This window comes from Anomaloglossus baeobatrachus, chromosome 4 (assembly GCF_048569485.1).
Source record: "Anomaloglossus baeobatrachus isolate aAnoBae1 chromosome 4, aAnoBae1.hap1, whole genome shotgun sequence".
Taxonomy (NCBI): domain Eukaryota; kingdom Metazoa; phylum Chordata; class Amphibia; order Anura; family Aromobatidae; genus Anomaloglossus; species Anomaloglossus baeobatrachus.
The window spans coordinates 480264015-480408193 of record NC_134356.1 but is presented as its reverse complement, the minus strand read 5'-3'; positions in this window follow the sequence as shown (position 1 = coordinate 480408193).

The following is a 144179-nucleotide window of genomic DNA, read 5'->3' as shown; positions in this document are numbered from 1 at the left end:
TCATTAATGTGTTCAGTGTTTTTGGCAGAAAACATTATAAAACATGGGAAAAAGTTCTACTAGGTGTAGGCGAGTAAGGGGCAACCAACAGAATCAACAGTCATGACATGCACGCTGCAAATTGGGTGTAATTGACTCATTTAATGGAAGGGGGATGTTCTAATTATTAGCAGTGCGGAGTTCAATTAGTCAGGCCATAAATTCTGTGAAGAAAGAGGTGTCAACTATGGCCCTTATTTAATGATAGAGGGCAACAAATGTGCTGATTTTAGCCCTTGCTCAGTGAGTAAAATGGGTCGTTCTAGAGGAGGAAGAACCTCGATCAAGAAGTTGATTGGGAAAACATATAAAGAAATGCAGAAAATAATTGGCTGCACAGTAAAAAAAATATCCAATACTTTAAAATAGTAAACAAAATCCAAAATACATGGTAGAAAAATAAATACTACCATCTGCATTGATCAAAAAATAACAAGAATGGCAAAGAAGCATCCAATCATCAGCTTCAGGGTGATCAAGAAAAACTGTCAGTTACTAGTGATGAGCGAGTACTAAAAAGCTCGGGTGCTCGAAGCTCGGGCCGAGCCTCCCAAGATACTCGTGTACTCGGCCCGAGCAACGAGCCCAATGTTATCCTATGGGAGACCCGAGTATTTTTGTGAAATGACCACCGGCAGCATGTAGAAACCCTAAAAATGGCACAAAAGTCTCCGAAGAGTGCTCAAATGACATGGCAACAGCATGGGGAAGACCCCTTGAAGCATTTATCACTCAAAAGTCACAGCTGTGAACAATTTTGTCCGCGTTTTACGCCATTTTTACGGACTCACCAGAAAACCTTCCAAAATGACACCAAAATGAATTTTCATGGCGGAAATGTTAAGGGCACATACCCAATAGTGAGATAGAGCTAATGTATGTTACTTTTTGAGATCAATACATGAAAGATTTTACGTAAAACATTGTGTGGCACTCCGATGTCCCTGAGAAGAGACGTACATAAAGGCCTCTGAGTCTAATGTGCCCATTTTGAGGAACTGAGTCTTTGTAGTATTTTCCTTTGCCAGGGCAGTCCAAAATTTTGAGGTTCACCAATGACCCTGCATACAGACATGCATGAGGGCCTGTAAACCTGAAGTGCCCATTGGAAGGAAGTGGGTCTTTTGTAGTATAGCCCTTAGGCAGGGCAGCCAAAAATTGGGAGGCTCCACGTTGTCCCTGGATAGAGACGTGCATGAGGGCCTGTAAACCTGAAGTGCCCATTGGAAGGAAGTGGGTCTTTTGTAGTATAGCCCTTAGGCAGGGCAGCCAAAAATTGGGAGGCTCCACGTTGTCCCTGGATAGAGACGTGCATGAGGGCCTGTAAACCTGAAGTGCCCATTGGAAGGAAGTGGGTCTTTTGTAGTATAGCCCTTAGGCAGGGCAGCCAAAAATTGGGAGGCTCCACGTTGTCCCTGGATAGAGACGTGCATGAGGGCCTGTAAACCTGAAGTGCCCATTGGAAGGAAGTGGGTCTTTTGTAGTATAGCCCTTAGGCAGGGCAGCCAAAAATTGGGAGGCTCCACGTTGTCCCTGGGTAGAGACGTGCATGAGGGCCTGTAAACCTGAAGTGCCCATTGGAAGGAAGTGGGTCTTTTGTAGTATAGCCCTTAGGCAGGGCAGCCAAAAATTGGGAGGCTCCACGTTGTCCCTGGATAGAGACGTGCATGAGGGCCTGTAAACCTGAAGTGCCCATTGGAAGGAAGTGGGTCTTTTGTAGTATAGCCCTTAGGCAGGGCAGCCAAAAATTGGGAGGCTCCACGTTGTCCCTGGATAGAGACGTGCATGAGGGCCTGTAAACCTGAAGTGCCCATTGGAAGGAAGTGGGTCTTTTGTAGTATAGCCCTTAGGCAGGGCAGCCAAAAATTGGGAGGCTCCACGTTGTCCCTGGATAGAGACGTGCATGAGGGCCTGTAAACCTGAAGTGCCCATTGGAAGGAAGTGGGTCTTTTGTAGTATAGCCCTTAGGCAGGGCAGCCAAAAATTGGGAGGCTCCACGTTGTCCCTGGATAGAGATGTGCATGAGGGCCTGTAAACCTGAAGTGCCCATTGGAAGGAAGTGGGTCTTTTGTAGTATAGCCCTTAGGCAGGGCAGCCAAAAATTGGGAGGCTCCACGTTGTCCCTGGATAGAGACGTGCATGAGGGCCTGTAAACCTGAAGTGCCCATTGGAAGGAAGTGGGTCTTTTGTAGTATAGCCCTTAGGCAGGGCAGCCAAAAATTGGGAGGCTCCACGTTGTCCCTGCATAGAGACGTGCATGAGGGCCTGTAAACCTGAAGTGCCCATTGGAAGGAAGTGGGTCTTTTGTAGTATAGCCCTTAGGCAGGGCAGCCAAAAATTGGGAGGCTCCACGTTGTCCCTGCATAGAGACGTGCATGAGGGCCTCAAAACATTGTTCCCATTGCAAAGGAGCGGGTCTCCTGTCGTTGTAATGTCCATTCTGCAAAGAATGGGCGAAAAAATTTACCACTGGGGGTATACCTGAAACAAAGGCCTAACTCTTGTAACGGTCATCATGGTGGCGCATGAGGAGAAGGAGGAGCAGTCCAGCGATTATCCAAAGTCCAGAAGTGTGTACCCATGGGTGACTGGAGGTACATGGCAAATTCCCGTTACAAACTTTAAATTCCGCTCTCATTTGCTGGTGGTGTGGTGAAGTCTGGCCCAATCCAACCCTTGTTCATCTTGATCAGAGTCAGCCTGTCAGCATTTACAGTTGACAGGCAGGTGCGTGTATTTGTAATGATTCCACCTGCGGCATAAAAACACGCTCTGACAAAACGCTAGCGGCAGGGCAGGCCAGGACTTCCAAGGCGTAGAGAGCCAATTCATGCCACGTGTCCACCTTGGATACCCAATAATTGTAAGGCACAGAGGAATGTCGGAGTACAGTTGTTCGATCTGCAAGGTACTCCTTGAGCATCTGGGCAAACTTAGGATTTCTTGTGGCACTACCCCGCACCTAAGGGGCTGTGGTACGTGAGGGGCTGAGAAAACTGTCCCACATCTTAAAGACTGTTCCCCTACCTCTGGCGGATTGGACTTGTGCCTCTCTCGGCTGTACGCCTTGGTTGTCCACTGATTCCTGACCTATGCCGCTAGCGTTTTGTGAGGGGAATGCTTTGCCTACTTCCGTGACTATGGCCTTCCGGAACTGCTGCATTTTGGTTGACCTCTCCGCCTCGGGAATAAGAGACATAAAGTTCTCCTTGTAGCGTGGGTCTAACAGTGTTACCAACCAGTAATGATTGTCGGCCAAGATGTTCTTAACGCGAGGGTCACGAGACAGGCAGCTTACCATAAAGTCAGCCATGTGCGCCAGACTCTTAACAGCCAGGACTTCAGTAGCCTGACCAACACGTTGACTGAACATGCTGTCCTCCTCCTCCTCCTCCTCCTCCTCATCTACCCTGTCCTCTGGCCAGCCACGCTGAACCGAGGATATGACTGGTGTGCATGTCATATCCTCAATTTGGCCGGAGATTTGCTCCATGTCTTCATCCTCCTCCTCGTCATAGTCCTCCACTGCACGTTGTGATGAGACGAGGCTGGGCTGTGTGTTATCACCCACACCCACTACTGTTTCTTGCTGCAACTCATCGCGCTCCGCCTGCAATGCATCATGTTTGGTTTTGAGCAGAGACCGTTTTAGAAGGCAGAGTAGCGGTATGGTGACGCTAATAATGGCGTCATCACCACTCACCATCTTGGTGGAGTCCTCAAAGTTTTGGAGGATGGTACATAGGTCGGACATCCATCTCCACTCCTCAGGTGTTATGTGTGGAATTTGACCCATTTCCCGACGGCTTAGGTGATGCAGGTACTCAACAACTGCCCTCTTCTGCTCACATATCCTGACCAACATGTGCAGAGTTGAATTCCAACGCGTGGGGACATCACACACCAGTCTGTGAGCCGGAAGATGCAAACTGCGCTGAAAGCCGGCAAGGCCGGCTGAAGCAGTAGGTGACTTTCTAAAATGTGCAGACAGGCGGCGAACTTTTACCAGCAGATCAGACAGCTCTGGGTATGACTTTAGAAACCGCTGAACCACGAGGTTGAGCACATGGGCCACGCATGGAACATGTGTCAGCTGGCCTCGCCTCAAAGCCGCCACCAGGTTCCGGCCATTGTCACACACGACCTTTCCTGGCTTTAGGTTCAGAGGTGTGAGCCAGTGATCTGCCTGCTGTTTCAGAGCTGTCCACAGCTCTTCTGCATTGTGGGGTTTGTCACCTATGCAGATTAGCTTCAGCACAGCCTGTTGCCGCTTCGCCGAGGCAGTGCTGCAGTGCTTCCAGCTTGGGACTGGTGTGGAGGGTACAGTGGATGAGGATGCGCAGGAGGAGGAGGAGGCTGAAGAGCATGACATTCCGGAGCTGTAGAGTGTGGGTGAAACACTGACTGAGGTAGGGCCTGCAAACCTTGGTGTGGGAAGGAGGTGTTCCGTCCCTCGCTCAGACTGGGTCCCAGCTTCCACAATATTAACCCAGTGTGCCGTCAACGAGATGTAGCGGCCTTGCCCACAAGCACTTGTCCACGTGTCTGTGGTTAGGTGGACTTTGGGTGAAACAGCATTGTTCAGGGCACGTGTGATGTTTTGTGACACGTGGTTATGCAACGCGGGGACGGCACACCGGGAGAAATAGTGGCGGCTGGGGACCGAGTAACGTGGGACAGCTGCCGCCATCAGGTCGCGGAATGCTTCTGTCTCCACCAGCCTAAAAGGCAACATTTCCAGCGCAAGCAGTCGCGAAATGTTAGCATTTAGAACTGTGGCATGTGGGGTGTTGGCAGTGTATTTGCGCCTGCGTTCAAAGGTTTGCTGAATGGATAACTGAACGCTGCGCTGGGACAAGGACGTGCTTGATGATGGTGTTCTTTCTGCGTAGGCAACTGCAGGTGCAGGACCGGAGGAGGCTTGTTCGCAGGCAGCATGGACAGGGGATTGGCTCGCATGCACAACCAGCGAAGACGTAGCAGTGACATTAGCAAGCACTGCTCCTCGACTCTGTTGTACTTCCCACAAAGTCGGGTGCTTGGCTGACATGTGCCTGATCATGCTGGTGGTGGTCAGGCTGCTAGTTTTGGTACCCCTGCTGATGCTGGCACGGCAGGTGTTGTAAATGGCCTTTTTAAAATCATCTGGATCCAACTTAAAAAACTGCCAGACTCGGGAAGACATAACATTTGTACAGGCACCTTGTGTCGTGTTGTTGTTCCGGGGAACGGTTGCCTGACTTCTGCCTGGAGCCACCACCCTGCTTCTTACTGCCTGTTGGGATGCTACGCCTCCCTCCCCCTGTGCACTGCTGTCCTCGCTCTGCATATCCTCCTGCCAGGTTGGGTCAGTTACTGGATCATCCACCACGTCGTCTTCCTCTTCCGCACCCTGCTCCTCCTCCTGACTTCCTGACAATTGTGTCTCATCATCGTCCACCCCTTGTTGAGACACGTTGCCAACTTCGTGAGAACGTGGCTGCTCAAATATTTGGCCATCTGTACATACGATCTCCTCATGACCCACTTCAACATGAGCTGGCGAGAGGCCAGAATGTGCGAATGGAAACGTGAACAGCTCTTCCGATTGTCCAAGTGTGGGATCATTAATGTCCGAGGACGTGTACTCAGCCTTGTGGTAGGAAGGAGGATCAGGTTCTGAAATGTGCGGTGCAGTATCACGGCTACTGACACTTGACCGTGTGGAAGACAGAGTGTTTGTGGTGGTGCCAATCTGACTGGAAGCATTATCCGCTATCCAACTAACAACCTGTTGACACTGGTCTTGGTTCAAGAGCGGTGTACTGCTGCGGTCCCCAAGAATTTGAGACAGGACGTGCGAGCGACTAGATGTGGCCCTTTGTTGTGGCAAAATTAGACCTTGCCCACGACCTCGGCCTCTGCCTGCACCACCATCACGTCCACTTCCTTGTTCCTTGCCAACGCCCTTGCGCATTTTGCAATGCTGTGCTGACGTGTATTCACTAGACTTGGGCGTTATATCAAAGTTTGTGCAAATCGTGCACCTGTACGCTGCCACCGACAGGCACACACGTGCGGTTTTTAAATGCAAGCACGGACGCTCTAAGAACCTAACACAGGTTTTAGGAGCAAAAATTAAGAACTCTGACACTATCAGCCACTGCTGACTGACGTGTATTATACACTACACTTGTGCGTTATATAATATTTTTGTAAAAACGCACACAAGTGCACCTGTACGCTGCCACCGACAGGCACACACTTGCGGTTTTTAAATGCAAGCACGGACGCACTAAGAACCTAACACAGGTTTTAGGAGCAAAAATTAAGAACTCTGACATTATCAGCCACTGCTGACTGACGTGTATTATACACTACACTTGTGCGTTATATAATATTTTTGTAAAAACGAACACAAGTGCACCTGTACGCTGCCACCGACAGGCACACACGTGCGGTTTTTAAATGCAAGCACGGACGCACTAAGAACCTAACACAGGTTTTAGGAGCAAAAATTAAGAACTCTGACACTATCAGCCACTGCTGACTGACGTGTATTATACACTACACTTGTGCATTATATAATAGTTTGGTAAAAACGCACACAAGTGCACCTGTACGCTGCCACCGACAGGCACACACGTACGTTTTTTAAATGCAAGCACGGACGCACTAAGAACCTAACACAGGTTTTAGGAGCAAAAATTAAGAACTCTGACACTATCAGCCACTGCTGACTGACGTGTATTATACACTACACTTGTGCGTTATATAATAGTTTGGTAAAAACGCACACAAGTGCACCTGTACGCTGCCACCGACAGGCACACACGTGCGTTTTTTAAATGCAAGCACGGACGCACTAAGAACCTAACACAGGTTTTAGGAGCGACAATTGCTGAGAAGTCTGACACTATCAGGACTGTTTTACACTGTGTACACCAGCCCCAGATATGATGAAGGCTGGTATACGGTCACCACTAGGAATGGCTATATACCCTGCCTGCCTGCCTGCCTGTATACTGCTACAATAGTCCTGACAAGGACTCTTTTGGTCACTAGCCTGTATTCCAACCTGGCTATACCCTGCCTGTATACAGCAACAATAGTCCTGAGAAGGACTCTGCTACTGTACTCCGACCTGGCTATACCCTGCCTGCCTGTATACAACTAGAATAGTCCTGAGAAGGACTTTTGGTCACACTGTTTGCAGCCCTGCTACGGAAATAGCTATAAAGGGCCGCAAACCTTTCCCTGAAGCAGCGACACTCTCCCTGCACTGACTGTCTGGATAGCTGTGAGCAGAGCACAGCGCGCCCGCCGGTATAAAGGCTTGGTCACGCTGTCCAGGCCGGCCAATCACTGCAATTCCACAACTAACAGGGCTGTGGCATTGCAGTGGTCTGCCAGCCAATCCCTGCATGAGGGCTGGCTCTCAAAAGAGCGCCAACATACAGGGATGAAGACCACGAGTACAGCACGAGTATCGCGAGATTACTCGGTCCCCGCCGAGTAGACCGAGTACAGTGATACTCGTGCGAGTACCGAGTAGTAACAAGCATGCTCGCTCATCACTATCAGTTACCTGTGAGTAGAGATGAGCGAACTGCCCGAGGTTCACTTTGGTTTGTATTTGCCAACTTCACCTGTGTTCATCTAATGGTTTGACAAACATACCCAGACCCATTGACTTCAATGGGAGGCAAGAACAAAGCTATAGACAACACCTTTATGGGGGCCCAAAAGCTACCAAAACAGCTCAAACCATTTTACAGGATGGGGACATATATAACAGAATGTACCCAGGAAGGGAACAGAAACCAGGATCGGGACATGCTGTATACAGTATATTAGACTGTTACCAGGAGGAGGACATATATACTAGGATGGGGAGAAGTAAACCATGATGGGGACATATATACCAGGAGTGGCCAAGGAAGGGGTCATATAAACCAGGAGGACATGTATATCAGGAAATGGTCAAATAAACAAGAATGGGGACATATATACCAGGAGAGGGACATACATACCAGGAAAGCCCCAGGATGGGGACATGTATACTAGGAAGGAGACATATATACCAGGATGGGGACATATATACCAGAAATGGACATATATACCAGTACGAGTACATATATACCAGGAGGAGGACATATATACCAGGAGGAGGATATACATACCAGAAAGGATCCAGGATGGGGACATATATACCAGGAAGGGGACATATATACCAGGATGAGGACATATATACCAGGAGGGGCTCAGGTATACATGTATATAGGTATAATCTAAGGTTACCGGAGCTCACAGTCACCTTATCTCACGGCAGCTGTGAGGCCCGGAAATCTTAAAGGAGTCTTTAAGAGAGCCTTTAATGTTGCTTGATTTCCCAGCTGCTGGGGCATCTGGAGGGAGATATTTCTGCAGCAAATCTGCATCTCTTGGCAGAAAATCGCACAAAAACTGAGATTTTTTGCCAGGAGATGCATCTGCTTGTTGGTGACATTTATACTGCAAATTCCTGCACCAAATCTGCATCTTCTGGCAAACAGAATGCGGTAGTGATGCATTTTTTTTATCATAAGATGCAGATTTGGTGTAGGAATTAAGGGCCCGTTACACGCATCGACACATCTAACGATCTATTGCCGGGGTCACGGATTCCGTGGCGCACATCCGGCATCGTTAGCGACATTGTTGCATGTGACACCAATGAACGGCCGTTATCGATCAAAAATACTCACCTTATCGTTGATCGTTGACACGTCGTTCATTTTCAAAAAATCGTTGATTTTTGCAGGACGGAGGTTGTTCGTCGTTCCCGATGCAGCACACATTGCTACGTGTGACACCTCGAGAACTACGAACTACAGCTTACCTGCGGCCGCAGGCAATGAGGAAGGAAGGACGTGGGCGGGATGTTACGGCCGCTCATCTCCGCCCCTCTGCTTCTATTGGGCGGCCGCTTAGTGACACTTCTGTGACGCCGCACAAACTGCCCCCTTAGAAAGGAGGCGGTTCGCCGGCTACAGCGACATCGCTAGGCAGGTAAGTCCGTGTGATGGCTCCTAACGATTTTCTGCGCCACGGGCAGCGATTTGCCCGTGACGCACAAACGACGAGGGCTGGTGCTTTCACTAGCAATATTGCTGCGTGTAAAGCCACCTTTAGGTATGTAAATTTCAGCACCAAATCTATATCTCTTGGGCAAAAGAACGTGTTTTTCTGCCAGGAGATGACCCTCATTCTGAGAGTCTGGCAGCACACATTCAGGACATGCTGCATTCTGGATGCATCATGTCCTTTCCTGCAGGGCCGCGAGTGTCCTTTGTAGGAGACAGCAGCTGCTTGTGCCCATAGTCAGGGTTTGGGGACTCTGCGGTCTTTCAATCTATTCTCCCTGCGGAAAGCACTCACGTCATGACATGCTGTTGATCTGAGAGCCGCACCGCATGTTAGTTTACGCTGCGGCAAAAAAAAGCAAAGTCTGCATGCGATTTCTATAAATCACATCCACTGTGCTTCTCCTGTACAGCACAGCATTTTGGATGCAGAGGAAACACGCTGCATCCAAAACACTGCTATTAATGTTTGTGGGCACATACCTTCAAAGTATGGTTCGAGTGCGGGGCGCGACCGTGCCCTGCACTGCAGTAGTCACCTTCAAAATGTGGGAGGAGTGTGGGCCATGGCCATGCCATGCATTCCACCTGCACTTTGAAAGTGACAGTGACTGTCAGGATGTAACGTAGTCAGGGCCGTTATACATGGATGAGGGATGCAGTCCTACGCTAGCCCCAGCACGCTACAGCCAGGTGGGAAAGAGCATATATTGGAGTGGGTGTGGAGGTGTTACCTTGTTGCAGTGGGACATTCTGGCCGTTAGCCAGCCGTTCTGGATCTTGTTCACACCATGCGATGTTATATTCACTGTTACTTCAGATGAGTTCACAATGGTTGCAAACTTTAAATGCTTTATTGAACACATTTTAAACATTGTTATATTTTGCTGATAGCAAACCTTGTCATTACTGCACATAAAAAATATACAGTATGTACTTAATACAAACACTCTTCAGGGGATTGCAGGTCACAGTTCGTCCCCTCTTTAACCATGATCTGCAATACAATAAAATCAGGCAATAAAGCTGACATAAAATCTCTATCAACTCTTTTCTTCTCTGGTCTCAACGTTTTCTTTCTTCAGGCCGGACCAGCCTAAATCTCTGGAACAAACAAAGTCTGTGTTTTAAAAAAAACAGGCCCCTGGGCCAACAGTTACCTTTCCAGTCTGAGGCCACAGTCCTTCGTAACGAAGTGCACCATGTGGTTTTGTCTATTGCTCCCACCTGCTGAAATGGTGGTGGTACAGTCCTTAAAACTATTCATCCATAAAGAATAAAACACGTCCTGAGAGCTGCAAGCACAGTTCCTAAGAGCTGCAAGGGTCAAGTCCTTGTGTGTGGGGGAATTCTCCTAAAACTCCGAGGGCTCAAAGTCCTCCAAATTCAGCAGAGGAGGGTGCAACAAGCACAAAACTTAGAGGAGGGGGGAACAGCACACCTCAAAAAACAAAACAGGCCTATTCGACAACAAGGGCATTATCTAATGCCCTTTAAAATATTCACCTCAGCGTCTCTTCCGATCAATGTGGCATCCTGCCCAAACAAGGGTCCTGATGGCAGCCCGACTGGCCCCGGTTCCTTTCTTTACAAAAGGGCTCTGGAACTAGCTTCTTTTTCAACTTGGCCATCACAGCCATGGTAATACTTGACATGGCCGTGATGGGCCAGGAGTGTAGGGTTTCTGTAAACTGAACAGTTAGCGAACAATATCGAACATTGCCAACTTTTGACAGAAGTGTTCGAAAATCCAAGTCGATTGAGCTGGCCAAGATGTGCACTGAGTTTGAAATTAAGAACCTTTTCCAAACAAGTTCGCTCATTTCTACCTGTGAGTACTGCAACCAAGTGAAGATTGATTATACGGTCGTCTGAATACACCCTCAGGCAGCGGGTAACACCATCTGCGCATGTTACCCATCCATCATCTCATCTCTCACTGTCTGTGGCATCCCTGAAGTCACACTGTGCAGTCCGAATTCAAGCTGACATCACAGACAGCGAGGGAGTACACTGTATAATTATTAAAAAGTGAGCAATTATTGTTGATTAAATTACAAATATTGACAGCTGATAACAAGACAAAAACAAAGTAGTTTCTTTATCTGAATATAATAAATTTACTTGCTGTTGAATTAATAAGATCAAGAAGCAAACTAAATTACAGGGTATATATAAAGTGAAGAAAATGAAAAAAAAAATGAAAAAAAAAAATATATATATATATATATATATATGTATACGTTTTATTAAATATTTATGAAGTCTACAGACAGTGTGAACAATTCATTCCATCCATGTAAACGAGTAATAAATGCAATCCAACAGCTAAAAATAATCACTGATGCAATATCCATGTGGCTTTTTATTTGGCCTTGATGCTCCAAACTGAATCTAAAACAGAAGCTCAAACAAACAGGGCAAAATGTTAATGAAGCGGGGAGCCCTAGCTCGGGGAGGGTCACTCACTCTCCTGCTTCATTCAATATGTCCATTTGTGTAGTGCTCCTGTTGGGGCGTGCGGCACTTACAGCAATGTCTGGTGCTAGCTCTATCTTCACTTCATCCTTGTAGTAGACAGGGAGGGTGACATAAAGCACACACATTTCTCTTGTAAAAGAATCAGGAACAAATTTATTGGGGGTCACCACTTCTTCCTTGCTTCAGACTCACAGTGCTGCTCGAGTTGTGCTACTCTTCCAGTAGGGAGTTTCTGCCTTGCTGGCGCTCACCCTGGCAACTATCCTCCAGCAGCTGAGTCCAGTATGTGTTTCCTCCCCCTGTAACCTTTCCTTACAGATGACATGTCTCACATGGGCTCTCAGATGACTTAGCAGCTCCTGACCAGTTCAGGGTCTTGACGCATGGGAGGATTCCTCCTGTCACGGACAGGCCCTAGCTGTTGGTCCTGTCCGCTCAGTTGAAACTCTGCCGCTTAACTAACTCTCTTTTCCTGCATCTTCTCTACTCACTGCTCCCTCCTAGTCTTTATCTTCTTGGTAACCACCTAGCTGTTAGCATCAGTCCCTGCTCTATACTACCAAACTCACTACCTGCTACTGACACCCCACTCCTGCACATTTGGTCCCTAGTTAAGGCCGCTTTACACGGTGCGATATCGGTACCGATATCGCTAGCGTGGGTACCCGCCCCCATCTGTTGTGCGACACGGGCAAATTGCTGCCCGTGCCGCACAACATCGCCCAGACATGTCACACATACTTACCTGCCCAGCGACGTCGCTGTGACCGGCGAACCGCCTCCTTTCTAAGGGGGTGGTTCGTTCAGCGTCACAGCGAGGTCACAGCTGCGTCACTGAACCGCCGCCCAATAGAAGCGAAGGGGCGGAGATGAGCGGGATGAACATCCCGCCCACCTCCTTCCTTCCGCATAGCGGCCGGGAGGCAGGTAAGGAGAGGTTCCTCGTTCCTGCGGTGTCACACGGAGCGATGTGTGCTGCCACAGGAACGAGGAACAACTTCGTTACTGCTGCAGTAACGATTTTTGAGAATGGACCCCCATGTCACCGATGAGCGATTTTGCACGTTTTTGCAATGATGCAAAATCGCTCATAGGTGTCACACGCAACGGCATCGCTAATGCGGCCGGATGTGCGTCACCAATTCCGTGACCCCAAAGAGTTCGCATTAGCAATGTCGTAGCGTGTAAAGCCCCCTTTACACTACAATAACTAATCCTGTCTTATTAATAATACTATATCTGTCTTATCCTTAACCCTGCTCCTGACTCTCACTATGCCTCTCTCCTGACATAGCACAAGGGGCCAACATCTTACATTACACATTATTTACAGTATTCTAAAACATACATATCATCAAATACATTACTTGCTATAAAACATACACTCCCTGACAGAAGTTCTGTCACTTATCTATGTTATGTAAATAAAAGCTTATAACCTGACTTTAAATTTATCCATTGGTTTTATAAATTACTCTTTTGAAATCTGAAACCTTCCTAAATTTGGTTTAGATTATGAAAATAAAATTGCTGAAATATTGATCATTTAATGAACAGAGAAAGGTCAGATTTTGCCAAGGCAAAAGTTTTGTCGCCCACAGAAAGTAAAGTGAAATTCAAACAAATAATTAACTTCTAATACAAAGATATGTTGCATAATATTGGTGAATGAAGTTGTGGTGCTATTAGAGCCATACAGTGCCTACAAGTAGTATTCAACCCCCTGCAGATTTAGCAGGTTTACACATTCGGAATTAACTTGGCATTGTGACATTTGGACTGTAGATCAGCCTGGAAGTGTGAAATGCACTGCAGCAAAAAAGAATGTTATTTCTTTTTTTTTTTTTTTTAAATTGTGAAAAGTTTATTCAGAGGGTCATTTATTATTCAACCCCTCAAACCACCAGAATTCTGTTTGGTTCCCCTAAAGTATTATGAAGTATTTCAGGCACAAAGAACAATGAGCTTCACATGTTTGGATTAATTATCTCTTTTTCCAGCCTTTTCTGACTAATTAAGACCCTCCCCAAACTTGTGAACAGCACTCATACTTGGTTAACATGGGAAAGACAAAGGAGCATTCCAAGGCCATCAGAGACAAGATCGTGGAGGGTCACAAGCCTGGCAAGGGGTACAAAACCCTTTCCAAGGAGTTGGGCCTACCTGTCTCCACTGTTGGGAGCATCATCCGGAAGTGGAAGGCTTATGGAACTACTGTTAGCCTTCCACGGCCTGGACAGCCTTTGAAAGTTTCCACCCGTGCCGAGGCCAGGCTTGTCCGAAGAGTCAAGGCTAACCCAAGGACAACAAGGAAGGAGCTCCGGGAAGATCTCATGGCAGTGGGGACATTGGTTTCAGTCAATACCATAAGTAACGTACTCCACCGCAATGGTCTCCGTTCCAGACGAGCCCGTAAGGTACCTTTACTTTCAAAGCGTCATGTCAAGGCTCGTCTACAGTTTGCTCATGATCACTTGGAGGACTCTGAGACAGACTGGTTCAAGGTTCTCTGGTCTGATGAGACCAAGATCGAGATCTTTGGTGCCAACCACACACGTGACGTTTGGAGACTGGATGGCACTGCATATGACCCCAAGAATACTATCCCTACAGTCAAGCATGGTGGTGACAGCATCATGCTGTGGGGCTGTTTCTCAGCCAAGGGGCCTGGCCATCTGGTCCGCATCCATGGGAAGATGGATAGCACGGCCTACCTGGAGATTTTGGCCAAGAACCTCCGCTCCTCCATCAAGGTTCTTAAGATGGGTCGTCATTTCATCTTCCAACAAGACAACGACCCAAAGCACACAGCCAAGAAAACTAAGGCCTGGTTCAAGAGGGAAAAAAATCAAGGTGTTGCAGTGGCTTAGTCAGTCTCCTGACCTTAACCCAATTGAAAACTTGTGGAAGGAGCTCAAGATTAATGTCCACATGAGACACCCAAAGAACCTAGCTAACTTGGAGAAGATCTGCATGTAGGAGTGGGCCAAGATAACTCCAGAGACCTGTGCCGGCCTAATCAGGTCTTATAAAAGACGATTATTAGCTGTAATTGCAAACCAGGGTTATTCCACAAAATATTAAACCTAGGGGTTGAATAATAATTGACCCACACTTTTATGTTGAAAATTTATTAAAATTTAACTGAGCAACATAACTTGTTGGTTTGTAAGATTTATGCCTCTGTTAATAAATCCTGCTCTTGTTTGAAGTTTGCAGGCTTTAACTTATTTGCATCTTATCAAACCTGCTAAATCTGCAGGGGGTTGAATACTACTTGTAGGCACTGTATTTAATATTTTGTGTGACTTCCAAGAGCTTTGAAGGACTGCTTCCATGCGGTTCAACAATGATTCATACAATTTATTGATGAAGTCATCAAGAATAGCAAAGAATGCATTCTTACATGCCTCCCAGAGTTCATCTAGATTCTTTGGTTTTGTATTCCAAGCTTCCTCTTTCATCCTACCCCAAACATGCTCAATGATGTTCATGTCTGGTGACTGGGCTGCCAGTCCTTGAGCACCTTGATCTTCTTTGCCAGGAGGAACTTTGTTGTAGAGATGGATGGATGAGATGGAGCACCATCCTGCTGCAGAATTTGACCCCTTTTATGATTGGGAATGTAAGAGGTAGCTAATACTTCTTGATATTTTAGGCTATTGATATTGCCTTCCACCTTGCAAATGTTTTGCACACCCCCATACTGAATGTAACCCCTGACCATGATCTTTCCACCTCCAAACGTAACTGTTTTTTGGGTGTATTTTGGATCCATACGGGCTCCAGTAGGTCTCCTGCAGTATTTGCAGTGGCTGTGGTGTAATTCAACTGAAGATTAATCAGAGAAATCCACCTTCTGCCACTTTTCCAGCGTCCATCTGTTTAGCAGGCTGTGGGACTTGGCAAATGCCACATGGTTTTATAATTGCCTTTTGTTTAGTGCTGGCTTTTGGGCACTGATTCGACCATTGCAGGCCATTTTGAGACAGAATCCTACAAACTGTTCTAGTTGACACAGGGGCTTGAGGTGACCAGGCCTTTTAGAGCTCTGCTGCAGTGGAAGAGGGTCTGGCTTTGGATTTTCTAACCAACAACCGTTCCTCCTGAGCAGTTGTCTTGCGGGGTCTGCCGGACCTGGGCTTGTCAAAAACATCTCCAGTCTCTTCAAATCTTTTTTTAATTTTTTGTACTTGATGCTGAGACACATTAAAGGTGCCAGCCACCTCTGCAGTGGATCTGGTCTTCAGCCTCTTGATAATCAACACTTTGGTCGCATTTGGTCGCAAATATTTTTGGTATGTTGTCAGAGGTCAAGTTGCAGTTCAAGTGAAGGTCTGGAGTGCCGGGTTTCCTTATTTACACACCCACTAATTAACCGATCATATAGTGAGCACAGGTGAGGATGTAAACTAGGATTGGGTGCATTATATGACAAGGCGACAAAACTTTTGTCTTGCCAAAATCTGACCTTTCTCTGTTCATTAAATGATCAATATTTCAGCTTTGCAGCAACTTTATTTTCATAATCTAAACTAAATTTGGGAGGGTTTCAGCTTTCAAAAGAGTAATTTATAAAACCAATGGATGAATTTAAAGTCAGGTTATAAGTTTTTATTTACATAACATGGATAAGCGACAGAACTTGTCAGGGAGTGTATGATATCTGTGATTGCTAGGGAGTACCGAATGCCGCACCCATCCAGCTCTGCTACATCCTACATTATATATACAATACACTCCTATATACATTACATTTATAATACACTAGAACTTTTGCGTAGGAGTGGACTTAGTTCGCCCACCTCCTACATTAGTGCCGAGGGAAACATAACACAAAAGAAAAGATTTCAAGAAAGCTTTCTCTTGTTCCTAAAATGTTTTATCAATCACTCTACAATCTAAGAGGTGCCAAGATGTCTCCTAAAATGTTGTGGAATTAGTTTTCATTTCACTAGCTTATCCGCATCCTGGATATTCACAGCATTTTTGAAGTTTGGTATCTATAAAAATTCTAACACAAAATCCATGTAATGTTAGACCTACATAGATACATTTACAAGGATAGATTTCTCAATAAATCCTCTGATCCCAGTGGAGAGACAGTTGATATTATGCACTATTTTGACATTTCTAGAGCCCTAAGAATCAAAAAGGCCTGTCGACATAAGAAAAGGCACCACAGGACCCAATAGTATCATCTTTGTAAAGGCAAAATTTAAACTGTCTTCTTAGTTCCTGCGATTGGCACCCAAATAAGTATTCAGTGGAACAAATCCAGCATGCATATAAGAATTGTCCTGTGGGTATATCTTTCAACACCTGTGGAGAATGAGATGACCAAAAATTTAGGAGCGCAATCAAAGTTTTTTTATCGCTATATAGCCATATCAAAGGACCCCTCATCCCACCAATGTATTTTTAAATCCAGGAATCTAATATCATCATATTTGTAAGTATAGATAGGATCAATGTTCTGTGTATTACCATTCAAATAATTAAGAAAAATCTTCAACAGTTTAAGAGTAGAGTTGAGCGCGGTTCGCGGTTCTCCAGTTCGCGGCTCGAGTGATTTTGGGGGCTGTTCTAGATCGAACTAGAACTCGAGCTTTTTGCTAAAGCTCGATAGTTCTAGATAAGTTCGAGAACGGTTCTAGCAGCAAAAAGCAGGGCTTTTTACAGCTACAGTGTGCAGGAGCCATCGCTGGCTGCCAGCCAGAAGCTGGTAACCAAGATAAAGATCGGGTATCCAAGCAAAGCGCTTTGGTTAGTAACCCGATGTTTATCCTAGTTACGTGCAGGAAGCTCACACTTCCCCGCTCAGCTCACTCCGCCCCCTCCTGCACCCGGCATGTACACACACACACACACACACTCACACTCACACTCACCTGTCCCCAGCCAAGCAGTCCACGACACTGACGTCCTCAGCGCCACCCACTTCGCACTCCGCCGCCAGCACACATGGCTCCGCCCACCTGCACTCTGCACACATGGTCCCGCTCGGCTTACCTGCAGTGATGAAGTCCCGACCTCACCGCTGTCACTGTCCTCCATGGCCGCCGCTTGTCACATCACCTTCTCTCGCTTCCGACCCGAGACTGACTAGCGGTGACGTCACGGGCCGCTCGCGATACTTGGCTGTGAAGGCGGCGGTCATTGAACTCAGTGAAAGGTGCTGTCAGCAGTGCAGGAGATCAGCGCAGGTAATGTACCTCGCTGACAGCAGCACTTGTCATCCCCTGCAGTGACCTGGGCTGACCCATTGATGTTAGCTCAGGTCACTGCACTGCTTTCCCAGCCAATGGGGAACATCCTGCTCTTCATTGACTGGGACAGTGTGGATCGTCATGGCAACCCCTTGGATTACACCAGACCTGGATTTGTTTTTCTTTCTAATAAATTGGTTAAAGAGGGAATGTATTGGGGAGTGTTTTTTCAAATAAAAATGTGTTTGTCGTCTATTTTTTTTTATTACTGACTGGGTTGGTGATGTCGGGTATCTGATAGACGCCTGACCTCACCAACCCCAGGGCTTGATGCCAGGTGACATTACACATCTGGTATTAACCCCATATATTACCCCGTTTGCCACTGCACCAGGGCACGGGATGAGCTGGGGCGAAGCACCAGGATTGGCACATCTAATTGATGCGCCACTTCTGGGGCGGCTGCGGCCTGCTATTTTTAGGCTGGGGAGAGTCCAATAACCATGGACCTCCCTAGTCTGAGAATATCAAACCCCAGCTGTCTGCTTTACCTTGGCTGGTGATCCAATTTTGGAGGGACCCCTATGTGTTTGTTTTTTTTAATTATTTATTTAATTTAAAATAACAGCGTGGGGTGCCCTCAGTTTTGGATTACCAACCAAGGTGAAGCTGCCAGCTGTGGTCTGCAGGCTGCAGCCGTCTGCTTTGCCCTAGCTGGCTACAAAAATAGAGGGAACCCTATGTCATTTTTTTTTTTCATTTTTTTGGCTAAATACAAAGCTAAGCACCTCTTAGTGCCACATGAAAGGCACCAAAGGGTGCAAAATTACAAAATGCAGGAGAGTGGGACATTATGTGTCTTTCTGCCATTATAATGACAGAAAAGACTGATATGAAGTGCACAAGCACAAGAAAATCACCAGAGCGCTCTACGCTGTGAAAAGCAGTAGAAAATGGCACTGGAGTGAACATGTGACCGCCTCATGTAGGATGAAGCTATGGATCCTGGGTAAATTTATGTATTTTGCCTCCTTCAGTTTTTTTGCAGTACACAAAAAAAACGGAAGGCACACGGATGACAAACAGATGACATACGGACCGTCTACGGAACGGAAACGGATGCCACAAGGAAGCACCCGTGAAAAAAAACGGACTGTTTTTTGCAGACCGCAAAAATGGATCGGTCGTGTTAATGTAGCCTTATTCTGATCTGCCATTTATAAACAGCAGGCAGAAATAAGTGAATAACGCCCCCCAGCATCAGAAAATCTCCGGGGTTTCAGGGCTAGCTGAGACCCCGGAGATCATGATTCAGGACGTTTTTTCCGGTCCCTGCTCACGTGATCACAGGTATACACCGTACACCGATGATCACGTTACAGTAAATGACAGCGCCGGTAAAAAATTATTTATCTCCCATCTGGCATGAACAAACATGATAAATCTCCTCCCCGGTCCCCTCCGGTCCCCCGGTGTCGCCAAAGTGCCCCCCTGATGCCCTCCCAGAAATCCAAGATGGCCGCGCGCACAGCAGCGCGCCGGCCGCATTCACCCTACTCCTCTGATTTCTGTCGCATGTGCCATGACACATGCGACAGAAAACTCCTCCCCAGGCCCTGCCAGGTCACCCCCTATAACACCACCGGTGTTCCCCGGTGTCCCACGGTACCTGTGCAGCGTTGATCCCCCCACAGCCCTCTCTTTCACAATAGACGCTTCCGCATGCACAGAGCGGCTGTCAGCTCAGCTTCCTGTGTTCAGACACAGTGAGTGGTGGTTATGCATCCGTAAGCTAAATGGGCGGCACGGTGGCTCAGTGGTTAGCACTGCAGTCTTGCAGCGCTGAGGTCCTGGGTTCAATTCTCACCAAGAGCACCATCTGCAAGGAGTTTGTATGTTCTCCCCGTGTTTGCGTGGGTTTCCTCCGGGTACTCCGGTTTCCTCCAACACTCCAAAGACATACAGCGCTATGGAATTAATAACGCTATATAAATGAATAAATTATTATTATTACTGAAATGCCCTGCTCATGAGGTAAGGAACATAATTGATCAGGAGAGCTATATACTACATTTCCAATTGGAGGGATTTGCTTTTATAGTTTCCCTGCTGAACGACTACCAAACATGAGAGTCCGTTATACGCCACAAGAAAACACATCTAAATAGCGAGCTCTGTTGTTAAGTATTCATTCAGCTGGATAACTGGACTTAAAGGGGTATTCCCTCTCCAAGATCCTATCCCTAATATATAGTAGGTGGAATAGCAATAATATCAGCAAATACCAATATTTGGAAATGTAGAATAGTTCTCCTGATTAGGCATGCCCTTACCTCATGAGCAGGGCATTGCAGCTTTGGTAGCAACCATTACGACATGGACTCTGCTGCTGTGGACCCGGGGAGAGTGAGTGCAGATTCATTGCACCCACACTCCTCACATGAAGGGTCTGCACTCCTACAAAATGGGGGATACATTCCCTGAGTGTCTCCCCCCCATATTATAGACGGTCCAGAGTCATCGTGGGACCCCTTGTTTTTTTTTCTTACAATAAATTGGTGAAAGAGGAAATGTTTTGGGGACTGTTTTTTCAAATAAATTTCTTTTGTCGATTTTTTTTTTGTTAGTACTGACAGTTTATGATGTTGGGTATCTAATAGACGCCATGACATCACAAACTGCTGGGCTTGATCTCAGGTGAGTTTACAGCTAGTATCAACCCGATTTATTACCACATTTGCCACTGCACCAGGGCACGGGATGAGCTGGGGTGAAGCGCCAGGATTGGCGCATCTAGTGGATGCGCCACGTCTGGGGTGCCTGCGGCCTGCTATTTTTAGGCTGTGAAGGCCCAATAACTATGGACCTTCCCACCCTGAGAATACCAGACCACAGCTGTCCGCTTTACCTTGGCTGGTGATCCAATTTGGGGGGGACCCTACTTTTTTGTGTAATTATTATTATTTATAAAATAATTATAAAAAAAGAGCCTGGGAGGACCTCCACATTGGATCCCCAACCACGGTAAAGCTGCCAGCTGTGGTTTTCAGGCTACAGCCGTCTGCTTTACCCTAGCTGGCTATCAAAAATGGGGGGACCCAACGTCATTTTTTTTTTAACTATTTTTTAAATAGAAAAAATTAATGGGCTTCCCTGTATTCCCTGTATCCCTGTAGCGGAGCGCTACGTCATTTTTTTTAAAGATTTATTTTTACAGCACTGTGATGTCCAGCAATCAAAATACAGGGAAGCCCATTTTGTTTTTAGTTATTTAAATAAATAATTAAAAAAAATATATATGGGCTCCTGCTGCATTTTTTGTATTGCTAGCTAATGGTAATCCAAGCAGCTACTGGCTGCTAACCCCCACTGCTTGGTGTTACCTTCACTGGCAATGGAAAATCCAGGGAAGCATTTTTTATTTTTTTTGCCAAAAAACTACAAAAAAAGGACGTGAGCTTCGCCATATTTTTGTATGTTAGCCAGGTATAGCAGGCAGGTGCTGGAACAGTTGGATACAGCGCCAGAAGATGGCGCTTCTATCAAAAGTGCCATTTTCTGAGGCGGCAGCAGTGGGGCCCAGAAAGCTCAGGCCAACCTGTGCTGCGGATTCCAATCCCCAGCTGCCTAGTTGTACCTGGCTGGACACAAAAATGGGGCGAAGCCTACGTCATTTGTTTTCTAATTATTCCATGAAATTCATGAAATAATAAAAAAAGGGCTTCCCTTTATTTTTGGTTCCCAGCCGGGTACAAATAGGCAACTGGGGGTTGGGGGCAGCCGTACCTGCCTGCTGTACCTGGCTAGCATACAAAAATATGGCGAAGCCCACATAATTTTTTCAGGAGGCAAAAAACATCTGCATACAGTCCTGGATGGAGTATGCTGAGCCTTGTAGTTCTGCAGCTGCTGTCTGTCTGTATGGAGAAGAGCAGACAGCAGCTGCAGAACTACAAGGCTCAGAATACTCCATCCAGGACTGTATGCAGAAGTTTTTTGCCCACCAAAAAAATGACGTGGGCTTCGCCATATTTTTGTATGCTAGCCAGGTACAGCAGGCAGCCACGGGCTGCCTCCAACCCCCAGTTGCCTATTTGTACCCGGCTGGGAACCAAAAATATAGGGAAGCCCGTTTTTTTTAATTATTTCACTTATTTCATGAAATAATTAAAAAACAAATGACGTGGGCTTCGCCCCATTTTTGTGTCCAGCCAGGTACAACTAGGCAGCTGGGGATTGGAATCCGCAGCACAGGTTAGCCCGAGGTTTCTGGGCGCCTCTGCTGCGAATTGCAGTCCGCAGCCGCCCCAGAAAATGGCGCTTTCATAGAAGCGCCATCATTTGGCGCTGTATCCAACTCTTTCAACAGCCCTGAAGCCGGGTGGCTTGTTGGGTAATAATGAGTTAATACTAGCTTTGTTTTACTAGCTAGTATTAAGCCAGAAATTCTTAATGTCAGGCACGTTTGACCCGGCCATTAAGAATCTCCAATAAAGGGTTAAAAAAAGACACCACACAGAGAAAAAATACTTTAATAGAAATAAATATACAGACACATTAGAGACTCCATCTTTATTACCCCCTGTCAGCCCTCCACGATCCATGGTCTTCTGTCTTTCTCGTTCAACAAATGCAGCTCTGCTCCATCACTGCTGCATGGGGGAAGACGCTGCTTCCCATGCAGCCTTCACTCCGTGAAGGCTGCACGGGAAGCAGCGTGCAGCCTTCACTCCGTGAGTGATCAGTGCTGCTGGCTGTTAGCGTTAACAGCGGTAACGCTGACAGACGCGTTACCATAGCAACGGTGCTCCGATCATGTAATTCCCGGAGCCGCGGTTAGCGTGACGTCACCGCTAACTGCGTTGCTATGGCAACGGTGATCTCCGTTAATGACCGGCTGTGTCAGCCTGTCCCTAACGGAACGGGGAGTAAACCGTGTGCTAGAGCATGTCGCCGGTACACGGCGATACACAAATGTGCACCGTGTACCGGAGAGTGCAATGACAGGACCTAGGACAGGACATGACGTCAAAGCCATGTGACCAGTCTGTAGCCAATGAGATAATAGTCACGTGACTGGTCACATGGCTATTTTGACGTCACGATAGGTCCTGCATCACTGCTGGCAGTGCTGGTCACCGGGAGGATTCAGCGATCATCGGATGGAATAGCGGCAGGAGACAGAGTGCAGGAGGGATCGCGGGGACCGGTAAGTGTTATGGCAATGTTTATTAACTGTATGTGTACATTTATAATGCGTTTTTATGTGTTTGTGATTGCCTCCCATTATTTCCTATTGGTTCGAGTTCGGTTCGTCGAACGTTCGCCGAACTGAACTCGAACGAGACCTCCGTTCGACGAACCGAACTCGAGCCGAACCACGGCCGGTTCGCTCATCTCTATTTAAGAGATCTACCTGCCACAGCAAAAATAGATTGTCGATAAAATGAACATGTGGTGTCCTGGACAAGCCAGGGGCCACAGGTAACTACACCAACACACCCCACACTCCCGGTCAGGCACACCTAAGTCAGACAAAAACCCTTGTTGCCTTCCCCCAGGGGCTGATGTCCACACCAGTGGGTGGGCCGGGCGGTTGGTCCCGCCCACCGAGGAGTTCACAGTCCTGGAGGCGGGAAAAGCAGGTGGATCAGTTTTGAGTGGAAGGTGGAAGGAAGGAAAGTGGTAAAGGAGCAGCCTGAAGTTGGTCCGGGTGTGTGACCCGGACGGATCAGCAAGGTTGGCAGACGGTGGTGACCATCTGCAGGAGTGGCCTATTGGAGCTAACCGTAAGGACCGTGGACGGGCGGTGGCCCGGCGGTACCGGACCGGTACGCAAAGAGAAGCCAGCACCATCCGGCAGGGGCTTACGGACCCCGGCAAGGCTAGGAGTCGCCGTGAATTTGCCAAATCCGTTAGCGAAGGGAACCTCCTGGGTTTCCCAGCAGCCAAGTCCTGACAGAAGGCAACCATCCAACCGTTAGAGGGAAACACAGTCACCGCCAAGGCTAAAGTTCCCAGGGCCAGAGCCTGCGGGCAAAAGGGGCTCCTTCAGCCCATATCCAAGCTGGGGGAGCGGGTTACCAGTGGGAACCCATTGGAACCATACACACTTTACACAGGTGCAGGGAAAGGCAGTCACCATCAACCTGCCGGGAGAAGAAACACTGCAGCCATCTGTGGGACCCGTCCATCCAGCCGTGTGTTTTACCGAGAACTGTGTTTTCATCATTGGCTGAGTGAGTACCACTGTGCCGTGCGGCACAGCGCTGCCCCCGCGACCCTGCACCTCACCAGGCCCCGTGGCCCGCCTGCCATCCATCCATACCCCTCACCGGGCCCTGGGACAACCAACCCCCCTACCCACGGAGGGGAGAACCAACATCCAAGTTGCTCCCTGTCATCGCTCCCAGGATCCCCGTCCAGAGCAGCGGTGGTGTCACAACCTCACCACAACCGTGGGTGGCGTCACGGACAATATCCCTAAACCAAACCACCCCCTTTCACTCATGGGCGAGGAACGCCGCTCGAGTCCCCGGGATCCGGCCCACCGCTCGAGCCACTGAGCAGCAGCAGCAGCAGCAGCCGGACCCGAGCAGTGGGTGAGCGCAGCGTCCCCTCCTCCGCCCGCGACAACTTGGCGTCACGAACAGGATCTTACCGCTCTGCCATCTGGTAGAGGTGCGCCTTGTTACCGCCGGAGGTGTCTGGCCGAAAATTTGCAGAAGCCGCCATTTTGGGCGCGAAAAGTTCCCGCTCGAGCGTCTCCTCGAGCAGTGGAGGCGCGAAGGCCCAAACCCCGCCCCTGTAGAGGAAGAGCCGGAAGGACACTAAGGGGGACTGATGGTGTCTGGCCGCATGTAGCGCGCGGCTATAAAAGCAGGGACGCCAGGACCCTGCGGCCATCTTGTTGCTGGTTCCTGGAAGAGGCCACCAGAGCCATGTTCATGCCGTCCCGCAGCACCGTAGCCCCCGCGCCTGGAACCGCGGCGTGGGTGGAGTTCCGGACCGCGCAGCTCCAACAACGGCTGGAGGTCAAGATGCAGCTCCTCTTGGAAGAGTGGGAGGCCGACATGGCGGAGGTTGTGGCGACCATGCGGAGACGCGAAGAAGAGGGAGCTTCGGAAGGGAGGGTGAGTGACCCACGCCCATGTGCCCCAAGTGGGTTGGTCATCGCGGCCGAGGGACCCGGTCCACACCCGCTTGCCCAGCTACCTCCCCCGCTACCTGTATTGGCCGCTGCGCCCCCGCCACTAGGCCCGCTACCCCCACAACCGGTAGCGGTACCCCGCATGTCCGCCCAGGCGGATCGGCCTGTAGCCGGAGCCCGTGACCGACCAGAATTGCTACCCTGGAAGGTGCCGAAGCCCGAACCTGAGGCATCTGTGGAGACTTTCCCCGAGCCGGAGCTGACTGCCCGCTCCGTGCAGGAGGCCCGGCGGAAGAGGACCCCTGTACCCGTCCCCCACACCTCGGCTGAGGTTGCGCCGGGTTGCCGCTGCAAGGCAGCACCCCAGGCCAAGTCACCGCGAGACCTTCCACCCAGATCGCCAGTGGTGGGCAGTGTCCGGAAGGTTTCGCGGGGCCCGACCCGTGCGCCGGAGCTCGCAGCAGCCCCGTATTGGGACAGGGAGCCGACACCGCTGGGCCCGGAGATCGCGGAAAGAGATAGGAAGAAGGCAGAGTTTGTGACCCGCATGATCCGGGAAAAAGAAAGCCTCCGGCAGGCGACCTTCCGTGTCCGGGGCCCCCTGTATGAAGGGCAGGTGAGGCGATTTGATCACCGCCGGGGCTATGGTTTCATCTACGAGCCGGGCCTGGAGGCTGAAGTCTTTGTAGCCCGGCGGGATGTCAACACCCACCTGCCGGAGGAGCACCCTGGCCGTAACTTGATGCCAGGAGACCTAGTTCAGTATACCCGGCACTGCGGGGAGAGGGGGTGGTTCGCGTTGGACGCAAAGCTGAGGGGCAGCCAAGAGGCCCAAATGTCCACCGCGCCCCCTCCCCCAACCGACACTGAAGAGTCGGAGTAAGGGCAGCGGTCTCCCGTTGCAAGTTGTCCCCGTTGGGACCACCACCAAAGTACCGTGTTTGAAAGTTTTCTAGCAAATGATAAGGATGATTACCGAAGTTCACCTGATTGAGCCATTGATTTGAACCGGTCGTTGCCGGCAACTGGTCCCCGTTGGGACCCCTTACAAACAACTGCGTAGGAACTACTACGGACAAGCCCGAGAACTATGGGGAGATAAGGTATGCACACCAGTGACTATGTAAGGGGAATACATGAAATAGCAGAAACTGCTGTGTGAATACTGACTTGAAAAATCCAATAGCTATATGTAAGAGTGAAAATGTGAAAAATGGAATCTGCATTACTGCCATGAACATATGAATCAAGACAAATTTAGCTACTGAATTGATCAATGCAATAGAGCCCCAACACTACGCCAAAGTATTTCTCTACGTTGGGGTCCTTAGCTTGTGTGTGTCCTCTCATGCAGTTAAAAAACTTACCGTGTATGGGAAGCTGAGACCCAGGCTATTTATGCGTATGATATGGATTGGCAATAGGTATGGTTGGGGAGGGTTCACAAACGAAAAACTACTAACAAATAAGGAATAACGTTTGGAACACCATTCTAAGTCTGAACTGGGTGCAAAAACCTAAAAAAACATCACTATGGGGAGATAAGGTATGCACACCAGTGACTATGTAAGGGGAATACATGAAATAGCAGAAACTGCTGTGTGAATACTGACTTGAAAAATCCAATAGCTATATGTAAGAGTGAAAATGTGAAAAATGGAATCTGCATTACTGCCATGAACATATGAATCAAGAGAAATTTAGCTACTGAATTGAGTTTTTGCACCCAGTTCAGACTTAGAATGGTGTTCCAAACGTTATTCCTTATTTGTTAGTAGTTTTTCGTTTGTGAACCCTCCCCAACCACACCTATTGCCAATCCATATCATACGCATAAATAGCCTGGGTCTCAGCTTCCCATACACGGTAAGTTTTTTAACTGCATGAGAGGACACACACAAGCTAGGGACCCCAACGTAGAGAAATACTTTGGCGTAGTGTTGGGGCTCTATTGCATTGATCAATTCAGTAGCTAAATTTCTTTTGATTCTTATGTTCATGGCAGTAATGCAGATTCCATTTTTCCATTTTCACTCTTTCATATAGCTATTGGATTTTTCAAGTCAGTATTCACACAGCAGTTTCTGCTATTTCATGTATTCCCCTTACATAGTCACTGGTGTGCATACCTTATCTCCCCAAAGCCCGAGAACTGGCAGGGCAACCACAAACTTAGTGGCTTGTAAATAAAAATGTGTTTTGTTGGGTAACCGTTACCGCCTCCGGAGAGGCTGATTTGGAGGATGGGCCTGGAGGAAAGAGATGGCCCAGGCCCGCCACCACCACAACCGGTGGCGATCCTCCGGGGGTTTCAGGGGTTCCCCATGGACATGGGTCCCCTGAAAAGGACAGAACCCGCTCGGGCAACTTGTGCTGGACTGGGGTCAAGGGGTGCTGCCCATTTGCTTAGGGGCAGCATCAGGGCTAGGTTGTTTGGGTGGGAGAAGAGCGGAAGCCGTAACCGTTTAGTAACGTTCAAGTAAGAGTACCTCTTGATGTGGGAAGATGTTATTATAATTGTAACCTGTTTTACCGTTTATCTTTTCCAGTTGTGAAAATAAAACCGGTGATGGACGGGCAGCCCGCGGACGGTCTGCATTTTACTAAGGGGGAATGTGGTGCCCTGGACAAGCCAGGGGCCAAAGGTAACTACACTAACACACCCCACACTCCTGTTCAGGCACACCTAAGTAAGACAAAAACCCTTGTTGTCTTCCTTCAGGGGCTGATGTCCACACCAGGGGGTGGGCCGGGCGGTTGGTCCCGCCCACCGAGGAGTTCACAGTCCTGGAGGCGGGAAAAGCAGGCAGATCAGTTTTGAGTGGAAAGTGGAAGGAAGGAAAGTGGTAAAGGAGCAGCCTGAAGTTGGTCCGGGTGTGTGGCCCGGACGGATCAGCAAGGTTGGCAGACGGTCGTGACCGTCTGCAGGAGTGGCCTATTGGAGCTAACCGTAAGGACCGTGGACGGGCGGTGGCCCGGCGGTACCGGACCGGTACGCAAAGAGAAGCCAGCACCATCCGGCAGGGGCTTACGGACCCCGGCAAGGCTAGGAGTCGCCGTGAATTTGCCAAATCCGTTAGCGAAGGGAACCTCCTGGGTTTCCCAGCAGCCAAGTCCCGACAGAAGGCAACCATCCAACCGTTAGAGGGAAACACAGTCACCGCCAAGGCTAAAGTTCCCAGGGCCAGAGCCTGCCGGCAAAAGGGGCTCCTTCAGCCCATATCCAAGCTGGGGGAGCGAGTTACCGGTGGGAACCCATTGGAACCGTACACACTTTACACAGGTGCAGGGAAAGGTAGTCACCATCAACCTGCCGGGAGGAGAAACACTGCAGCCGTCTGTGGGACCCGTCCATCCAGCCGTGTGTTTTACCGAGAACTGTGTCTTCATCATTGGCTGAGTGAGTACCACCGTGCCGTGCGGCACAGCGCTGCCCCCGCGACCCTGCACCTCACCAGGCCCCGTGGCCCGCCTGCCATCCATCCCTACCCCTCACCGGGCCCTGGGACAACCAACCCCCCTACCCACGGAGGGGAGAACCAACATCCAAGCTGCTCCCTGTCATCGCTCCCGGGATCCCCGTCCAGAGCAGCGGTGGTGTCACAACCTCACCACAACCGTGGGTGGCGTCACGGACAATATCCCTAAACCAAACCACCCCCTTTCACTCACGGGCGAGGAAAGCCGCTCGAGTCCCCGGGATCCGGCCCACCGCTCGAGCCACCGAGCAGCAGCAGCAGCAGCCGGACCCGAGCAGTGGGTGAGCGCAGCGTCCCCTCCTCCGCCCGCGACAAACACATGTAAGAATTAGAGATGAGTGAGTACCGTAATATTCGTAATCGTTATACTTGTAACTAATACTTTGTAATATTCGTGTATTCATTCCGAATAGCGAGTACAATGCAAGTCAATGGGAAATGCGAGTAATTTTCTGCTGGACCCAACAAAGAGGTCTGGGGGTCTGAGGAAAAGGCTTAAATGGATTTGAAAGTTATGAAACTGAATGGGGAAAGCCTGCAGAATATACCTGCATGCATTTCTGACTCACATGTGGTTTCTGGGATCCCCTGAAGCCACACAGCAGAAGTTCTGTGTGGCTTCAGAATATCGGTGCCCCTGTAGTGTATGTCGCACTGCCCTGGCCAGCCCTGCATTTACTCACACAGCAGTCTTGGCAAATTAAAGTGCTTTTGCAGCGCTGTAAGACCATCAAAAGTGGTAGAGGAATGGCGGAAATGTGCACTAATACGGCACACCTTCTCAAGTAGGTACGGCAAGTCAGGGTATGTTTTCATAAGTTTCTGAACAAATAGGTTCAGCACATGAGCCATGCATGGCACATGTACCAGCTTGCAGACCTTTAAAGCCGCCACCAGGTTACACCCATTCTTGCAAACAACCAGGCTGGGTTGGAGGTGCAGCAGGAAGAGCCACTGATCGGTCTAGTCTTTTATACCTTGCCACAGCTCTGCTGCAGTCTGTGGTTTGTGATCTGAACAGATCAGCTTCAACAGAGCATGTTGCCGCTTTGCATATGCGCTCGTGCACAGCTCCCAGCTTGGCAGTGATGGGGAGGGTAATTCAGCAGAGGATGAGGAGGAGGAGTAGGAGGGGAGACAGGAAGTGACATTTGATGAGGTAGAAGTTAGGCCCGCTATTCTTGGTGTGGGTAGAATGTGTGATGTTACAGTTTGCAAGTTTGTCCCAGCCTCCACCAGATTCACCCAGTGTGCCGTGACAGATATGTATCGTCCCTGTCCACAGCAACTTGTCCATGTGTCTGTTGTTAGGTGGACCTTCCCGGTTACGATATTGGCCAGAGCACTGTTAAGATTGTTTAACACGTGCCTGTGTAATGCGGGGACGGCACAACAGGCAAAATGGTGGCGGTTGGGAACACTATCATGGGGCAGCCAGAGCCAACAGATCACGAAAACACTGTGTTCCCACAAGCCTAAATGGCAACATCTCCACGGCTAGCAATTTGACAATGTGCGAGTGTAGGTTTTGTGCCTGTGGGTGCGTGGCTGGGTATTTACGCTTCCTTTTTAAGAGCTCAGGCACTAAAAACTGGATGCTTCCCTGGGACTAGGAAGTGGATGTGGTTGATGTTTGCTGTGTCTGTGCAATTGCACCTTGTGGGCAGGATGTATGAATGCCTGCTTCCTGAAAAGCAGATTGTGAAGGACGTAGCACAGGTGACATGGCAGTGGTTTAACTCGCAGACACAAATTTGGTACCCTGGTGTTCTGCCCACCTACTGGGGTGCTTGGCTGCCATGTGGTTCCGCATACTGTAGGTGCTCAGGTTGCCTTTCCCATGGCCTCTGCTCAACTTAAGGCCGCTTTACACGCTGCGATATTGGTATCGATATTGCTAGCATGGGTACCCGCCCCCATCTGTTGTGCGACACGGGCAAATCGCTGCCCGTGCCGCACAACATCGCCCAGTCCCGTCACACTACTTACCTGCCCGGCGACGTCGCTGTGACCGGCGAAACGCCTCCTTTCTAAGGGGGCGGTTCGTTCAGCGTCACAGCGACGTCACTGAACCGCCGCCCAATAGAAGCGGAGGGGTGGAGATGAGCGGGACGTAACATCCCGCCCACCTCCTTCCTTCCGCATAGCGGCCGGGAGGCAGGTAGGAGAGCTTCCTCGTTTCTGCGGTGTCACACGGAGCGATGTGTGCTGCCGCAGGAACGAGGAACAACTTCGTTACTGCTGCAGTAACGATTTTTGAGAATGGACCCCCATGTCACCGATGAACGATTTTGCACGTTTTGCAACGATGTAAAATCGCTCATAGGTGTCACACGCAACGGCATCGCTACTGCGGCCGGATGTGCGTCACCAATTCTGTGACCCCAACGAGTTCGCATTAGCGATGTCGCAGCGTGTAAAGCCCCCTTTAGTATGGTAGATGCTACAGATTACAATGTTTTTCTCTTAAGGACTTTCAGAAAAAAATTCCAGACAGCGGTTCACTTGGGCCACAGTGGGGGTGCTCTTGGGAACAGTTGACCCAGTTCTCACCCAGGGCAAACCACTACCCCTTGGTGCCTGTATTGGTGCTACATATCTATCTTCCTCTGTGTTGCTGTGCTGGCTATGCATCTCAAAGGTCCAGGTTGGATCAATGGACTCCTTCTCACTTGAGATTGTAGGCTGACCTAATGGCAACTGTGTCTCATCATTATCAGTCTCCACCTCAGAAGAAAGTAAATCTGGTTCCTCAAAATGGATTTCTTCTGGCCGCAGGTCCTCAAATATTTGCGCATCAACGCATACCACCTCCTCACGTCCCTCTTGCAAGCTGCACGGCAAGAGGCCAGAGCCAACCAATGGTTATGTACAAAACAGATCCTCAGAGGGGCCAAGATTTTTGTCATATATCTCCTGCGACTGATGAAGGGGGGAGGAAGGAGGACCAGGTTGAGGATTGGATGGGCCAGCCATCTGTGTATCCACAGTAGACTGTGTGGTCATGGAAGATTCGTTGCTGCTTGACAAATGTGAAAAGGCCTTGTCTGCCAACCAAGACAGAATCTGCTCTTGCTCTTCTGGCTTCCACAAACATTGACATTCCAGACCGGGAAATTTGGCGAGGAACAGAGTGGATGCATCAAGCTTCTTCTGACCTGACACAGACTCAGTGCCTTGTCGCCTACCACTGACAACACCGCACCCACGTCCACGTCCCTTAACAATTGCCTTTTTTTATCATTTTGGGTTCTGCTGACATATTTGCAGATGTTGATAGCGAAAGCCAAGAAAACTTTGATCCCAAAAATATTGTGGAGAAAGTACAAATGAGTACTTTGTACCAGGCAGCACAAAATGGTAGAGTCCTGCTTTGTATTTGCAAAGGCCACTAGCAACGTATGAATGTGGCTGACGTGGACATACAGCACAAGTCAGGCTGTGAAACCCAAAATATTGTGAACACAGGTCTCGATTCCCTACCTAATCCACAATCTCTCCCTCTCTGCTGTGACTTTGTTCAGTGCTATCAGCTCTTAACTAGTGTATTCTGGTTTGTGGATGGTACGATGGAGGTAGTGACACACACTGCTTTAAACACTCTCCCTACTCGGAAATCTGTCCCTCTGAATGCTATACTGACCTATGCTGCAGGCAGCCCTGAAAAGGGCTTTTCGTGTTATTAAGAGGCCTACAATCTGCCTAGCAGTTGCTCGCTGTATCCATACGCTGATACAAAGCAGGGTCAAGACGCAGTATGCGCCAAATGACGGCTGAAGGTATTTTATAGACCCTATGACGCTGAGCGGCCAGCCAATCACAGTAATGCCCCAACCAAGATGGCTGCAGCATTACTGTGATTGGTTAAGAAGCCCAGCATGTTTATTGGCTGAAAATCAGGTGCCAAAACGGCTGAGCGGGACATCTGAATATAGCAAAGCTAATATACTATTACTTGCTATATAACGAATAAGCCGAGTACCATACTATTCTGCGAATAGGGAATAATAACAAATACACTCGCTCATCACTAGTAAGAATATGATCATTGGCATCTGCTGTAGGACTGATTTCATGCTACCAATAACCAAGAAAGGAGTTTGCATATGAGGGCGTGCCACCTTTGTGGTAACCCTCTCCTCCTGTTATTTGTACTTTTTAATTGTTATTTATTTATATTTTTCTTATTGACTTTAGCCATTTAACATTTCAGTTATCATTCTTATTTAGCAATTTTATTGCTTATAATACAGATTATTTTATATTACACTTTACAACTTTTTGATATAATCTATCGGACTAGTAGTAGTAACCTTTACCTTTCCCTTCACCTTTTTCCTTTTTTTATTGTTTACCATAAAACATGTTGGAAGGCAATACACCAGTACCCCATGATGAAGATTTACATGAGAGACACAAGAAACAAGCGTTGGGTTAACGAGCGGTGTGAGTCACTTGGTCCACTGATCATGCGGTGAGTACTACTTCAGTTGTCCTCTTTAATTTTGGGTTTATTTATGTTTTCTATTTTCTTCATTAAACTCTTTATGATTAGACACATGCAAGGTAGATATTTATGATAATACCTTTTTTGGTGTTTCATATTGGTTACTTGCATTATTTTGTTTCATTATAATCAGGAATTTTTAATTATCTGTATCATGTATGGTGTATAGACTTCTATATATATATTTATATACTGGTCTCTACTTGTATACCTGGACTGCTTTATTGGCCCAGTTGATTATTCTCGCTGATTGATACTGTGTTTTTCCCCAAAAAAACGTTGTCTTATTTTTGGGTAGGTCTTATTCTTGGGGAAACATGGTCGGGGCAAGTTTACTACCCCCAAAATAGCAGACCCCCCGCCCTTCCCAGGAGAATCATACTTACCAGACCCCGGACGTTTGCGTGTCTCCCAGGTCCTCCTACGATCTTCGGCAGGCGCCCCCTGTAGGTATGTGCCACACAGTCCTCCCTGCTTCTGGCCAACACACTCACATACATCAGATCACACACACTCATACACACAACACATCAGGTCGCACAAACACACAATCACACATCAGATCGCACACACACTCACCACACCCAGCGATACAGATTGCTTCTGGCCAGCAAGGGAAGATGGGATGCAGTGCAGTGGAACGCAAGGTCCCGTGGTGGAACGCATGGAGGACTCGGCGGTGGAACGCATCCATGTTTTCCACCGCAGGTCCTCTATGCGTTGAACCGCAATTGCAATGCATCCCAGGCCAGAAGCAATTTGTATCACCTGATGTGGTGAGTGTGTATGATCTGATGTGTGATTGAGTGTGTGATCTGATGTGTGTGCGATCTGATGTTTGTGTGATCTGATGTGTGTGGGTGTGCGATCAGCTTATTGTACGTGATAAGATGTGTGTGGGTGTGTGATCTGATTGTGTGTGCGAACTGATGTGTATGGGTTTGTGTTCCACTGCAGGTCCTTCATGCATTCCACCACATGTCCTCCTGTTCGGAATCTGGTATGATTGTGGGGTCTTCTGTCTTCTTTCTTTTGGGGTGTCTGCTTTCTATAATGAAGTGTCCAGCAGTATTCTTTAAGTTTGTTAACTGATTGGACACTTCCTTAATGAACCGCGACTAGGGCTTATTTTCGGGGTAGAGCTTATATTTAAGCATTACGCCGAAAATGCTGAAAATTCCTGCTGGGGCTTATTTTGGGGTGAGGGGTTATTTTTGGAAAAACACGGTATTATATTATGCAACTGTGGGACTTATTATTATGATCACACTACCCTGCCTTTGTGTCTTTTTATGGGGTGTTTTTAATATTTTTTCTTTACCAATTGTTTGTGACTTGATTTGTCTGTATATAATTTAATTTGCATATTGATATAGCATGCAGTATGGTTATATATGGTCAATTTTATTTGTGCCTTGAGATTGATTTGTAGGTATCCAGGGTTAAAAGGAATTTAGCACTTACAGTTATGTGCAAAGTAATAGAAGTGTGTTTAACTGAGGAAAAGCTCAATCTTCATAACAGCATGTATTTCCATATACACAAAGGCACTGGGAGCTCTGCACATTCAATTCCACAAGAACAAAACATCAATTTTTAAACTGAAAATGAAGTGAAAGGAATAATAGACTGTTACATAAAAGCAGTGTCTGCATTTTCATTTACATTATAGTGATCACACTGTATTGAGTTTTTATAGCGTGTTTTTAATATTTTTGTTAGTAATTGTTTGTGATTTGTTTTGTTATTTGGTTTTAATAAAATATGAAAATGTGTACCTCATACAATTGGTTATATATGATCCATTATATTTGTGGCTTCAGAGTAATTTGTAGGCATTTATTATTTTTTGGTACTTTTTAATGATTTCTCTTTGTGTTAGAAACTTATTATGGGTCTTTTGATCCAAATTTGGTTACGCCTTTTAAAGATCAGAAATTTTCTTTCATCCCAGCATTTATTTTTATTAATTGAAGTATCTATATAAAGGATTGTTTTTAAATGATGAGCTGTATTTTTTAAAATGTAATAATTTTGGGGTACAAACACTGTATTTGGGACACCTAGACATTACACCTACAGGAGCTTTTCAGCAAATCCCATTCTTAATTAGGCGTTAAAGGAGTTAGCCCACAAAAAAAGTTAAGTCAATAGATCTTGGAATAATAATTTATACAATTGCATGTCATTAAAAAAATGTTCCTGTGCTGAGATAATCTTATAAATGAATCCCTGCTATGTACTGTGTAATGGCTGTGTCTGACCGTACAGGGACATGGTCTGATCATACCACAGCTCCTGGGCATGGGAGGATGCAAAAAAAAAAAAAAAAAAGAGTATGTAAAGAGGATAGCACAGGATCACATCTTAAAGGGAACCTGTCACCAGGTTTTTCCCATATATATATATATATATATATATATATATATATATATATATATATATATATATATATACATATATATAATGTGTGTGTATGTGTGTGTGCATGTATATATGTACAGTCCGCTAAAGGAATCCGCACCATCACATTTACAATCACAATATTTTGCACAGACACCCCATTTGACTCAGGGACCGTCACAGACTACGTTTTGAGGGGAAAATTTAACATCACGCTTTACAGTTATTCATCAAAAAACCTCCTTACATTAAAGTCAATGGAGCTGGAAGCTACAGGTCATTAATAGGAGCTGTGAACGGTTGCGATAGGCAACGAAGGACATTCATAGTATAAGAAGCTTATGTGTGAGGTAATATGATATCAATGGAGAGACAGAGACCGACAGAGAGAGACAGAGAAACAGACAAGGAAAGCGATCAACAGACAAGGAAAGAGACAGACAGACAGGGAAAGAGACAGGCAGACAGAGGCAGACAAGGAAAGAGACAGAGTCAGACAGGCAGAGTCAGACAGAAAGAGACAGTCAGAAAGAGACAGACAGACAGGGAAAGAGGCAGATAGCTAAAGAGGCAGACAGGGAAAGAGGAAGACATACAGGGAAAGAGGCAGAGACAGACAGGGAAAGAGACAGACAGGGAAAGAGACAGACAGACAGGGAAAGAGACAAACAGGAAAAGAGGGAGACAGACAGAGAGAGGCAGACAGAGAGGGGCAAACAGACAAGGAAAGAGGCAGATAGACAAAGAGACTGAGACAGTCAGGGAAAGAGTTAGAGACAGACACACAGGGAAAGAGACAGAAAGTGAAAAAGGCAGACAGAGAAAGGCAGATAGACAGGGAAAGAGGCAGACAGACAGGGAAAGAGGAAGACAGACAGGGAAAGATGCAGAAAGACAGGGAAAGAGGCCGGGAAAGAGACAGAGACAGACAGGGAAAGAGACAGACAGGAAAAGAGACAGACAGGGAAAGAAATAGATAGGGAAATAGGCATACAGAGTCAGACAGAGAGATACAGACAGACTACATGCACATATACACACACAGCCCTACAAAAGGCACATTTACTTACGCACACTATACATTACCTCATCTTGCCGTTCCTGATCGGTGCAGAGCAGGAGAGGAGCCACTGGGACCTGCATGGAGGATGCAGCAGCTAAACAGCTACAGGACCTTCCAGTTCACCAATCATGTCTTCAGGCACATGATTAGTCAGATGACCTTGAAGGTCCTTCACCTTTTCAGCCTCCATTCTGGTCCAGTACATTTCCTGTCCTGCTCTGCACCAATCACATAGATCAGTGGAGAGTGGAGAGCAGGAGTAGAGAGGGCAGCTTGTTATGAGCGACCCGGGCCCCCGTCATTGCCCTGATGGTGGCTTTGGCCCCTGGTGCCCAGTGAGCAGAGGAATGAAAGGGGAGGGGCCCAGGCTCTCCTCCTGGCTTCTGCTTACAGGAATTACAGTTATAATGCCCTGATGGTGGCCCTGATCCTGTCGACGTGCTGCAGGGCAGGCAGCAGTCCAGGTGGACAACCCAGCATCTTTTAAATGTTTCAGATTGCTCTCATCATAATCCGACTCTGATCACATACACCACATCCCCAAATAAGGTAGGAAAATGTTAAAATTGCATTTACCGGTGACTCCCGGTGGGTTCCCCCTCAATTATGTAATCTACTCTAGTCATAGGTGACAGGGAAATACACTGAGAGATGGCCTGGCTATTAAGGGGTGGAGGAGGCTTTTTTTTCTCTTTTTAATTTTGCCTTATATACAAGTCATTATACAGGAAAGAATGTTTCCTAACAATTTTTCTAAAAAAAAAACAACAATTTTTCGGTTTTGTATGTTAGTCCATAAAAGTGAAGTATTTTCTGCACCAAATCTGCAAGTCACAAATAAGCAATGTGTACACTTCAGGATACTCATTGACTTTGCTGGAATCAGGATTCCCTTCAGGTTTTGTGTCAAATCTATACTCAAAAACAAATTTAAAAATGCAACTTTTGCACATGCAAGGCTGTGTGCACACTGTGCGTTTTTTGCCACTATTTTTCTTGCAGAATTTCAGAAATATGCAAGAAAATCTTGATGCCAGCAAAGTCTATGAGAATTCTGAACTGCTGTGCATACGGTCAGAAGTTTTTCCTTGCATACTTTGTTGCAGGAAAAAACTGCAGCATGTCAATTCTTTCTGCGTTTTTCCTGCATTTTCAGCATTTAAAGCAATGAAATAAACACATAAAAACGCACATTTTTTAGCAGCACTTTTCATGCCAAAATCTGCAGATTTGTGTGCAGATTGTCTTCAACCAAATTTGCAACATGTGAACATAGCACAATAGGTGTACAGTGCACCCATAGTGTAACTGCTATGCTTTATATATTTACTGTTGAATATTATAGATGCATGTGTTGATACTTAAGTGTTTTTAGAGAACAATAGTTCACGGATGTAGCAGAGTTAGGACTTAGTGCCTGTAAGGTTAAGGCCCCGTCACACTAAGCAACATCGCTAGCAACATCGCTGCTAACGAACAACTTTTGTGACGTTGCTAGCGATGTTGCTGTGTGTGACATCCAGCAACAACCTGGCCCCTGCTGTGAGGTCGTTGGTTGTTGCTGAACGTCCTGGGCCATTTTTTAGTTGTTGCTCTCCCGCTGTGAAGCACAGATCGCTGTGTGTGACAGCGAGACAGCAACAACTAAATGTGCAGGCAGCAGGAGCCGGCTTCTGCGGAGGCTGGTAACCACAGTAAACATCTGGTAACCAAGAAGCCCTGTCCTTGGTTACCCGATATTTACCTTCGTTACCAGCCTCCGCCCTCTCACTGTCAGTGCCGGCTCCTGCTCTGTGCACATGTAGCTGCAGGACACATCGGGTTAATTAACCAGATGTGTGCTGTAGCTAGGAGAGCAGGGAGCCAGCGCTAAGCATTGTGCGCTGCTCCCTGTTCTGTGCACATGTAGCTGCAGGACACATCGGGTTAATTAACCCGATGTGTGCTGTAGCTAGGAGAGCAGGGAGCCAGCGCTAAGCATTGTGCGCTGCTCCCTGCTCTGTGCACATGTAGCTGCAGGACACATCGGGTAATTAACCCGATGTGTGCTGTAACTAGGAGAGCAGGGAGCCAGCGCTAAGCATTGTGCGCTGCTCCCTGCTCTGTGCACATTTAGCTGCAGCACACATCGGGTAATTAACCCGATGTGTGCTGTAACTAGGAGAGCAGGGAGCCAGCGCTCAGTGTGCGCTGCTCCCTGCTCTCTGCACGTGTAGCTCCGTGCGCTGGTAACCAAGGTAAATATCGGGTTGGTTACCCGATATTTACCTTAGTTACCAAGCGCAGCATCTTCCACGCGGCGCTGGGGGCTGGTCACTGGTTGCTGGTGAGCTCACCAGCAACTCGTGTAGCCACGCTCCAGCGATCCCTGCCAGGTCAGGTTGCTGGTGGGATCGCTGGAGCGTCGCAGTGTGACATCTCACCAGCAACCTCCTAGCAACTTACCAGCGATCCCTATCGTTGTTGGGATCGCTGGTAAGTTGCTTAGTGTGACTGGACCTTTACCAAATGCTGTCATCTAGTTGTTTGGTTAGCCAGCTGTGAAGCGAGTTTTAGAAGAGATGTTAGATAAGATAGGGTTAAAGTAGAAAAAGGGAGGAGTGATAGATGGCAAAGCATATGGTAAGGAGAGGGAGCTCAACAGGAAGTCAGTCATGAAGTGGATTCAAAGTGAGAAGACATGGCCTTGGTGCTAGGGCCAGTCAGGGAACCTCGAAGTAACCTCTGGAGGTCCGAAGCCTACGATTTAGAGAGCCGTCCGGCTAGAGGAGCCATCAGGGCCCAGAAGTGGACGAAAGTGTGTGGTATTAGGGCTAAGGAGGTGCAGACCCCAGAGCTTGAGGATGGGGTTCGAAATAGCGGGGGAAAGAACAAAGAGTACTACTGCACAGAGAGAGAAAAGAAGGCCATATCTGTCATAAAATTGTGAAGAATAAAGTAAACAAAGCTGGTTGGCCAAGTGAACTCTGGTGTTGCGTGTCTTACTACCCAGCAGCATTGATGATAGGGGTGATGAGCATCGGCCCGAAGCCACAAGTAATTGTCATGAACCCCACTCAAAGCCACATCCACACAAGGAGTCTCCGTGCGATACAGAGAAGGCCCATTCTTTTACACACAGCCTAATATACTGACAACATTGTTCCCAGCAGCGACCTAGGAGTCAGAGATGCATACAGGTGTTTTCTCCATGCTGTTCCCATTCCATTTGACAGCGGTTTCCATCCCTTTCAGCAATTTTCCTGCCCCTTCAGCCCTCTTGGGGAAGTTCTTCCCAAAAAATGCTTGAGTTTTTATTTACCATACTTTTTTTTTTAAGACACACCCTAAATTTAGAGAAAAAAAAAGTGAAAACAAATCTGGGCATAAATAACTAAATAACTGCAGGCACTGTGAGGCAGAAGGAGCATCCAGAAGCTGTCGGTGGTGCAGGCGTCAAAGAAATGGTGCCCAGAGTCAGCATGTGCGCAGATGGAGCTCTCGGCTCATTGACAAGCCGAGATCTCATTTATTCATGTGTGACCTCCCGGCACCATTTTCCTTAAGTCCGCTGCAGGGAATTAATGGGCCAGAGGCAGCGCATGTGCAGATGAGATCTTGAGCCAAGAGTTCCATCTGCACATGCAAAAGCTGCCTCACCGCCCACAGCATGAGGCCCAGCACAGCGCCCATCACAGCCCACCACCCACAGTAAGCCCACAACACAGCCCGCAGCTCTCAGCATCTCCCCTGCCTCCTGTGACGCCTCTCCACCATGCTCGATAAGCTACATTCGGATTATAAGATGCACCCCTCATTTTCCTCCCAAATTTTTGGCAGGAAAAATGCGTCTTATAATCTGAAAAATACGGTGCTTTCATTATACTTATTACTTGAATTGAGCCCATCCGAGTGTACAACCTGCTCAATTCAAGTACTGAGCGCTCGAGCACTTATGTGCTCGCTCATCACTGATTAATACCCCAAAAGTACATATATTTTGTAAATGTGCTGCAGTACTCAGTTTTATTTTGTAGTGGACAACAGCAATAAAAAAATGAACATATGTTAAAACATGGAAACAGAGAATAAATCATACAGCTATAAATGAATTACACATGTACAGTAATGAAGCATGAAATAGTAAATAGCAGTAGATTTGCCTTATAATAACAATACACTTTATCATTAGCCAAAGACAAGTGAAGAGTCCAATGTGCACATATGCAATATGTTTTTATGCTCATTCTGACTTTATTAATAACATATCTGTGGCTGTCTTGCTTTTGCATAAAAGTGATATTCATGTCTATGAAATATCAGCTAAATGTAAAACATATGCTCATTAGAAACTTAGTAATAAAACTATTTTCAAAATATTCATATAATCCAATAATGCACTATGATCAAAGCTAAGAAAGGAATAACAGCTTTATTCATGGTGGAGAACAAGGGCACATGGTATTGTAGCATTGCTTAATGTTTCTTGTAATAGCATGTGATGCCACCAGGAATTGATCTGTGATTTTAGGTGTATTACAATTTTTTGTACATCAAATGGTGTTCAAAAATGTTGTTAGATTCTCTGTCTGGTGTTGGTTGTTGTCTCATTAATGCATATTCTTTTGTAGCTCATGTTCGGTGTATTCCAAGCATTGCAAGGAGTTTGTGCCATTGGTTTTAATATTCATTGTGACTAGGCACATGGGCCCCCGATTCACACCGGTCTTGATAAGGGAGTGGGGTGGAGTATAAGGTGACTGATTACTTAAGAGGCACATTAACCCCTTCACCCCCGGACGTTTTTACGTTTTTCGGGGGTTTTTTGCTCCATTTCTTCCGAGAACCGTAACTTTTTTATTTTTCTAGCCATTTTGCCACTTGAGGGCTTGTTTTTGCAGGACAAGCTGTACTTTTAAATGGAAAACAGCAAAAAAATTCCAAGTGCAGAAAAATTGCAAAAAAACAGCGATTGCATGATTGTTTTTTAGATATTTTATTCACCTTGTTCATTATACTGTAAAATTGGTGTGTGAATGTGATACCTCAGGTCGGTATGAATTCGTAGACTCCAAACATGTATAGGTTTATTTTTATCTAAGGGGTTAAAACAAAATCAGAAGTTTGTCCAAAAAAAGTGGTGCACGTTTTGTGCCATTTTCCACAACACGTAACGTTCTCACTTTTCAGGATCTATGGCTCAGTGATAGCTTATTTTTTGCATCTCGAGCTGATGTTTTTAATGGTAACATTTTTTGTGCAGATGCTACATTTGATTGCCTGTTGTTGTATTTTGTGCAAAATTTGTGGTGAACAAAAAACTTAATTTTGGCGCTTGAAATCTTTTTGCTGCTATGCCATTTATGAATCAGATTAATTGATTTTATATTTTGCTAGATCGGGCATTTCTGAATGCGGTGATACCAAATATGTGTATATTTTTTATAACCCTTTAATGTTCAATGGGGCGAAAGGGGGTTGAGTGAACTTTTAGGTTTATGTTTTTTTTATTTATTTTTTAAAACTTCTTTTTTACTTTTTTTATTTTATTAGTCCCCCTAGTGGACTATAAGGATAAGCAGTCTGATCACTCATTCTTTTCTGTTGATCACAGCTACACAGCTGAGAACAGCAGAAACGCTCACCTCTTGTCTCTGGCAGCAGCCGGCCGGGTAAAAGAGGAAGTGACTCATGCTAGCTACAAGAGTCATCCCATGACCCTGTGCTACTATAACAACCATTGGCTCACAGTGATCACATGACTGCAACACCGATGGAGGCTGGTGAACACAGATTTATCGCGCCGGGGATTTAAATGGCTCTGTCACATTTTGACAGGGCCATTTAAGGGGTTAACAGGCACAGGTGGAAAGCTACTCCACTTGTGCCTACCAGGCACACATGTCTGCTAGTGATGAGCGAGTATGCTTGTCACTACTCGGTACTCGCACAAGTATCACTGTACTCGGGCTACTCGGCGGGAACCGAGTAATTTCGCGATACTCGTGCTGTACTCGTGGTCTTCATTGCTGTGTGAAGCTGACAGGAGCGGCGGTGTATTCTGCAGCTCTTGTCACCTGCATGCAGCAGAGCTGGACGTGACGCTGGAGGTCCGTGGATTACGCCGGACATGGAGGGCTTTGTCGGGGTTAATAAATTGGTGATGAGGGACTTTGTTATGGTTTTTTATTTCTAATAAAGGATTTTTCGGGTGTGTGTGTTTTTTAACTGTAATTTACAGAATAATCATGGAAGGTAACTCGGGGAGACACCTGACATGATTAATCTAGGATTTAGTGGCAGCTATGGGCTGCCATTAACTCCTTATTACCCCGATTTGCCAACGCACTAGGGTAAATCGGGAAGAGCTGGGTACAGTCCCAGAACTGTCGCATCTAATGTATGCGGCAATTCTGGGCGGCTGCTGACTGATATTGTTAGGCTGGGGGGCTCCCCATAACGTGGAGCTCCCCATCCTGAGAATACCAGCCTTCAGCCGTATGGCCTTATCTGGCTGGTATTAAAATTGGGGGGACTATGACCGCTTAGGATGTAATATTGTATCACACAGGTAGAAGAAAAGACCGGGTTTATGCCGCGCTGAAAACCACTGATGCGTGTAAATTAAAAGATTTCCTTTTTATTGGATAGTTCCTACGCGTTTCAGAGACATCCGTCTCCTTCCTCAGGAAAAGAAATCATGATGATTTCTTTTCCTGAGGAAGGAGACGGATGTCTCTGAAACGCGTAGGAACTATCCAATAAAAAGGAAATCTTTTAATTTACACGCATCAGTGGTTTTCAGCGCGGCATAAACCCGGTCTTTTCTTCTACCTGTGTGATACAAAATTCCTCTCCCGGGGCTGCAGCTAAACCACCAGGCACTCACAGGCTATCATAAGGGGTTGTGACTGGCACAACCTCACCAGGTGAGTGCTTCTTTGTCTTGTTTGTCCACCCTCATACCGGGTAAGACCCTATTGCGCTTTTTTCCCCTTTACAGTTTTATAGGATGTAATATTACAGCCCGCGGTCGTTAAGGGGTTAATGAGGTGTAAAGTGGCATGTGCCTCACAACAAATTACACTCCAGTCAATGACTGGAGTATGATTTATGGCGTAAGGAATGCCACATTTTATCATGAATTTGACAGTCGGGAGTCATCGTACCTGTTCCTGCACCCGTTTGAATTCTGCCCACTTTATGGGACCTGGGTAAAAATGGTGAAAAGCCACCAAAAGTCAAAGATTTCTTGCACAGCCTCGTGTTGCACAACATTTTTAAAACATTTCAATATGCAAATTGCCTCATCAGAGATCAAGAGAACTTGAACGCTAGAGCCACCAGTTGGAAGTCAATGGGACCCTTTAACTAGCCTTGCCATGTGACTTAGGATAAAAGCCAAACCAGAATAATAATTTGTGTTTTGGGGTGTTGCCCCTCGTCAGTGCATAGCATGAGATCTGATTAGGCTGTATGAGAGTCTCTTGACTGGGATCTAATGGGAGACTTTTGAAAGCTTTTTACGACACTTTCCTGGTGTACAAGTTTCAATAAATTGGGGCTTTAAGCTTTGCCACCAGAATTCACATTTTAAACTACATACTTTATGAAATATATCTCTGAGACCTAATAAGTAGAGATGAGAGGATCGATTCTGGGACTCTGGTCCAGTCTCCTGGTTAATGGTTGTGGCAGCTTAATGGAAGACCTGTGACTATCTTACCTTCCAGCATTTGATTCGGCAGTGCATGACTAAAAAGGATATAGCTTTAAATCAGTGCTGTGGCCCCCTCATGGTAAGCATAATTGGGGGGCCCTTCGTTCAGAAATATGTCCCTGCTTCATGAGATGTGATTACCCCTGTAATGACAGGCCAGAGAATGACATCCTTTTCTTAATGTTTGCTATGTGAACGAATGGCACGTTTCCTCATACGTAAGAGTCGCTGGAGCCTCAGACACTAGTGAAACAGGTTCCTTTGGATGTGTGTGTGATGTTATGTGATGCTGATATTTCTCACTACTGCTGCAGGGACTCAAACGTATCAGGAACCTCAGATGTATTACATTTGCAAGTAGAAGGCAATTCATTTAAGAAAACTAGAGTGAACTTTACTGTTGGTACTGAAGGGAACATATGTACAATAGGTAACAGGGATAACGCTTGTGCTTCACATCTGTTAAACATAGGCGCACAAATGTATTTGTTTCACAAGGCAACTCTTTACACATTAACCCCTTGATGACTGATGACATACATGTATGTCATTGGCTGCATCCCTGCCTTTGATGCAGGCTCCCACTCTGAGCACGCATCTTTCCCAGCACTTTGTAAAGACCAGAGGTCCGAATGAGATCCAGTGAGTCATAAGACAGACACATTGGTATTGTTGATTTTTCTGATTTTTGTGGTCCTGAAGAAGAAGTTCTCACCTTGAAACACGTAGACCTATGGAATAAAATAATCTCTCATTAAATCAACAATTCTTTTTATCATCCTTTGGTGACAGCACTGCGTTAAGCCCTTCTATTCTCCAGCATTGAAGATATCTACACGTGGGGTTCCGTCAGCCGCCTATTATCTGTGTGCTTTTTGTGTTGGTTGTGACTTTCACAACCACTCTAGGTGAGTGTACAGTAACATAATACTTTTATTTTAATATCTGGTAAGACACTATTTTGCACTCTTTTTCTCTTAGTTTTAAGACAGACACAGGAAGAAATGTTACAACACTCTGCTTGGGGTTGAGGGAAGGGTTGAAAGGTAAAGCACAATGCAGAGCTTCTTCCCCCAGACAACCACACTAATGCAAATACAATGAGCTATACTCGAGGATCGGTGTGTCAGCCTCAGAGTTCCCCAGGGTGTGTTTCACAGCCGAAACAGTAACAAATTTGCCTAGGTATAATGTAGACTCATTCACTACCACAGCAACAGAAGAGATTTAAATCACTTGGGTGTATTTCAGGGACGCTCTCTGAAGCTTCACAGCAATTTACAACCTAACAGTTCAATATGTTAAACAAATCACCCAGAAGAAGGTATATGTATATATACACTTAGCAATTTGTATACCCGGGTATTTAATTTAAAGGTACCGTTAACTCTTAAAGAATCTGTCACAATTGTTTGAAGAGTCCTGGCTACAACCACTTCAGAAATCTTTGGCGCCAAAAAAAGAAAGCCACCCTGCACAAAAATAGTTCGTAATACTTTATGCTGCAGGTCTCCAATAGCACTCGGATATAGTCAATCACAGTTCTGTGGAGCGCAGGGATAAGAATCCTAGGTCCGGATGTCTTCTCTTCAGGGGGTAGTCTGTAGAAAGTCCCTTCTCCAGCTTGGCAAGGGTCCACCCACTCTCTCTCAGGGAATAATCTTCCGCTCACTCTAAGTCCTGGCCGCTCTACTTATTCAGTATAAGAATTTCAATTCTCTGCAGCAGGACAACACTGACTTGTCTCTTCTTTTCTGGGCTTCTACAAGCACACCCCAGCCACTGTACTCGCTCACATGCTGACCCCCACCATTTGCAGGGAGGAGACCTCTGAGTTAGAACTCACAGTCCTCTCCAGTGTCTCCACAGGCAATGAGCCACACAGAGGGAGAGAAGACTTGTCAAAGTTCACAGTACTTTGCACACTGTTACAACTTGATAGCTGATTTAATCAGCTAACAAGTTACTCTAACAACCATGGGTGGATTGGTGATCCACCTGCAGCTGTTAAGTTAAATGCCACTGATGGGTTGTCATAACAGCTGAGGGTCTGTTTAAGACTCCTGTGCCTGTCATTATGATCCTCCTGTGAACACTGGCTGTGAGCTGTCATTCATAGGAGATCATGAGTTTTGCTATTCAGAGCAGTGCTGATGCTAATGCACTGCTCTGTATAGTGCATGCAATTGGACATTCGCTGCTTCAAGTCATCTGTGGTAACTATTAAATTCTGTAAGAATAATAAAAAAAAGTTTTAAAAAAATATTAGAAAAATAAAAAAAACACAAAAGTTCAAATTACTGTCTTTTAGACCCATTAAAAATAAAACAGTCTATACCGGTGAAAAACAATGGTAGGGACAACAAGCAGGTAGTAAGCAATCACCTGTCAGTGCTTAGGCACGTTTTTTTTTTTTTTACAAGGGTCCAGATATACCTTTTGAGATCCATACAGCCTCTCATCCAGTTACTATTGCAAGCTTGCTACCTCAGAAATCTCCTTACTTGCACACACTCAGTATGTGGTTAAACTTCTTGTCTGTTTCTCTTTTTTTGTTCACTCTAAATTTCTAACTAACTCTAAGCAGGAAATAATTCTCTTCTTAAGGGCACAAACACATCAGCGGTATTCTGCCGCACTGCCGGAACCGGCATAAGGGCAGTACAGTACAATACAGTTCACAGACAGTGCGGCAAGCCCCGGTCACATGCTGTGACATGCTCCGGTCACATGACCGCATGAGCCCGGAGCTTGCCAGTGAACCTTAATGTACTGTACTGTCCTTGTGCTGGATCTGCGAGTGCGGCAGGAAAACGCTGATGTGAAACCAGCGTAACCCTAAAATTCCTGCTACCATCTGGACTGGCCAGCTGTAACCCTTTCTCATCCAGCTGTCTTTTCATCAACTCTTGCAATTGCATATGGACGTGATCGTAGCAAAAGAGGACAAACACAGATTCACTTTATTTGTCACTTACTGGGCTGCTTACTGTAGTTTTGGAAAAAAAAAATCACAGTTTTTTCACCTGGAAATCATCACTAGAGGACTAGTAAAACTGCTACTATGTGCCTCCTCATATTCATAGCTCCCAACCATCTCAGATTCCAGGGGAAAGTCCCGATTTGAGGGCCCCATCCTGATGTCCAGACATTTACTGCTCTTGTCCCGGCTTCTCCTCCTTCTATCAGTGCAGAGGTTAACTTAATGTGCCAGGACAATAACTCTTTGACCACAGGCAACAGCTCTACTATTGAGCCACAGCTTGGACTGAGAGGCAAAAGAGGATTTGGTAGTTTTGGCCTTTATTGCAGGCAGGGAACCCAGAAGCAGATTAATTCACTATATATATATATATACATATATATATATATATATATTGTGCGGTAGCGTCGTCGGCTGCGCTGCAGAAGACACGGGATCCAGGCACCAAGGTTCACAGCACACGGTTTATTATCCAAAGCAAAGTCCATAATAGTACATATGTGCCTTTCCGGCAGAGAACTCAGGGAGATGTGATCACTCCCTCACACCCGGCACACCTGCCCTCGTTCCTGTTTCCTTTTAACCCTTCCTTAAACCTGTAGGGAAACAGGATTAACCCTGGAGTGGAGTTATTTTCTATCATGGAGTGAGCACAACCGGGGCGAGACATACCGGCCGTCATAGATAACCCCGGTCACAGTCTCACATACCCCCCCCCTCAGTTCAAGCGTGCGGGGTTGAACTCCTGCCAGCAAACACGGGCCGCGGGACAAGGCATCGGCGTTGCCCTGCAACCTACCGGCCCGGTGTTCAACCGTAAACCGGAAGTTCTGCAGTGAAAGGAACCACCGGGTAACCCAGGCATTCCGTTCCTTGGCGGACCTCATCCAGACCAGTGGAGAGTGATCCGTCACCAAGCGAAACTGACGCCCCAGCAGGTAATAGCGTAGGGACTCCAAGGCCCACTTGATCGCCAGGCACTCCTTCTCCACTACGCTATAATTCCGCTCGGGAGGGGTGAGCTTCCTACTTAAGAAGGTGACGGGGTGTTTCTCCCCCTGAACCACCTGAGACAGCACTGCCCCCAGGCCGAGCTCCGAGGCGTCAGTCTGTACTATGAACTCCTTCTGGAAATCAGGGTTTACAAGAACGGGCTGTCCGCACAGGACCCCCTTCAGGGCCCGGAAGGAGTCCTCTGCCTGCGGAGTCCAACGCACCATGACGGACTTCTTGCCTTTGAGAAGGTCCGTCAAGGGGGCTGATAGTCCCGCAAAATCTTTTACAAACCTCCTGTAGTACCCCACGATACCCAGAAAGGCCCTAACCTGCTTCGTGGTCAGGGGTCTAGGCCACTTCTGGATCGCCTCAACCTTGTTAATTTGGGGCTTAATCACTCCTTGGCCTATTACGTAGCCCAAGTAGCGGGCTTCCGTGAGTCCCAAGGCACATTTCTTGGGATTGGCTGTCAATCCGGCTGTTCGAAGCGCGTCCACTATCGCTTGTACCTGTTCCAAGTGGGTCTGCCAATCAGAGCTGTAAATAATGATGTCATCAAGGTACGCTGATGCATACGCCTGGTGGGGTTCCAGCACTAAGTCCATCAACCTCTGGAACGTGGCCGGAGCGCCATGTAACCCAAAAGGCAAGACAACATAGTGGAAGAGACCCTCCGGCGTAACAAAAGCGGTTTTCTCCTTGGCGGACTCCGTCAGTGGCACCTGCCAGTACCCCTTGGTCAGGTCGAGCGTGGTAAAATATCGCGCCTGTCCCAGCCTATCAATCAGCTCATCCACCCGGGGCATGGGGTAGAGATCGAACTTGGATATTTCGTTCAATCTCCTAAAGTCATTGCAGAACCTTAAGGAGCCATCGGGTTTTGGTATTAGGACAATAGGACTAGCCCATTCACTCCGGGATTTTTCGATGACCCCCAGGCGTAGCATTGTCTTCACTTCCTCTGATATGGCTTGTCTTCGAGCCTCCGGCACCCGGTATGACTTCAGGCGTACCTTCAGGTGAGGCTCGGTGACAATGTCATGTCGTATCAGACTGGTCCTACCCGGCAACTCGGAGAAGACATCGGGGTTCTGTTGAACCAGCCGTCTGGCCTCTCGCCTCTGTTGCTTGGTGAGGGCTTCTCCAATCCTTACTTCCGGTTCGTCCTCTCCGGAGGTTGCTGGAGCCGTGTTTGAACGACCCGAAGAGGAGGGGGATGGGGGAAAATCAACCATCAGGCTTTCCCGTTCCTGCCAAGGTTTTAATAGGTTGACATGGTATAATTGTTCAGGTTTCCGCATACCGGGCTGCAATACCTTATAGTTGACCACCCCGACTCTTTCCTTTATCTCGTAGGGGCCTTGCCACTGAGCCAGGAATTTACTCTCCGCCGTGGGGATCAATACCAACACCCGATCCCCGGGTTTAAAGGTCCGCACGGTGGCTTGTCTATTGTAGCGGCCGCTTTGCGCGGCCTGAGCCTCCTGTAAATGCTCCTTCACAATTGGCATGACCGCGCTTATGCGGTTCTGCATTCCTAAAATGTGTTCAATCACACTTTTATGGGGGGTGGGCTCCTGCTCCCATGTTTCCTTTGCCAGGTCCAACAATCCCCGGGGATGTCGCCCGTATAACAACTCAAAAGGCGAAAACCCCGTGGATGCCTGTGGCACCTCTCGGATGGCAAACATCAGATAGGGAAGCATCATATCCCAGTCTTTCCCGTCTTTGGAAATCACCCTTTTGAGCATGGTTTTCAGGGTTTTATTGAATCGTTCCACTAAACCATCCGTCTGAGGATGATACACAGACGTACGCAACTGCTTGATCTGGAGTAGCCGGCATAGCTCTTTGGTCACTTTAGACATGAATGGGGTCCCCTGATCCGTAAGGATCTCCTTTGGCAACCCCACCCGGCAGAACACAGCAAACAACTCCCGAGCTATAAGCTTCGCCGCAGTATGTCTGAGAGGTATCGCCTCTGGATACCGGGTGGCATAGTCAACGATCACTAGGATATGCTGGTGCCCTCGAGCAGACTTTACGAGGGGCCCCACCAGATCCATCCCTATCCGTTCAAAGGGGACTTCTATAATGGGTAACGGTACCAACGGACTGCGAAAGTGGGTCAGGGGTGCGGTAAGCTGACACTCCGGGCAGGTTTCGCAGAACCGTTTTACCTCCCCAAAGACCCCGGGCCAATAGAACCTTTGCAATATTCACTCCTGCGTTTTCTTGACCCCTAGGTGACCACTCATCAGGTGTTTATGAGCCAAGTCGAGGACCCGCCGGCGATACGGCTGGGGTACCACCAACTGCTCTACCCCTACACCCCGTACTTCATCTACCCGGTAGAGTAAATCCTGCTTAAGAGCGAAATGGGGGTACCTTACCTGGGCACCGGGCAGCTGTGCCACCCCGTCAACTACTGTCACCCGACTCCGGGCATGTATTAATGTAGGGTCCTGGAGTTGGGCTGTCCCAAATGTATCCGGGGACGCCTCCAACTCCGGGATGGGCTCGACCGTCTCAGCCTCTCCTGCCAATACCTCTAGGGGTGACCTATCAGGTTCACATTCTGTCCCTATCATGGGGACCCCTACGGCAGGCGTCCCGGATTCAGGATTGTAGGGCTCAGGTCCCGGACTGACCAATATCTGAGGGGACTTAGGAGGTCCCTTCCATAAAGTCCAAAAATAGGGCCAAGGACCCACCGCTGACACCGGTGCGGTAGTCCGCTACCGTCCCGTCTGAGGCCGCACCCTCCGTCCCTGAGGTCCGGAAAACTATGTACCCTAAACGACAACTCGTCAAGGGGGTGTCCTTCCCTATTAGATGTTGGCGGTGCCAGCGGGTGGGACATATGGAAGCCCAGTGTCCACTCACCACGGAGCCCATGGATTGTGGGGTTACCCGGCGGGGTTCAATGTATGCTCAGGTGGTGTGTACCGCTGACCTGGTCTACCCAGAGACTGAGCCCCACTTGTGCCAAATACAGGTGAATGGATGTCCGGTTACAGGCTTGTTGGATTCCGGAAGCTTAGTGACCCTTGTGCGATCAACACTAAGGGCTAAAGTAAAGGCCACAGGACGTACCGTGGGGGTGGTTTGCATACATGGGGACCGCCGAGACTATCCCACGGGGATAGTCACCATCACAGCACCTTGCGGTCAGGTGCAACATGAGGTGGGACTTATTAATACTCTTCCCTATGATGTGATCCTAGGAAGGGATCTGCCCGCATTCTCCACCATATGTGAGGTAGCGTCGTCGGCTGCGCTGCAGAAGACACGGGATCCAGGCACCAAGGTTCACAGCACACGGTTTATTATCCAAAGCAAAGTCCATAATAGTACATATGTGCCTTTCCGGCAGAGAACTCAGGGAGATGTGATCACTCCCTCACACCCGGCACACCTGCCCTCGTTCCTGTTTACTTTTAACCCTTCCTTAAACCTGTAGGGAAACAGGATTAACCCTGGAGTGGAGTTATTTTCTATCATGGAGTGAGCACAACCGGGGCGAGACATACCGGCCGTCATAGATAACCCCGGTCACAGTCTCACAATATATATATATATATATACAGTTAGGTCCAGAAATATTTGGACAGTGACACAATTTTCGCGAGTTGGGCTCTGCATGCCACCACATTGGATTTGAAATAAAACCTCTACAACAGAATTCAAGTGCAGATTGTAACGTTTAATTTGAAGGTTTGAACAAAAATATCTGATAGAAATTGTAGGAATTGTACACATTTCTTTGCAAACACTCCACATTTTAGGAGGTCAAAAGTAATTGGACAAATAAACCAAACCCAAACAAAATATTTTTATTTTCAATATTTTGTTGCGAATCCTTTGGAGGCAATCACTGCCTTAAGTCTGGAACCCATGGACATCACCAAACGCTGGGTTTCCTGCTTCTTAATGCTTTGCCAGGCCTTTACAGCCGCAGCCTTCAGGTCTTGCTTGTTTGTGGGTCTTTCCGTCTTAAGTCTGGATTTGAGCAAATGAAATGCATGCTCAATTGGGCTAAGATCTGGTGATTGACTTGGCCATTGCAGAATGTTCCACTTTTTTGCACTCATGAACTCCTGGGTAGCTTTGGCTGTATGCTTGGGGTCATTGTCCATCTGTACTATGAAGCGCCGTCCGATCAACTTTGCGGCATTTGGCTGAATCTGGGCGGAAAGTATATCCCGTTACACTTCAGAATTCATCCGGCTACTCTTGTCTGCTGTTATGTCATCAATAAACACAAGTGACCCAGTGCCATTGAAAGCCATGCATGCCCATGCCATCACGTTGCCTCCACCATGTTTTACCGAGGATGTGGTGTACCTTGGATCATGTGCCGTTCCCTTTCTTCTCCAAACTTTTTTCTTCCCATCATTCTGGTACAGGTTGATCTTTGTCTCATCTGTCCATAGAATACTTTTCCAGAACTGAGCTGGCTTCATGAGGTGTTTTTCAGCAAATTTAACTCTGGCCTGTCTATTTTTGGAATTGATGAATGGTTTGCATCTAGATGTGAACCCTTTGTATTTACTTTCATGGAGTCTTCTCTTTACTGTTGACTTAGAGACAGATACACCTACTTCACTGAGAGTGTTCTGGACTTCAGTTGATGTTGTGAACGGGTTCTTCTTCACCAAAGAAAGTATGCGGCGATCATCCACCACTGTTGTCATCCATGGACGCCCAGGCCTTTTTGAGTTCCCAAGCTCACCAGTCAATTCCTTTTTTCTCAGAAGGTACCCGACTGTTGATTTTGCTACTCCAAGCATGTCTGCTATCTCTCTGATGGATTTTTTCTTTTTTTTCAGCCTCAAGATGTTCTGCTTCACCTCAATTGAGAGTTCCTTAGACCGCATGTTGTCTGGTCACAGCAACAACTTCCAAATGCAAAACCACACACCTGTAATCAACCCCAGACCTTTTAACTACTTCATTGATTACAGGTTAACGAGGGAGACGCCTTCAGAGTTAATTGCAGCCCTTAGAGTCCCTTGTCCAATTACTTTTGGTCCCTTGAAAAAGAGGAGGCTATGCATTACAGAGCTATGATTCCTAAACCCTTTCTCCGATTTGGATGTGAAAACTCTCATATTGCAGCTGGGAGTGTGCACTTTCAGCCCATATTATATATATAATTGTATTTCTGAACATGTTTTTGTAAACAGCTAAAATAACAAAACTTGTGTCACTGTCCAAATATTTCTGGCCCTGACTGTATATATATATATATATATATATATATATATATATATATATATATATATATATGTCCCTAGAGGTGAATAAAAAGTCAGATTTTTTTTTGTTACTATAGACCTACTATAAAATGAAAAATAATTACAAAAATTTTATTTTTTTATTTTCGTCTTTCCTTGGCACTCAAAACAACTACTTTCAAATGTTTCAATAGGAACCCTAGCTTTTGAGCCTCAGAATTTGGTGATGTCAAAGGGAGAATTTAGGATACTTGAAGCTGCATTGCAACCTCTTACTCCACAGGCAGATTATACCGGACATAGAGATTCATTATATAGAGCAGTGCATCGCTATGTCCTGTATTCTAGAGGGAGAATAAAAGACATTGTTTTTCTTCTAATAAAATCACTAAAAATAATAAAAAAACAGAATAATGTCCTTTTTAAATGCGTTTTTTAAAAAATAATAAACATCAAAAATAAGCAAATAACTTAGTCAAATTTGGTATCCCTAAATCGTAATGACCTGCACAAAACAGGGATCAGATTATTTATGGTGATCGGTAAATCGTGTTTGGCGGATTCCGTTGTTTCCCATAGACTTATATGAGCGGCGGATTGTGACTGATGCTCTTGCATTGCATCCTCCGCCCGACTGACCGTTGGGCGGCAGGAACACAGAGAGTAACGTTTTGTGAGCAGCGGAATCCTTATGATTTCGCTGAGCATGCTCTCTCTCGATGGCCGAACGATCAGCTGATCAACCAGCGGCCGGTTTCTGTGAGCAATCAGTTAATCACCCAGCAGCCGGCTTCTGTGAGCGATCAGCTAATCACCCAGCGGCCGGCTTCTGTAAGCGATCAGCTGATCGTTCACAATAGCCGGCTGCCGGGAGATCATCTGATCGCTCTCAAAAGCCGGCGGCCGGCTATTGTGAACGATCAGCTGATTGTTCTCTCTCTCTCTCTCTCGTTTTACAACGGAATCCGCCTTCTAATTCCAATTATTGTCATCCGTTGTACAACGTATCAGTCACAAGCGTCAAGCAATGCATGTGACTGATGGAAAACAACAGAAATGTGAACCTAGCCTAAGCAAAGTGGATGTGATTTCATTGAAAGATACCGCTGAACTCTGCTGTTTTGTGCTTTTTTTTCTCTAGAGGTTTCTATGTTGAGATTAAAAAACACGCATGTAAAAGACTGCCATTACTTCTTTAAGTGCAGAATCAAAGCTTTTCTATACTATAAAAAAATATTTAAAAACGCAGCTTCACATCGGCACCAAAAACACATGAAATAATGGAGAAAAGGCATAAAAAAATGCAGCAAAGGTGCAATAACCAGAGAAGATTGTTAATGTGTAGTTTGGTGCAGACACCTGCAGAAAACAAAATACACTGGATTTATGCAACGGGTGAACACGGCCTTATAGACACAAAAAAATTAACGTCATATAGTGATGCTTATATAAATATGAGAAAGTTTTGGCTGTTATGTATGAATGAACAGTCCGGGGCGACGGCTGAACATCCCTCACTTTGGTGTCGTCAAAGGTAGGAGTTACGCATATTCATGAGCCATGTATAGCCCTATCACATCACTGATTAGCAGCTTTCTGTCTATACCCAATGTATACAGAGAGCTGTTAATCACTTTGTGTGGTGTGGTGTGGATGTGTTATACAGAGCTAAACACTCATCAACTGGTAAATCTGAAGCAGACAAAACAGGGATTTTATCAAAACTAATGGAAGAAGCCCAGTAAGTGATGCATTGCTGGAATTGAGGTTCACTCCTACATCCAGCTGGATAGGTTTAGATGGATAGATGGAGTAGAAAAAAACCTGATGACAGATTACCTTTAAAAAAAACCCAGAGTGGCATAACAACGACTTTCGTTGAAAGTCACTAAGCTTTTCCTGAATATCCCATGCTGAATTTATAATTTCTGCATTTATCATTTATGTAATTGTGATATTTATTTTCCTTTTAGTAGAACACAAGTGTTTTTGTGCCAGACATTCATCCTGGACATGTAGAGCTATGCTCACATTTGCATTGGAAATTCTGTTAGGAGCCTCTACAGCCCATCTATCCAAAAATATTGGACAAAATATGAAACTTACTCTGCTAATTTACCCTGTACAATTCAGAACACCATGATGGCAACCCCTTCGAACCCGATATAGTCAAGATCTCTGTTGGACCCCATTAGCATCTGTCATATGACATTTTCTGCACTGCTGTAAATTCAGTAATTTTACTACTAAATAATGCAATTAACAAAAGCAAATAAGAACAAAGCCTAAAAATGATCAGCTGTTTAAGGAATATTTAACACTTTTGGGAGTTTTTCTGGGGTTGCAAATCTCCTTTAAAGCAAAGTGCTTAGGTATTGGATAGTTTAGTTATAGTACACAGGTTTATGGCCCATCCGAGTCTTTCCATAAGGCATACGTAACTTACAAGTGGTCTCTTTCTGTTGGAGATGATGAGTTCTGTTGAGTACTGTTGAGTTTGATTTGAACAGATAAATTAGAAAAGAACAAATCAAAACTAGAAACAGAATAAATAGAAAAGACCCTCAGAAAACAAGATGCTTAAGACAGTTTCCTGCATGCTGAGCAAAGTCATGATAATATAGACAATGCAGTGAAGAATTTGACAATGTCCGCATATTTTTGTAAAGAATTGAATCCATATAAGTGCTTTCAAGTGCATTCCTTTAATCCCTTCATTTATCTGTTCATTCCTCGTGCAGACATAAGTGCCCTCACTGCTGATGGAAGCAGAAACTCTGTTTTTAGAGTGAGCTGCTTTTTTCTACTTTGGTGTCCTGTTCTGCCAGCAATTATCTATTTTTAATTCAATAAAGCAACATTTGGACTTCATTCCATCCTTTATTTTGGCATAAGACAAAGTTGATCTGTTTTACATATAAATAATGGGAAAATAGCTCTATATGAACACATTTACCTAATTTTATGGTGTATATTTAACCCCCTACCAAAATTAGACATACCGTATGTCCTATTTTGCAGTACGTTCCTACAAATTGGGGCACCAGTGATCATGCAAGCACAGGAGTTTTGCCTGCATGATCAGCACAATGAGGTCTGCATAATAGGAACCTGTCACCAAGAACCATGAGCAATTCTGGGTGCATATTTCTAATCCCTGCATGGGCGTACCCAGCGAGGGGCAGGGGGGGCCGGTGCCCCCCCTAGAAACAGGGGCACGCACCTATTATGACCTGTCTCTGTCAGGTAGCGGGTGCGTCAGGCAGCGCGGGGGGTGAGGAGAGGACAGGGCAGCATGGTGCATCGGCACCCGCCACCCACTAGTACCGCAGGGCAGGCTGAACGCTGCTCCCGCAGCCGCTCCTACTAGGAGCTGTAAAATCCCATCCTCAGTGCCTGCCGGCCGCTCTGCCCTGCAAGTCAGCACAGCGGGGACTGGACTGGAGTGATGACATTGACATCATCACTCTGCGCCCCGTTGTGTCGAGTCCTGCAGTGCAGAGCGGCCAGCACAGTCACAAGCTGGGGAGACTGCTGGGAGGCTGAGGTGCTGCCACAAGTAAAAAAAAAAATTGAAATATTAAATCAGACAGTCTGGGGGCCTGGGGAGCTGTTGTATATGATGGGGGGGCTGAATATGGGAGCCCTATTTGGAACCCATTGTAAACGTTCTACAAGGTAAAAATATGGATTTGATTATGATGAGGAAACATATTGCCCAAATCCTTGATGTTATAAAGAAGGATCGACAAGAAATTGAGCATGTTTCTGACGAATTACTTAAAAAAAAAATCAGATGATATCGCGAAAAAAGTTGGGGTTGAGTTATCAGTACCACGAATCGCTTAAAAGCAATTGTACAGAAGTAATGCACCATCTGAGACTGCGATTGAATACTGGAGACGGTCGTTAATCATCCCTTATCTTGGCTCCCTAACTTTATCTTTGAATGTTAGATTCTCAGAGGAAAATACACCTGCTTTTGCCTTATCCTATCTTCATCCTTCCTATATGTTAAAAATGGCTTCAAAAGTCTTTCATGGAGGTTTATGGGTTGGGTGATATCTCTGAAGAATTAGATTTGTGGTATAATCTGCAGAAAAAGAAAGATTTAGCAGGAGACAAATTAAAGGACATTGAAGTGGCTGCACTTTTGGAGGAGGCTAATATTTTTTTCCCTGCAACAAGGCACGCACTCTTCATTTTAAGTGCTTTCCCATCCACCACAGCTACTGTTGAATGATCTGTTAGTACCCTTCGAAGGGTAAAGACCTGGCTCAGAAACACAATGGGAGAGGACAGACTGACTGGGTTGTGCTTGATGAGCGTCCATCGGAAATTCTTCAAGGAAAATCGGGACTGGATTGAAACAAAAGTTTTGAACAAGTTTTCGTCAAACCCAAGAAAAATTATATTCGTATAAGACATGTAATCAGAATAAAAAAAATCTAAATTTATTTGCAAGCAAATAATTGTAATGACTAATAAAGCACTGCTATAATTACATTTAATTCTTTTAAAATTTTCATTTCATTCACCTTTTCCATTCTAATATTTTACAACCTGAACAACCATGGCTTGCCCCCCCTAGTTTTGATCCTGGGTACACCCATAAATCCCTGCCTAACTGTTCCTGTATCTAGTAGCATAGATAAAGAGATCTTTAGAAAAAGTATTTCTAAAGATCTTTAATCATATGCTAATGAGGTCAGCAACTAGTCACAAGGCCGTTAGTTCCCTTGGCTAGTCGACCCCCTTAACATGTGGGCATGCTAACAAGCTAACGAATATGCAGCATCAGAGGCACAGTCGATCTCACTGCTCTCTGCTGCCACTGCACCAAACGCTGGATTTTGGTTGGCTCAGTACACATGAAAAGAAGTCCCGGACTTCCAGTCATTCATACTATGAAGCCAGGTGTATGCGTCACAGCTTCAAACTGGTGTAGTGGGCATGACTGGAAGTTCAGGAATGTTCTCATCGTGCGCATTGAGCCGAAAACCAGTGGTGAAAGCAGAGGTAAGTCCGACCATGCCTCTGATGCTGTGCATTCATTAGCATATTAGCACACCCCTGTGGGTATGCTAACAAGCTAATGGGGCTGACTAGCCAAGGGAACTAACCCTTGCGACTAGTCCCTGGCCTCATTAGAATATTATAAAAGATCTTTAGAAATCATTTTTCTAAAGATCTCTCTATCTATGCTACTAGATACAGAGACGGTTAGGCAGGGATTAGCAATATGCACCCAGAACTGCTCGTTGTTCTAGGGGCAAATTGCACCTGACCGATTAATTTTAAGTGACAGCCGATCTTCATCTATCACATCCAGGGCCTGTGCTCATACCACCGCTAGCTGTTTAACCCTCTAAATGCTGTGATAAATAGTGATTACAGCATATAGAAAGTTAAGAGAGGGACTGGGCTTCCTCTCTCACCTCATTGGCACTAGTGTGATGCGATCACGAGGACCTGATAATTGTCACGGCAGCCAAAAATCAAATAATGTCCTTCTGGTCTGCCAGCTATGGTGGCCTTTTAGACCAAGCCAAAAGCAGAGTCTAAAAAGGTGTTTTGTCAGTGTAACACTAAAAGGTTTAATGCATTGCAATGCATATGCATTCTAATGCATGAAACCATTAATAAGACTAATAAAAGTTAAAGACCCATAGAAGGATTATGTAAAAAAGTTGTTTAAAAAAAGGAAAATATTAAAAAACACACTAAGTAAAATAAAAGAACAAATTGTTTTTAAAAAATATTATACCAATAAATGCACATTTATACAGTGCCTACAAGTAGTCTTCAACCCCCTGCAGATTTAGCAGGTTTGATAAGATGCAAATAAGTTAGAGCCTGCAAACTTCAAACAAGAGCAGGATTTATTAACAGATGCATAAATCTTACAAACCAACAAGTTATGTTGCTCAGTTAAATTTTAATAAATTTTCAACATAAAAGTGTGGGTCAATTATTATTCAACCCCTAGGTTTAATATTTTGTGGAATAACCCTTGTTTGCAATTACAGCTAATAATTGTCTTTTATAAGACCTGATCAGGCCGGCACAGGTCTCTGGAGTTATCTTGGCCCACTCCTCCATGCAGCTCTTCTCCAAGTTATCTAGGTTCTTTGGGTGTCTCATGTGGACTTTAATCTTGAGCTCCTTCCACAAGTTTTCAATTGGGTTAAGGTCAGGAGACTGACTAGGCCACTGCAACACCTTGATTTTTTCCCTCTTGAACCAGGCCTCGGTTTTCTTGGCTGTGTGCTTTGGGTCGTTGTCTTGTTGGAAGATGAAATGACAACCCATCTTAAGATCCTTGATGGAGGAGCGGAGGTTCTTGGCCAAAATCTCCAGGTAGGCCATGCTATCCATCTTCCCATGGATGCGGACCAGATAGCCAGGCCCCTTGGCTGAGAAACAGCCCCACAGCATGATGCTGCCACCACCATTCTTGACTGTAGGGATGGTATTCTTGGGGTCGTATGCAGTGCCATCCAGTCTCCAAACGTCACGTGTGTGGTTGGCACCAAAGATCTCGATCTTGGTCTCATCAGACCAGAGAACCTTGAACCAGTCTGTCTCAGAGTCCTCCAAGTGATCATGAGCAAACTGTAGATGAGCCTTGACATTACGTTTTGAAAGTAAAGGTGCCTTACGGGCTCGTCTGGAACGGAGATCATTGCGGTGGAGTACGTTACTTATGGCAATGACTGAAACCAATGTCCCCACTGCCATGAGATCTTCCCGGAGTGCCTTCCTTGTTGTCCTTGGGTTAGCCTTGACTCTTTGGACAAGCCTGGCCTCGGCATGGGTGGAAACTTTCAAAGGCTGTCCAGGCCGTGGAAGGCTAACAGTAGTTCCATAAGCCTTCCACTTCCGGATGATGCTCCCAAAAGTGGAGACAGGTAGGCCCAACTCCTTAGAAAGGGTTTTGTACCCCTTGCCAGCCTTGTGACTCTCCACGATCTTGTCTCTGATGGCCTTGGAATGCTCCTTTGTCTTTCCCATGTTGACCAAGTATGAGTGCTGTTCACAAGTTTGGGGAGGGTCTTAATTAGTCAGAAAAGGCTGGAAAAAGAGATAATTAATCCAAACATGTGAAGCTCATTGTTCTTTGTGCCTGAAATACTTCTTAATACTTTAGGGGAACCAAACAGAATTCTGGTGGTTTGAGGGGTTGAATAATAAATGACCCTCTGAATAAACTTTTCACAATTAAAAAAAAAAAAAAAAAAAAAGAAATAACATTCTTTTTTGCTGCAGTGCATTTCACACTTCCAGGCTGATCTACAGTCCAAATGTCACAATGCCAAGTTAATTCCGAATGTGTAAACCTGCTAAATCTGCAGGGGGTTGAATACTACTTGTAGGCACTGTATGTAATAACAAACAAAAAAAATAAATAAACATATGTGGTATAGCTGCATCCAGAATGACCTAATCTATAAAACTGTCACATTAGTTAATCCTTTCAGTAAACAGCGTAAAAAAAGAAAATAAAAATGTGGCAAAAATTTGCTTTTTCATCAAACCACTGATAAAAAAAATGGAATACAATACAATCAAAAAGTTGAATGTAAATAAAAATATCCCTGAAAATGTAATCTTGTTCCACACAAACCAACCCCCAATTAGATTATCAGCGGAAAAAAAACCTAAAGTTCTCAGAATATGTCGATGTAAAAAAAATATTTTTTTTTTAAACACCAAGTTTTATTCCAAATTTTCATATGCATTACATCTTGTTAAACAATATAGCAAGTATGGATTCACCATGTCCATTAACAGGTTATTGGCAATTAACTATTCCTCCTGTTTCCCTTGTTTTCCCCCCCTTCTATTCTAAAATAACCCCCCCAACAACTTAGCACGCTTTTTTCCTCCTGTCTAGCCCACCCGAAGCATGCCCAACCACGCCACATTTTTTCATTTTTTTTTTATTTTTTTTCCCACCCCATGCCTCTAGATGAATCTTTTGCCTTCTTATCTTCACATTATGGCTGTTTTAATTTCCCTAATGTTCCCTTAATGTCTTCTAGTAGATACCACTTTGTGTACGTGAAGGGGGTAACTATTGTTTGTATTTCTGTAGCTTCACATTGTTTTTCAATGAATTTTCTCCATTTTTTAAAGAATGTGTCGGTCAAACCGTCTTTGTTTTTTTCTGCTGTCCTCTGTTCAATTCTAAGTAGCATTTTAATCTGCCTCATTACCTTGTCTTCTGACAGAACCTTGCCTTCGAGCCATTTGCCCAGCAAAGCCCTTTTTCCTATTACGGCTATACTATGGAACAGCTTTGGTATTCTATCTCTTTTTTCACTCACTCTTGCCATTTATTCAACATGGTCATCATGAAAAATCCATATCAATGGGTCCATCAGCACCTCTACCCCCCATATACTAGTTATTAGCGCCTGCATTTTTTTCCATATTGTTGTATAGATTGTATAGATATATATATATTTTTTTACATGATGGATTTTGTCCGGTCCGACAGAATTATAACAGAACATGGGCTCCATGGTCTCTTTATATATATATATTTTTTTCTCTGGAGTTGGTGCCGTTGTTGGTGACCGATCTTTCATTATACTGGTGTAAAATGAGTTCTCCCGGTTGGTAAAATAGCGTCTGTCGCTGTTATATATACTACTGAGCGTCCCCTTTATACCCCTGGTCTTCCCCGATTATGGGATTTGTCGGGTGGAGTGCAGCGGTGGTACATTTTGCTGTCTTGTTTCTCTTCTTTGCTCTGGTTTTGGGACTATTCCGACTGGGTTATTATATTTCCTTGGTGTTTTCCCTGTTTTCTTATGCACTTCTTTTTGTGCATGGACTGTACATAGGTTCACACTTAGAGTCCTGAGTAGGGGTGTGGGCACTCCCCCTTTTTATTTATATATAGTACTAGGTTTAAGTTTATACTTCTGTCCGGGTTTTTTACCATCACGGGTGGCCTTGAGATATGTCTCGGTTTCGGTGTGTGTCCAATCACTATTGGAATTTGTGGCTGTGATCATACCTCTACTCTGATCATTGCGTGATCAGGATTATGTTCACGTTTTGTCCAGATAGCTAGGGTCATATGGGTGCATTATGTTGGTGCTGGGTCACATAGACTCATAGGGGCTAAGCATGCGCAGTGGGTTTGGTTCCCACGCTCTTGCCCTCCCATAAACTTTTGCCGGCTCCTTATCTTGACTGGGCTCGGGCGCATGCTCCTTTCGATTTTTTCCCACGGTCTTGCCCTTGGTTGAACTACGGTCTAAGTTCACTGATCAGAAGCGGTTTTTTAAGATGTCTCAATTCCTCTTTCGTTCACATCACCTGCACTTTCATTTGTCGGGTGAAAGATAGTTAATCACTGGTGGCGGCATGTTATAATGCTGTGTCTTCGTTCTATATGATGTGAAATAAACATAGAAGGTCTAGGGTTCTTCTCCCTTCTCTGGGAGATCGCCTACTTGTTTCAGCACATGAAACCAGTATGATACTCACTGGTTTACACTTACAAGAATGCGATTATTATATATAGAAGCAAATGTTTTTACACACGATCTAGGTTCTTTTTTTTCTTTTTGTATAAATAAAAAATAGTTTTGTCCTTTTTATAAGGGAATATGTGTCAATTATCAACTAATATATGTTTTACACAGGTGATTGTGTGTACTTGTATGTCAAGGGTATTTAGGACGTCACAACTTGCAACGTGGCATCCTTTCCCGCTCGTTTTTTTCTTTTTGAGGGATGTTCCTATGACGTCACTATGTCTATATATTGTATGTACTGTTTAACCTAGACAGATTGGATGTTATTTCTATTCCTGGTGGTCCTGATGAAGGGGGCAGATGCTCCAGAAACGCGTCGACCTGAATGACAATAAAGTGACACTGATCTGAACATCTTCTGAAGTGATCCATTGGCGCGGCATTAAACACCTCTCTCTTGTGCTTTCTGTTATCTACCGGTTTTTGGTGGCTGCAGCCCTGGATCTTTTGATATATGCGATTATAGTAGTTGTGGCTTCTCACAACTACAATTGGTGAGTAGGTTTACTCCCCCCTCCCCACCCCTTACATATTGGGGTAAGACCCTATTGCGCTTGTTTTTTCCACAGCTGTTTTCTCTGTGTTGCATTTTTTTCCAGAATTTTTGACTCTCTAGGTATTGCCAAATCCCATGTAACAGATCCGTGTTTAGCATCCTACATTTGGGACAATGTACTATCTTATTAACCTTCTGTTTGTTTGGTATGTTGAAGCCATAGATCGCCCTGTGCATCAGTCTAAACTGTGTCCCTCCAGCGCTCATTAACCACCTCTTTTCTCATTCTCATCCATCCTCTTAGTATCTTGTCCCCTTCTGTCTCATCTCCCAATTGTCTCGCCCATGTTCCCAGGGTCTTATCCGTGCTTAAGGGAACTAACACCTCTCGTAAAGCTTTGTATAGTGAAGTTATGTTAATCTCCCGCTGCTCCTGCATAATAAGTTGGTCCATGTCATTTATCTCTTGTTCCTTCCCGACATCTCTCAGTAGCTGTATTACACCTTTCTCTATCTGTTTATATTGTATAACTTGGAATGGAGATAGCCCATATTTTGTCACAATTTCTTGATAGGACAACCATCTATTTTCCGTCTCATGAAGTAGATCTTTCACCCCTTTTATACCTTTTCTCCTCCATTCTATAAATAATTTGTTTTCCCTGCCCGCTGGGAATTCCGGGAAACTCCATATGTTTAAGTATTTAGATATTCTCCAGGGTAAGTTGAATTTTTTTCTCACCGCCTTCCACGCAATCACTGTATCTCTGCATATTAGTGAGTTTTTAATGTGCCGTGGTATGTTAGCAAGTGACGTATGCAATATTGCCCCCAAATTCCAGGGTTTACAGAACTCGCCTTCCAATCTCACGTCCTGTAACCGTTTGTCTTCCTTAACCAGTCTATTACATGTCTCATGAGGCACGCCAGATTGTACCCTCTAATGTTTGGCATTTTAACCCCTTCACGACCATGGACAGAAAGATCCGTCCTTGTGCCCTGGGCCTTAACGACCAAGGACGGATCTTTCCGTCATGGCGGAATCGCGGCACCGGAGCCTCCGGTGACTGCAATATGTTAACATAAACCGCAGATTCGGGGAGGAAGGGACCTGTTCCTGACCTTAGGAGGGGTGGTGCCTCCTCCCCGGATCTACGGAGGCTGTGATTGGCTGACGAACGCCGCTCAACCATTCACAGCCACTGTAATGTTCCAGCCATTTAAAATGACTGAAACATTGAAATCCAGCCCTGGCCAGTGCAGCTGTAGCACTGGCCATTGGCTGGAGCTGGGTGACCTCATTGGATCACCCTCCCCCAGCTCCAGTAGCTCTCATTGGAGAGATCGGCCTTGTGACCGATTTCTCCAATCACAGTGGACCTGTTGCCGGTGACCGCCCCCATCAGCTTCACTTGTCGTCCCTGCAGCACGCCAGCACAGTGAGTGTACACAGTGCAATGGCAGGGCGACAAGCTCCGGTCCCATGCTGTTATGAGACCGGAGCATGGGACCCGGAAGTTGCCGCGCTGCCATTGCACTGTATGAAACCGGCGAAAACTGTCACGATCCGCCGCCGCTGCCCTCCGCGATCTGCCACCTGTCTCCCCGATCTGCCCCCCCACATCCCGATCTGCCCCCCCACATCCCGATCTGCCCCCCCACATCCCGATCTGCCCTCCGACATCCCGATCTGCCCCCCCCCGACATCCCAATCTGCCCCCAGACATCCCGATCTGCCCCCAGACATCCCAATCTGCCCCCAGACATCCCGATCTGCCCCCAGACATCCCGATCTGCCCCCAGACATCCCGGTCTGCCCCCCGACATCCCAGTCTGCCCCCCGACATCCCAATCTGCCGGCCTCCCCCATTATCTCTATTCTGCAGCTCCTCCGGTATCTCCCTCCTTGCTCTCCCCCTCTGCTCTCCCCCTCCCCCTCTGCTGTCCCCCTCTGCTGTCCCCGTCCCCCTCTGCTGTCCCCGTCCCCCTCTGCTGTCCCCCTGACGTCCTCTTACCTGTCTTCACCGGCCAATCACATCTGCCTCCATCGCTGGGTCCTTCTTCCTGGGTCTTCTGCTGAGCTGTCCAACTTCCTGCCTGCTGGCTGCTGCTGTAAAGCTGTTCCTTGCCTTCTGTTCGTCCTGCTAATCCTCTGGGTACTGTGAGTATAACTTTTTTTTTTCTTTTTTTTCCTCTATGCCCTTTCTATTTTTACACCTCATGCGTCCGTGCGTCCCGCCGAACGCTGATCAGGGATGCAGATAACGTATCTGCATCCATGGTCAGTTTTCGGCGGGACTTTTTTTTTCCCGTATCCCCGACGCTTTTTGTATCGCATCTGTCCGTGCGTCCCGCCGAGCGCTGATCAGGGATGCACATAATGGATCGGCATCCCTGCTCAATTTTTGGCGTGACAAAAAGCATCGGGGATACGGAAAAAAAAGTCACGCCAAAAATTGAGCAGGGATGCCGATCCGTTATGTGCATCCCTGATCAGCGCTCGGCGGGACGCACGGACTGATGCAATACAAAAAGCGTCGGGGATACGGAAAAAAAAGTATCGCATCTGTCCGTGCGTCCCGCTGAGCGCGGATCAACATCCCTGCTCAATTTTTGGCGTGACTTTTTTTTTCCGTATCCCCAGCGCTTTTTGTATCTCATCCGACCGTGCCTCCTGCAGCGGCCGATCAGTGCACTGCGTCTGTGCGTTTGAAAAGTCAAATGGCTTTCCTTGTCTTCTGAGCCCCGTCATGCGCCCAAACAATTGATTTCCACCACATGTGAGGTATCTGCGTACTCGGGAAAAATTGCACAATACGTTTTATGGTGCATTTTTTCCTGATACCGTTGTAAAAAGAAAAAAAAAAGCTACCTTGTTGCTGCAAAAATTAAAAAAATAAATAAATAATTTTCACGGTTCAACGTTATCAACTTTCAGTGGAGCCCCTGGGGGTACAAGGGGCTCACTAAACATCTAGATAAATTCCTTGAGGGGTTTAATTCCAAAATGGGGTAATTTGTGGGGGAGCTCCACTGTTTAGGCACCATTGGGGGGGGTCTAAAAACATGACATGGCGTCCGCTAATGATTCCAATCAATTTTGCTGTCAAATGGTGCCCTTCTCTTCTGAGCCCCGCCATGCGCCCAACAATTACTTTCCACCACATGTGAGGTATCTGCGTACTCAGGAGAAAATGGACAATACGTTTTATGGTGCATTTTTTCCTGATACCCTTGTGAAAAAAAAGCTACCTAGTTGAAGCAACAGTTTTGTGGTAAAAAAAATTTTTTTTCTTTTCACGTCTCAACGTTATAAACTTCTGTGAAGCCCCCAGGTGTTCAAAGTGCTCACCAAACATCTAGAAAAATTATTTGAGGGCTCTAGTTTCCAAAATGGGGTCACTTGTGGGGGACCTCCGTTGTTTAGGCACCTCAGGGGGTCTTCAAACCTGACATGGCGTCCGCTAATGAGTGCAGCTAATTTTGCATTCAAATGGCGCTCCTTGCCTTCCGAGTCCTGCCGTGTGTCCAAGCATTTGATTTCAACCACATATGAGGTATCTGCATATTCAGGAGAAAATGGACAATACATTTTATGTTGCATTTTTTCCCGATACCCTTGTGAAAAAAAAAGCTACCTAGTTGAAGCAACAGTTTTGTGGTGAAAAATTTTTTTTTCTTTTCACGGCTCAACGTTATAAACTTCTGTGAAGCCCCCAGGTGTTCAAAGTGCTCATCAAACATCTAGAAAAAATATTTGAGGGCTCTAGTTTCCAAAATGGGGTCACTTGTGGGGGAGCTCCATTGTTTAGGCACCTCAGGGGGTCTTCAAACCCGACATGGCGTCCGCTAATTAGTGCAGCTAATTTTGCGTTCAAAAATTCAAATGGCGCTCCTTGCCTTCCAAGTCCTGCCGTGTGTCCAAACATTTGATTTCCACCACATATGAGGTATCTGCGTACTCAGGAGAAAATGGACAATACATTTTATGTTGCATTTTTTCCCGATACCCTTGTGAAAAAAAAAGCTACCTAGTTGAAGCAACAGTTTTGTGGTAAAAAACATTTTTTTCTTTTCACGGCTCAACGTTATAAACTTCTGTGAAGCCCCCAGGTGTTCAAAGTGCTCATCAAACATCTAGAAAAAATATTTGAGGGCTCTAGTTTCCAAAATGGGGTCACTTGTGGGGGAGCTCCATTGTTTAGGCACCTCAGGGGGTCTTCAAACCCGACATGGCGTCCGCTAATGAGTGCAGCTAATTTTGTGTTCAAAAATTCAAATGGCGCTCCTTGCCTTTCGACCTCTGCCGTGCACCCAAACAATTGATTTGGCAATTGACAATAAACTTCTTGGATGTGGTTTTGAGCAGTGTGAGGGGTGCAGTTTTTAGAATGGGGTCACTTTTGGGTATTTTCTGTCACCTCGGCCTCTCAAAGTCACTTCAAATGTGATGTGGTCCCTAAAAAAAATATTTTGTAAATTTTGTTGGAAAAATTAGAAATTGCTGATGAACTTTGACCCCTTCTAACTTCCTAACGAAAAAAAAATTTCTTTTGAAAATTGCGCTGATGTAAAGTTGACAAGTGGGAAATGTTATTTAGTAACTATTTTGTGTGACATATCTCTCAGATTTATGGGCATAAATTTTCAAAGTTTGAAAATTGCGAAATTTTCCAAATTTTCGCACAATTTCCTAAATTTTCACAAATAAACGCAAAAAGTATCGGCCTAAATTTACCACTGACATGAAGTACAATATGTTACGAAAAAACAATGTCAGAATCGCCAGGATCCGTTGAAGCGTTCCAGAGTTATAACCCGTCAAAGTGACACTGGTCAGAATAGCAAAAAATGGCCCGGTCATTAGGGTGTTTTAGTGGCCGGGGGTGAAGGGGTTAATACCCCCCCTTCTCCAGCGTCTGCATTAGCTTCTCAGCCTTTATTCTCGGCCTTTTTCCCCTCCACAAGAAGGTCAAAAACGCCTTGCTCAGCCTGTTTACGTCTGTGTGTTTTAATAATATAGGAATAGTCTGCATTGGGTATAATAGTTTTGAGAAACTCATCATTTTTAGAAGATGGTTCCTACCCAGTAGTGATAATGGAAGCCCCTCCCACATCTTCAGTTCCCGTTCTATTTTCGTTATCAGTGGTTTAAAATTTAGCTCATATATCGATGCAGGTTGGCGTCCCACTTGGATTCCCAGATATTTAACGTGGGTTCTCGCTATTGGTATCCCATGGACATTGTCTCCCATTCCCTGAGCTGCCAACACCGCTGTGTTCTGTTGGTGCAGAAACAGTATTTCACATTTTGCCTTATTTAATTTAAAACCTGCCAAGTTTCCGAATTCCTCTCTCCGTTGTAGTGTCATTGGGAGTTCCTTCTGGGGTTTATTCATAAACAATATAATGTCGTCCGCGAACAAGGCTGACCGTAGCACCTCACCTCCAATGCTGATACCTTCAAAGCAATTTCCCTCATTCAACATTCTTGAAAGGGGCTCGATCGCCAGGTTGAACAGGAGGGGGGACAGTGGGCACCTCTGTCTAGTCCCTTTAGTCAATGAGAAAGGTCTCGACAGAAATCCTGGGGTCGCCACCCTGGCTTTAGGATTCGCATATAATACTCTAATGAATGTTCTAAATGCTCCCTGAATGCCTACCTCATCCATTACTGTTTCCAGCCATGACCACCTTACATTATCAAATGCTTTTTCGGCATCTAATGTGATCATGGCTGGAAATGCCCCCTTCTGTGGTTGTCGGTGCCTATTGGCATCCATTACTAGCATGGTTTTTCTTATATTGGTCACCGCCGATCTCCCCTTCACGAACCCTGATTGTGCCGGAGAGATTACATTCGGCAATATCTCCGCTAGTCTGTTGGCCATCAATTTGGCCAGTAATTTTAGGTCCTGGTTGATCAAAGAGATCGGTCTATAATTTGCTGGATTATCTAGGTTTTTCTCTCCCTTAGGTATGAGTTTTATATATGCCGTGTTGAGGTGACTCGATATTTCAGTGCCTCCCAATATGTTGTTAAACATACGTGTCAGTATCGGTGAAATCTGCTCCTTCATCACTTTATAGAATTCCCCATTGTACTCATCGGGTCCCGGAGCTTTATGTACGCTTAACTCTCCTATCACCTTTTGGACTTCTTCTATTGTGACTTCTGCATTCAGACTAGTCAGCTCCTCTGTGCTAAGTCGGGTGAGGTTTATTTCTTTCAGCCATTCTGCCCCTCCTTCACCACCCTCATTCCCCTTACTATACAGTTTCTCATAGTAATCCCCCAGGATCTGGTAAATTTCCTGTGGTTTTGTGGATTTGTTCCCCCCTGTCCAGTCATGTTGGTTATTGAAGTCATTGGTCGCCTTCCCTTAGCCAAGTTGGCCAGTAATTTCCCTGCTTTATTGCTGTATCTGTGTAGGTCAACCTCCATTTGTGACCGTACTAGCTCTTCCCTTTTTCCTGCCCAATGCTCGAACTCTTGTTTCGCCCCCCTCCATTCCTCTTTTGCTTTTTGGGACATAGTTTCCAGATATTTCATATATTTTTCTCTAAGCGTGTCGCTAGCTTCTTGGTATTGTGCATGTGTCTGTCTCTTGATTGTAGCAGTATGCCCCATTAGCCTCCCTCTCAGCACTGCTTTTGCTGCTTCCCAGAATAACATTACATCTGTCTCATGTTCGCTGTTAGTGCTGCTATACTCTTCCCACCAGCCTTTCAGAATTTTGACAAAATCTGTATCTCTAAGACGGGAACCTCCACAAATAATCCGATCCCCTCTGAACTGTGTCATTTATTTCAAAGGTCACCGGGCTGTGGTCCGATATCACCATGTTCTCAATATCCACTTCCCTGATCCTACTCAAAAATGATTGGTTAACCAGAATATAATCAATTCTTCACCATGCGTCATGCGGATGTGAATAGTGAGTGAATTCATGGTCATATGGGTGCTGTAGCCTCCAACTGTCTTTCAGATTTGTGTCTTCCAGCAGCCTAGCCATCAAGCCTTCTGTCGTTCTTGTCTGCCCACCTTGACCCCTGTTATGTCGCCTATCCTCTTCCCCTAGGACCACCGCATTGAAATCTCCTCCCACTATTTTGTTCCGTTCTGTGTCCATTCCCACTTTACTTGTGATAAGTTTGAAAAACGCATTCTGCTCCTTGTTGGGGGCATATATGTTGTGTATGCTAAACTCTCCCTGCGGGCTGTTGAATTTTATATGGACATATCTACCTTCCTCGTCACTATCTTGGGAAGTTATTGTATGGTTGAAATGTTTGTTTAATAGAATCATGACCCCTGCTTTCCTTCCCGGGGATCCCGACCCAACTACTTTTCCTACCCATAATTTCTGCATTCGAAAAAAATCTTCCCGAGGTAAATGCGTTTCCTGCAGCAGTGCGATATCTACCTTCAATCTTTTAAGATGTCTCAGAACCATCATCCCTTGTGAGCTGATTTCAGACCTTTCACGTTCCATGTCACTATTTTAACCATAGTCCCCGTTGCTCATGTTTTTTGCGTTGCTATGTGTCCCCCCGTGTGCGTGGCTTTGCATTTCCTCTAACTCCGCTGTGTGCTTACAACTATGTATTGCCTGGGCGCAACCTTGTGTCCCCTTCTTGGCATTAACTATAAACCTGTTGGTTACCCCCCAACTGCCCTCAGTTGTCTTTCGGTGTGCTTATAGCGTTGCTTTCCCTGAACCCAAATATTCAACCTAGATCTAATATCAACTAACAACCCCTCAACTGTCCCCCCCTTTACAATCAATCGTCTCGTCACTTCCATTTTTTCTGTGATGCTCCTGGCTCCGCAATCCCCTCTCAGCCAACTGATTAACATTTACATATAGCCTGTCCACCATTGTTCTGTTATCTAACCCACCAGAGCAAGGCCTTCCTGTTCAATAGCCATGCCAGCATACAATACCCTTCCCTCATTGCCCATACATACTATTTGTTGCCTCTGATCTCAATTTCACTCCACCTCCCATCAGCATAAGTGACCTGGCTGCCAGAAGAGCGATTTAACCCAGGAAACCCGGTCCCCCATAGATGTTAGGACCCCCCTACACCCCCGAGGGGGCAGGGCACCTTGGTCAATATAAATTGAAGAGGCGAGGGGAACTGAAAAGAGAAAAGAAAGGAAAAGCCTACAAGAAGAGAGAAAAAAGGGAGGAAAAGAAAAAGAAAGCACAATGGAGATGGGAAATGAAAATGGAAAAGGAAGTGGGAAATATAAAGGGAAGTGGGAGAAGAAGTAGGAAGTGGAAAAGGAAGTGGAAGAGGAAGTTGGAAGAGGAAGTGGAAGAGGAAGTAGGAAGTGAAAGAGGAAGTGGGACAGGAAATGGAAGTGGAAAGTGGAAGAGGAAGTGGAAGTAGGAAGTGGAAGTAGGAAGTTGAAGAGGAAGTAGGAAGAGGAAGTGGAAGAGGAAGTAGGAAGTGGAAGAGGGAGTGGAAGAGGAAATAGGAAGTGGAAGAGGAAGTGGAAGTAGGAAGTGAAAGAGGAAGTGGGACAGGAAGTGGAAAAGGAAGAGGAAGTAGGAAGGGGAAGAGGAAGTGGAAGAGGAAGTAGGAAGTGGAAGAGGAAATAGGAAGTGGAAGAGGAAGTGGAAGTAGGAAGTGGAACAGGAAGGTGGAAGTGGAAGAGGAAGTAGGAAGTGGAAGAGGAAGTAGGAAGTGGAAGAGGAAATAGGAAGTGGAAGAGGAAGTGGAAGAGGAAGTAAGAAGTGGAAGAGGAAGTGGAAAAGGAAGTAGGAAGAGATAGGGTGGAAGAGGAAGTGTAAGAGGGAGTGGAAGAGGCAGTATGAAGTGGAAGAGGAAGTAGGAAGTGGAAGAGGAAGTGAAAGAGGAAGAGGAAGTAGGAAGTGGAAGAAGTAAGAAGTGGCAGAGGAAGTGGAGTAGGAAGTGGAAGAGGAAGTAGGAAGTGAAAGAGGTAGTGAAAGGGGAAGCAGGAAGCGGAAGGGGAGGTGGAATAGGGAGCAGGAAGTGGAAGCAGAAAGTAAAAATGCAATAATAAACAGTAGATGTTACTCATCCCCTGCATTCCGTCAGTCCCCTCTCTCTTGGGCCCCTCAGTTCAGTTCAAAATATCAATTCTTCTCCTTGCAGCCTCTCTCATGGCGCTCCATTCTTCTGGTTTCCAGACCTACGCGACGGCGACCTCCTTGCCTTTGGGCTTCCTGCATGTATCTCCTTCCCCTTCATCCAGTCGTTCCAGCCCGATGCCCGACTCTCCTCCTCTCTTCCTTACCGATCATGTTGCCTCTCCGGGAAGTCCTCCGTCTGGTTTCTGTTCTCCATCTCCTCCATCCATCTCTCCGCCTCCCTGAATTCTTTCGTCGCAAAAAGGGATCCATCACTTCTTGTTACTCTCAGTATTGCAGGATAGAGCAGTTGGAATTTTATGCCTTTACGATACAGTGCGGTACAAATCTTACTAAAGGCTTTCCTTTTGCGTGTAACCTCCGCCGAGTAGTCCCCAAAGATCAGCACTATATGCCCTTGTAAAGACAGTGGGGTCCTCCTTCCTCTTAACGCTCGCAGTATCTCTTCTTTGTCTTTGTATTCCAAGTATTTTATTATCACTTGGCGCGGCCTGGTTGGTCCCGTCACTCCCGTGCTGTCTTCCTTCCCACTTGTTCCTCCTGTGCCTGGACGCTCTCTTACAGGGCCCACTCTGTGCGCTCTTTGCACCCTGCATTTGTGCGTCAGACCTAGCGCCTTGGGGAGCTCTGCTTCACATATGTTGTCCAATTGCCGCATGCTTATGGATTCCGGCAGTCCCACCAGCCTTAACTTGCTTCTTCTGGAGCGGTTTTCCAGATCCTCTAGTTTGTCTCTCATGGCCTGGGATCCCTCCACCATCTCTTGCAGCCGCCCCTTTAATGCTGTCACCTTGTCCTCTGTGTCAGAGATTCTTTGCTCCATCTCTGACATCCTGGCTCCCTGCTGTGCGATCTGCTCCTTTAAAGGGAGATAGTGCTGCCCCCACCATGGCCTCTAGAGGGTCTTTGATCTTGTCTGCCAGGTGCACTGCCACTGCTCCAGCCAGACAGTCATAATCAATTTGCAGGCCTGGGAACTGGTTGTGCTGCTGGGCTGTCTGCTGCTGGTGCTGCCAGGCTGTCTGCTGCTCGTGCTGCCAGGCTGTCTGCTGCTCGTGCTGCCGGGCTGTCTGCTGCTCGGCTGTCTGCTGCTCGTGCTGCCGGGCTGTCTGCTGCTCGGCTGTCTGCTGCTCGTGCTGCCGGGCTGTCTGCTGCTCGTGCTGCCGGGCTGTCTGCTGCTCGTGCTGCCGGGCTGTCTGCTGCTCGTGCTGCTGGGCTGTCTGCTGCTCGTGCTGCCGGGCTGTCTGCTGCTCGTGCTGCCGGGCTGTCTGCTGCTTGTGCTGCTGGGCTGTCTGCTGCTTGTGCTGCTGGGCTGTCTGCTGCTCGTGGTGCTGGGCTGTCTGCTGCTCGTGCTGCTGGACTGTCTGCTGCTCGTGCTGCTGGACTGTCTGCTGTGTGTGTTGCCGAGCTCTCCGCTGCTCTCTCAGCTGCTCCCCCTCCTCCTCCTCCATCCGTCCCCGCTCACCTCCCTGCATATCGCCGCGGCCCGGGGCCGCCATTTTGTGCTCCATGTGCTCTGCTCTCTCTGCAGCCCCCTGCCTCAGCTGTATGCCGCTGCTCCGGAGGAGGTACCGCTCCATGCACGGTCACCTCCTGCTCCTCGCCTCCCGTTCTCCGCCTCCTCCTGCGGCCGTGGGGCTCTTGTAGTCGGTGTGTGGGGCTGAGGAACGTGCGGAGCTCTGTCTCCCGCGTCCTCACATCACAGCGCCGGAACCGGAAGTAATATTTTTTTCCTTTAAAATTGTTATCATTGTGTAAAAGAGGCAAAACATTAAAAAAATAAATGTGTTGTCACTGTAATCATGCTGACCGGAAGGATAAACCTGCCTTATCAGTCTTACCAGTGATAGGCATAAAAAGAAACAATTCCCGAATTACTATCTTTTGTTTATTCTACCTCCCAAAAATCGTAATAGAAATTGATAAAAAAAAATTCTATCTAATCCCTAATGGTACCACTAAAATCATCAACTGATCCCACAATAAATGAGCCATTACAGGACACTGTTAGCAGAGAAATAGAAAAATGATAGCTCTCAAAACATAGTGATGTAAAAACCTTTTTTTTGTAAAAAATAAAAAAAGCATCATTTAGTGTGTGATAGTAGCCCACTATAAGAAAAAAAGACAAATCTGGTATCGCTGCAATCGTCTTCACCTCAAGGTTAAGGCCATCTTATCACCTAAACCGCATGGTGAAAGGCGTAAAAAAATAAAAGCAATTTTTAAATTGCTGTTGATTTGTTGATTCTGACTTCAAAGCTTACAATAAGGCTCTGTTAACATTTATCATGCGCTCCACTCTGTGCATCAGGATGCCATTTTGGACTCTATTTAGTCTATGATCTGGGAGTGTCTATCTTTTTTAAGCATTCATAAAAGCAAGGTCAACAACACTTCTGAAAAGTAGACCGCTGAACAGAGGCCAGACAGGGTCCAAAGTATCTTTGCCTGCCTCATTACAGTGAATAGATCTGTTGAGGGTTTCATCTGACTCACATCATCTGCAGAACTAGATTGAAACCCCAACGTAAGTGTTCAGTGTAGAGCACAGGATAATTGTGATCTAAAATGTTATTTTGAATGTTCGCAATTAAAGCTTCAACTCAGCTGCCTCATCTGTTAATGGAAATATAGAGGTTTTCCATGTTATTGTAAGCATAAAGTCTCTGGAGAAGTGCCATAGCTCCTCCTCCTTCACTTCCAAAACAAATCCAGCAAAATCTGAGTTCTCAAATCCAAAATACACCCCCTGCCTTCTAAGCTCCACAATGAGCTAAAACTGTAGTTAACATCCACATGTTTGTCTGCATATGACATTCACAAAGTATTCTATAAAAATCTGTGCTCCAAGAGTCAATTAGAACTCCGTTCTTCCCAAGCTCTTCCGTGTTGCTAAACAGTACTATGGAGCCACATATAGGGCATTGCCATGTCCAGCAGAAATTGTGTGACAAATACTAGTGCCATTTTTACCCATATCCTCTTGTGAAAATGTGAAATCTTGGGCTAAAACAATATTTTAGTTGGAAAAATATAATTATTTTTTTCTTCACCACCCAATGGTATTAAATTATTCAACATACCTGTGGTGTCAATATGCTCAGTACATCACCAGATGTATTCATTGAGGGGTGTAGTTTGTAAAATGGGGTCACTAATGGGGGGGGTTCTGCTTTTCTGACATATCAGGGGCTCGGCCAATGTGACATGGCCCCCAAATCATTCCAACAACATTTGAACTCCAATATGGCGCTCCTTCTCTTCTGTGCCTCAGAAGTAGTTTTTGACCACATTTAGGGTATTGGTATACTCAGGAGAAATTGCATAACAAATTCTATTGTCTATTTTCTCCTATTGGCACTTTTTAAAATTAAACATTTATGGCAAAAGCAACATTTACTGGAAATAAATTGTACATTTTCATTTTCACAGTCCATTTTTATTCAATTCTGTGAATCATCTGAGGGATAAAAATGCTCACTACAACCCTACGTGAATTCCTCAAAAGGTTTAGTTTCCAAAATGGGTTCACTTGTGGGGGGGGTTCTCTTGTTTTGGTATGTAAGGGTCTCTTCAAATAAGACATGATGTCCACAATCTATTGCAGCCAAAGTGGTGCTACAAAATTCCACTAGCACTCCTTCCCTTCCAAACGCTGCTGTGTGCATAAATAGATTCGGAGAACATATCAGGCATCGGCATACTCAACGTCACAACAAATTGTATGGTTAATTTTCTCCTGTTATCCTTGTGAAAATGAAAAAAAACCCAATGGGGCTAAAGCAACATTTTTTGTGCAAAAGAACTAATTTTTCATTTTTTGCTTCTGCTTTGTTTTAATTCCCGTGAAGTGCCTGAAGAGTTAACAAACTTTTCTAAATGTGGTTTTGAATTCCTTGAAGAGTGTAGTTTTTAAAATGGATTCACTTTAGAGCATTTCTTTTAGATATGTAACGTGACGTGGTCCTTGGAAAAAAAAGGGTTTTGTTAATTTTGTTGGAAAAGAGAAGTCTTGCAAAGAAAATGAATAAATTTAGCTCTTATTTTGCCACAGTTGCTCGGTGGTTAGCACTGCAGTCTTGCGGCACCGGGGTCCTGGGTTCATATCCCGCCAACTGCAACATCTGCAAGGAGTTTGTATGTTCTCCCCATGTTGTGCATCCAAACTCATACAATGCTCCTAGACACTACAGTCATATGAAAAAGTTTGGGCACCCCTATTAATGTTAACCTTTTTCTTTATAACAATTTGGGTTTTTGCAACAGCTATTTCAGTTTCATATATCTAATAACTGATGGACTGAGTAATATTTCTGGATTGAAATGAGGTTTATTGTACGAACAGAAAATGTGCAATCCGCATTTAAACAAAATTTGACCGGTGCAAAAGTATGGGCACCTCAACATAAAAGTGACATTAATATTTTGTAGATCCTCCTTTTGCAAAAATCACAGCCTCTAGTCGCTTCCTGTAGCTTTTAATGAGTTCCTGGATCCTGGATGAAGGTATATTTGACCATTCCTGTTTTTACAAAACACTTCCAGTTCAGTTAAGTTTGATGGTCGCCGAGCATGGACAGCCTGCTTCAAATCATCCCACAGAATTTCAATGATATTCAGGTCTGGGGACTGGGATGGCCATTCCAGAACACTGTAATTGTTCCTCTTCATGAATGCCTGAGTAGATTTGGAGCGGTGTTTTGGATCATTGTCTTGCTGAAATATCCATCCCCTGCGTAACTTCAACTTCGTCACTGATTCTTGCACATTATTGTCAAGAATCTGCTGATACTGAGTTGAATCCATGTGACCCTCAACTTTAACAAGATTCCCGGTGCCGGCATTGGCCACACAGCCCCAAAGCATGATGGAACCTCCACCAAATTTTACTGTGGATAGCAAGTACTTTTCTTGGAATGCCGTGTTTTTTTGCCTCCATGCATAACGCCTTTTTGTATGACCAAACAACTCAATCTTTGTTTCATCAGTCCACAGGACCTTCTTCCAAAATGTAACTGTCTTGTCCAAATGTGCTTTTGCATACCTCAGGCGTCTCTGTTTGTGGCGTGCTTGCAGAAACGGCTTCTTTCGCATCACTCTCCCATACAGCTTCTCCTTGTGCAATGTGCACTGTATTGTTGACCGATGCACATTGACACCATCTGCAGCAAGATGATGCTGCAAGTCTTTGGAGGTGGTCTGTGGATTGTCCTTGACTGTTCTCACTATTCTTCTTCTCTGCCTTTCTGATATTTTTCTTGGCCTGCCACTTCTGAGCTTAACAAGAACTGTACCTGTGTTCTTCCATTTCTTTACTATGTTCCTCACAGTCGAAACTGACAGTTTAAATCTCTGAGACAACTTTTTGTATCCTTCCCCTGAACAACTATGTTGAATAATCTTTGTTTTCAGATCATTTGAGAGTTGTTTTGAGGAGCCCATGATGCCACTCTTCATAGGAGATTCAAATTGGAGAACAACTTGCAAGTGGCCACCTTAAATACCTTTTCTCATGATTTGATACACCTGCCTATGAAGTTCAAAGCTCAATGAGGTTACAAAACTAATTTAGTGCTTTAGTAAGTCAGTAAAAAGTAGTTAGGAGTGTTCAAATCAAGAAATTGATAAGGGTGCCCATACTTTTGCACCGATCAAATTTTGTTTAAATGCGGATTGCACATTTTCTGTTAGTACAAGAAACCTCATTTCAATCCAGAAATATTACTCAGTCCATCAGTTATTAGATATATGAAACAGAAATAGCTGTTGCAAAAACCCAAATTGTTATAAAAAAAAAGGGTAACATTAATAGGGGTGCAAACTTTTTCATATGACTGCATATCATAGTTACATAGGTTGAAAAAAGACCTAGGTCCACCTAGTTCAACCTTCATCCACCAATTATACATTTTGTCATTAAATCATTTATAACAAACAATGTTGTGTCTACTGATAAAATCATCCAACCCTTTTTTAAAAGCTGTTATAGTATCTGCCATTACTACCTCTTGTGGTAGGGTATTCCACAGTCTGACTGCTCTAACTGTAGAGAGCCCTTTCCTATTCAGCTGCTGGAATCTCTTTTCTTCCACTCACAGGGAATGTCCCCTGGTCCTTAGTATGTCTTCGGAAGGAATAAGTCATGTGCCAGTCCTTTCTATTAACATACAAATGAGATCTCCTCTGAGATGTCTTTTTTCTAGGCTAAACATATTTAACTTTTCAACCTCTCATATCAGAGGCCTTCCATTCCTTGTAGTAGTCTAGTTAACCACCTGTGAACTGACTCTAACTTGTGAATGTCCTTTTTAAAATGTGGAGTCCAAAACTGGATCCTATATTATAGATGTGGCCTTACAAGTGATTTATAGAGGGGTAGCAATACGTTGGGATCACGGGATCTAATCTCTCTTTTATACACCCTAAAATCTTGTTTGCTTTTGCAGCTACTGCTTGACATTGAGTACTGCTCTCAGCTTATTTGTAATCAGAATACCCAAGTCCTTCTCCTGTTCTGTAGTCCCGAGTTTGCTTCCATTTAATGTATATGCACCTATAGGATTAGTCCGTCCTAGGTGCATTACTTTACATTTATCAACATTAAATCTCATTTGAAAAGTATCTGCCCATTCTGACATCTTATCCAGATCGTTTTGTAATATTGTACTATCAAGGTCAGTTTTAATATCCTACACAGTTTGGTGTCATCAGCAAAGACTTACACTGTACTATCAATCATATCTACAAGGTCATTAATAAAGAGATTATAAAGAATCGGTCCTAGCACAGATCCCTGCGGTACCCCACTGCTGACTATAGCCCATTCAGAGAATATACCATTTATGACTACTATTCAAATTAAGGGGTGTGTGCCTTCTGACGTGTAGCCCAACTAAGTCCATCCCCTATGAACAGAACGGACATATATAGTTATACTTGAGTATAACTTTTACCTTCCCATTCTCTTTACTCTTGACCCTATCCTAATGAACCCCCGAGGGGGATCTTCCTTCTACTTCCTGGCATGAATGATTTTTTCCTGTTACCCTTGTGAAAAAAAAAGCTATCTGATTGAAGTAACAATTTTGTGGTAAAATGTATTTTTTTATTTTCATGGCTCAATTTTATAAACTTCTGTGAAGCATCCTGAGGTTCAAGGTGCTTACCAAACATCTAGATAAATTTATGAGGGGTCTATTTTACAAAATGGGGTCACTTGTGGTGGAGCTTCACTGTTTAGGCACATCAGGGGTTCTCCAAAAGCGACATGGCATCCACTAGCTATTGCAACTATTTCAAAAAGTGAAATGGCACTTCTTCCCTTGCGAGCCCTGCCGTGCGCCCAAACAGTTAATTTCCCCCAAATAGGAGACATCGGTGTACTCAGGAGAAATTGGACAATAAATTGTATGGTGTATTCTCTCCTGTTACCCTTCTGGTTGAAATAACTATTTTGCAGTAAATGTGTATTTTTTTTATTTTCATGGCTCAACGTTATCATCTGGTGTTTCAAGGTGATCACCAAACATCTAGCTAAATTGTTTGAGGGGTCCAATTTCGAAAATGGGGTGTTTAGGTGCCTTAGGGGCCCTGCAAATGTGACATGGTGTTGGCAATCTATTTCAGCAACATGGTTCCCACAATCTATTCCAGCCAAATTTGCTTTCCAAAATTCAAACGGTGCTCTTTCCATTCCAAGTCCTCCCATTTGTCCAAACAGAGGTTTCTGTCCACATGTGGTGTATCCATGCACTCATTAGAAATTGGGTAACAAGCTGTAGGGTAGACTTTTTGGTGTTCCCTCCTGAAAAAAATGAGAAATTTGGTGCTAAAGAACATTTTTGTGAAAAAAATGAAAATTTTCAATATGGCAACCTAATGTTATCAAATTTTGTGAAGTGTGGGCTTAAATTGGCCACTATAACCCTGAATAAAATCCTTGAAGGGTCTAGTTTTCAGAGTAGGGTCACTTGAGTGAGGTTTCTGCTGTTTAGGCTCTGCAAATGTGATGTGGTGTTGGCAATCGATTTCAGCCAAATTTGTGTTCCAAAATTTAAATATTGCGCCTTCCGTTTGGAACCCTCCAATTTGTCCAAACAGAGGTTTCTGACCACATGTGGAGAGAGTAAGTAACAAATTTTGAGGTCCATTTTCTCATGCAATCCCTTGTAAAAGTGAATAAATTGAGACTAAAGCAACATTTTTAGGTAAAATGTAAACTTATTTCTTTATTCTATTTGCATTTATTCCTGTGAAACACCTGAAGGATTATTAAACTTCTTGGATGTGGTTTTGAGCAGTGTGAGGGTTACAGTTTTTATATTGGTGTCACTTTGGTGTATTTTCTGTCACAGAGGCCCCTCAGAGTCACTTCAAATGTGATGTGGTCCCTAATAAAATAGTTTTGTAAATTTTATTGGAAAAATTGCTAATAAACTTTGAACCCTTCTAACTTCCTAACAAAAAAAAATGTGGTTTAAAAATTGTGCTGATGTAAAGTAGACATGTGCGAAATGTTGTTATTAGTTATTTTATGTAAAATAATTCTCTGGTTTAAGGGCATAAAAATTAATTTTGAAAATTGCTACATTTTCCAAATTTTTGCCAAATTTCCAATTTTTTCCACAAGTAAACGCAAAAGATATCATGCTTAATTTACCACTATCTTAAAGTACAATATGTCATGAAAAATCACTCAGAATCACCGGAATCCTTTGAAGCTTTCCAGAGTTATAATGTCATAAAGTGACACTGGTAAAAATTGTAACATTTGGCCTGGGCATTAATGACAAAATTGGCTGTCAATAAGGGGTTAAGCATAACAAACTTAATGTTTAGAAGTTGCCATCACAAAGCCCTGATCTCAATACTATTGAAAATTTATGGGCAAAGCTGAAAAGGCAGGTGCAAGCAAGGCGACCTACAAACATGGCTCAGTTACACCAGTTCTGTCAGGAGGAATGGACTCAAACTCCTACCAACTATTGTGAGAAGCTTGTGGAAGGATATCCAAAATGTTTGACCCAAGTCATACGGTTTAAGGGCAATGGTATGAAATACTAATGAAATGTATGTAAACTTTTGATTTTGCAGAAAGTAAGAAAAATGCCTTAAAACATTTTCTCGCTCATTATTCTGGCATTTGGTGAATATATATATTTTCTTTCCTAATTTACCTAAAATGGGAAATGCTTATTCTGATTTAATTTCAGATGAGAAAAACATGCAGATGTGTATTTTTAGATAGTGTATGTAAACTTCTGGTTTCAACTGTTTCATGCTCGCTGCACTTGCACTCTGTATGTTGAACTACACAGCTATTCAATACCATTGCTGTATTTGCACATTGTCCCATTCTTTCTATTGCATTTGTTCTTTTATTTGCAACACTAGGCACCGTATATGGTATTAGGCACTTTATATGATATATGATTGTATAGACATATATTATACAGATGTAGTTGATCTATTTATTTATATATTGCTATGATGCTTTCTATATATATATAGCTAGGTCCAAAAATATTTGGGACAATGACTGAATCTTCATGATTTGGGCTCTGCATGCCACTATTTTTTATGTAAAATGAAACAACTGAGATGCAATTGAAGTGAAGACTTTCAGGTTTAATTAAAGGAGTTGAACAAAAATGTCTTGTGAAATATTTAGAAATTGTAACTACTTTTCTACACAACCTCCTCATGTCAGTAACTCAAAAGTAATTGGACAAAGTAACTTTTCCATAAATAAAATGTTAATTTTTAATACTTTGTAGAGAATCCTCTACAGGCAATTACCACCTGAAGTCTGAAAGCCATGAATGTCACTAAACTCTGGGTTTCCTTCTTTGTGATGCTTCGGTAAGGCTGGGTTCACACATAGCGACAGCGATAACGACATCGCTGTTACGTCACCATTTTCTATGACGTAACAGCGACCTAGTAAGTCGGTGTTATGATCGCTGCTTAGCTGTCAAACACAGCAACGCAGCAGCGATCATAACGTCGCTACATGTGCAGAGAGCAGGGAGCTGCGCACACTGCTTAGCACTGGCTCCTTGCTCTCCTAGCTACAGCACACATCGGGTTAATTACCCGATGTGTACTGCAGCTACATGTGCAGAGAGCAGGGAGCTGCACACACTGCTTAGCGCTGGCTCCCTGCTCTCCTAGCTACAGTACACATCGGGTTAATTACACGATGTATACTGCAGCTACATGTGCAGAGAGCAGGGAGCCGCACACACTGCTTAGCGCTGGCTCCCTGCACTCCTAGCTACAGTACACATCGGGTTAATTACACGATGTGTACTGCAGCTACATGTGCAGGGAGCAGCGCACACTGCTTAGCGCTGGCTCCCAGACTCCTAGCTACAGTACACATCGGGTTAATTAACCTGATGTGTACTGCAGCTACATGTGCAGAGAGCAGGGAGCCGGCACTGGCAGCGTGAGAGCGGCGGAGGCTGGTAACGAAGATAAATATCGGGTAACCACCTTGGTTACCCGATGTTTACCCTGGTTACAGCTTACCGCAGCTGCCAGATGCCGGCTCCTGCTCTCTGCTCGCTTCATTTCGTCGCTCTCTCGCTGTCACACACAGCGATCTGTGCGTCACAGCGGGAGAGCAACAATAAAAAAAACAAACCAGGGCTGTGTGTAACGAGCAGCGATCTCACAGCAGGGGCCAGATCGCTGCTCAGTGTCACACACAGCGAGATCGCTAATGAGGTCACTGTTGCGTCACCAAAACTGTGACGTAGCAGCGATTTCGGTAGCGATCTCGCTATGTGTGAAGCACCCCTAAGTCGTTACTGCAGCTGATTTCAGTTGCTGCCTGTTTGTGGGTCTTTCTGCCTCAAGTTTTATCTTAAGCATGTGAAATACTTGATTGATGGGATTGTGATCTGGTGATTGGCTTGGCCATTGCAGAATATTTCACTTTTTTGTCTAAAAAAACATCTTGGGCTGCTTTAGTCTTGGTCATTGTCCCTCTGTACTGGGAAGCATTGTCCAATGAACCTTGCTGCATTTGGTTGAATAGAGTAGAATGTATAGCCCTGTACATGACTCGCCGCAGGGCTATGGTATACTTGGTCCCAGGCCGTATATGTATGGGGATGCTGTCTCACGGGGGTGTAATGGCCGATGCTCGGTTCCGTGACCCTGGGGGTCGCTTGAAAAGGAGCTATATACAGGGTAGATTAGAAAGTTTATGTTGTGACGCCACTTGCGGATGCGGCTAGGTAGATGGAGCCGCTGTTGCACAGTCTATTGCCACTGGGGCTGGTGGTGATGGCAGCTTGGGTGTTGGGCCTTCCGCAGGTAGGGACGAATTCCAGGGAGTGAATTATGGAGTTCGGCGTGGAAAGATGGGAGACCACACAATGGGAATGCAGTGTAACTGGTGTTTACTCAAAGCAGTGGTAATTCTGGTTCACTGAGGACAGCATGTTTCGACCCCTGGTCCCTTTAGATCCAGTGCCGGTGTGGTAACCTGGTGGCTTTTTCCCCCTGCACCTCTCACTGGTTGGTGGAATCCCATGGCTTGGAGCGTCTAGGGGTCCCCTTCTGTTTGTCGTCAGTCTCTGATTTGTACGGCGGACAGTGTGAACCCTGTAGGGTCGGTGTTCTGTTCCGGTCCCTGGCTCTCTCGTTACTGCTGATGTCCCCGGATTCTTGGGTCAATGAGGTCCTGGATGGTCCCCTCACTGTGCAGATAATTGTCAGGTAGCTTGAAGCGTTTGCCTGACCTAGGGCCCAGTGCCCCATTGGTGCTATGGTTCCAGGGGTACCTCGTCGTACTCTCCCTGACAATCTCTCTCCTTCACCAGCTAGGTCACTGCTACACAATCCCGTCTGAATACACGTCCTTTTCTTACAACTGTCACTACAGACTGTCCTGCTGTCTCACTCCTCACCCCTTGGGTGGCCATCCATTGGGTCCCAAACTGGTCAGTCACCATTGATTGGGAGGGGGAAACTGGGAATGTTTATGTGTGTTGATGTTCCCGGCACTGGTCTTCCAGGTCTCTGGGGGTAGACCCTGCATCTTTGACAGGATGCAGTACCTTCTAGTGCCCTGACAGGTTCAGGGGCGCTACATACACTTCAGACTTCATCCGGCTGCTTCTGTCTTTAGTCACATCATCAATAAACACTAGTGATCCAGTGCCATTGGAAGCCATGCATGCCCATTGCATCACACTACCTCCACCATGTTTTACAGAGGGTGTGGTATGTTTTTTAGCATGAGCCATTCCAAGTGTTTTGCATACTTTCTTCTTCCCATCATTCTGGTACAGAGATTAATCTGGAAAATCTGTCTTTGGACAGATGAAACTATGAACTGGGCTTGCTTCTTTAGATGTTTTTGGCAAAATCAAATCTGGCCTATCTATTTTTAAGGCTGATTAATGTATTGGACTTTTGGGGAACCCTCGGTATTTTCTCTCAAGAAGTCTTCTCTATGGTAGATATTATTATTATTATTAATAATAATATTTATTCATTTATTTAGCACTATTAATTCCACAGCACTTTACATACATTGTGAGCACCAATGGGGACAGTTTTGCCAATCTATGGTCCCTATCTGTATGTCTTTGGAGTGTGGGAAGAAACCCACACAAACACGGGGAGAACATACAAACTCGTTGCAGATGTTGTTCTTCGTGGGATTTGAATCCAGGACCCCGGCGCTGCAAGACTGCAGTACTAACCACTGAGCCACCGTGCCGCCCATATAAATATTGAAACCCCTACTTCCTGGAGAGTGTTCTTTACTTGGGTGGATGTTGTGAAAGGGGTTTTTCTTCATCATGGAAAGGTCTCTGATCATCCACAACTGTAGTTGTCTGTGGATATCCAAGCCGTTTTCCATCCCCAAGCTCACCAGAGCGCCCTTTTTTGTAGAATGTACCAAACTGTTGATTTGGCCATTTATAACATTTCTGCAATCTCTCTGATGGATTTTTTTTTTTTTTTTTTATCATAATAATAATAATAATCTGTTTCTCTTTCATTGAGAGCTGCTATGACCGCATGTTATGGCTTTACAACAATAGCTTCCAAATGCAATTTCCATACCTGGAATCAGCTGCAGACCTTTAATCTGCTTAATGGATGATGGATTAAAGATAAGCTGCATAGGCTATTCAATTACAGAGCTTTTTAGTTAATTATCCAATTACCATTGGTCCCTTGAAAAAGAGGCAGCTACATATTAAAGAGCTGTAGATCCTAAATCCTACTCCAATTAGGATGTGAATACCCTCAAATTAAAGCTGAGATTTTGCATTTTAAGACCATATTGACTATATAACTGTATCTTGAATATATTTTGGTAAACAGCTAAAGTGCCAAAGCTTGTGTCACTGTCTAAATATTTCTAGACCTAACTTTATGTAAATGCTGATGAGCGGACTCGCAGATACCCGGGATCGGCGAGTCCAACCAGGTTTAAAAAAAAATAAAAAAATGGTTTAGGCATGGAATTGATCCCGGATATCTGGCTGGACACTGATCTCTATATGTTTATGGAGACAAGAATCCAACTCTTAAAATGTTGATAGAAGGGATAGGGGGATTGGAGCAAGCATGTTATTCTTTCTAAGTTTGCACCATGGCTCTAAGGCTGTGTGCACACGTTGCGTTTTTTACCGCGGAAACGCTGCGTTTTGAACCGCAGCGTTTCAGTGGCAAATTGCATGCGTTCAGCTTTCCCAGCAAAGTGTATGGGAAAGCTGAAAAATCAGTGCACACGCTGTGTTTCTTTCCGCAGCGTTTTGGATGCCAAAAATCGGTGCGGAAAGAAAAGCAGCATGTCACTTCTTTTGTGCGTTGTGGCTGCGTTCTCTCCCCCATTGAAATCAATGATGTGGGGTCAGAACGCAGCTACACCGCATGGACCTGCTTTTTTGTTGCGGTCCGCGGCCTTTGTCGGCACGCCAGAACGCAGGCATTTACCTGGAAGTGAGGTCAAGAGGTTTCCTGTTGACCTCACTTCCTGGCAAAGCCCCCGGTGTCGCCAAAGTGCCCGCCCCGACCCCCCTCCCGAAAATCCAACATGGCCGCGCGCACAGTAGCGCACCGGCCGCCCTGCTCCTATGTTATCTGTCGCATGTGCCTTGAGACATGCGACAGAAAAATGCACCCAGGCCCTGCCCGTTCACCCCAATTCCCCCCGGTGTCATACATACCTGTCCGGTCGCAGCGCTGATCCCCCGCGGCTCCCTCCTCCTTCACAGCAGACGCCGGCAGTCACATGTGCAGAGCAGCTGACAGCCAGCACTGTGTTCAGAGAGCTGTGCTGGCTGCTCGGCACTCTGCAGCTGTGACCCGGGGAGAGTGGGTGCAGATTTTTGGCACCCACTCTCCTCAAATGGAGGGTCTGCCCTCCTAGAAAATGGGGGATACGTTCCCTGAACGTGCCCCCATATTCTAGAAGGTCCAGAGCCGACGTGGGACATCCAAATGGATTTCTGCGGACCCATTTTTTTTATTAAATTGGAGAACAAGGGAATGATTTGGGGAGTGTTTTTTCTAATAAAAAATTTTTTGTTGTCTTTTTTTGCTTTTGTTTACTGTCAATTAGTTATGTCGGGTGTCTGATAGACGCCGTGACATCACTAATTGCTGGGCTTGATGCCAGGTGACATTACACATCTGGTATCAACCCCATTTATTACCCCGTTAGCCAACGCACCAGGGCGCGGGATGAGTTGGGACGAAGCGCCAGGATTGGCGCATCTAATGGATGCGCCACTTCTGGGGCGGCTGTGGCCTGCTATTTTTAGGCTGGGAAGAGTCCAATAACCATGGCTCTTCCCACCCTGAGAATACCAGACCTCAGCTGTCAGCTTCACCTTGGCTGGTGATCTAATTTGGGGGGACCCTATGTTATTTTTTTTTTATTATTTTTATTTATAAATAAAAAAAAAAACCTGGGGAGCCCTCCAAATTGATCACAAGACAAGATGAAGCTGCCAGCTGTGGTTTGCAGGCTACAGCTGTCTGCTTTACCCTGACTGGCTATCAAAAATAGGGGAGACCCCACGCCATTTTTTTTTTTTTTTGTGATAAAAACTAGGCTAGGCACCCTTTAGTGCCACATGAAAGGTACTAAAGGTGCCAGCTTAGAATATGCAGGGGGGGGTGGGACGTTGTATATATATTTGACCTCCATTGACGCTTTTTAGGCTGGATGCCCACAATCGGGGTTTGCAGCGTTTTGGGCGCAGATTGTTTTCCCTGCGTCCATGACGCTGCGTTGTGCAGTAGAAGCACAGTGGAAGGATTTTTAGAAATCTCATGCCCACTGTGCTTCTTTTCTCCGCAGCATAAACCGACCGGTGGCGCAGCTTCCCGAGCCTCAGCATGTCAATTTATGCTGCGGAGACGAGAGTGTTCTCTGCAGGTAGCATAGAGCTCCACAGCAGCCTGAACCCAAATCGTGGGCATGGCCAGCTGCGTTCTCCCGTGGACAACACTCACATCTCTGCAGGAGGCTGACACTGTGTACTGGACGCCGTGTCGCTGGATCATGGCCACATAGCCTTAGGCCTGTTTCACACGTCAGTGATTCTGGGACGTTTGTGCTTTTTTTTAAACGTACCAGAATCACTTACTTACGCAGACCCATTATAATGAATGGGTCTGCTCACACATCAGTGATTTTTCACTGCACGTGTCTCCGTGCAGCGTACCCGCGTGTGCGTGATTGCCGCACGGAGACATGTCCATTTTTTTCTGGCATCACTGATGTTCCACGGACCACGCAGTGGTGTGGTCCGTGAAACACGTGCCAGAAAAAAAGTGCTTTTAAAATAAAAATCATTTTTACTCTCCCGGCGTCCAGCGATGTCCTCTGCAGCCCGTTCTGCCGGCTGCTTCTGAGCCGGCTCATTATTGTCGCGCATATTCATGATGTGCGACACAGCCGACCCGGAAGCAGCTGCTGCGGGGGGCAGCGCCAGCCGGATGCTGCACCGCGTGAGCGATCAGCACCATGGAGAGCGGGAGCGGGCACAGGTGAGTTAATCTCTAAGTGCAATCACGGGCCACGGAGAACGGAGCCCGGATTGCACTTAGACAACCCATGTGTGCCGTGATTCACGGCACACGGAGGGACATGTGCATGTTTTACACGCCAGTGAAAAACGGCACTGTTTTTCACTGACGTATGAAACGGGCCTAAAAGTGAGAATATTGTTGCTACAGCAACATTTTGGGTGAAGTAGCTGTAGATTCAAAATGCTTAATATACTCCTGAATAAAATCCTTCAGGGGTGCAGATTCCAAAATGGGGTCACTTGTGGGGGTTTTCTGACGTATAGGTACCCAAGGGGCTCTGCTAATGTGACATGGTGCGCTAAGTTTATTTCAACTTTTCCAAAATTAAAATGGTGCTCCTTCCATTCCAAGCCCTCCCATTTATCCAAACAGAATGTGGAGAAGGAAATGACATCACAGGTTTTTTTTTCCAAAGGTCTGTGTTCAACCAACTTTATTAACACTGACAAGTCTTAAAAAACGCACCTAAAAAAACGCATGAAAAACGCATGAAAAAGCATGAAAAACGCATGAAAAACGCATGCGTTTTCGATGCCTTTTTCTCAAAAAAGCATTGTTTACAATTCTCCCCTCTGCCAGAGGGTGCGTTTTTTTCCGCGCTGAAAAAAAAGCAACGTGTGCACATACCCTAACACTACTTCCGGGGCTGCTCATTAACAACATTCATATTCACGGTTTCTCCCGCCCACCGGCAGTTCCCACGTTTCTAATTGGTTGCAGTCAGATGCACCACCCACCCTGTGTGACAGCATGTCTGACTGCTACCAATCAGAGACGCTGTGTGTATGAATCTCTACTGCTGTAAAAATAAATAAATAAATTAAAAAATTGGCAAAGGGTCCTCGTGTGGATTACATCGGACCTTGGTGTTTGAGGGTGAAAAAGGGTGAATTTTTTTGTATTTCATTTCAAATAAAAGACTTTTGGTGTTTGTATCTATTTCTTTTCACTTACACATTAGTAATGGCGGTGTCTCATAGACACCTCCCGTTACTAATCTAGGGCTTAGTGGCAGCTGTGAGCTGTTATTAACCTCTTATTACCCTGATTGACACTACACCAGGGAAATCTTGATGAGCTGGATAAAGTTCCAGGATAGTTGAATCTAATGGATGCAACAATCCTGGGCAGCAGCAACCCCCTGTGGTGATGAGTTTCGGTGCCCTGCTGTCAGTTTCAGCAGACACGTTCCCTCGATTATCACGTCTAAAGACATGAAATACATTTACCTCAGTTTGCGAGAACCCCTTCCCAATCATGACGTAAACTTACGTCAAATGTCGAAGGGGTTACAGCAGATATATGACCAGAGTTGAAAAATACAACTGTCTAGATTATTAAATAAATGTCTTAGACCTGATGAGGCTGGTGCACTTAGTTTAGAAATCAATGTCAAAACGAACACAATCCTATTAAAAAATGTACAGTGGGTACGGGAAGTATTCAGACCCCTTTACATTTTTTACTCTTTGATTCATTGAACTTTTTTAAATTTACCAAATAGCTGCATTTTTTTCTCATTAATGTATACTCTGCACCCCATCTTGATAGGAAAAAAAACAGAAATGTAGACATTTTTGCAAATTTATTAAACAAGAAAAACTGAAATATCACATGGTCATTAGTATTCAGACCCTTTACTCAGACACTCATATTTAAGTCACATGCTGTCCATTTCCTTGTGATCCTCCTTGAGATGGTTCTACTCCTTCATTGGAGTCCAGCTGTGTTTAATTAAACTGATAGGACTTGATTTGGAAAGGCACACACCTGTGTATATGAGACCTCATAGCTAGAGATGAGCGAACCGGTCGCGGTTCGGCTCGAGGTCGGCTCGCCGAACGGGGGTCCCGTTCGAGTTCGGCTCGTCGAACGTTCGACGAACCGAACTCGAGCCAATAGGCTATAATGGGAGGCAAACACAAACACATAAAAATGCATGATAAATGTACACAAACAGTTAATAAACATTGCCATAACACTTACCAGTCCTCGCGATCCCTTCTGCACTCTGTCTCCTGCCGCTATTCCATCCGATGATCGCTGAATCCACCCGGTGACCGGCACTGCCAGCAGAGATGCAGGACCTATCGTGACGTCAAAATAGCCATGTGACCAGTCACGTGGCTATTATCTCATTGGCTACAGACTGGTCACATGACTATGACACGTCATGTAGGACCTGCGAGTGCATCTCTCCGGTACACGGTGCACATATGTGTATCGCCGTGTACCGGCGACATGCTCTAGCACACGGTCGACTCCCCGTTCCGTTAGGGACCGGCTGACACAGCCGGTCATTAACGGAGATCACCGTTGCCATAGCAACGCAGTTAGCGGTGACGTCACCGCTAACCGCGGCTCCGAGAGCACCGTTGCTATGGTAACGCATCTGTCAGCGTTACCGCTGTTACCGCTGACAGCCAGCACTGATCACTCACGGAGTGAAGGCTGCACGCTGCTTCCCGATTGTAGTGAGGATTGTACTGAGGATGAGGTTCCCCAGCCCCAAGTGATGAGCTGGTGAACCTCATCCTCACTACAATCGTCACTACTACTACACTAGTGAGGATTGTAGTGAGGATTGTACTGAGGATGAGGTTCCCCAGCCCCAAGTGATGGGCTGGTGAACCTCATCCTCACTACAATCGTCACTACTACTACACTAGTGAGGATTGTAGTGAGGATTGTAGTGAGCATTGTAGTGAGGATGAGGTTCCCCAGCCCCAAGTGATGAGCTGGTGAACCTCATCCTCACTACAATCGTCACTACTACTACACTAGAAAGAAAGAAGACAGAAGAGCAGGATCGTGGAGGGCTGACAGGGGGTAATAAAGATGGAGTCTCTAATGTGTCTGTGTATTTATTTCTATTAAAGTATTTTTTCTCTGTGTGGTGTTTTTTTTAACCCTTTATTGGAGATTCTTAATGGCCGGGTCAAACGTGCCTGACATTAGGAATCTCTGGCTTAATACTGGCTAGTAAAACAAAGCCAGTATTAACTCATGATTACCCAACAAGCCACCCGGCTCCAGGGCTGTTGGAAGAGTTGGATACAGCGCCAGATGATGGCGCTTCTATGAGAGCGCCATTTTCTGGGACGGCTGCGGACTGAAATCCGCAGCAGAGGCACCCAGAAACCTCGGGCTAACCTGTGCTGCGGATTCCAATCCCCAGCTGCCTAGTTGTACCCGGCTGGACACAAAAATGGGGCGAAGCCCACGTCATTTGTTTTTTAATTATTTCATGAAATAAGTGAAATAATTAAAAAAAACGGGCTTCCCTATATTTTTGGTTCCCAGCCGGGTACAAATAGGCAACTGGGGGTTGGAGGCAGCCCGTGGCTGCCTGCTGTACCTGGCTAGCATACAAAAATATGGCGAAGCCCACGTCATTTTTTTGGTGGGCAAAAAAATTCTGCATACAGTCCTGGATGGAGTATGCTAAGCATTGTAGTTCTGCAGCTGCTGTCTGCTCTTCTCCATACAGACAGACAGCAGCTGCAGAACTACAAGGCTCAGCATACTCCATCCAGGACTGTATGCAGAAGTTTTTTGCCCCCTGAAAAAATTATGTGGGCTTCGCCATATTTTTGTATGCTAGCCAGGTACAGCAGGCAGGTACGGCTGCCCCCAACCCCCAGTTGCCTATTTGTACCCGGCTGGGAACCAAAAATAAAGGGAAGCCCTTTTTTTATTATTTCATGAATTTCATGAAATAATTAGAAAACAAATGACGTAGGCTTCGCCCCATTTTTGTGTCCAGCCAGGTACAACTAGGCAGCTGGAGATTAGAATCCGCAGCACAGGTTGGCCTGAGCTTTCTGGGCCCCACTGCTGCGAATTGCAGTCTGCAGCAGCCTCAGAAAATGGCATTTTCATAGAAGCGCCATCTTCTGGCGCTGTATCCAACTCTTCCAGCACCTGCCTGCTATACCTGGCTAGCATACAAAAAAATGGCGAAGCTCACGTCCTTTTTTTGTAGTTTTTTGGCAAAAAAAATAAAAAATGCTTCCCTGGATTTTCCATTGCCAGTGAAGGTAACACCAAGCAGTGGGGGTTAGCAGCCAGTAGCTGCTTGGATTACCCTTAGCTAGCAATACAAAAAATGCAGCGGGAGCCCATATATATATTTTTTTAATTATTTATTTAAATAACTAAAAATAAAATGGGCTTCCCTGTATTTTGATTGCTGGACATCACAGTGCTGTAAAAATAAATCTTTAAAAAAATGACGTAGCGCTCCGCGGTATTTTTGATTCTCAGCGCAGATAAAGCAGACAGCTATGGGTTGCCACCCCCATCTGCCTGCCGTTACCTTGGTTGGCAATCAAAATACAGGGAAGCCCATTAATTTTTTCTATTTAAAAAATAGTTAAAAAAAAAAATGACGTTGGGTCCCCCCATTTTTGATAGCCAGCTAGGGTAAAGCAGACGGCTGTAGCCTGAAAACCACAGCTGGCAGCTTTACCGTGGTTGGGGATCCAATGTGGAGGTCCCCTCAGGCTCTTTTTTATAATTATTTTATAAATATTAATAATTACACAATAAAAGTAGGGTCCCCCCCAAATTGGATCACCAGCCAAGGTAAAGCGGACAGCTGTGGTCTGGTATTCTCAGGGTGGGAAGGTCCATAGTTATTGGGCCTTCACAGCCTAAAAATAGCAGGCCGCAGGCACCCCAGACGTGGCGCATCCACTAGATGCGCCAATCCTGGCGCTTCACCCCAGCTCATCCCGTGCCCTGGTGCAGTGGCAAATGGGGTAATAAATCGGGTTGATACTAGCTGTAAAGTAACCTGAGATCAAGCCCAGCAGTTTGTGATGTCATGGCGTCTATTAGATACCCAACATCATAAACTGTCAGTACTAACAAAAAAAAAAAAAAAAAAAAAAAATCGACAAAAGAAATTTATTTGAAAAAACAGTCCCCAAAACATTTCCTCTTTCACCAATTTATTGTAAGAAAAAAAATAAATGGGTCCCACGACGACTCTGGACCATCTAGAATATGTGGGGAGACACTCAGGGAACGTATCCCCCATTTTCTAGGAGTGCGGACCCTTCATGTGAGGAGTGTGGGTGCAATGAATCTGCACTCACTCTTCTCGGGTCCACAGCAGCAGAGTCCATGTCGTAATGGTTGCTACCAAAGCTGCAATGCCCTGCTCATGAGGTAAGGGCATGCCTAATCAGGAGAACTACTGTAGAGAAAGCTCTGCTCACTGGTATATAGGTGCTCAGAGGTAATAATAGATAAAATTAGTGAGTAACCTCGGCACTCTAAATCTCCCAGACTAAGTCAGTAAGTCACAATGGATAGTAATGCAAAATCACTCTTTATTGGTCCGTATTAAGAAAAAAATTTTTTTCATAAGCATATATGTTTTTGTCCAAAACAAGTTACAAATGACATTTCGGCCTGAGCCTTCGTCAGATTGGACTTATCTGCATGTAATCATGAAAAATGACAATAATCAGTATCACATAAGAGTGAGAGAACAATAACATAAACTCAAACTCGAACAATGTAGAGGTACAATTGGGATGCAGCAAAAAAATTGCAACACAGCAAGAAATGAAACACATGATACAAATGTCATAATACAGTACAAGGACAATATAGTAATGACAAATATGGGGTCAGAGTAGGCTTAGACAGCTCTGGTACGAAAGAGATGTCAATCATAAAGTAACATGTGCAGTAGGTGTAGAGCTACAGTATGCATGGCAGAGCTAATGGGTAGACCGACCATAGAAAAAGAACGGAGAAAAAATGGAGAAAAAGTGGAGAAAAAATGGAGAAAAAGTGGAGAAAAAAAAATGGAGAAAAAGTGGAGAATAAGTGGAGAATAAGTGGAGAATAAGTGGAGAAAAAGTGGAGAAAAAGTGGAGAATAAGTGGAGAATAAGTGGAGAATAAGTGGAGAATAAGTGGAGTAAAAGTGGAGAAAAAAAATGGAGAAAAAGTGGAGAAAAAATGTAGAAAAAGTGGAGAAAAAGTGGAGAAAAAGTGGAGAAAAAGTGGAGAAAAAAATGGAGAAAAAGTGGAGAAAAAGTGGAGAAAAAGTGGAGAAAAAGTGGAGAAAAAGTGGAGAAAAAAATGGAAAAAAATGGAGAAAAAGTGGAGAAAAAGTGGAGAAAAAGTGGAGAAAAAGTGGAGAAAAAAAAATGGAGAAAAAGTGGAGAAAAAGTGGAGAAAAAGTGGAGAAAAAGTGGAGAAAAAGTGGAGAAAAAGTGGAGAAAAAAAATGGAGAAAAAGTGGAGAAAAAGTGGAGAAAAAGTGGAGAAAAAAATGGAGAAAAAGTGGAGAAAAAGTGGAGAAAAAGTGGAGAAAAAGTGGAGAAAAAAAATGGAGAATAAGTGGAGTAAAAGTGGAGAAAAAGTGGAGAATAAGTGGAGAATAAGTGGAGAAAAAAATGGAGAAAAAGTGGAGAAAAAGTGGAGAAAAAATGTAGAAAAAGTGGAGAAAAAATGGAGAAAAAGTGGAGAAAAAGTGGAGCACCCTTTGTTGCCTTTCATGTGGCACTAAGGGGTGCTTAGCTTTGTATTTAGCCAAAAAATGAAAAAAAAAATGACGTAGGGTTCCCCCTAGTTTTGTAGCCAGCTAGGGTAAAGCTGACGGCTGCAGCCTGCAGACCACAGCTGGCAACCTCACCTTGGCTGGTAATCCAAAACTGAGGGCACTCCACGCTGTTATTTTAAATTAAATAAATAATTAAAAAAAAAAAAACACGTAGGGGTCCCCCAAAATTGGATCACCAGCCAAGGTAAAGCAGACAGCTGGGGCCTGATATTCTCAGACTAGGGAGGTCCATGGTTATTGGACTCTCCCCAGCCTAAAAATAGCAGGCCGCAGCCGCCCCAGAAGTGGCGCATCCATTAGATGCGCCAATCCTGGTGCTTCGCCCCAGCTCATCCCGCGCCCTGGTGCGGTGGCAAACGGGGTAATATATGGGGTTAATACCAGATGTGTAATGTCACCTGGCATCAAGCCCTGGGGTTGGTGAGGTCAGGCGTCTATCAGATACCCGACATCACCAACCCAGTCAGTAATAAAAAAAAAAATAGACGACAAACACATTTTTATTTGAAAAAACACTCCCCAAAACATTCCCTCTTTAACCAATTTATTAGAATGAAAAACAAATCCAGGTCTGGTGTAATCCAAGGGGTTGCCATGACGATCCATACTGTCCCAGTCAATGAAGAGCAGGATGTTCCCCATTGGCTGGGAGAGCAGTGCAGTGACCTGAGCTAACATCAATGGGTCAGCCCAGGTCACTGCAGGGCATGACAAGTGCTGCTGTCAGCAAGGTACATTACCTGCGCTGATCTCCAGCACTGCTGACAGCACATGTCACTGAGTTCAATGACCGGCGCCTTCACACCAAGTATCGCGAGAGGCCCGTGACGTCACCGCTAGTCAGTCTCGGGTCGGAAGCGAGAGGTGATGTGACAAGCGGCGGCCATGGAGGACAGTGACAGCGCTGAGGTCGGGATGGCGGGACTTCATCACCGCAGGTAAGCCGAGCGGGACCATGTGTGTGTGTGTGTGTGTGTGTGTGTGTGTGTGTGTGTGTGTGTGTGTACATGCCGCGGGCAGGAGGGGGCGGAGCGAGCTGAGCGGGGAAGTGTGGGCTTCCTGCACAGTAACTAGGATAAACATCGGGTTACTAACCAAAGCGCTTTGCTTGGATACCCGATGTTTATCTTGGTTACCAGCTTGTGGCAGGCTGCCAGCGATGGCTCCTGCACACTGTAGCTGTAAAAAGCCCTGCTTTTTGCTGCTAGAACCGTTCTCGAACGTTTCTAGAACTATCGAGCTTTTGCAAAAAAGCTCGAGTTCTAGTTCGATCTAGAACAGCCCCAAAATCACTCGAGCCTAGAACTGGAGAACCACGAACTGCGAACCGCGCTCAACTCTACTCATAGCTCACAGGCATGTCAGACCAAATGAGAATTATGAGGTCAAAGGAACTGCCCAAGGAGCAAAGATAGAATTGTTGCAAGGCACAGATCTGACAAAGGTTACAAAATAATTTCTGCAGTATTCAAGGTTCCTAAGAGTACAGTGGCCTCCATAATCCTTAAATGGAAGAAGTTTGTGACCACCAGAACCCTTCCTACACCTGGCCTTCTAGTCAAACTGAGCAATCGTGGAAGAAGAGCCTTGGTGAGAAAGGTAACAAAAAAACCCCAAGATCACTGTGGCTGAGCTCCAGAGATGCAGTAGGGAGATTGGAGAAAGATCTACAAAGTCAACTATCACTGCAGCCCTCCACCAGTCGGGCCTTTATGGCAGAGTGGCCCAACGGAAGCCTCTCCTCAGTGCATGACATATGAAAGCCCACATAGAGTTTGCAAAAAAAAAAACACATGAAGGACTCCCAGACTATAAGAAATATGATTCTCCCATCTGATGAGAGGAAGATAGAACTTAATTCTAAGTGGTATGTGTGGAAAAAAGCAGACACTGCTCATCACCTGCCCAATACAATCCCACCAGTGAAACATGGTGGTGGCAGCATCATGCTATGGGAGTGTCTTTCAGATGCAGGGACAGAATGACTGGTTGTAATTTAAGGAAAAATGAATGTGGCCAAGTACAGAGATATCCTGGAAGAAAACCTCTTCCAGAGTGCTCTGGACCTCAGAATTGGCCAAAGGTTCACCTTCCAACAAGGCAATGATCCTTAGCACACAGTTAAAATAACAAAGGAGTGGCTTCAGAAAACCTCTGTGATCATTCTTGACTGGCCCAGCCAGAGCCCTGACCTAAACCCAATTGAGCATCTCAGGATAGACCTGAATATGGTTGTCCACCAACGTTTACCATCCAACCTGACGGAACTGGAGAGGATCTGCAAGGAAGAATATCAGAGGATTCCCAAATCCAGGTGTGAAAAACTTGTTGCATCATTCCCAAGAAGACTCCCAGCCTCATGAGAACAAAGAGGTTTATCTATTAATATATCTACCCAGTTTGTATGTGGTGAAAGATCCTCTACAAAATAAGTATTTTTATGAGTTCAGCCCTTGCTATTTTAATACCAGGTGAGAAAAGTTTCAAAAAAGATTGTACAACCAATTGGACATGAATTTTCATAATAAATCTATCAATCTCATTAAGTCTGCTAAATCTATTTAACACTGTATGTGTGGCGCCCCTGACCTGGTCAGGCACCACTGAGTACTGCACCCATGCTGGGGACAGTACAATACAGGTAATCCAGAAGGCTGACTGGGGTGTGGAACACAGGCGCATAGTGATCAGGTCTCACACATGTACCCATGAGAGGACCCCTGGGGATCCCAGGAGGGGGAAAAGCCTTCACCTTCACTGGAATAGTGGAGGGGGCCAAAAGCCTCCATCTCCTCTCAAGGGGTGTGGTAAGAGAGTCTGGTTGCTAGGTGGCGTAGGCAAGAACAGGAGAGGAGGGGCAGTGAGCCAGGCAGTGCAGAGTCCAGGGAGCTCGAGTGAGGAGCAGATCCCGTGGGCTGCTGTAGTCTGACAGCGTCCGCGCAGTGGCTACCGACGGGGGAGAACGGTCAACTAGGAGTGCTACCCGAAATCCATCTTCAGCTAGAGAGAGAGCAACGGAGTGGGAAGTAAGGAGACTGCTAGAGAGTACCAGGCCCAAACGGGCGGCAGATCCCGAAGCGGAGATAGATCCAGCTTTCTTTTGCTAAACCTGCCGGTGTGGGGCTCTCAAAGCCCACGCCACAACACCACAAAAGCCGCAGCCACGTAGCCACAGTTAGGGCCCATAGGTCACAGGAGGCAAGCAGCTGGAGTGGCCTGGTCCAGGCGACAAGCAAACGGCAAACGAAGGGGAGAGAGGCTGCAGCATCTTCCCTGGGTGACCCCCATAGGGACTCAAAGTCGGGGTTACCCCAAACCACCAAGGGCTAAGGAAGGCGAGTTAGTAGTCACCCTCACAAGTCAGCCTGAAGGACACCTGGTTCCCACTTGGTTCATCCCAGCTACGCCCGGGTCACTCACCCTGCCATCAACTGTGAGTAAAAACCCTGAAAGACATCCTGCCTGTGTTGAGTCATTCTGCGCCTTGTAGTTCTATACATCTACACAGGGCCCTGGGGCTTGCCTCACTCTCAGGAGGCTACTACAACTGGCTGCACCCACCATCAGCCCCAGGCATCCCTTAACCTGCAGTGGCGGTCCCCACTGACCGCAAATCTGAGAGTGGCGTCACGACAAACTACAAAGAAGGTTTCCTACCTGTGACCAGACAGATCCATCTACGTGGAGTCCCTGAAGGTAATGCACCGACACAGCGTCCCCGGGGCTTCACATCTGGCGTCACGAACAGGATAAGGACTAGACCTGTTGAGACAGGTGACCATGTGCCTGGGCGGTCCGCTTGAAAAATTGGAAGCGCCGCCATATTGCCACCATGAAAAGCGCGCTGAAAAACAACAGCAGCCCGCGCTGGAAGAAGTTACCGCCCACGAAGAGGTGTGGCTACCCAGAGATCCCCTGCAGAGTTCTGACCTCGCTTGTGAAGAGAGCGGAAGCGTCCAGAGACGGCGGGAAGGAAAGGGAGCCACAAGCCTGCTGCTGCAGAGAGAAGAAATGGAGTCCGGACGTGGATACCCAGAACCAGGCTCTGCTGCCTGGTGGTGCCGGGAGCTTGCTATCTTCTGCAATCAGCTGGAGGCCAGGATTATGCGACAGCTCAGTGAGGGACGCACGGAGCTTCTGGAGATGGCTGCGGCGGTTCGGACCTACGAGGAGGGAGCCGCGCGACGCATGCCAGATCGAGCGGCGATGACTCAGATCCCGATGGTGCCACCGATGGGTGAGTCCGGAGTTGCCCCGGCCAGCGCAAGTGCTCCGACCCCTGCTGCTACGACCGCGGTCCCAGAAGAGGCGCCTGGCGCGGCGACGCTGAGCGAGGCCGCAGCCACGCTAGGTGCGGCCCGCCAAATCCAGGCCGCCGCAGCGACACCCCGCCTGGCCCGCAAAGGTCCGACTGCCACGGCGATACTCATCCGTGCCGCAGGTGTGACGCTGACCCAGGCTGCCACCCTGCTGAGCCCAGTCCGCCAAGACCCCACCGCAACAGCGACGCAGATCCAGGCCGCCGCCACGCCAGGCTCGGCCCGCACAGACCAGGCCGCCGCCATGCCAGGCGCGGCCCGCCAAGACCAGGCCGCCGCAGCGATGCCCTGCGCGGCCCGCCAAGAAAAGACTACATCACCATTTATCCCGGCCTGCAGGGCCAGAGCAGACACCGCTCCCCAGTCTAAGGAAGTCCCTACTAGGAAATCCCTGGTAGGTGAGGACCCCGCATACTGGCAGCTGAAGGCTGACCTGGAGGCCAAGTTCCCACAGGAGATGGTGGACCAGTACATGCTCCCTCCGCACACCCCTAAGGCAACCCCTGCGGCAACCACGCCGAAGAGTCCACCGCCTGGGCCAGCTGAGGAACACTCATCCCCAGCGCTGCCACGACCAGAGTGCAGCGAAGAACTAAGGGGGAGAGGAGGGCAAGAAGCTGAGGAGTTGCCCCCGGAGCCAGCAGCAGTGCTAGTCCCAGAGCTGGAGATGCTGCCATATTCCCGCTGGGACGAGGAAGACCTGACACCTCCTGCTGAAGAAGACCTGCCCAACCGCCCCACCTGGGAGCTTGTAAGCTGCACTTCGCAGAATCCAGCCCGCAAGACACAGCGCCGCAGTAGAACCCAGTCTTTCCCTGCACCGCCATCCCCAGAGCAGAGAGAAGTCACGGCCAGAGACCTACAAGAAAAACGGTTCCTGAGAAGAGCCAAAGCACAGATCAGAGGACCCCTGCGTCGAGGAATTGTCGAAGATTTCAGCCTCAAATCAGGATACGGCTTTATAGTATCACCTGGTGTGAAGGAAGGGATTTTTGTCAATCGAAGGGATGTGAGAGCCCATTTGCCCAGAGGACACCCTGGAAGAAATTTGAAGATAGGAGACTCAGTGGAGTTCACTATGCATCAGGGAGAAAGAGGCTGGTATGCCCTAGATGTTGCACCATGTTCTAGAAGTCCTTGCAGAAGCCCTGCAGTCACAACAGAAGATGAAGACAGAGACACTGAAGAAGAAAGAAAATACAACGAACCCACAGACGAAGAAAGAGATCAAGAAACCAACAGGTGCCGCAGCCCTACAGGCCCAAGCCCTGGTATGGAAGAGTAGAGGAATCTGCATAAAGTAAAGCATACAGCAAGTTAAAGTTTTGAAAAGTTGGAAGTTTTGCAACGTTTACGTTTAAGTATGTGCCCACATAAACTTGTGTGAGAAAACCATAAACCTTAAGGCTATGAACTGGCTATAGCCACAAACTCTCGCAGTGTAAATAGTTACACCAGAGGGCACCACCACCACCAGAGTCAGCCTGTTTAGGGGCTTGGCTCGTCTGCAACCAGGAGGAGCCCGTCCGTATATAGGGCCTTGGCTCGCCTGCGACCAGAGAGCATGCCTGTTTATGGGGCCTGGCTCTCCACCACAAAGAGGGTACCTGGTCAGCACCAACTGTGGAGGCCGCCTCTACATCCTGCCAGAAGAGGCTGAAGGCGCGGATCCACCAAGCCAGGTATACCCTGAAACCACCAGCCCATGAAAGCCGCCTCTACATCCTGCCAGAAGTGGCTGAAGGCGCGGCCAACGGGAGAGGCAGATTGGAGGAAAGGTCTGGGGAAGTAGATGGCCCAGATCTGGTTACCAAAAGGACCGGTGACCTGCCTCCTGAAAGGGTTTGGGTGGGTTAACGGACTTGTGGGTGGAGGGTGGTGATGTATGGTACCTGGTGCTTTTAAATGTTTTACATGTTTTAATGTTTTATGCATTTTTAAAATGTTGTCTTGCAGCCCGAGGACGTGCTGGTGATAACTAAGGGGGAATGTGGCGCCCCTGACCTGGTCAGGCACCACTGAGTACTGCACCCATGCTGGGGACAGTACAATACAGGTAATCCAGAAGGCTGACTGGGGTGTGGAACACAGGCGCATAGTGATCAGGTCTCACACATGTACCCATGAGAGGACCCCTGGGGATCCCAGGAGGGGGAAAAGCCTTCACCTTCACTGGAATAGTGGAGGGGGCCAAAAGCCTCCATCTCCTCTCAAGGGGTGTGGTAAGAGAGTCTGGTTGCTAGGTGGCGTAGGCAAGAACAGGAGAGGAGGGGCAGTGAGCCAGGCAGTGCAGAGTCCAGGGAGCTCGAGTGAGGAGCAGATCCCGTGGGCTGCTGTAGTCTGACAGCGTCCGCGCAGTGGCTACCGACGGGGGAGAACGGTCAACTAGGAGTGCTACCCGAAATCCATCTTCAGCTAGAGAGAGAGCAACGGAGTGGGAAGTAAGGAGACTGCTAGAGAGTACCAGGCCCAAATGGGCGGCAGATCCCGAAGCGGAGATAGATCCAGCTTTCTTTTGCTAAACCTGCCGGTGTGGGGCTCTCAAAGCCCACGCCACAACACCACAAAAGCCGCAGCCACGTAGCCACAGTTAGGGCCCATAGGTCACAGGAGGCAAGCAGCTGGAGTGGCCTGGTCCAGGCGACAAGCAAACGGCAAACGAAGGGGAGAGAGGCTGCAGCATCTTCCCTGGGTGACCCCCATAGGGACTCAAAGTCGGGGTTACCCCAAACCACCAAGGGCTAAGGAAGGCGAGTTAGTAGTCACCCTCACAAGTCAGCCTGAAGGACACCTGGTTCCCACTTGGTTCATCCCAGCTACGCCCGGGTCACTCACCCTGCCATCAACTGTGAGTAAAAACCCTGAAAGACATCCTGCCTGTGTTGAGTCATTCTGCGCCTTGTGGTACTACGCACCTACACCGGGCCCTGGGGCTTGCCTCACTCTCAGGAGGCTATTCCAACTAACTGCACACACCATCAGCCCCAGGCGACCCTCAACCTGCAGTGGCGGTCCCTACTGGCCGCAATACTGAGAGTGGCGTCACGACAAGAATAGAAGATTTCCTACCAGTGACAAGATCCAGCCGAGTGGAGTCCCTGAAGGTAATGCACCGACACAGCGTTCCCGGGGCTTCACATATGCAGTTTGGTGAAATATAGCAACAGATCATCTTTAACATTTATGTGAGTTGATTGACTGTAAATAGTTTTCACGTAAATAGATATCTTCTGGAAAACAAGTATGAATCGTACATATTTCATTGCAAGCTAAAACAACACATATGTTTGGGTCTTATGTTACTCTCATCTCAATTCTTACTATGATTGGTGTGTGGAAAAATGAATACTGGACTCCACCAAGAGTTTCCCATAGGACCATCACTCCCCTCTAACAGTAACCGGAGATCTTTAGCTGCCTCCAGCTGTTCAGCTGCCTGCCATCATGCACAATATAAAGACAATCCCAAAACAAAAGCTGGAAATAAAGACACACCTCTAAGAGTCTTGTAGTTATAACACAGAACATATGTCTATCACTTCCTTCCTGGTAAACTTGAGACAATTGATATAGATTACAAAATCCCACTTTTATCTCAAAGGAGCAAAGATATGAATGTACATTAAATGCAACCTGTCACCAGGATTTCCCTATATAAACTGCGGCCACCACCAGTAAGCCCTTACAGTTGAAACCAGAAGACAGTTGAAACCATACACCATCTAAAAAGACACATCTGCATGTTTTTCTCACTGTCTGACATGAAATCAGAATAAGCCTTTCCCGTTTTAGGTCAATTAGGAACCAAAATTATTTATTTTTGCCAAATGCCAGAATAATGAGAATGTTTTAAGGAATTTTTATTACTTTATGCAAAGTCAAACGTTTACATACACTAAGCATACTATGACTTCAAACAATATGGGACATGGGACAGCCCATATGATGATGTCATGTCTTTGGAAGCTTCTGATTGGTTTATTGGCAACATCTGAGTTAATTAGACACACCTGTGGATGTATTTTAATGCACAACTGAAACACACTGCTTCTTTGTGTAACATCATGGAGAAAGTCATAAGAAATCAGCCAAGATCTCGGGAAGAAAATTGTGGACTTGCACAAGTCTGGTTCATCCTTGGGTGCAATTTCAGGATGCCTGAAGGTGCCTCATTCATCTGTACAAACAATTATACGCAAGTACAAACAAGATTGGACTATCCAGCCATCATATCGCTCAGGAAGGAGACTGGTTCTGTGTAACAGATGAACGAGCTTTGGTTATACATGTACATATCAAGCCAAGAACAAATGCAAAAGACCTTATGAAGATTCTGGTGGAAGCTGGTAAGATTGTCATTATCCACAGTGAAAAAACTACTGTATCAACATGGGTTGAAAGGCCTCTCTGCCAGGAAGAAGCTATTACTCCAAAAAGAACCTACAAAAATCCAAATAAATGTTTGCAAATGCACACAGGAATAAAGATCTTAATATTTGGAGACGTGTCCTGTGGCCAGACAAAACTATGTCAGATTCAGCAGGGACCTTTCTTCAATCATGACATGGTGAGTTCTCATGAAGTACAGTACAAACCAAAAGTTTGGACACACCTTCTCATCTCTAGAACAACTGTTAAGAGGAGACTTTGTGCAGCAGGCCTTCATGGTAAAATAGCTGGTAGGAAACCACTGCTAAGGACAGGCAACAAGCAGAAGAGACTTGTTTGGGCTAAAGAACACAAGGAATAGACATTAGACTAGTGTAAATTTGTGCTTTGGTCTGATGAGTCCAAATTTGAGATCTTTGGATGCAACCACTGTGTCTTTGTAGAAAAGGTGAACGGATGGACTCTACATGCCTGGTTCCCACTGTGAAGCATGGAGGAGGAGGTGTGATGGTGTGGGGGTGCTTTGCTGGTGACACTGTTGGGGATTTATTCAAAATTGAAGGCATACAGAACCAGTATGGGTACCACAGCATCTTGCAGCAGCGGGTTATTCCATCCGGTTTGCATTTAGTTGGACCATCATTTATTTTTCAACAGAACAATGACCCCAAACACACCTCCAGGCTGTGTAAGGGCTATTTGACTAAGAAGGAGAGTGATAGGGTGCTACGCAAGATGACCTGGTCTCCACAGTCACCGGATCTGAACCCAATTGAGATGGTTTGGGGTGAGCTGGACCACAGAGTGAAGGCAAGAGGGCCAACAAGTGCTAAGCATCTCTGGGAACTCCTTCAAGACTGTTGGAAAACCATTTCCAGTGACTACCTCTTGAAGCTCATCAAGAGAATGCCAAGAGTGTGCAAAGTAGTAATGAAAGCAAAAGGTGGCTACTTTGAAGAACCTAGAATATAAGACATATTTTCAGTTGTTTCACACTTTAAGTATTTCATTCCACATGTTTTAATTCACAATTTTGATGCCTTCAATGTGAATCTACAATTTTCAGAGTCCTGAAAATAAAGAAAACTCTTAGAATGAGAAGGTGTGTCCAAACTTTTGGTCTGTACTGTACATTTACGTCAATTTCCCAAAATCCCTTCCCAACCATGACGTAAACTTACGTCAAATGTCGGGAAAGGATTACAGCAGATCTTTGACCAGATTTAAAAAAAACTATATAGATTATCAAAAAAAATGTTGTTGACCTGATGAGGCTGGTGCACTTACTTAAACTGTACTTATAAAATGTTAATTTTAATTTTAGGCATGGAAACTTTAAAAGGGATTATATAGACATCCTGACATAGATTCTCATAGTAAGTACCCCAGCCATATCAGGACAAAGAGCCATTACTCCAAAAGAAACCTAAAAAAGCCAGATTAATGTTTGTAAATGCACAGAGGAACAAAGACCTTAATTTTTGGAGACATCTCCTGTGATCCGATGAAACGAAAATTGAACTGTTTGGCCATAATGACCATCGTTACGTTTGGAGGAAACAGGGAGAAGCTCTGAAACCTAAGAACACCATCCCAACTGTGGTGTTCAGCATCATGCTATAAGGTTGTTTTGCTGCAGGAACGACTGGTGCACTTCACAAAATAGATGGCATCATGAGGAAAGAAGACTATGTGGTAATACTGAAGCAACATCTCAAGATATCAGCCAGGAACTTAAAGCTTGAGCGGAAATGGGTTTTCCAAATGGACAATGACTCGAAACATACTACCAAACTGGTTACAAAGTAGCTTCAGGTTAACAAAGTGAATGTTTTGGAGTGGCCATCATAAAGCCCTGATCTTAATCCTATTGAAAATTTATTGGCAAAGCTGAAAAGGCGGGTGCCTGCAAGGCGACCTACAAACATGGCTCAGTTACACCAGTTCTGTCAGGAGGAATGGGCCAAATTCCTTTCAACTATAAAGAGAACCTTGTGGAAGGATATTGACCCAAATCATACAGTTTAAGGGCAATAGTACCAAATACTAATGAAATGTATGTAAACTTTTTACTGCAAAAAGTTATAAAAATGCCTTGAAACAGTCTCCCTCTCTGATTATTCTGGCTTTTGGCAAATATGAACAATTTTGATAATCCTTCTTGACCTAAAATGGGAAAGGTATATTCTGATTTCGTATCACATAGTGAGAAAACCTGCAGATGTGTCTTTTTAGATAGTGTATGTAAACGTCTGGTTTCAACTGTATATACAGCATTGTAGAATTCTGTATATAAGTGACCAGGCTGCTCATATAATATATAAAAGACCTTTTATTATACTCACCTTCAAGGTAGCCTGGTCCGATGTGCGTCGCTGGTCTCGGTCCGGGGTCGCCTCTATTCTTGCGATCTCGATCCTTCTTCCATGCTCCATGTGGATGATGCATCCTATGTCATCCACAGTGTCCTTCTTTGCACTCTTGCATATGCACACTTTTATCTGCTCTGCTGAGAGAAGATCTAAGTATTGCAGTGCCCACGTGCTGGCATTTTTTTGAACTTTCCCCATGCCTCCGCAATACAGTACAGTTGTACTTTTGATTACGAACATAATTGGTTCTGGGAGTGAGCTCTTAAACCAAGTTACTCTTATATCAAAGCGAATTTTCCCGTAGGAAATGATTGAAACCCAGACAATCCGTTCCACAACCCAACAATATTTACAGTATTTATACAAATTTATTACAGTAATACAAAATAATGTACTGTATTCATATAAAATTATTACAGTACACTAATACAAAATACTGTACAGTAAAAAACATAAAACAAATTAAACTGCTCATTAGCTGCCAATAGAATTGTTGGTGTGCAAGAGTTACATTACAAGTAATGTGCTGTACTGGTTATCCGAAAGAGAGTACAATACTGTATCCACAAATGCAAATTGATAGAAATGCTATATAGTATATACTGTAACTGTGCAATGGTATACTGTATACAGTACATATGGACAGAAAATTACCTCCAGAGCGGGTCAGAGAGTGGTGAAAGGACAGAATCGGAAGTGTACACGGTGGGAATTTGCTCTTATTGCAAAACATTGCTCTTAAACCAAGTTACAAATTTGTAAAAAGCTTTGCTTGTCTTTCAAAACGCTCTCAAACCAAGTTACTCTTAAACCAAGGTTCCACTGTACTTTGCTCTGCCCGCAGTAGGGTAGAGAGAAGTGTGAGTGCACAAGAGCGCAATGGAGGACAATGTGTGGATGACTTAGGACGCATCATTCACATGATGCAAGAAGGAGGATGGCGATCGCAAGAAAAGAGGAAGCACCCATTAGATGGGACTACCAGCAGGTGAGTATAATAAAAGCTTTTTTTGCGTTATACCGATAGGCTTGAGCACTTACATACAGTATTCTAGAATGCTGCATATAAGGGCTTGCTAGTGGTGGCCACAGTTTATAGGGCACCCCTGGTCAAAATGAATGTTATTGTGAGCAGTTAAGCAAATTGAAGATGAAATGATCTTTAAGGGTACGTTCCGACGATCAGTATTTCATCACAGAATTCATTACAGGAGACAGTGGGTAGAGCGTACAACACAGAAGACATGGGGGCTGGTGCACATACATCACAGGAGACAGTGCGTCTGGGGATATACATCAAAGGAGACATGGAGGCTTGAGCATAGACATCACAGGAGACAGTGGGGCTGGAGCATATACATCACAGGTGTCAGTGGGGCTCCAGCATATAGATCACAGGAAACAATGGGGATGCAGCAAAAACATCACAGGTGACAGGTGGACTGGGCATATACGTCACAGGAGACATAAGAGCTGGATCATATAGATGTCACACTAGGTATGGGGAAGTACCAGCCGTACGGTGACAGGCAAGGGAAACCCTGTGTCTATGGATGGGGGAGATGGTGACTCCTGACAAAATCATCCACTGGCCCCTGGCTCCCCTGACCACCCCAGATAGGGCCTGGACCTATGCGCTAAGCAGGATACTTGGCCCTGGCTGACCCTGAACATGGTCTTAGGTAAGGAATGGATGGGATGAGTGCTCAGTCAAACCCACTAAGCTCTAAAAAAGACCCAGGGAACACAAACAGGGGGAAGTGAATAAATAACCTATCTCCAAGAAGGCGCGTATAAAAATATAACTCTATCACCAGCAAACACACAAAAAGGGAAATGTGGGTATTTGAGGAGAAAAGGGGAAGAGATGATGATTAACAGCTGAAAGGTGAGGATATTCGCAGGGTGCTAAAAGTAAAAAAAGATTAACCGCAAGCAGAAAAGAGGTGTGCCGCCCCCGTGTCAGCAGCCGGGCTGCTCGGATCCGGATCCGCGGTGGCTTGAGGGGAGTCCGGACCCGGGGGTCTCGCCGCCACTCGAATGAAGGGGGGGTATTTACAGGGGGTATGGTATATTGAGAGTTTGTGACGCCACCCATGGTGTGTGGTAAGGTGGAGTACCACCGCTGCGGCTGGGAGTACCCGGTGGCGATGGAGTGGGCAGCCAGTTGTTTAACCCATCCACAGGTAGGGGGGATGCTCCGGGACTCGGTGATGGTGACAGGGAGGTGCCATTGGGGAGGTAAGGGTCACTTGCGTACTCAGTCCAATAACGCGGACACCGATAACGTTAGTAAACCAAAGTTTTGGACACCGCTGCCGCTGAGGGGGAGCACATTTGGGTCCCGTTTCTGTTGGTGTTGCCTGTTGATCTGTGACCTTTCCCGTGGCACCTTGTTCGTTTCTGATTGGTCCCAGTAGCCTAAAACTAGTCGGGTCCCGCTCCCCAGTATGGCTAACTGAGGGAGCTTGCTCTCACGGTTCACGCTTGGGATTTCCTGTACCGTATTTGTGGAAAGTCCTATCCCTCTCGTTGCTCTAGTAGCCCAATTTTGGAGCAGGTGGAGAGCGGATCTTGAAGGCTCCGTTCTCGTCGAGCGAATTGTCAGGTTGCCTGAAGCTACAACTTGACCTGGGGTCCACGTTCCCCGTCGTGCCCTAGTCCCAGCCCGATGATGGTACAAGGCCGCCGGCTGTCCTTCACGACAATGCCATGCCCCTTGTCACGATCCCCTGTGACTGGGGGTCCAGCTCCTACTAGGCCCAGACCAACGTCTGCTACCTAGTAGTTCCAAGGAGCCCAGCTCCTGACCTCCTCTCACTTTCACCTCCAACACTACACTCTCCCTTTCTCTGACTGACTCCTGACACTCCTAACCTCCCCTTAACCAACCCCCCAAGTGGGCGACCCTATTCCACTCAGGCTGTCCACCGGTGTGTCTGGTGGGTGTGGTGCAAAGTGTTCCTAGGATTTTGATTAGCTGGTTTTGGCAACACCATTTGTTAGGGACCCGTAACCAAGGAGGAGGTGGATATTGCACAAAAGGGCATATTGCACAATACCCTGTGACGACCTGATAGGCCAGGGCGTCACAGATACATATGATACCATTTACACCACAGCAAGAAGAATAGAATGTCGGGGAGCAATTAATGTAGCCAAATGCTGCGACCTTCTTTAGCCAAACACCACGGGACTGTCTGTCAACCGTGGCACACCAATATATCACAGGATACAGTGAGGGTGGAGCATATACACTACAGGAGATAGTGGGGCTGTGGCATATACATAACATGATACAGTGGGACTGGGGCACTCCTGGTGAAAATTACTGTTATTCTGAACAGTTAAGGAAGTTGAAGATGAAATTAACTGGAAGGGTATGTTCCCACAACCAGCGTTAGCAGCATTTTGGACGTGGCATGTTTTTGCTGCTTTCAAAACGCTGTATTGTACAGTACAAGCACAGTGGATGGGATTTATAAAAATCGCATGCCCACTGTTCTTTTCTCTAAAAGGCGGCATGGCTTTCTGAGCCGCAACATGTGAATTTGTACTTGTGGAGATGCAAGTGTTCTCAGCGGACGAATACAGAGAAAATATGCTGCTCCCAGAATCATGATCATGGGATCGGATGCTACGTTCTCCCATATAGAACCCCAGCGTCTCTGCAAGAGGAATAACACTGGATCTAGAATGCTGCCTCTCCTCATTATGGGCACTTGGAATAAAAGGTATAAAAGATAAAAGATGACACATTTCCTTTGTATTTTAGGCAAAAAAACATAATATTTTCATTTTTTACATTTTAAAAGTTAGAAAAAGGAAAATGGGCAATTCCAAACTTTTGGCACCCGTGGAGACTTGTGTGCTCAGATAACTTCAACCAAGGTTTCAGATCTTAGCCTATTAAGGTTAGGGAACTCTTTGGCCACAATGATCAAAATGATGTGTGGAGAAAAAAGGCCACAGAGTTTTAGAAAAAGATCATCTGCCAAGCATTAAGTAGATCACTCATGCTTTGGAGTTGTGTTGCTTGTCCATTATCATTGTCAGGAAAGACCAGCTTTAGAAAAACCCAGCCTCCTCTAACCTTGTGCCAAAAACCAGCAGCCATGAAACACTATGTGAAGCCCCACAGGTGTAGTGTCGGTGCATTACCTTCAGGGACTCCACTCGGCTGGATCTGTCACAGGTAGGAGATCTTCTTCTCTTGTCGTGACGCCACTCTCAGTATTGCGGCCAGTAGGGACCGCCACTGCAGGTTGGGGGTCGCCTGGGGCTGATGGTGTGTGCAGTTAGTTGGAATAGCCTCCTGAGAGTGAGGCAAGCCCCAGGGCCCGGTGTAGGTGCGTAGTACCACAAGGCGCAGAATGACTCAACACAGGCAGGATGTCTTTCAGGGTTTTTACTCACAGTTGATGGCAGGGTGAGTGACCCGGGCGTAGCTGGGATGAACCAAGTGGGAACCAGGTGTCCTTCAGGCTGACTTGTGAGGGTGACTACTAACTCGCCTTCCTTAGCCCTTGGTGGTTTGGGGTAACCCCGACTTTGAGTCCCTATGGGGGTCACCCAGGGAAGATGCTGCAGCCTCTCTCCCCTTCGTTTGCCGTTTGCTTGTCGCCTGGACCAGGCCACTCCAGCTGCTTGCCTCCTGTGACCTATGGGCCCTAACTGTGGCTACGTGGCTGCGGCTTTTGTGGTGTTGTGGCGTGGGCTTTGAGAGCCCCACACCGGCAGGTTTAGCAAAAGAAAGCTGGATCTATCTCCGCTTCGGGATCTGCCGCCCGTTTGGGCCTGGTACTCTCTAGCAGTCTCCTTACTTCCCACTCCGTGCTCTCTCTTTAGCTGAAGATGGATTTCGGGTAGCCCTCCTAGTTGACCGTTCTCCCCCGTCAGTAGCCACTGCGCGGGCGCTGTCAGACTGCACAGCCCCAGGGATCTGCTCCTCACTCGAGCTCCCTGGACTCTACACTGCTCTGGCTCACTGCCCCTCCTCTCCTGTTCTTGCCTACGCCACCTAGCAACCAGACTCTCTTACCACACCCCTTGAGAGGAGATGGAGGCTTTTGGCCCCCTCCACTATTCCAGTGAAGGTGAAGGCTTTTCCCCCTCCTGGGATCCCCAGGGGTCCTCTCATGGGTACATGTGTGAGACCTGATCACTATGCGCCTGTGTACCACACCCCGGTCAGCCTTCTGGATTACCTGTATTGTACTGTCCCCAGCATGGGTGCAGTACTCAGTGGTGCCTGACCAGGTCAGGGGCGCCACACTAACCTATTAAGTGCCTTTATTGAATGCTTTCTCTAACGCAATCCCTGCACATGTCTGTTGATTTGAACAGCAGACATGTGAGGCTATCAGGCGTCGGTGGATCTGCAATCTACCTGCACCTGTTAACTTCTTAGATTGCACTGTCATAATGTGACAGAGTGATTTAAATGGCCGCAGCAGGTAATGCGCTGTGTTTCCTGTTAGAAAACCAACAATGAGGAAAAAGGAGGAATTTCTCCGCTCACCTGCTGCCCCCCCTTTTTTGTTATCAATATCTAGGTCTTCACATTGTTACTATTTTTAACCTTTTCAAATAAAGCCTTGATGCTTTTACCTGAATAAGAAAAATCGTGCTGGATCCTCAATTTTCTTTTTCCTTGGCGTTTCCAGTTAGAGCCTACAGAGCGCTGGCTCTCATAGGAACACTGCATTTCTGCTGATCAGAGCTGTGCAGCAGAAATGCGCAAGCGATCAGACTGTGCAGTGATAAAGTCCCCTAGGAAATCTTGCAAAATAAATAAAAAATGTAAAAAACCCACAGTTTTTTTAAAATATGAAGAAATACAAAAAAACTAAATGTTCAATTCACCCCATTGAAAATCAAACAGTTAAAAAAAAAAATCTACACATATTTGGTATCGCTGCATTCAGAACTGCTTGATCTATCCAATTAGAAAAACAATTACCCTGATCGGTACACAGCGTGGCGAGAAAAAAGTTCCAAACACCAAAATTATATTGTTTGGTTGCCGCATACATTTTTTAAAATGCAATAACAGGCGATCAAAATGTAGCATCCGCACAAAAATAGTATCACTAAAAACATCAGCTCAAGACACAAACAATAAGCCATCGCTGAGCTCCACATACGAAAAAATAAGAACGCTACGGGTCTCAGAAAATGCCAAAAAAAGGCACCATTCTTTTTTGAACAAACTTCTGAATTTTTTTTTAAGCCGTTAGATAAAAATAAAAGTATACATGTTTAGTATCTACGAACTCCGAACAATTGTGCAGCTGCACTTTTTTTGCAATTTCACCACACTTTGAATTTTTTCCCCATTTCCAGTACACTATATGGTCAAACCAATGGTTTCATTCAAAAATATGACTCGTCCCACAAAATAAAGTCCTCATATGGCAAAATTGAAAGAAAAATAAAAAAAAGTTACAGCTCTTGGAAGAAGGGGAAAAAAAAAATAAAAATCGAAAAACGGAATCTTGCCAGGGGGTAAAGGGGATAAAGTAGTGCTGTATCATTATAGACTTCTCACAAAGTATTACACACAAAACCCAATTAGGGTACTTTCACACTTGCGTTATTTTCCTTCCGTTACAATCCGCCCTTTTGGGAAACAGCGGAATCCGTTAACGGATTCCGCTGTTTCCCATAGACTTGTATGGTTGACGGATTGTACCAAAAGGAGCTGCGTTGCTTCCGCTGGGCGACGCTCCGTTGCTTCCGCCCAGCGGGAGGAACGCAGCATGTAACGTTATTTTGAGCAGCGGAATCCTCTGGATTTCACTGCGCATGCTCTTTTTTTTTTTTTTTTTTTTTTTTTTTTAAATCAAACTTTATTTTGGCTCGCGGTGGCCGAACGTTCAGCTGAGCGCCCGGCCGTCGGCAAGCGACAGCGCTCAGCTGAATGACCGGCCACCAGCATGCCCGGCCGCCGGCAAGTCACAGCGCTCAGCTGAGCGCCCGCCCGCCGGCATGCCCGGGCGCCGGCAAGTGACAGCGATCAGCTGATCACCCGGCGGCCGGCTGCAGGGAGCGATCAGCTGATCACCCGGCGGCCGGGAGCGATCAGCTGATCACCCGGCAGCCGGCTGCAGGGAGCGATCAGCTGATCACCCGGCAGCCGGGAGCGATCAGCTGATCACCCGGCGGGCGGGAGCGATCAGCTGATCACCCGGCGGGCGGGAGCGATCAGCTGATCACCCGGCAGCAGGGAGCGATCAGCTGATCACCCGGCAGCCGGGAGCGATCAGCTGATCACCCGGCGGGCGGGAGCGATCAGCTGATCACCCGGCAGCCGGCTGCAGGGAGCGATCAGCTGATCACCCGGCAGCCGGGAGCGATCAGCTGATCACCCGGCGGGCGGGAGCGATCAGCTGATCACCCGGCGGCCGGCTACTGGGAGCAATCAGCTGATCACCCAGCGGCCGGCTGCAGGGAACGATCAGCTGATCGTTCACTATAGTCTGCCGCTGGTAAAACCGGGAAAAAAAAAAAAAAAAAAATCAAAACGAATTGCGTTGTTTTGCAGCATCCGTTGCATCCGTTGTGTCACTATATGCAACACATCCGTTGCATCCGTTACACAACGCAATGCAACGGATACCGTTCAACGCAAGTGTGAAAGTAGCCTTAGATGTGCGCTGGTCTTATTTTACTTTTTTTCCTGCTTCACTTTTCTTGGATTCTAGTGGCATCTTCATGTTTGTGCAAACCTAGTCCACAGTCATCTATAGATTAGACACCGATATTACAGACAAGAAAAAGAAAGTACACCTTCCCTTCATTCCTTCCAATATTTTATTGCTCACGAAGTAAATAACAAGTGCGGTATTAGATTTTCAGTCACATTTTGGAAAATATGGCTGCATAAAAATCCTCATTTATCAATGTTAAGAACTGATAAGTAACAAAAATAGATTTAGGGAAAGAAGTATTTACAGCAACATGCAAACGTTTGGGCACCTCTGGTCAAAATGACTGGTATTGTGAACAGTTCAGGAAGTTGAAGATGAAATGATCTCTAAAGGCATAAACTTGATGACACATTTCCTTTGTAAGTGTAGTGTAGGTCACATTAGGGAGTCTTTAGGGTCTCACGTCGGCGAATGGGGGCGCCACAACCCTAGGGCGTCATACCCTCCATTGTTAGGTAGGGATACATTAGGGCCAGTGCCCCCCTCTTCCCTTTTCAAAACTGGTCATTTACCTATTTTTGCCCTTTCACTATTTGAGAGTGTTTTGTGTTGGTAAATTCTACACCTTTTTTAAAATTTGAATTAAAGGTTAATGCTTATGGGAATTTTCTTCTGGCTTTCTGGAAATTGGTTCCCTTGTTTATACTAGCTGTGACTTTGGTTGTTTTTTTGTGATCATAACTATGCCCATTGGGGCTCACAATCTATCTTGAGATCTCTTAAGGCCCCTTTACACACTGCAACATCGCTAGCAGTATCGCTGTAACGTCACCGGTTTTGTGACGTAATAGCGACCTCCCCAGCAACATTGCAGTGTGTGACACGCATCAGTGACCTGGCCCCCGCTGTGAGGTTGCTGATCGCTACAAATCTTTCAGGACCATTTTTTTGGTCCTTTGTTTCCCGCTGCGCAGCATGCATCGGTGTGTTTGACACCGTTACATCGACATAGTTAGCAACTTAGAACCCAGCCCATAGAGGTGCTATAGCGTTTCCTTTCCTGCCTCCTAACCTCCAATTGCTGGTTGCTGTTGTGTTCTGATTGGGCGGCTTTCACTGTAAAGAAGGCAACTTTAGCGCTTCCGTCCTTTGTTTCAAAGCTACCTTGTTCCTGAGCATGCTGGTTTGTGGATCATTAGAGAGTTCTTCAGTCTGCAATACTATAAAGCTCAGGAACAAAGCTCAGAAGCTCAGGAACAAAGAATATACAAGCGCAACTTTTGCCAATCTTTCTAAGCTCGGGGTCGCCAATGAGAACGCACTAGCGATCACCAATTGGAGCTGAGGGGGGGCGTGTAAAGAGGACACCTAGGTGGCTTCAACACCAAACACCACGCCCCTAACATAGGTGTGAGTCGTTAAATAGCTGCTGTGTGACACGTCCCCAACAACCAGCGAGGTCGTTCTGCAGGTCCGTATCGCTGCTGCGTCTTTGGCCAGATCTGCCTGTTTCACAGCTCACCAGCGACTGTTTAGAGACTTTCCAGCGATCCCGGCCAGGTTGGGATCGCTGGTGGGATTGCTAGAAAGTCTCAGTGTGTAAAGGGGCCTTTAGGAAACCCATGCAAACAGAGGGAGAACATACAAACTCCTTGCAGGTGTTGTCCTTGGTGGGATTTAAACCTAGAACCCTAAGGCTGCAAGACTGCAGTGCTAACCACTGAGCCACCATGCTGCCTCAAGTATATGAAACATCTAAACAAGCCCGATGCATTTTGAAAACAAGTCTTGTGGACCGATGAGATTGGCCACAATAACCAAAGTTGTGGAGAAAAGAAAGGCACAGAATTTCAGGAAAAGAACATGACATAAACCATTAAGCATAGGGGGGCTCAATCATACTTTGGGGTTGTGTTGTAGCCAATGGCACGGGGAACATTTCCTGGTTAGAGGGAAGAATGGATTCAATGCAATTTAAACAAATTGTTCATGAAAACATAACACCATGTGTAAAAAAGCTGAAGTTGAAAAGATTATGGATAATGGATAATGATCCTAAACACATGTCAAAATCCACAATAGACTACCTGAAAAGATGGACGTTTTACTTTACCATATTTGCTGTATTTACTACTTAGAAAAAAAAAGTACAACTTATCTCATTTAAAGTAATTTGAACTAGTGTTATCAGAGTTTTTCCTTATCTATGATTGTAGCCTAAAGCAGATAAATATTATTAACAGAATCTCACATTACAACACCTCTTGTGTCATCCAAAAGGCGTTAAATAAAAAGTGTGAAATTAATGAATTCCACTAGGTGGCGATATTGCCCAACAGCAAAATCATGTGTAACATATATTACTCCAATTTTAAAAAAGGGACCTGTTGTAACATTAATTTAAATGTTGTGTTTGGTCTCAGTAATTCATTTGTAATTCGCCTGAAGAAGGATCCTGTGTGCTCTGAAAGCTTGCTAATATCATTTTTCTGGTTAGCCTATAAAAGGTATCACTCCTAAAATACTTTTGTCATTCTTGGGACGTATTTCAATTGATTTTTCAGGCTAACACGGTACCACAATATTACTCTGTATTGCACATTGTAAAAAAGGGACAAAAAAAGTTATCCCATTATAGCACACATAATTCCATTTGCTGTTACAAGTAAAGAATTTTAGAAACTGAGAATTAAATGAATAACACATATTGGATATGAATTATAGTTTAGTGAAGCATAAATAATTAATATCACTAACTCCACTTAGAAATGGTAACTTCAGAAGTCCAGAAATAGGTGGTTAAAAGAGACTGGAAGTTTTAGTATGGGTATTCATACAATTTTCATAAAGTGACTAGTGAAGAGTAAAGGCCAGAGGTGCACAACCTTTTTTGATCCAAAGGCCCACATTGTGGTGTGGAACCACTCTCGATTGCCTCAATAAATATTAAAAGAGGTATTACTTTCTGGGGCATTCATGCCATATTTAAAGTATGTACACTTAGAATACTGTGTACAATTCTGGTCACCGATATATAAGAAGGACATAGCTGAACTGGAGAGGGTGCAGAGAAGAGCGACCAAGATTATTAGAGGAATGGGTGGGCTGCAATACCAAGACAAGTTATTAAACTTGGGGTGATTTAGTTTGGAAAAACGAAGGCTTAGGGGGGATCTAATCACAATGTATAAATATATGAGGGGACAGTACAGAGACCTTTCCAAAGATCTTTTTACACCTAGGCCTGCGACTGGAACACGGGGGCATCCGCTACGTCTTGAGGAAAGAAGGTTTAATCATAATCACAGACGAGGATTCTTTACTGTACGAGCAGTGAGACTATGGAACTCTCTGCTGCATGATGTTGTAATGAGTGATTCACTACTAACATTTAAGCAGAGCCTGGACGCCTTTCTTGAAAAATTTAATATTACCAGTTATGTATATTAGATTTTATGACAGGGTATTGATCCAGGGAACTAGTCTGATTGCCGGATGTGGAGTCAGGAAGGAAATTTTTTCCCCATTGGAACTTGTTTGCCACATTGGGGTTTTTTTTGCCTTCCTCTGGATCAACATGTTAGGCTACGGGTTGAACTAGATGGACTTAGAGTCTCCCTTCAACCTTAAAAACTATGATACTATGATACTATGATACTATAAATGTGTGATAGCAGGTTCTAATTCCAGCACCTCCGTTACCCATTTAGGATCCTAATGGTACATTTACACAGGGTTTTTTTTCCCACAGGATTAGTAATCAGATTCTGACAAAAATGGACACTTTTGAATAAGATTCTAATTAGTTTTAATGCCAAAACACTCTAAAATTTGGTATTTTCAGCTTTCCTCATTAAATTGATAGGCAAGTTATTCCATAAGTAGTGAAGTATTATTGATGTGGATTTTGGAGCAGAAAACTCCTCTAAAAACTGCAAACATTTCTCAATGAGGAGGCGGCCATGCATATACTTGACTCTGTTCAAAAAAGTCGATGAGTTTTGTGCTAATTGCTGTGACGTCACGTCACAGAATAGAGAGAGAAGCTAGTGACTATGTGTATAAGGCTATGTGCCCACGGGAGCAGGCACCTGTGGATATATCCGCAGGTATGTCTGCAGGTTTCCCGCAGCAGCTCCCTCCGGATTCCAGCGATATATCTGCGGAAAACCTGCGGAAATTCATGCGACTTACCTGCGGAAGTCCCGGCCTCTATCTCCATAATGGAGAGGCGGGATTTACACATTTATTTCTGCAGGAATAATTGACATGCAGTTACGTGCGGCTGCGGGACATCCGCATCATGTTCCACAACCGCACATATCGCAGCATGAACACAGACACACAGACACTCCCCATGTCCCATAGAATAACATGGGGAGTGTCTGTACTTGCTAAAACCTGCAGATTTATCTAGAAAATCCAAATAAATCCGCAGGTTTTCCTCGGCAAAATCCGCGGGTACAAAGTCCTGTGGGCACATAGCCTAATAGTAATTAAATGGCGCTGTGAGCACCAGCGTGCTGTAAGGGCAGTGGGGCAGTCGAACAAGTCAAGGTCAGAGCCGAGAGGACGGAACTAAACACAGGGAGGAGACAAAAGCAAGGTCAAGAGTCAAGCTTAGGTCCGGTAACCAGAAGAGCACATACAGGTCAAAAGGGACAGACAAGGACGTAGTCAGGAGGCGATCAGAGGTCAGGAGCCAGAAGGTATCACAGATTCAGGGGATGAGGCCGAGCAAAGTCAGGAAGCAGTCGAGGGTCGAGAACCAAGATCAATAAACCAAACAGCCAGGAGCCAGACACTTACTGAAACTATCGAGGTAATCTGACTGGCATCGCTCCGGCCAACACAGCTCCCTAAAGAAGCACCGCAATTATCTGGCATGCGAAGCCCTCCCATAAACCAGAGAGCGACCCAGTAGGGAAACAGTCTGCCCCAGAGTCATAGAAAAGGTACCTGAAACGCTAGCAGCAGGTTCCATGTGACACACAGGCTGACACTGGGTTCACAGGAGGGTGGAACAAAACTGCAATATGGAAACCGCACCACAAGTAAGGACTATGACAACTACCTAGTGTTTAAGAGTGCAGGACAATGGTAGTCGCGTTCCTGCCCACCGAGGACACCATTTGCATCAATGTTGTGTAATGTGAATAATGTCTTCTGTCTTTTGGAAATATTATGTCATGTGAAATGTAATGTATTTGTATTAGAATGTTTACGTAGGTGAAATTTAAGTCTGCCCTGCAACAGACAGCAGGGACAGAAAGAGTTAAGTGTTCAGAATAGCCTCCCCTAGGAGGGATCAGCTGACAGGGAAAGGTTAATTCTGGAAAGAGTCAGAAAAGATCTAGTGAGCAAACATGACAGAGTATAGTTGTGAAGGTTGCATACAGTGGGTAGTTTGTAGCAATGGAGCAAAGGAGACGGAAGGAAAGATAGCGTGATTCTCAATAGAGGCCAGAGACACAGGATGTGAACAGCAATTTAACTAGAGACTGATCCTTGGATAGAATGCTTCCAGACTATAGGAGCCGGAGACTGGAACCCCAACATCCAGACCTTTTAATCATCAAAGTACCAGGAGACTTATACTGGTGCAGGACTCTAGTGGCCAGTCCCCTTAACCATCAAGGTACCTAGTTTACATCTACTGGTGTGTGACGTAGTTGACCAACCAACCGATGTCACACTAGACATCCAGTTATGCAAAGCTTTAAGGTCATTATGGGAACCCTGAGAAAACCAGACATGGAACTATAGGAAGGGAAGGTGACTGTCATGGTGTTCACTGTAACGCTGGACTGTGTTGCACTGGGACTCATTGGCCCAGTTAGATCGGACGCATCCCAGAGTGAAGTTGAACTGTGTCTGTTAATACAAAGTAAAAATGTATCGAAATGAAAGATATGTGCCCGCTATCTGGAGTTTAAAGTTGGGAACAACAATGAACCGTCCAGTAGAAGGTTGTGGCTAAAGTGAAAAAAAGTGGTGTCTTTGTGTGTGTCGTGGTTGGGTCCTAGCCAGCCGACACCAGAAGCAGTATGCGGCTTATATGGTTTCCCAGCCCACACCGCCAAAGTTCACACACCCATCCAGGAGCAGGTATTTCACATAGTGTTCTGTGACATCCAGAGTGAATCCCTCACCTTTGATTACTGCCTCGCGCCACTCTACAAAGTGTTTCAAAACCCAATTAAACTACAGTGGAGAGAATAGCAGATGTAGAAGACTACCTCTCTAATTCATATATTCCTTTCTGGAGTGGCAAAGTCCGTGGAGTCTCTAGTCTCTCGATATATGAGGCATCAGTCCAGAGAAGTCTGTACAGTCCACCACTATTACTTGCCTGCATTTTCTTGTAAGTATGCGTTCACATGTATTTTCCCTCTCAGACAAGCATTTCTGTGCACATATTGTTGAGGGCACACAGGTTCTGCATCTTAGACCAATGTAGTTTAAAGTATGTTACTTCCAGATTCCTTCTGATTAGAGCCTGTAAACTAGTCTTTAGGAGCAGAGCTCTGTCAATCTAAACCACTTTTTTCACCCATGAAACATTAACGCTCGCTTTGTGCCACTTTATTGAATTCTTTCTTTAAAGTAGTGATGTCTCATTACAGACTCCTCACAAAATATTACACACAAAACCCAATTAGCGGGGTTTGTTTGAGAGATGTGCGCTGGTCTTATTTTACTTTATTTCTGCTTACCCTTTTCTTGAATTCTAGCGATATCTTCGTGTGGCGCCCCTGACCCGGTCGGGCACCACTGAGTACTGTACCCATGCTGGGACAGTACTTCCAGGTAATCCTAAAGGCCAAATGAGGTGTGTACGCACAGACACATAGCAACCAGGTCTCCCACATCTTTAGAGGAGACCCTTGGGTAGTCTCCAGAGGGGGGCTAGCCTTCAATTCTTTTCAAGAGGTGTAGCGGAAGGGCTGGGAGTTAAAGTGCAGAGGTTGTCAGGAAAGGAGTGGAGCGAGTCAGTCTGGTAGTGGTGAGCGGCGGTTGTTAAGCGATACACGCGCTCACACTAGTCAGACCCTGCGCGGTGTAGTGACAGTTGGCGGGGGAGAACGGTTACCTGGCCAGTCTGAGAGAAGTGTCCAGGGTGACTAGGCACGTACGGGGAACCGATCCCTAGAGCAGACCCAATTTTAACGACCTGCTAAACCTGCCGGTGAGGGGAACTACAAGTACCTCACCAACCACACAGAGTCCGAGCCTCAGCAGCAACGCAGAGACCCATAAGGAGATAGAGCCAGAAGCCATCTCACCTGGTCCACGCTGCCGGCAAACGATCCAAAAAGGGGAGAAAAGGCAGTAGCGACTCCCTGGACAGACCCCCATGGTACTTCAGGTCAGGTGGTTATCCGAACACAGAAGAGCTAGGAAGGCGAGCTAACCTGTTACCCTCAGACTGGCCTGAAGTACCTCCTGGTCCTACCTGGTTAATCACAGCAACGCCCGGGTCAGCTCACAGCAACAACATCTGTGTGAGTAAAAATCAGTTAAGTGACTTTTGGACTCTGCCTGAGTTATTCTGGGACCCGTTATTCTACACACCCGAGCCCCTGGGGCCTGCCTCACTCACGGGAGGCCACACCATCTGACTGCAGACCCCATCAGCCCCAGACGCTCATAAAATCTGCAGTGGCGGTCACCCATACCCCTGACCGCAAGCCGTGAGTGGCGTCACGACACATTTACAGAAAAAAAAAACTAACATACCTGTTTGCCATATTAAAAAGAAGACCCTGTGGCGTCCCTGAAGCGACATCCCTGGGGCGTCACATTCTTTTTGTGAAAACCTAGTCCACAGTCATCTATAGATTAGCCATCAATGTTACAGATTAGACACCAATATTACAGACAAGAAGAAGAAAGTACACCTTCCCTTCATTCCTTTCCAATATTTTACTGCTCACAAAGTAAATAACAAGTGCGGTTTTAGACTTTCATTCACATTTTGGAAAATATGACTGCATAGAAATCCTCAAAATCCTCATTTATCAATGTTAAGAACTGATAAATAACAAAAATAAATTTGGGGAAGGGAGTTCTTCCAGTAACCTGTAAAAGTTGGGCACCCCTGGTCAAAATTACTTTATAATATACAATTATATTATATAATATAAATAATACAAATATAAAATGTACTGTTTTAGATATTTTGAACAGTTAGACAAGTTGAAGATGAAATGATCCCTAAAAGGCCTAAATTTGATGACATCTCCTTTGTAAAAAAAAAAATAAAAATCATCTTTTATATTTGAAAAAATTACAAAAAAGAAAATGGGCCAATGTAAACGTTTGGACACACCTGGAGATTTGTGCATTCAGATAACTTTGACCAAGGTTTAAGAACTTAATTAGCTTATTAGGGTTATGACTTGTTCACTATCATCGTTTGGAAAGGCCAGGTAATGCACATTTCAGTGCACACACACTAGCACACCAGGACATTTACACTCACAACCAGGGTGGGAGACCCCCCTTAGAGCCAGGTGACAGTGTGCCGCCCCGGCACAAACCAGGGTCCTCGGATCCGGGGTGGTCGTGGCTCGAGGGGTCCAGACCCGGGCTCGGCTAACACTCCGATCCTTGAAAGGGGATATCTACAGGGGAGAAGTTTGTGATGCCACCTGCGGGATGTGGTAATGGGAGTACCGCCGCTGCTGGAGGGAGTACCGGGGAAGATGGTGTGGGGCAGCAAGGAGTCAGTCTCTCCACAGGTAGGGAAGGCCCCGCACTCTGGGGGAATTTGGTGGTTAGTTGGGAGGACAGGGCACAGGGATCAGGGTACTCACTGCGGTAGTCGTGGTGCTGGTTGAGGATTATAAAGTGGACGCACACACTGTGGTAAACCAAAGTCTCTATGTACCGCTGCCACTGCGTGAAGTCTGTCCAGGTGCCCGCTCCCACCGGTATCACTTGGTAATCCAGACCCTGCCTCCCTGCACAATTTTAGTTGTCTGTTGTGGCCCCTTGGCTTGAAGCTGTTAGGGTCCTGCTACCTATGTGTAGTGTAGCTCTGCTCTTGATGGCTGCCACTTGGGATTTCAGTGGGTTGCTCTATATGGAGAACTCTATCCCTCGCGTTATGCTGATGCCTTCAATCTCTGAGCTCTTAGGGAAGTTCATGAAGATACTCTCCGTACCAGGTTAATTATCAGGATGTTGAATCGGTTCCTGAGCTAGGGTCCTGTACCCCGTCGTGCTCGGTACCAATCTGCTTATTGGGCTTGCTGATGCCGACAGTCCTCCAAGACTATGTCCGTCACACCCTTTTCCAATGCCACTGCTACTGGTCCCCGACTCCTGTGGTCCCGGACCACTGTCTGCGACCCAACCTTTGTCTCGCTCCCTGGGAGCTACTACTCCCAGCTCCTCACTCTTTGAGGGATCTCACTGAACTCCTTCTCTTCCTCCCTCCCAACAGTCTGCCTGACCCTACTACAGCTTGACCATCCCACTGGTGTGTCTGATAGGTCTGATGTGAGATGTGGTTGGGATTTGTGGTGCTGATGGAGGTGACACCGGTTATTGTGAAACTGGAACCATGGGGGTTGGGTCCTGCACCCTGGGAGACAGAATGTAGTTCCCTGTAGCACCCTGATATAGTCAGGGGCGCTACAACAGGGCTGGGGACTGTGAGCTAACAGGCAGCCAAGTAGGAAGGGAGGGACCAGACTTGGGGGAGGGGAGAGTGACCTGGAAGTGTGGCTAGTCAGAGAAAGGAAGGGAAAGAGGAAGGAGCTGAGAGGAGAAGTGTGCGATAGTAAAAGGAAAGGTGTCAAGACAGACAAAGGAATCTTGAGACATGCTGAAAGTAGCAAAGACTCTGCAAAGACCTGAGTAGAAAGAACAGCCACTCAAAGGAGGAAAGTAGCTGGAGAGCGAGAGAGCAAGCTCCAAGGACAGAGGGATCCTGTGGGGTGGACAGCCATGGTTCACAGTACTTTGCACGCACGGGGTGCAGATCTCAGAACAGACCAGGACTTCAAGCCATCTGTTAACTCTGCCTGGCAGGTGGGTTTCCAGGACTCATCTGCCACCACTAACGTCCGAGGCAACAGCAGCAAAGGGAGGACCGGGACATATACCCTTAAACAGTCCAAGCTGCCTGCGAAAAGACCCAAACACCAGGAGGACCTCCAAGTGCTCCACGCCAAGGAGGACCCACTTACACCAAAGTGCAAAGGTGGAGAGTGGCACCAGGTTGGCTGGCACAGCCATAAGGGACATGGGCGCACCTGGGATCCTGTACGTCCCCAGGGCGTGAATCCAGTAAGTAAAGACCATCAAACTGCACTCTCTGTCTGGACTGCTTCATTACGCTGCACCTCCATGTTAACCCTTCACCTACCCCTGGGGAAAAGCCCTGGTCGCAGAGGGTTCCACCATCCACGCTGCCCCCATCCATCATCCCCAGTGGGAACCCGCAGCGGCGGCCCTACCATACCTGGCCGCAAACCGAGAGTGGTGTAGTTGGACTTTTATTTTATTTTATTTTCATTTAAAACTGGTCGACGGTGCCCCCGGATCCAAAACCCATCGAGCCACAGACTGTTCGGAAACGAGCATCCCGGCTGCCCCGGGAAACGACAGATTCTAAGCAGCTGCCTAGAACTCTGAAAATGAAAATGGTGGTAGTCCACAAATCAGAAGGTTATAAGAATATAGCAAAGCATTTTCACGTTGCCCTTTCCTCATTTCAAAATGTAATTAAAAAATGACAGCAGGAACAGTGGTCAAGATAAGGTCTGGAAGACTAAGTAATATTTCTGTGGGAGCTGCTTGTAGGATTGCTAGAGAGGCAAATCAGAACCCCCAACTTGACTGCAAAAAACCTTCAGGAACATTTAGCAGACACTGGAAATGTGATACATTGTTCTACTATTCAGAGACACCTGTACAAATATGGCCTGCATGGAAAAGTCATCAGAAGAAACCTCTCTGGTATGGTCACCATAATATTCAGAGTCAGAAGAATGCAAAAGAACATCTAAGCAAGCCTGATGCATTTTGGAAACAAGTCCTGCGGGCCAATGAGCTTAAAATATAATTGTTTGGCCACAATGATCAAAGGTATAGTATGTGTGGAGAAAAAAAGAGGCAAAGAATTTCAAGAAAAAACATATTGCCAACCATTAAGCATGGGGGTGGATCAATCATGCTTTGGGGTCATGTTGCAGCCAATGGCACGGGGAACATTTCTTGAGTGGAAGAATGGATTTAATGCAATTTAAAAAAATTCTTGGTGCAAACGTAACATCGTGTGTAGAAAAGCTGAAGTTGAAAAAAGGATGGCTTCTACAAATGATTAATGATCCTAAATAGTCCTCATAGTCCCCTGATCGGAACATCATTGAAAATCTGTGGCTAGACCGCAAAAGAGCAGTGCATGCAAGACGATCCAGGAATCTCACAGAACTCGAAGACTTTTCCATGGAAGAATGGATAAATATCCCTCAAAACAAGAATTGAAAGACTCTTGGCTGGCTACAAAAAGCATTTACAAGCTGTGATACTTGCCAAAGGAGGTGCTACTAGGTACTAACCATGCAGGGTTCCCACATCTTTGCATCTGCCCATTTGCCTTTTTTGTAAAATTATTTTAATCTGTTAAATTTTTGAATTATTTTTTCTTCGCCTAAAATACAAAGGAAATATGTCATCTTTAACTGTATACCTTTAGAGATCATTTCATCCTCAACTTGCTTAACTGTTGTCAATCACAGTAATTTTGACCAGGGGTGCCCAAACGTTTGTACGCCACTGTATGTTTTTCCACAACTCTAGACCCCATTAGAAAAGGCCTATAGCTCCAACTGACAACTATGGAATCAATTACTCGTTGCTCAAAGAATTATGATTTCAATTTACAGTGTTTTGTAAAGGGCATTCAAGGACTTTTTCCCAACACCAATGCTCTTTCTGCTGAAAAATAACTCATTTTGAAGTTGACTAATGGATTTAAGTTTCGGATTTGCTCTCAGAGCCTGGATTTTGGTCGCAGTCACATGATCTTGCTGCTGTGCTGTTTTCTCTTTATGATGCTATGTATATTGTTCATGCACTTCAATTGGAAATGGCACTACTCCATGGTACGCAATGTCATCAATTATATGGCGTACTTGAGAGGGCAACTTTTCTGAGCTACAATGGTTGTGCTGCAGTTCTGCATGGTTTTGTCAGCACTACTTTGCTTGTTTGGAGGTGAAGTAGGTGGGAATCGAGCAACATAGGTGGTATACTGGGTGGGCATGACACGACATAGGAAGTGTAATACGTGGACTGGGCATTGAGCTTACTTTTAGGTATAGTGAGTGGGCATTGCGTTTCCTAGAAGGGGTAGTGAGTGGGTATTGAGCAACTTAGGAGATATAATGGGTGGGCATTGAGAGACCTAGGAAGTATAGTGGGTAAGTATTAAACTATGAGGCATAGGGGATGGAAATTAAGCGACAAACAAAGGGTGAAATAAATATTAAACATGTTGCCAATTTTCTAAGTAAATATACTTTTAAAGGTGCTATTGACATGAATTTCTCACCAGATTTTGGTAACAAGCCATCCAATCCACACAGGTATAGAAATTAGAATCAAACCATAGATGTCCATAAATTAATTTATGTGTAAAATGAAAAAGGACTCAGTGAAAAAGTATTGAACACACTTAGTGAAATGTATTTAATGCTTCATACAAAAGCCTTTGTTAGTGATGACATCTTCAAGACGCCTCCTGTATGGAGAAACTAGTTGCATACATTGCTCAGGTGTGATTTTGAGCCATTCTCCCACACAAACACTAAGATGATATCTGGTGAGAAATTCATGCCAATAGCACCTTAAGAAATATATTTACTTAGAAAATTGGTGACACGTTCAATACTTATCTCACCCGCTGTATGTGCTGTAGTGGATGAGTACTGAGCGATCTAGGATATGTAGTGAGTGGATATTGATTTACCTAGGAGGTTTAGTAGATGGGTATTAAGTGATATGAGGTGTAGTGGGTAGGCATATATTTATTTATATAAAAATACTCTTTAACTTGCATTGATCATCTTGGAACCAATTAAGGGGGCTTTACACACTACGACATCGCTAATGCGAACTCGTTGGGGTCACGGAATTGGTGACGCACATCCGGCCGCATTAGCGATGCCGTTGCGTGTGACACCGATGAACGATTTTGCATCATTGCAAAAACGTGCAAAAATCGCTCATCGGTGACATGGGGGTCCATTCTCAAAAATCGTTACTGCAGCAGCAACGAGGTTGTTCCTCGTTCCTGCGGCAGCACACATCGCTCCGTGTGACGCCGCCAGAACGAGGAAGCTCTCCTTACCTGCCTCCTGGCCGCTATGCGGAAGGAAGGAGGTGGGCGAGATGTTACGTCCCGCTCAGCTCCGCCCCTCCGCTGCTATTGGGCGGCTGCTCAGTGACGTCGCTGTGACGCCGCACGGACTGCCCCCTTAGAAAGTAGGCGGTTCGCCGGTCACAGCGACGTCGCCGGGCAGGTAAGTATGTGTGACGGGTCTGGGCAATGTGTGGCACGGGCAGCGATTTGCCCATGTCACGCAACAGATGGGGGCGGGTACCCACACTAGCGATATCGGGACCGATATCGCAGTGTGTAAAGCCCGCTTTAATGTTGGTAGTTCAGGGACCACTGTTTTACCACCTAGAGTACCTTTATAATGCAAGCTTTTTTACATAGTAATTCCATGATAATGCCAGTGACAATGGCCCATAATAATACTCAGAATATCATCACTTAATGTGGACCCACTCTTTATTTTCAGCTATGTATTTTTCATTTAAAAGACAAACCTCCCCACAGGCCAATATAAAAACACACTTCTGCTAAATGCCAGAAAAAAATGCATACTTTGATTGATAAGAGACAGAGATGCTTTAATATTTGCACCTGTGGCCAGAGTATTGAGGCTATGTATATATGTATAGAAGAGGAAAAATATTCTGGCTTCAAATACATATACCATATTTTTCAAGCACCCAGACACTTTACTATCCTACTATACAATTGTACGACAGCTGCATATACACAAATTTATATTTTACAATAAACTATCATTTACTTCAGATCCTTTACATGTGGATCTGGCATAACAAACAATATATATTATGTTCAGTTGGATGCCATATTACAGAGGTAATTTTGCCTGCAAGTATTTCTTCTCCTGGAAAATATCTAAATATGGTTTCATATGATGGTATATAGAGCAGCAACATTTTCAGGATACAGAGCTGAAGGGACTTTGTATATAGCTATATGAGCTCCATGCACACTATTCTCTACTGCCATGATCATGAGGCTACAAAAGGTATACAGTCTGAGAAGAAAAGCTTAGGGGTACTTCTCACATAGCGAGATCTCTAGCGAGATGCTGCTGAGTCATGGTTTTTGTGACGCAGCAGTGACCTCATTAGCGATCTCGCTGTGTGTGACACTGAGCAGCGATCTGGACCCTGCTGTGAAATCACTGCTCGTTACACACAGTGCTGGTTCATTTTTTTGACGCTCTCTCGCTGTCACACACAGCGATGTGTGCTTCACAGCGGGAGAGCAACGATCTGAATGTGCAGGGAGCAGGGTGCCGGCGTCTGGCAGCCTGCGGTAAGCTGTAACCAAGGTAAATATCGGGTAACCAAGGGATGCCCTTTCTTGGTTACCCGATATTTACCTTGGTTACTAGCGTCCGCCGCTCTCAGGCTACCAGTGCCGGCTGCCGGCTCCCTGCACACGTAGCTGGAGTACAGATCGGGTAAATAAGCGAAGCGGTTTGCTTATTAATCCGATGTGTACTCTGGCTAGGAGTGCAGGGAGCCAGCGCTAAGCGGTGTGCGCTGGTAACAAAGGTAAATATTGGGTAACCAAGCACTTTGTTACTTGATATTTACCTTAGTTACCAAGTGCAGCGTTGTTCCACGCGTCGCTGCTGGCTGGCGGCTGGTCACTGGTCACTGGTGAGATCTGTCTGATTGACAGCTCACCAGCGACCATGTAGCGACGCACGAGCAATCCTGACCAGGTCATATCGCTGGTGGGATCGCTGGAGCGTCGCTAAAGTGTGACGGTACCCTTACAGTCATTCTATCAGACTTCAGACTGCTGAATCAAGACAGTGCGCACTGTCACAATTTCTCTTTATTCCACGTATACATGACCACTTGCATGCAATTTGCAGTCACATAGTTTAGTCTTTCCTCAATCTAAGAGAATTCTAAGAAGCAAAGAAGAATAAAAGTATGCAAATTGCAAACATGCAGTTATGTTACTGCTCACCAACATGGGGAATCCAGGGAAATCGTGACACTGTGCACACTGTACACTTTCACAATTCTATAGTGGTAAGTCACAGAGTGACTTCAGACTTTTCAGAGTCCGAATAGCCCCTTTAAAAGTGTGCTCTTAGAAATGACTAATATATGAGTGATGCATGGTATCTGCTAAATAGTTTTGTTTCTGCGGCGTTTCTAATCATAAGCGGCAACATTATTAGCTTGTTTTCTAGGTAACATCAGCATTTAGCTACCAGCATTGCTATATATTGTTATGCTTGACATTTGTGTGCTCAGGTTTAAAGTCCACATAGTCAAACAAAAAGCAGAAGTAGGACATGTGAGATTTGACCAATTTACAGGTTTGTTTTAGTGATGGAGTATAAGGCTATGTTCCCATGAGCTGTGGGTGAGTTTTCTTTGTTGCAGAATTTCTGCACCTATTTGGATTAGGTTACTTGCATTTTTCATTGCGTTGTGTGCAGTTTTACAACATGCTTTTTAAAGCGTTTTTGACTGTTTTTTGTCTTTTTGGTGCGTCGTTCTTTTAAGCTGCTTTGTTTTTATGTGTCCCGAGATTTGTCTGTGACAAAAATTATTGATATGCTCAGGTGCGGATAACGTGTTTTTTTTTAAGCCATTTCTACTGTGGAAACGCACTAAGAACACATGTATATTTTTAAGATGCAGATTTTCCTCATTAATTCTAGTTTATTGGGAAAATTCGCACAAAAAACTCAGCGTACCCACAAGAGAAACTAATATGTTGCGGAAATGCAGATCAGTTTACGCTGAGTTAAAAAGAAACACTGTGGGCAGGAGATTTCTATAAATCCCATCCACTTTGCTGGAACTGTAAGATGTGGCGTCAAAAACTCACCAAAAGCTCATTGGGGGAATGCATTTCAATATGAGAGGTGGGGTTTCCAGGTCCTGTGCACCGCATATTGTGCAGGCCTGGAATCCCGCAGAGCAGTGTTAAGGACCTTCGGTGACTCACATGACTGTGATATCACCAAAGGTCTTTCTGCAACCGCGGAAACTACAGTGATAGTACAGAACATGTACTATCACTGCAGTTTGTGATTGAAACATCGGCCCTGTGTACAGTATACCTAATAGGTATCAGTGCTGATAGTCTGCAAGCTCATCCGTGATGGGGGGTACACAAAAGCCTTGTGTTTTTTCAATTCATTTTAAGTGCATTTTCTTCACCTGTTCTAGGTTTTTGCAGCTGTGATTTGTCTCGATAGTGTGTCATGTTTTAAATTAAATTGCTTTGTTTAAAATATTTCTTGGTATTTAGGTCTGACAAAATCTTATTGATACTGTGACACAGTAAAGGGTTTGGTGGTAGATGGGAGTATATTCCTCCTAGCTTGTCACTTTTACACTGGTGAGCAACAGGGAAAAGGTAAAGCCCTGGCCTGGATCTTCTCTGCTAGTTCAGGTTTTTGAGGCAACACCTGATGTGCACAGGTGCATGATTAGCACAGCATAGATAGACAGCCAAAACTTCTCAGTGTGTGGGTGGTTGGACTGGAAAGCTGAAGGAGACTTTGTGTGGGAAATCACATCAGAATGGACTGTTATGTCTGGGACTTATGTTATGCTGTTTACCAAGCTGGACTTTTCCTTTCTATCCCTGTCTGAAGTAAGACTGCGCCTGTGTTTGTGTTCAGTGTGAAAAAAATATCGACCTTTTTGGACTGAAAGCCTGTGTATGCTTCTTTACTGCGTCCCTGCCATTGCCTACCAGAGCCGATCCCCTACAATACATTATGAATATTATTAAATCTGTTTTTAGTGTGTGCTTTTAGCAGAAATGCTCTAAAAATGCATATGCGTTTTTTACCTGTGGATTTTCTGTCTCTACTGCAATTCTACAGGGTAAATCTGCACATAAAATACAGTGTACTCGAAAGAGAAGGTGACATGTTGCGGATTTCAAATATGCACTATGGATCAGTTTATCCAGTGTAAAAAGTGAACAAATTTTGAACAAATGCATCCACTTTGCTGGTACTGTAAGGCAGTGTGCCCACAATGAGTTGTTGATGCCAGGGCTGTATTTTGCCTTCATGCTGCCCTAGGCACTTTAAGTGGTCGTGCCCCTTAGTGACAACGTAAAACTTAGTTTTCGCACACGACATCTGTTTAAGGCAGATCTACTCTGTAAAACACTTTAAAAAGTATCAATGAGAAACGAAGGGCACTAACCCCCCCCCCCCAATGGGGTTCACCACAGGCACATCAAAACAAAACATAGCATGAGTATAAAATATTCCCACCACACCGTCCCCACTTATATATTGTGACTGTGACACTGCCCCTAATAAACTACACACTGCCCTCCCTTATAAATTATATCCACACCTTCCTCGAAATATGATCTGCACATTGTCCTCACATCATGCTGCCCCCTCCTCACAATGTCCCATGCATGCTGCCCCCTCCTCACAGTGTCCCATGCATGCTGCCCCCTCCTCACAATGTCCCATGCATGCTGCCCCCTCCTCACAGTGTCCCGTGCATGCTGCCCCCTCCTCACAGTGTCCCGTGCATGCTGCCCCCTCCTCACAGTGTCCCGTGCATGCTGCCCCCTCCTCACAGTGTCCCATGCATGCTGCCCCCTCCTCACAGTGTCCCATGCATGCTGCCCCCTCCTCACAGTGTCCCATGCATGCTGCCCCTCTCCATGAGCTCCTAATGCTGCCTTCCTCTTTTCCATAATGACACCTCCATTTTTCCCCACTCATGCTAAGACCACCACACTAAAGCTTATGTTATGCTAAGACACCCCCCCACACACACACACACTACCCCACTCTTGATATTGACTCCCCTACATTGCTCCACTCCATACTGAGCCCACACATGCTGCCCCTTCTCCATAATGAGCTCACAATGCTGCCCCCCTCTAATTCTGAGTCCTTACACTCCCCCCACCCAATCGATTTTGTCATTGCACTATCCCTCAATCCTTGTCCCCTGTCTCTAGCATTAGCCCCTATCTCCCACTCCCCCAGGAGCAGACTCTCTCCCCCCGCCTCCAGCAGCAGCCTCTCCCCCAGCCTCAGCCTCTCTTCCCTCAGCATCAGCCTCTCTCCCCCAGTTTCAGCCTCTCTCCCCCTAGCCTCCCCCAGCATCAGCCTCACTCCCCAGTCTCCGCCAGCATCAGCCTCACCCCCCCATCCTCCTCCAGCACCAGCCTCTCTCCCCCCAGCCTCCCCCAGCATCAGCCTCTCTCCCCCCAGCCTCTGCCAGCATCAGCCTCTCTCCCCCCAGCCTCTGCCAGCATCAGCCTCTCTCCCCCCAGCCTCTGCCAGCATCAGCCTCTCTCCCCCCAGCCTCTGCCTCTGCCTCCCCCCCAGCCTCCCCCCAGTCTCAGCCTCCCCTCAGCCTCTTCCTCCCCCAGCCTCACCCCAGTCTCAGCCTCTGCCTCCCCCCAGCCTGTCCCCAGTCTCAGCCTCTGCCTGCCCCCAGTCTCAGCCTCTGCCTCCCTCCAGCCTCCCCCCAGTCTCAGCCTCTGCCTCCCCCCAGTCTCAGCCTCTGCCTGCCCCCAGTCTCAGCCTCTGCCTCCCCCAAGTCTCAGCCTCTGCCTCCCCCCAGCCTCAGCCTCCCCCAAGTCTCAGCCTCTGCCTCCCCCCAGCCTCAGCCTCCCCCCAGTCTCAGCCTCCCCCCAGTCTCAGCCTCTGCCTCCCCCCAGTCTCAGCCTCTGCCTCCTCCCAGTCTCAGCCTCTGCCTCCCCCCAGCCTCCCCCCAGTCTCAGCCTCTGCCTCCCCCCAGCCTCCCCCCAGTCTCAGCCTCTGGCTTCCTCCAGCCTCCCCCCAGTCTCAGCCTCTGCCTCCCTCCAGCCTCCCCCCAGTCTCAGCCTCTGCCTCCCTCCAGCCTCCCCCCCAGTCTCAGCCTCTGCCTCCCTCCAGCCTCCCCCCCAGTCTCAGCCTCTGCCTCTCTCCAGCCTCCCCCCCAGTCTCAGCCTCTGCCTCTCTCCAGCCTCCCCCCAGTCTCAGCCTCTGCCTGCCCCTCGTCCACTATCCTCACATTGCAGCCTCTCCCTGCCCCTCGTCCACTATCCTCACATTGCAGCCTCTGCCTGTCCCTCGTCCACTATACTCATATTACAGCCTCTGCCTTTCCCTCGTCCACTATACTCACATTGTAGCCTGCCTGCCCCTCCCCCAGAATCCTCACTTCACAGCACTGGAACTCTGTCAGCGGTTACCTGCTCTTGTGCCTCCCGCCTCCTCTTGCTGTTGCCGCTCCTCCTACGGTGTCCGTCATCCTCCTGCTGCTGCTGGCTCCGGTGAGTGTTCTGTCCTCCGCGGCATCTGCAGCATTGGATGCCACAGCACGGAGCCGATTGGCGCGCCTCTGACCCCGGAAGTGCAGGCACTTCCAGTGTCAATCAGTTCTCTGTGCCCAGCGGCGCCCACAGTTTATCTGTATTCGCGTCTTAAAGACGCAGATACAGATAAATGGAAGTGCGTCTCTCACCCCCGCCCCCCTTCCTCTCCCCCTCCGAAAACACAGCGGATCTAATAGACTGTCCGGAGGGGGAAAAGATGTAAAAAAAAAAAAAAAAAAAAAATCAAATAATTTTTTTTTTTTGCAGCCAGAAAGTGCCGCCCCCCCGCAACGTGGCGCCCCAGGCACGGGACCACGGTTGCCTAATGGTAAATACGGCCCTGGTTGATGCTGTGTATTTTCACTCAACAACATATCAGTTTCTCTTGTGAGTACTCTTGGGAGTACACTAAGTATTATGTGCAGATAGAATTCCATTAATTATGGTATCAAAAGGAGGACTCCACACGGCAGGACTCCCCAGGACACTAATCTTCACACCATGGCATAAGACTTTCTGATTACCTGGGACCGTTCTTTCCCTTAAGCTGATACATGCTCCTTCACTAATAGGATTCTTGTTACCTCTATATTCCTGTGTATAGCGGATTAATTATACAACATCTTTCATTTCCACTGCTATGTGATGATTACCTATCCAGGCCATTTGGGCACCAGTACCCATTGAATTAGAGTTCCCGTTTCTCCCCCGTTGGATTAACATATGTGTTCACGAACCTCTTACAGGCTGTGACTAATTTAGTCACATTATTTCACTGTCACCGTTTCATACAGTTGTATTATCTACCCTCTTACAGGAGTGATTTATATTCTCCTTTGAATCAATACCTATGTCTAACCTCCCATTTTGGGTCCATCTGATAGTCCGACTTTGATAAAGGCCTGAGGCTGAAACGTCAGACTTATTTTTTTCGGACTTTGCCATATTTTCATACAGAATAAAAATGCAAATTGAATACAATTTTTCTCCTTGTTTTCTTACTGGGACATATATGAGTGCCAGAGTACTTCTCTATTTATTACTTACTAAATTCTCCTGAGCACCTTATTGGTGATGCGAGGTTATATGTATTGATCGCACTATGGATAATCTCTAGGGTGGGGTCTGTCAGTTGGGCTTCCCTGAATTCCTTACGATCTATCTCTCCCCAGTCAATGGCCACAGTTGGGTCTGAGGTAATCACATTTGTTGGCTCTGAGGAGGAGGCTGAAGATTGAGGAGGTGGGTTCTCCTCGGATGGGTTGGTAGAAAGATGGTGATTGGCTTGGCTGCGGGTGATGGCGGTGATAAACTGGATGGATAGTCCTTGTCCCAGGTCATTTCCCAAAATAACAGGGGTTTGGAGGCCGTCCATGAGCCGCACTTCAACCTCTCCTTGGTCAGTTCCCCTGTCCAACTGCACTCGTACCAGAGGGATGTTCGAGCGCTGGTCCCCAGCAAGGGAGATGGTCACTTGGTGGCCAGGTAAATGATGTTCTGTGGGAACAATATCTGGGCTGACCAGGGTGATGGAAGCTACAGTGTCTCGAAGTCCCTGAGCCTGTACTTCACCGACCTTGACCGTCTGGATGTGGCGATGGAGATTGGCTGGTATATGGTGTCCAGCCTGCCGTAAGGTGTGGACTGGGTAAACCACTTCCTCAGCTATTGTTGTTTCTCCGGAGTAGCATTCCTCAGGTCTCGTTGGTTCATCTCGGCATATTGACTGGTTGGACTGGCAGATGGGCTCCAGGCATGGGGCCCCGACTTTGAAGACACTCTTTGGCAATGTGTCCAAGGCGCCCACACGTATAACAATGCGGTGGGTTAGACAAGTCACCGGCCCTGTTGGTAAACCTTTGTCTTGTTGGGGCTTCTGTGGTGTAATGCGTTAGTCCAGCATGGGAGTCTGGAGGTCGTTTGGATCCATGGTTGAGGGACCTCCTGGGATCGGTGGACCTAGCGGGCCTCCAGCTGGGTCGGTTGGCTGTAAATTTGTCAGCCAAATGCGCTGCTTACTCTGGGGTATCGGGCTTCCTGTCAGCTACTTATTCTCAGATTTCCGGGTCCATCTTCTCCAGCAGCTGTTCGAGCACCATCACACCCCGGAGAGCAGCAGCGGAGTGGGCAGCCAGCCTGACCATCGAGGCAGCGATTACAGTGTCGACGGTGTTGACTGCAAAATTCGACGTACGAGACTCCCTGTTGAGACATAGTCTGGAACTTAGTGCGATGCCTCTCGGGGGTAAAAAGGGCCAACAAAGTGTCCTTAATAATTCTGTAGTCCAGGCAGTACTGAGGCCCAAGTGATCGGACAGCCTCCTGGGCCTGGACAGGCAAGCTTGTCCACAGGTATTTGGACCACTCAGCTGTGGGCATCTGGTGCATACGCATTAGCACCTCAAAGTTTTGCAAGTGTTCATCTATCTCAGTGCTGGAATCATTAAACATTGGCACATCCCTGTAACGAAGATGACTTCTTTGGTGGTGATCTATCCTAGAGGTAGGTGCTGGTGGTAAGTAAATTGCAACTCCCATCACTCATTGCAGAACACCAGCCCTGTCTTCCCTTGAAGCTTCAGGCCCCAATGCAGTCAACAATTCCTTGACTCGGTCTACTTGGGTTTGGTTTGTTTCCAGACTGTCACTGGATCTAAGATGAAACACACGGTTTACATCCTTTGATACCACATCGGCGGTGTCCTCATCATCCTCTGCATTATTCTGGGTCTCCCAATGGACCAATTTCTGGATTAAGTCCGACCGAGTGTCACTGTTCCTGTATTCAATCTTTCACATCTGGCACAGATCCTGTAGCATCCATTTACTGCTGCAGTCGTATCTCCTGTCCGGTCCTTGTCCCATGGCTGAGCTGGTAGGGTTGGACATGGCAGCATCCGAAAAATGAATGCCTCCCCTATGGCCTGCTGGGTATGCTCCTTTGCCTCGCTGGTTGTTGAGCCCTGGATGGTGTCAGCGAACTTCAGTCCTCTGCAGCTCCCCTGGATAAACCAGGCTGAGTAGTATCCGACTGCTGCCAGCAATTGTGGAGACACGATGGTCAGTGAGTGCTCTCTTCCGCTGACCCGACCGCCTTTAGAAAGACAGCATGACTCAGGGCTCATCCCAACTGAACGCCCGACCAGCTTAACTGTGGGCAGAACACTACTCAGACAACACAGGATGAGGGAATCTCAATATTAAGACTTTATTGGATCCCCAAACAATTAACGGCATATGTTACATAACCAGCAAAACCACAAAATGTAACCGACAACAGTTTCTCACCCTTCCTCTGGCTCACCAGGGATTAGAATGCCCGTGCCTCAGAGCTTCCAGGGCTACTTACTCCAAACCAGCAGCACCCCACTTTCGGCGGGCTCCCACCGAGAATGGAATAACGCCAGATTTAGGAAGCTGTCTGAGGACCGCAAAGCCTGTAGTCAGGTGACTGGATTGTCCCAAGCTGGATTCCTTCCTTAGATAGTCTTTGATAGCTCAGCCAAATCCTTGCATTCGATGCTGAATATAGTATTATAATTCAGGATTGGTTATGGCTTGCCAATCGGATCTGCAGGTCCTAGATTGGTAGCATACAGCAAGAGTCTCCCCGGGCAATGGACAGTCCTCCTTCTTATACCCCTGAGCTCTATATTCAGACCATTGGGGTCTTTACGATTGGTGGATAAGACTGGGCTCTTATTTGCTAGATTGCAAGCCGTATACAAAATATCCAGACATGAGGGAGAGACAGCTAAGGTACATCACATCTAGCAATTCACATAGTAATACAATGGGAGGTTTGCATAATTGATTCGTCTGGGTGTCTGACCTTCACTGGCCAAGGCAATTACATGAGTCAACAAGAACTGTAACACTAGACTCCTAAGGGTACCTTCACACTTAGCGATGCAGCAGCGATCCGACCAGCGATCTGACCTGGTCAGGATCGCTGCTGCATCGCTACATGGTCGCTGGTGAGCTGTCAAACAGGCAGATCTCACCAGCGACCAGTGAACAGCCCCCAGCCAGCAGCGACGTGCAAGCGACGCTGCGCTTGCACGGAGCCGCCGTCTGGAAGCTGCGGAGACTGGTAACTAAGGTAAACATCGGGTATGGTTACCCGATGTTTACATTAGTTACCAGCGCACACCGCTTAGCTGTGTGTGCAGGGAGCAGGGAGCCGCGCACACTGAGCGCTGGCTCCTTGCTCTCCTAGCTACAGTACACATTGGGTTAATTAACCCGATGTGTAATGCAGCTACATGTGCAGAGAGCAGGGAGCCGCGCACACTGCTTAGCGCTGGCTCCTTGCTCTCCTAGCTGCTGTACACATTGGGTTAATTAACCCGATGTGTACAGCAGCTACATGTGCAGAGAGCCGGAGCCGGCAGCACAGGCAGCGTGAGAGCTGCAGAGGCTGGTAACTAAGGTAAATATCGGGTAACCACCTTGGTTACCCGATGTTTATCTTGGATACAGCTTACCTCAGCTGTCAGACGCCGGCTCCTGCTCCCTGCTCGCTTCATTTGTCGCTCTCTCGCTGTCACACACAGCGATGTGTGCGTCACAGCGGGAGAGCGCCTTTGAAGAAAACGAACCAGGGCTGTGTGTAACGAGCAGCGATCTCGCAGCAGGGGCCAGATCGCTGCTCATTGTCACACACAGCGAGATCGCTAATGAGGTCACTGCTGCGTCACAAAAAGCGTGACTCAGCAGCGATCTCGGCAGTGAGCTCGCTGTGTGTGAAGCACCCCTAAGAATCTTGTAGAAACAATGAGGGGCTTATCCCTCGTCTAAAAACAAACTATCTCCATTTCGGGCTGATTTTTAAGAAATTTAACCCATACTAGGCACTGACAGAGTCCATGTCGTCACATATACTGCTCAAAAAAAATAAAAGGAAACACTAAAATACCATTGTGTTGTTTAAGTGTTCCCTTTATTTTTTTGAGCAGTATGTATATGTATATACCGTATATACATATATATATATATATATATATATATATTATATACAGTGCAGACCAAAGGTTTGGACACACCTTCTCATTCAAAGAGTTTTCTTTATTTTCATGACTCTGAAAATTGTAGATTCATGAATTATGAATTAACACATGTGGAATTAAATACTTAAAAAAGTGTAAAACAACTAAAAATATGTCTTATATTCTAGGTTCTTCAAAGTAGCCACCTTTTGCTTTGATTACTGCTTTGACACTCTTGGCATTCTCTTGATGAGCTTCAAGAGGTAGTCACTGGAAATAGTCTTCCAACAGTCTTGAAGGAGTTCCCACAGATGCTTAGCACTTGTTGGCCCTTTTGCTTTCACTCTGCGGTCCAGCTTACTCCAAACCATCTCGATTGGGTTCAGGTCTGGTGACTGTGGAGGCCAGGTCATCTGGCGTAGCACCCCATCACTCTCCTTCTTAGTCAAATAGCCCTTACACAGCCTGGATGTGTGTTTTGGGTCATTGTCCTGTTGAAAAATAAATGATGGTCCAACTAAACGCAAACCGGATGGAATAGCATGCCGCTGCAAGATGCTGTGGTAGGCATGCTGGTTCTGTATGCCTAAAATTTTGAATAAATCCCCAACAGTGTCACCAGCAAAGCACCCCCACACCATCACACCTCCTCCTCCATGCTTCACGGTGGGAACCAGGCATGTAGAGTCCATCCGTTCATCTTTTCTACAAAGACACGGTGGTTGGATCCAAAGATCTCAAATTTTGACTCATCAGACCAAAGCACAGATTTCCACTGGTCTAATGTCCATTCCTTGTGTTCTTTAGCCCAAACAAGTCTCTTCTGCTTGTTGCCTGTCCTTAGCAGTGGTTTCCTAGCATCTATTTTTCCATGAAGGCCTGCTGCACAAAGTCTCCTCTTAACAGTTGTTCTAGAGATAAGAAGAGGTGTTCAAACTTTTGGTCTGTACTAATTATATATATATATATATATTGTAACGTTGCGCCCTGCAACGTGGGGGTTTCACTCGCTTGCAGCGGTGTGAGGTAGCTTCAGCAACACACGTACACAGTCTCTTCATAGAAATTCTGGCAGTTTATTAAAAACACTCAGCATAAACTGCCCTCACACATAAACAATAAGTCCATAATGGAAGTTTAGCAACTTCCCCACTCTCTGGCTCCTGCCAGCATACAACTCTAGCCAAGGTTCCTTCCAGCACCCAGGGCCCTCTGCAGACCCCTGTCTGTCTCTCCTCCAGGAGAGATTCGGCCCTACAGCCCTGGCCTGGCTTGGCCGCACTCACCTCAGACTCTATATCAGAGCCTTGTGATCAGCCTCCATGCAGGCTGAAACACCCAGAGCTCCTGGCTCTGCTCTAACTTGTTTCCAGTCCACACACTGGACATCTAGAGCCAGCCTCTCTCTAGACTGCCCTAGACACACTTCTCCCAGGTTCAGAGACAGGATTGCTTTAACCCATGGAGCCACACCCACAGGTGGTAAGGCGTGTGTAATCAGCATCACACACCCTTCCATGGCTCTACATGTAATGCAATCCTGTGGAACCACAGGTCCCAGCCAGCTTCACATTGCAGAGCACCCATGCTTCTGCAAAACATACCGGCCCTTTGTAATACAGCCGGTTGATACCTCACATACCCTCCCCCTCTGTTCAAACCCGTAGGGGAGAACACTTGCCAACGACCTGGGGCCGCGAGACAGGGCATCCCCGTTGCCATGCCCCACCAGTTGAGAGGGCCGTCCAAGAGCAGTAGTCCCTGAGGCATCGCCCGACACTGTCACCAAACCCTGTCTGGTCAACCTAGGGTTAAAGGACGTCCCATTTCCAGACCGTTCTCTCCCTGACCCCCTCCCAGGGTCACCGTAGTAGAGAGACATGTCCCCAGTTAAACCTACAGTCTTGTCCGAACCTAGGCTTTCTTGAGTACCCCCAAGGCTACTGTCGGGAACTCTAAGCTCATAGCGGCCACTATCTACAGTACATCGTAGGTTACCACTCTGTCGGCGATTCCTTTTATCGCGCGTCTGAACTACTGGACCGACACGCCATCTTCCACTTCTTTCCCCTGAACAACGGGTGGAAGACGGCTGCTGTCCCCCACACAGTTGGCGAAGCTGCTCCTTAATTTTCAGGTTGTCTTGCCACAACCGCTCCATGTCACGTACATGGTGTACCCGATATTCAATAAGGCTTCGAATGTTTCCAAGACTCTCTACAGTCCCGACACAGACGAACGGAACCATACCAGCTACCCTGGGTATCTTGCTCTCATAAGCAGCAGGGATTCTTAATCTCACCAATCCCGACTTATTCACCATGTCTTGCATGACTCGTCCGTTTTTTCCAATGACTCTCCCCACCAGAGCCTGGGGTACTTGGACGATATCTTTCGCCAGACTCTGCGCTTTCCTTTTATACTCTAGCTGTCTAGTGGCTTCTTCCTTTTGCAGTTGGACCTGCCACTTCATACGAACACATCTGAAGTGCATGTCCTTTAGAATAGCCACCCGCTGCCCAGTAATTTCACTGGTGGACAATATCACTAACTGTTCAGCCCCTGGGGTACAGTAGACCTCACACGCTTCCACAGCTCTCTTAAATTCGTCATGCATGCACTCGGTGGCACACGTTTCTCTTAAGTCCTTAGGTATATCCACCATGCACTTGACTACAGAAGTCTCATTCATCCCTGCCACATGCTTGTCAAGTTTAGCTTCCAAAGTCAGCTCTCTTTGGGCCTCCCCTGCTTCAACATGTTTGGTCAGGATTGACACTCGCTGCTCCATCTGCTCCAAGGCTCCCTGGGACTTGGACTGGTACTCTGCCAAGCGACTTCGGAGCTCAGCCACTTCTTTCTCCAGCTCCCTTACTCGACTCTCAGTAGCCTGCCTAAGAAGTATCTCTTGTTGCAGATGGTCTTTGCTCATCCTCTTGAATGAGTCTTCACTTGCGGACCTCTCTGGTCTACGACACACTATTTCTGAGGCTTCTTCCATCTCAGCTTCAGAACGTTTGGGTTTCTTACACTCCTTACCCAGGACCTTCTCTATATCCTCCATCGTAGTTTTACCAAGCAGGTCAGGCAGGCTCCCAGTCCTGGATGAGACCTCATGTCCAGACTTCACCTCTTCCTCAGAGGCTCTTTCCGCTTTTACAGCACCTGCTGTGTCTTGGGACTTCACTGCATTCCCTCCAACTTCCACTTGGGTCTCTGCAGTGTCACCCTCTGCCTTCTCTTGGGCATTTACAGCATCGCCTTCTACCAGGGTGTTACGCCCTTCAGCACGGTACTCTGTTCTTCTTAGAACCTTGGCACCATTTTCAACATTCATCACTTCACCACTGGGTAGCTTACCAGTCTGCTCACCATGACCTTTGTGGATTTGTACTCCACCAACACTGCCCTGGATTCCTTCTCCTATATTGTTCTGTAGGATGTCATCTCGTACAGCGCTATCATCCAACAGACCTCCAGCTTCATGCATGGAAATTATAGGAGACACCGCCATTACGTCTTTGGTCGGTTCCTCCCCTGCAATTTCACCCTGCTGGTTTCTGTCGTGACAATGTGTCAGTTCAGTCTTTGATTCCTCTTTCTTTTGCAGGATATCACTGTCTGACTCTTCCGTAGCAGGTGTTACTAGCACCATGTTTTCATTAACCAGGCATATCACTTTCTCTGCACCCTCAGACGGCCTACACTGTGCCCCCTCTCGGCGCTTATTACGTCTTCGGCGTCGGGAGGAAGTTTTGCCCTTCTCGCCCATCTGTACCACACTGTACTCGTTTGTCACCTTACTAGAGTCAGTGTCTTTACTGGAGTCATAATCACTCCCCCTGGCATCCTGGACTATCATGTCCCCACTTAACCAGATATCTGCCTCCCTTTCTGGAGCTACCCCGTTTTTAACGGTCACACTATCGGTTATTCCCTTAGTCCTTATGACACTAAGTTGGGTCCGTCCATCATTTTCTTTGGTCACCCCTAACTTAGGACAGTCAATTTTAGGAGGTGCTATCTCCTCCTTACCACACATAACTGCACAACAAGGACCCCTTTTCACCTCCCAATGTGGTGGGGTTTCCTTTGGGCTGTTCCGGCTCTTACACAAGCAACCGTATACGTCCCCCTGCTTCCACAAGTGCACAAATAATTTAGAGTCCCAACCTATAATAATTGGGTGCAGTAAATCTGAGACTACTCCAACATCATGAGAACCACTGTCCCAGGCTGTCTTAATGACCACTCTGGAGACCGGGTATTCTGTCTCATTACTGTGGGTGCAGCCGACGTGGATCTTCCTTCCAGGAATCAAGTGGACATCAGAGGTGGCCCTCACCAGGGTCACCAAGCTCCTTGAGTCTACGACTCCTGTTATAGATTCCCCATCCACTTCCACGGAACACAGACGTGGCTTCTCGTCGGATGGGTGGTCTATATTGCAAACAGGACACTTGTGGCATGAACACTGTTGTCCCTGGCTACAGTCCATCTGTGCCACTTCACCCTTGGATTTGGGATGCTCCGCACCCTTTTGGGGAACCACCGCTTTCTGGGACTCCATCCCCTTATGGGCAACCACCCCCTTATGGGCAACTATTCCTTTCTGGGACTCCGCCCCCTTTTGCGGTTTCCATGCAATGTCCTTAGCCCCCAGTTCACACCGTTTGCCCTTGTCTCCCTGGGCACCCAGTGTCCATACTGGCCCCTGAAGGGAACGCTCAAACTGGTCCATGGCTGTGACATCGCTACACACCGACAGCTCCTGCTGTCCCTGGACCAGGAACTGATACAGCTCCTCCACAACGTCCGCAGGGACCATTCCCTCTTTTTCGCTTTTAGCCCCCACTGCTGTCACTGGACCTCCAGGCACATGCTGTTGGTGCTGCTGGCTCTGCAGCAGCTGGTTCAGGAGCTCCTCCATGCTGTAACGAAAAAGAGGCACAGGAGGGGCGCTCCAATGGGTAATACCCGGTGGTCAAAGACAGGGGGGGGGGGGGTTAGATAACCACTAACCTTTCCAGGTTGTACCGCCCGTACAACCTGGGTCTCCAGCCTGTGGTGTATCACTGCTCACCAAGCAGGTCCTCGCAATTCCGGCCGGCCTGGAATCCTCCAGTCACTGGTCTCTCGCCACGGCAGACCCACTGATTCACCGCCAGCAGCTGGAGCACGCTGTCCCTGTTCGTGGACCCGCCGATCCACCGCCAGCTGCTTGAGTGCGCAGACAATTTTCGTGGACCCGCCGATCCACCGTAAACCGCTTCAAAAAAATTTTCGTGGACCCGCCGATCCACAGCAAGCAGTCCGTATCCACAGGAATATGTCCTATGCCGTTGCCCCTAGCAACCAGACCGCATGCCCGCATTCGAGACACCATATGTAACGTTGCGCCCTGCAACGTGGGGGTTTCACTCGCTTGCAGCGGTGTGAGGTAGCTTCAGCAACACACGTACACAGTCTCTTCATAGAAATTCTGGCAGTTTATTAAAAACACTCAGCATAAACTGCCCTCACACATAAACAATAAGTCCATAATGGAAGTTTAGCAACTTCCCCACTCTCTGGCTCCTGCCAGCATACAACTCTAGC